Genomic DNA, 113953 nt, shown 5'->3' on the forward strand with positions numbered 1-113953 from the left:
CTTGTAAGCAGCCTTGAGTCTCTATGTGCGAATAGGCAATATAAATTTCATAATCAATCAATCGCCACAAAAGAGTCAGAATTCAATCTGATGTTGCAGCAATAAATCTGCAGCTGAGACTCCAGCCCAGCAACCATTAAAAATATGGCACACATTTTCTTGATGATCTAGCAGCCCTTCAAAGATCAAAACTCCTTTTGGCTCAATTGCTGCTCCAAAAATACCTTGTGAAAATAGTTTTGCAGTACATGAAGTAAGGTTATGGGGTCGGCGTGCATCAAAGATGGGTTCCTACCATTTCGGACCGGTAACTTGGCTGGCCGTGCCCCTGAATCGGTTCTATCACCTATGGCTCCACCATCTTGCTTTTTGTTTCTGTGCATGCTCAGAAGCAATTTTTTACTACTGCGCATGTGTGCGTAGTGCGCCCAAAGCGCGTCTCTGAGCAAACGGGCAGTAACAGAAGGCAGAAGCCACTCCTGGTGTGCATGCTAGAAAAAACCTTCTCCTGGTTGCTGGGAGTATTTCCTGCTCACTCCCCCACCCCTGCCCCAAAGCCAAAACTTCAGACTGCTTTGCCCTCTTCTTTTTGTTGTTGTTGAAGTAGCGCAGGGGCAGTTTTCCTACTCTACTTCCTAAGTCATCCGAGTCTTCCTTCCCCTGCTTACTTTCCCAAATGCGGAAAGCAGCGTGGAAGACAGTGTTGTTCATAAAATTGAACAAATTAGTCACTGGTGTTCAACTGGACGGATTCCAAAAGATCTCCTGTATGGAGAATTAGTGCAGGGAAAGCGCTCCAGAGGGAGACCACAGCTGGGATATAAGGATATCTGCAAGAGGGATCTAAAGGCCTTGAGAATGGACATTAACAGCTGGGAAACCTTGACCTCTGATCGTTCAGCTTGGAGGTTAAAGACACAGCATGGCCTTCTCCAATGCGAAGAGACACTTTGTTCGGCAGGCTGAGGCAAAGAGGCAGTCCTGGAACCAGTGAAATCTGGGGGCTGGGCAGAGGACAGAATGTATCTGCCCCCAGTGTGGAAGGGATTGCCACTCTCGAATTGGCCTTTTTAGCCGCACCAGAGCACAATACCATAGTCTTTTGAGACTGAAGGATGCCAGTGTAGTCACTGGTATTGCAATTGTCAGATTACACCTCACATTCTGGAATAAAGAAATCATAAATCAAGCCACACTGCGACGCTGGCTGGCAGATTAGCTTTGAGATCATTACAATTTTAAAACCACACGCCGATCGTGAAGAAATGATTTCCTACAATGAGCAATAAGCTCTCAAAATTGTGTGCATGGTGTCACAACAGTACTGGGTTCGATCGCTACAGAAATTGATGGTGAAAATATGCTGGAGATTTTTCTAATATAAGAGCCGTATAGTGTAGTTGTTAAAGTGTTGGCACAGAAGAGGTGGCATTTCACCTAGCGTGGTAGTCATTTCATTTCATTTCATTTCATTTCATTTTCAAGATTTATAGACCGTCCCCTCTCCCCGAAGGGTGTACAGACATCTCATTAAAAACCAGATACAAAAAATAAATACCCTTAAATACCCTTAAAATCGAATTAAACCTAACAGCTGTACAGGATAATAAAAGTTAAAAATCAACCTAAAACTAACCCCTAAAAATTTAAAAATGCAGACTTGAGGGACTAAACTGGGATTAGGCCAGGCCGGCTAAATTGAACAGGTGGGTTTTAAGCTTCTTACGGAAGGAGCGGAGATCTGTGGTGGTTCTGATATCAGGGGGGAGGTCATTCCAGAGGGTCGGGCCCATCACAGAGAAGGCCCTACTCCTGGGCGTCGCCCGCTGGCACTGCCTAGTGGACGGCACCCGGAGGAGTCCCTCTCTGTGAGAGCGGATCGGCCGAAGGGATGTATGGGGCAGGATACGATCCCGCAAATAACTAGGTCCTGTGCCATGTAGTGTACTGGATACCTTTGGATAGTCAGCCCAACCTACCTCACAGGTGTTTTGGGGGCGGGGGGACAGAAGGAGGGAGCACCAGGCATCCCATCTTGAATTCTTCTGTAAAATGTGGGATACAAATGAAATAAACAAATAGATCTTACTACTCCTTCGCTCAGGAGCTAAAAGGGACCTCCATATCCCGGTTATGGGTCATAGTGTGTGTGTCCCTCCAAACATTTAACTGCACTTCCATCCGTTTGGCTTGTACAGCCCCTGTTGAGGGACTTTTGAGTTTTATTGGTATCCCAACTTTAATATTTTTACATATATCTCGAGGCAGCGAACATATTCAATACACCTTTCTCCTCCTATTTTCCCCACAACAACCTTATGAGGTGGATTGGGCTAAGAAAGAGTGACTGGCTCAAAGTTACCCAGCTGGCTTCCATTGCTAAGGCAGGATTTGAACTCATGGTCTTCCCGCTTTCTAGCCTGGTGCCTTATCCACTATACCAGAGGTGTCCAAACTTGGGAACTTTAAGACTTGTGGACTTCAACTCCCAGAATTCCCCAGCCAGCCATGCTGGCTGGGGAATTCTGGGAGTTGAAGTCCACAAGTCTTAAACTTCCCAAGTCTGGACACCCCTGCACTATACCAAACTGTCTCTCAGTGACTGACCAATATCATCTAGAGGTGAGATTTTGCTTACTCCTTATATCAAGAAAACAATAATTGCAACCATCATGTTATTAATTGTTGGAAGCAAAACATTAGTCAATTAAATGTGTATATGGTTTTTCCTGGGCACCAAGATCACCGCAGATAGGGACTGCAGCCAAGAAATTAAAAGAGGCTTGCTCCTGGGGAGGAATCTAGACATCATACTAAAAAGGCAGAGACATCACCCTGCCAACAAAAGTGCGTATAGTCAAGGCTCTGGTTTTTCTAGTTGCCATGTATGGCTGTGAAAGTTGGACCATAAGGAAGACTGAGCGCCAAAGAATCAGAGTCTTTGAACTCTGGTGCTGGAGAAGACTCCTGCGAGTCCCTTGGGACTGCAAGGTGATCAAACCGGTGAGTCCTAGAGGAAATCAACCCTGACTGCTCTTTAGAAGGCCAGATCCTGAAGATGAAACTCAAATACTTTGGCCACCTAATGAGAAGGAAGGACTCACTGGAGAAGAGCCTAATGCTGGGAAACATTGAGGGCAAAAGAAGAAGGGGACGACAGAGAATGAGGTGGCTGGATGGAGTCACTGATACAGTAAGTGTGAGATTAAATGGACTCCGGGGGATGGCAGAGGACAGAAAGGTCTGGAGGAACATTGTCCATGGGGTCACGATGGGTTAGTCACAACTTCACAATTAACAACAAATGGTTTATCAGATTCATAAATGTATCTTGGTCCATTTCTTTTACATAGTATAGTTTTACTACCAAACTGCTCAGGTTCTATGAGTAATTAATAATTAAATGATCACATTTAATTTCTCAGTATTTCAAGGAATGGACATTCTACGTGAAGAGCAAGGTATTTTGGCTAACCAACCATTGAAGAAATATTTAATTTATAATTGCAAAAGAACAGTTCTACCATCAGCTGTCACATTTCAAAAAAAGTTTTACCATCAAGCTTCAGCAATCTAAATCTGCTTATTAAAATTAAAACTCATTGTCTAAATGGGGGAATTTAAATTTCAGGAAAGAATCCCCCGGCATCAGCCATAATTGTCTATAAAATATAGTTAAATTAAAATGAGCTTATTGAGTTTTTGGAAATGATTTCCCACACTGCTTTAGAAAGCTGTTAGTTGCTTAATCATATTTGAGAAATCTAGATTGTTCGTATTTTTCTGAAAAGTTAGATGCGGCTGAAATTAATAGCATTAGAATGAGTTGTGGCATGTTAAATTCCATATATATAGTTAATTGGACATACATTCTGCTGAACAAAGACAGACTTCCATCTGTCCAGACATGTTGAGTAATAAAATAGAATTTACAGCTAATCTGGGTAAATGAGTCCCATAACACAACTCTCTACAATCTGAGATTCTCCATATGTATCAAGCCTCAGTCTTCCTTGCCCAATGGAATCTGTAAAACCTAAATTTCTGGAGGCTTCCCGCCCCATCTTTCTCATTCCACATTTATCATAAATAAATAAAAGCAATATTTTTTATTTCAACAACGTATCTCATCTTCTGAAATGAGAATATAAGCTAGGATATGTAAGGAATTTGCTTTCTTACCCAATTTAATAACTACTGTAGTTTATATGTGCTTTTCAAATTCTGTTTTTGTTTTTTAATTGTTCACTGGGTGTACCAAATACTTTTACATACTGTATACTCACAATAACATGAGCGCTGCGGACATGGGTGCTGAGTTGTGGCATAGTTTTAAACTACTAACTTTGCTCCATTAAGATGAAAGTTGTCATTTGGCTGTATCGGTATCTAAAAGTTACCTCAGTTTTCTAGTATTATGAAAGTACCTATTAAATAGCCATCTGTCTGAAACGGTATAGGGTTTCCTGCCTAGGCAGGGGGTTGGACTAGAAGACCTCCAAGGTCCCTTCCAACTCTGCTATTGTATTGTAAATCTTCACAAATTTGCTTAGAATATCCTAAACTTAGTGTAGGGGCACTTCACACAACCATAATTCTACACCCACCCACCCCCACCAAAGTTTTAAAAACAGTTTGTACTCATCGTGAGCATTTTTATTTCTGTCAAACTAGAAACACTGAAAGAATTGCTATAGTGACTGAACAGTTTATGACAGAATGAAGGGACCCAGGAGTAAGGTGAGGTCAGAATTACCACCAGTGAAAGAACAGATTGTTGACAAGTTGACCAGGGAAAAGGATCTATTTTGGGGGTGTCGGAGACAATCCAAGTGAACCAGCAATAAACTGTCCTGAACAATCCAGAACCAGTTCAGAGGGATGCACAAACTTTATGTGGAACTGTTCCTGATCAGAGGTGGCATTCAGCCAGTTTGAATCGATTCGCCTGAACTGGTATTGGAAATCGTGGGTGGCACCGGCCCTGGCTCTATGCCATCCTATTTAGGCACATTTTCAAGCCGTGCGCATGTATGCAAGCCGCACTTGCGATCAAAGTGCATGCATGGAAGGCCGAACACATGTGGGCGCATGTGTGCTTACATTTGCGAACTGATAGGGAAAGTAGGGGAATACCATCCCTGTTCTTGATATGCAACATATAGGCCCATGGAGAAAATGTCTCCTTTGTATTGAGTTGAATTGAGAGATCAGTTTTTGTTAATATCATGAATAACAACCATGTCATTTTCTTGGGAACAATACAGAGTTGGTTAGCTATTGTCTTTCTTTTTTAACCGCAGAATTTCTTACTGGACTAACATTCAAGGCCTAATTAGGTTCAACACCGCACTGCCTTTTCAAGACCTACCAAGATCAGCCTGATCTCTAGGAGTTAAGGAGCTTACTCAGGAGACAAAATCATAATATACAGTTATAGTAATATTGTCCTTATTCTAAGATAGCTGCTCACAATGACAATATCTACAGACCTCTCACATCCTGGACATAATCTGTTTCAATTTCTCTCCTCAGGATGCCAACGTAGAGCATTGCATGCCAAAACAACTAAACATAAAGATAATTTTTCCTCATGCCATCACTCTGATGAACGCTTAATTCCCACAGCACTGTCTCATTTCTCATCTTCACATCTTTCCTACCTTCTCCTATTGGTATCTTATGATTTATCAGCTGTTGTTTGTAATTTATGATTAATTATTGTAACTATGATTTACACTATGACCTAGTTACTTGCGGGATCGCATCCTCCCACATACATCCCTGCGGCCAATACGCTCACACAGGGAGGGACTTCTCCTGGTGCCATCCACTGGACAATGCCGGCGGGCGACACCGAGGAGTAGGGCCTTCTCTGTGATGGGCCCAACCCTCTGGAATGACCTCCCCCCCGACATTAGAACCACTTCTGACCTCCGCTCCTTCCGGCAAAAACTGAAGACTCACCTGTTCCGATTAGCAGGCCTGGCATAATTCAACTGTCCCTCCTGGCAAACGCACTATATCTGGTTATTTTAGGGGTTTTTTAATTCACTGTATTTGTTTTTAGGGGTTTGAACTTATTTTAATCTGCTTTGTACAGTTCTTTTAATGTCATTCTAACCTCCTCCATGTCAACTGTCAACTGTACATACTTAATTTTATTGTATCTGATATATTTTGTATGAACTGTACACCGCCCCGAGTCCCTTTCGGGAGAGGGGGCGGTCTAGAAGCATTAAATTAAATTAAATTAAATTAAATTTATGATCTATGACCTATTACTTGCTGTTTATATATACACTGTGAGCTTATGCACCAGAGACAAATTCCGTGTATGTCCAATCACACTTGGCCAATAAAGAATTCTATTCTGTTCTGTTCTGTCCTGTCCTGTTGTTTTGTTCTGTTTGTGCTGTGCTGTGCTCTGATCTGCTCCGCTCCAGTCCAGTGCAGTCCAGTCTTCTGCTAAGCAAATTATAGCCTATGAGGGAATAAATAAATGCCAAACTTCCAGATGTGTGATATGATTCCCTCCGCAGTTGTTTCATTGCACGTACAAGTTGAAGGAGATGGTTTTCCATTGCTGCTCAGGCATGTCTCACGTGTATGCAGCACTCTGGATATGAAATTATGGTTCTTATGCCTCACATTAGTGTTTCCCAATTTTAGCAACTTTTAAGATATGTGGCTTCAATTCCATACAGTTGAAGTCCACACTTTTTAAAGTTTCTAAGATTGAGAACAGTCTTACACCGAAATTCCAACTGTGTAAAAGCTGGTTAATGGTTGAAGTCCAGGAGATGAAGACTGCAAGGGTTAGTTTTTCTTTGAACAAGAAGTTATAAAAGAACCTAGTTGACATCTGCATCAATTTGCATGCACATCTGGCACATTAACTCTAATTTCAGGGAAAACAAGGTATCATTTATTCCATGTAGTTTCAAATGTGACAAATAGAAATTTGGCTCAGGATAGTCATTTCTCTCCTTGTGCTGAATCAAGCAATAGTGCATGAGAAATGATATTCAGTTCAGTTCTATCACTTCTCTCTCTCCCAAACACTCCACAGCTAAAACGTCTTGTGCTAATGTTGGAAGAAAAATCCAGTCCAGTTCCAAACCAGGAGAAAGGCCCTGGAAATAAAATGGAGGCTGACTGGCTGCAAGGAAGGAAGGTTTATTTGCATTCCAGAAACTTCCGTGACAGCAGCAAACTATAAATATCTGATTAAAACCAATTCAAAATTGCAAAATAGTTAGCAAGCAATAGGCTAAGTTCCATATTAAGTGACCAACAGTATGTAAATTTCAGGGTTTTACTGCAAAGTCCATATGTGGACTATGGTGCAATTTCAGAAATGTAGAACATGTAATATTTAAATTAAAGAAGAAATTGTTTCATTACTATCATTAGCCATAGGGTTATAAGTGAGCAAATGGTTGAAATGGCAAGCTCGACTGGGTGCTTCAAAAATGAAATGGAGGCCATTTGTAAGCAGCATGTGTCCTTTCACACAATACCACTAACTGTTATCCATGAAACCAATCAACCAGAGGCATTAAAGTAGTATAAGAGAATTATGAATTCTCTTAACTTCCAGCCTTTCACTACCTCTTCTGCTTTTTCCAGGAAAAGTATAAAAAGATGGTCTAGACCAGGGATGGGTTGCTGCCGGCATTGCTGTAGGTACACTTCGTGCACACTTTGCGCCCGCATGTGCAGCTGTCTGTACATTTTTTTGCACATGCACAGAACATGACAAAATGACTGAAAAACAAGCCGGCAACAGCAGCGGCGACCGGGTAACTGGTTCGAGGGCGTGGCCAGCCTGCTGTCCCTACTGATTCGGCGACCCAGTCCCAATTTCCACTAACGGTTCGCCCGAACTGGTCGAAACCAGTAGCAACCCACCTCATCTCTGAGGGATGAAGAAGCCTCTAAGCCAAGGAGAATAAAACAAACAAAGAAAAATGTGCAAATTATTCACAAGTCAATGAACTTATTTTCCTCTAATGATCATGAATGATAACAATATTATTCACACAACTTCATGTGTGCATCAATTGTGTCGTTTTCCTGGATCATGAGGCCCTGCGCTGTCACTCACACTTTTTCCCTTCTTTCTTGAGCACGCTTTATATGGGACTACCCTTGAAGAGTATTTGGTTAGCTACAATTGGTCCAGAAGGCAACAGTGAGGAGAGTTCTGGAGATGCCTAGGTAATTATTAAGTGAGCTGCACTGGCTGTCAATCTGCTTCCAGGTGCAATTCAATGTTAGTTATTACCTTAAAAGTCATGGAACCTATATAGAATATGCTACACGTGTGATGCTGGCCAAGATTGTAGATGACTTCAAAAGGGACTAGATAAATTTGTAATGATCAGGTCTATCACTGGCTATTGACTTTGCTCATTGGGGGCAGTCTCCAGCTATGGCAACAGTTCACCTCTACATAATAGGTGCACAGGTGCAACAGTGGCCACCTTGATCTCTTATTTGTGGACTGAAGGATATTGCCTAAGACAGAATATTGGTTAGATGGGACTAGGCCTAATTCTCATGCAAAAATTTCATGTGATGGCTTTCTGCTGTTTCCTTCTCTTACTCCTTTCTTGTACCTTGGGACAAGGTTACATTTAAGTTCTGATGCAAACTACAGACCAGATCCTGGATGTTTTTCCTTTGATATTTACACAGCTAGATTTGCTTTACAAAATACATACTCTCTAGTACGTTACACCTAATACAGTATATGCAATTTATCAATTTACGCATATAATTTGTTCTCAAGGCAATTCTCACTCAGAATAGCAGATTAGGTTTACTATTTTCCAAATATCTTCTCTGCAGTTAAGTAGAATCCTGATTTTTGTGTATAATCACAGTTCAAAGTTACTGCAAATATGCATATGGAATGATAATGATACTAAGATCTATTTTCTTTCCTTCCTTCCTTCCTTCCTTCCTTCCTTCCTTCCTTCCTTCCTTCCTTCCTCAGAAAATAGACTGAACATTCTTAATTTCTATGATAAAACTAACTCAATGCCCTTTTATTTTTCTCTGACTCAAAACATGTACATTCTTTGTGGGTGATCACACTTCGCCTTCTCTTAATTTCAGATATTATTTGTGTTTTTCACTGCTTGAGTTCTGCAATTTTGCTGAATTAAAGTTCTCAATACTATGACTCATCTCATCCTGCAATAACTTTGAAAAAGAGCATTTGCTAATTAGAACATTTTTGAATGTCATTACGTTTTTCAAGAAGTATTGCATCAATGAGCTCAGTTATGCTCCAATGTTTAGCATCAGTTCCTATCTTTATATTTGGAGTTTTAAATTTTGGTATTGTTCACCAATTTTATGATAATCGGATTCTTCATCTTAATTCAGTTCACTAATAGTTCAGATCCAGATGGCAATACTTTGCTTTGTAAGGTAGAATACACAATAACAAGAGTTGGAAGTCTTGTAGTCCAATCCCCTGCTCAAGCAGACCCTATATCATCATGGACAAATGACTGTCCAATGCAGTGTTGGAGAGGCCACAACTTCTGGAGGCAAGCTGTTCCACTGATTAATTTTCTCATTAACAGTAAATTTCTCTTTAGTTCTAGGTTGAACCGCTCTTTGATAAGCTTCCATCTTTTACTGCCTCCCCTGCCCTCAAATGCTTTGGAGAATAGTTTGACCCCTTATTCTTAATGACACCCCTCAAATATTGGAAGACTGCTATTGTGTCACTATTACTCCTTCTCTTCATTACACCAGACCAGTGATGGAGAACTTTTGGCACCAAGTGCCAAAAAGGGAGCGTGGACATGTGCGCCTGTCAGCTGCGTAGCCCGGAAGAGGAGCTGCAAAGGGGGCATGCACACATGCATGTGCGCACCGGGAAATGATCTTCCGGTTTTCTGCATGAGCACCTAGTCTTCTGGTTACTGGTGCACATGCATGTGCAACGATCAGCTGGCCGGCATGCATGACTATGTCAGAAAATGTTCCAGTTTGCAACACTGCCGCACGCACGAAGGCCAGCTGATCGTCACACACGCATGTGTGCCAGAAATCTGGAAGAGGAACGGGCAATGCCGTGCGTGCCAGGCAACATGGCTCCATGTGCTGCTTTGGGCACGTGTGCCATAGGTTCGCCATCACGGGACTAGACCTATAGTTCTGATAACCATTCATCGTCTGCTTCAGCCTCCAGTCCCTTACTCATCTTTGCTGCTCTCCGCTGCACTTTCTAGAGTTTCAACATCTTTTTTGTACCATGGTGACCAGAACTGGACGGAGTTTGTTCCAAATGTGGTCTTAACCTGTGCAGTATGAAGCGGTAGTAACATTTCACATTATCTTGATACTATCCTTCAGTTGATGCAGCCTAGAATTGCATTGGTTTTTTTGGCAGATGCAAAATATGGCTGGCTCATTCTTAAGTGATTGAATGAATGGCAGGCTCATATTTAAGCAGACTCTGAGATCTCGATCTCTCTCTCTCATTACTGGTGTTAAGCCAGGTACCACACATGTTATACTTGCGCTTTATTTTTTCTTGAAGTGTAAAATGTTACTTTTCTCACTACTGAACTGCATTTTGCAGTTGCATAGGGCCCAGTGTGCAGGTTTCTCAAGGTCCTTCTGAACCTTGAGGTTTTTGTTTAAAGTGTTGGCTATTCTCCCCAGTTTGGAGTCATTTGATGAAATCCACTTCTATTCCCTTATCTAAATCATCTATGAAGGTGTTAAAAAGTACCAGGCCTAAAACAGAACCTTTAGATACCTCACTGCATGCTTCACTCCATATAGATATAATTCCATTGAGAATTAAACATTGAAAGTGATTGGTCAGCCAGTTATGGATTCATCTGAGGTGATGCTGTCTATCTTTCTACCTTACAAGAAGACTGTTTACTTTGTCAAATGCCTTACCAAAATCTAACTAAATGAAGTCCACTGTATTTTCCTGATCCACTAATTTAGTCATTTTGTCAAAGAACGCATTAAGGTTTGCCTGGCAGGATCTCTTTTTGACACACCCATGTTGGTGTAAAGTACCCTAACGATGCTTGCTTCATAATAAGCGACCCAATATTGTAATACAAAAAGCAGTGATTTATTAACAGCTTCATTAGGCATTCTTCATTAGGCATTTCTTATTCGCAGCCATCTTTTTTGCTTTCTTTATCTGCTTTTGAACTTTGCCAGTGTTTCTGTCTTTCCTTCAGTCTTTGTCATAAATCACGTTATCCAATAGCTTCATTCATCTCAACCCAGCTACTGTAATCTGAGATCTGGTTCCGCCGACGCTCTGCATGGAATGTCAACACAGAGAGTTGACATCCAGCTCCCCTCACTTTTCAAAGGCAATCTGTGCAAGCAAAAACAATTTGAGTAGCAGTATGGATTCAAGACTACGTCCTCCCCCCAGGCTTGTTTGGATTTTTTTCATAGAATCTCTCTATAAGGCGATCAGCCTGGATATTTCTATTCTTTACCCAAGATGCCTCTGACAAGGGATAGCTCTTCCACTTAAGTACTGGAGTTGCCTCCTGTGCCACCTCGAATCAAGGATGCATTACACCTCATAATGGGTTTGGCCTCCTATGACCAAAGGGCCTGGGGGCTCCCGGGGCAGTGGTCTCAGAGTGGATCCAACCACAGGTTTTAAGAGGCTACTATGGAATACTGGGTGTACCTTCCCTAGCAGTCGGGGCAGTTTCAGTTGCACTGAGACTGGGTTGATGATCTTTGCTATGGGGAATGGTCCCACAAACTTTAGTTCCAGTTTCTTGCTAGGGAGTCTTAACCACAAATATTTTGTGGAGAGGTACACCTTCTCTCACACCAGGAATGGTCATTGCGGAGCTCGGTGTTTATCTGCCTGTTTCTTATAGGTTTGTGCTGCTTTAGCTAGTGCTTTTTTGACATTCTCCCAGGCTGCTTTTAGCACTGACATCCAGTCAGTCAAGCTGACTGAGGAAGGGGGATCCCTTGGATACTCAGGCATTGGGACAAAGTCTATGCCGCTCACTACTTTGAACGGTGTTAGTCCTGTGCTGCTGTGACCAGCATTATTGTACGCAACCTCAGCGAAGGTCAGAAGATCTGCCCAATTGGACTGCTGATAGTTCATGTAGCACCTCAGGTACTGCTCTACCATAGCGTTCAGTCTCTCTGCCCTCCCCCATTGGTGCTCGGGTGAAAAGCCAAGCTAAAGCCCTGGGATGACCCAATGGACCGCAGGAACTCCCTCCAGAACTTAGCCACGAACTGGACCCCTCTGTCTGAGATAATTCTTCAAGGTACTCCATGCAGGTGGTAGCTGTGCTTCAGGAACAGTTTGGCCAGCTTCTGAGCTGAGGGTAGTCCGCTCCAGGGTATGAAGTGCGCCTGTTTGGAGAACAGGTCTATTACAGTCCAAATCACCGTGTTTCCCCCACTTTTCGGCAACTCTACTATAAAGTCCATTGTGATATCCTCCCACGGCCTCGTTGGCTCTGCTACTGGCTGCAGCAATCCCGAGGGGTTTTTCCTGGTCACCTCTTCATTGCGGCGCAGATGGTGCAACTTTTTATGTAACTGCCCACATCTTCCTTTATTTTAGGCCACCAGAACTGCTGAGTATTGCTACTCAGAACCACTCAAGTCAGTTTGGAATGTTGCGGTAGGCAGTTACTTGGGCAATCTGCTGGTCCAGACTTGTTCTGAAAAAATACACTAACAGACGCTCTGGTAAAGGGAGTAGCCTTCCAATGACTCTCCTAAATTCGCGGATGTGCTCTTTGATGGGGCGGCCCCTTTGCTTTAGGTCACTGAGCTCATCTTCCACATACAGATACTCCTCCACCTCCTCAAATCTGGCCTCTAGCAGTCGTAGGAAGTCATCTACGCCTTGCAGTTGGGGGGCTCTCCTCTTGTCTAGGGCTGCTAGCCATTCCCTTGCTTCTCCTCTAGTCCCTCTGCGAATAGTATTCACTATGGCTCTGGGGTATGAGTAGAGGTGTCCATAGCATTCCAGGTGGACCTCAGCTGAGTCAAGGAATAGGGCTAACTGGTCTGAGTTCCCATCAAACTTTCCTCTGAACCAGGGCGGTTCAATCAGCAGTGCCCTTCCCTCCTCCTGTCGGCCTCTGTATGCTTGCGTTTGATGTCTGAAGATACTCCTCAGTTCTAGTTCGGAGGGAGGGTGGAGATTGTCTGCCCTGGGCAGCCTGCGTGCTACAGGGGAGCGGCACTGGCTTAATCTTCCTTCTAATGGGTGGAGAAGTGGGGCTGCGTTCCCATGTGCTTCTCGTCACCTCAAGAGGATCCACTGCTCCTCCCCTCTCTTTTGGCATGCATAATGGCCTTTCTTCACGGAGGGTGACCCAGTCAAATTCCTCCCTCCATTGCTCTATGGAACTTCTCAGGGGCTCCATTTGGGGCTTTAGGGGCCTAGCTTGATTCCAGTCCAGCATCCCCTCCACTCTTCCCAGCTGGGCCTTTCCCTTTTTATAGGCATAGGGGTGGGGTGGGGGCTCAGCTTTAGCTGTTTTTACTTATCTCCTCTTGCTTCACTCATCTCGGCTTTGATATCTGCTCTGCAGCTCTGTTTGGATAGCTGGCCTTTTTCCATGGTCTTCTGAGTTCTCCCTCGGCATCCCCGATATTTAAAAGAAAAAGATGGCTGTCTGTAAAGTACCCTAACGATGCCTGCTTCATAATAAGCGACCCGATATTGTAATACAAAAAGCAGTGATTTATTAACAGCTTCATTAGGCATTTCTTATTTGCAGCCATCTTTTTTGCTTTCTTTATCTGCTTTGGAACTTTGCCAGTGTTTCTGTCTTCCCTTCAGTCTTTGTCATAAATCACGTTATCCAATAGCTTCATTCATCTCAACCCAGCTACTGTAATCTGTGATCCGGCTCCGCATGGAATGTCAACACAGAGAGTTGACAGTTGGCTTCTAATATTAGCTTTGCTTGTTTCTAGATATTTGCAGATCCATTGCTTGTCTTTTCCAGGATCTTCTTAAGACATTGAAATGGAACTGATTCATCTGTAGTTTCCAGGATCAATTTCCCCCCTTTTTGAAGATTAGAATCGGATCAGCTCTTTTCCAGGCCTCTAGTAGTTGATCAGTTGTGCTATTTTTTTTTCCTTTTGAAATTGAGGCAAAATTTTACGACCTTGCCACATTTGTTAAGTGCAATTGATAAGTTAGTTAACTAATAAATTAAAGCCTCGGTGGCACAGTGGTTAGAGTGCAGTACTGCAGGCTACTTCTGCTGACTGCTGGCTGACTGCAATCTGGCAAATTGTATCTCACCAGTCTCAAGGTTGACTCAGCCTTCCATCCTTCCCAGGTGGGTAAAAGGAGGACCCAGATTGTTGGGGGGGGGGCAACACGCTGACTCTGTAAACCACTTAAGAGAGGGTTGTACAGCACTGGGAAATAATATTAGCAGTGCTAAGTGCTGTTGCTAACTGGTTGTTAAGTGAATCTGGCTTCCCCATTGTTTTCTTTTGTCAGAAGGTCGCAAAAGAGGATCACATGACCCTGGGACACAGCAAAGGTCACAAATATGAACCAGTTGCCAAGCATCTGGATTTTGATCTCATGGTCATGGGGATGCTGCAACAGTCGTTAAGTGTGAAAAACAGTTATAAGTCACATTGTTTCAGTGCCATTATAACTTTGAATGGTCACTAAATGATCTCTTGTAAGTCAAGGACTATTTGTATGTAAAAGTATCTCTTTTGGGAGGAGGGGAGTAGAATAAACAAAAACCAATGACAAATAGGGTGCATTCCGTTATGTGGTGTTTTTTAATTTAAGCAACGGACTACCTCAAGCTATACATTTATAAGCTCATCTCCTCCATCATTATACCCAATAAAACAGTAAAACATTTTACTTGAAAATTATTCTAAACTTTTAAAAATAGCTGAATTTACAAATTAAATCCCGAACATTTGGATAAATTATACATATCTTCCAATCTGCACTCACTACAGCATTTTTAAAATTCACTCAGGAACCCAGTGTCTCTTTTTATAACTCACATATTTACAGTCTTTCTTGATACCGTTGTTACAATTCTCTTACGTAGCTTTCAAGGATCACAGACATATTTAAAATGTATTTAGCAGCATTATCAAATTAGATTAAAAAGAAAGGAAACCTTTAGAACATGAGATTAAAAGCACTCCATGTGGAAAAAACAAAAACAAGGTCTTTCTCTATGAATACTGCGGTAGGCCGAAGCCCTAATAAAATGTTAATTCGACAGCATTTTAGGTTTTAGTCCTGAGCACGGAGTAGACATAAGCTGCGCTACTTTGGTCAATAAAAGTACAGGGTTATGTAACATTCATTGTTAGCAGATTACAGGATGCTTCCAGGTTTTTATTATGCAACTTTCTCCTGCCTCAACAATTTACCAAGATGAAATCCAGACACTCCTAGATTTTGAATTTCCAGTCATCCCACATTTTCCCACCGTGACCTGCCATCTTTTTCTTTGAATGGAAAATAAAGTTAAGGAAGTTTTATTAGTTGCACGATTTCTTTTGATTTATAATGTCAGTTTGGAAACAGTGACCGTCAAGAACAAGTAATCTCTTCCAGTTTATTGACACTCCAGTCTTAATATTTCATACAGCAGCAAAATTCAAGTAAACGTATTAGGAAACACCCCCCCCCCCCTCCATTCTCTTCTGTTAAAGGCTTTGGAAATGAGATAAAATATAGCGGTATATTTTTGGATAATTGTGAAGTTTCATTTCACAGAAGGGTCAATGTGAGGTACAATGTAGGACAGCTTCACATTCTAGGTTACAGTTTTTCAGACCACCATTCGAGGTCACAGATATCCAGTTTGATTTTGCCAAGTCTCATTGATACAGACACACATTAAGCCATTATAGGTTAGAACAAGCAGTCACACAACCCCAGACAAAGATATATAAAACCAACATTTGGAACGCAGTATACATAAGGCAGCTCTTAAGGGCAGCAGTTTCTAGCAGAATACGAATGCCTAAGAGTAGAACAATTAACAATTCTTTCAGGTACTACCATTTGCCTATAAATGCAGAGCAACTTCAGTGAGGGCAAAAGCTTATCGTCAGACGTTGAGATGTTCTAGTGATGCAACTCTTCTTCAGTTACTGGCAATATCTTCACTTGTATCTCCTGGATCAGAGAGCTGCCCATCTAGACTGCTGGGAACTTTCCAGATTTTCACTGTTCGATCACTGTAAAACATGATTAACATTTAAAAGGGGTGAAAAGGAAACATTAATGAACTGTTCGATTAAATGAAGCTGACCTCTGATTAGGAGAGATTATTGTTCTTTATAAAGTAATTACTCATACAGTACAGCAACAAGTCTTCTCCACTGGAATAACTTTTTCCTTAATGAGATATTTTTTATAGAAAAGGAACCATCTCAACAAGTGCCAATTTATAAATGGGCACAAATGGGAGTTAATACTGTTTTGGCCTCCATGGTTTGTTTTCCAAAAGTGGGGGATTATTAAGCCATATTAGTGTTGTGTCCCGCAAGCAGAGCTGGCAGCAGATTCAGACAGTGAGGAGGTTGGGGAGGAACATGGGCCAGTCCTGGAGTCTGGGGAAGGCTCTGATGAGGGCTCTGTGTCGGAGGCAGAGAGGGGGCCAGGGCCGTATGCCAGTTACCAGCTGCCTTTAGAGTCAGACATCAGTGAGGCAGACGAACAGCAGGAGCCTGTTCCCAGTGTGCGCATGCACAGAATTGCCAGACGAAGGCAACAGCTAAAGAACAGGGGTCGACTTGGGAGTAAGGCCACAGGTGGACGATGAATCCCAGAGGAAATAAAATAAAAGAGGAGCAAAAGGGGAGCGGAGTTTGCAGGAGACAATTAGTTTGCTTAATTGGTTCATGACTCTCTGAGACTCCTTGCCAAGTTTTCCAGATATCAGCCTGGCAGCTCTCCAAGCCAGATAAGGTCTGTGACTGTAAATCCTCCCTTGAAAGACTTTGCTGGATGTGAATGAGCAGGATTCACAGTACATTAATAAAAGGGTTTTTTTATTGGGACAAGGAGTTTGCTTCATGCTCTTGGGAACCCAAGGTCAGAACAATTAGGGGAACATCAAATATGCAGACAAATTTCTAAATTTTGGATTTATTGAAAAAGCTGTAAGACCCATACTGAGTATGTTTATACTTTGTATAATTATCTGTATCGTCACTTCATACAGGAGTGTATATAATCAGAATACTAGGCAATTTATTATGCTCATTATTTTATTTCTTTGTTAAAATGTATTGTAAAAAAAGGGCTCATGTTTCACCTGAATGATAATACTTTGAATTAATTCCAGAAATAAAGCATAGGTAGCCTTCAACTTACAACTATAATTGGGACTACGATTTCCACTGCTAATTGATGTGACTGTCGAGGCCATCACAATCCCTTTGGTCTGAGTTTCCATCAATGAACCCCATGGTCATTAGTGAAGCAAACCTCTTGCTAGCTTCCCACAATCTAAGTCAGCTGGCAGGAAGTTGCAGGTCCCAGGGCCAGTAGGTATGTAAAAGACTGTTACTGAGTGATGAAGGAAGTGAGGGGAATCAGGAGGGTGCATGGAGGTGGAAGGGTGTATAAAGGTGCACAACAGGCAGGGATCGGAAAGGGTGCAAACGGAGTAGCTGGGGAGAGTGCACAGATGCGGGAGACTTACCTCAGCAATTTGCAACCTCCCCTGCTGTCTTCCCCACTGACCTTCTGGGGAAGACGAAAGGGAAGGTTACAAATGGCGATTGTGGGTATTTGGCGTGCTTGGCAACCAGTCATTAGGTGCAAATGGGTTGCCAAGCGCCCACATCACAATCCTGTAACTATGGGGATGCTAGAATGGCTGTAACTCCAAGGACTAGTTGTAACCACATTTATTCAACGCCATCGTAATTTAAACAGTTGCTGAATGAATGACCATAAGTTGAGGTCTACCCATATAACTACAGAACATAAAACATACATCCCTTCGGCCGATTCGCTCACACAGAGAGGGACTCCTCCGGGTGCCGTCCACTAGGCTGTGCCAGTGGGCGACGCCCAGGGGAAGGGCCTTCTCTGTGATGGGCCCGACCCTCTGGAATGACCTTCCCCCTGACATTAGAATGACTACGGACCTCCGCTCCTTCCGCCGGAAACTCAAAACCCACCTGTTTCATCTAGCCGGCCTGGCCTAATTCCAGCTTTCCCTCCTCAGTTTGTATTTTTAAATTTTATGGTTTGGTTTTAAGGTTTAAGTTTTTAATTCTTATAAATTTGTACAGGGGATATTTAATTCAATTTTAGTTATGTATATTATCGAGTGTATGGTTTTTAAATTTGTACCTGTACACCGCCCCGAGTCCCTTCGGGGAGAGGGGGCGGTCTAGAAGTTTAATAAATTAAATTAAATTAAATTAAAACAAATAACTCACTCAGATGCAGTAAAAATCTGGCTGGAGTTGGAGCAGATGGCATTGATAGGACTATCGTGTCCTTTTAGTTCACTGATTGGGGCGAACGTGTCTCCATTCCAGAGCTTCAGAATGCCTCCTCGGCAGCCGCTCAATAGCACGGAGGAATCAGGAACGACACCAAGAGCGCAAACCCAATCCTTATGAGCATTAGGAACTTGCTGAAAAGAAAACCACAAGTTGAGGCAGAAAAACGTCAATACCTGTAACTAGGGACAAAACCGTTCCAGAAAATATGAACTGGACAATAAAAGATGTGTAAACCAAAATAATGTGCGTTCTATTACAGATATTCCTCAATGTATGAGCACAACTGAGACCAGAACATCTGTTGTTAAACAAGGCAGTTGTTAAGTAAGTTGTGCACAATTTTATGACCCTTTTTGCCATGGTTGTTATGCTAATCGCCGCAGTCAATTGAATCATGTGGTCATTGAGTGAACCTGGTTTCCCCCATTGACTTCCCCAGTGTTCAAGTCTATCAAGATCCTTCTGAATCTTGAGCCTATCTTTTAAACTGTTGACTATTCCCCCCAAGTTGGTGTTGTCTGCAAATTTGATGAATTTCTCTTCTATCCCTTTATCTTATCAGTGGGTCTCAACCTTCCTAATGCCGCAACCCTTTAATACAGTTCCTCATGATGTGGTGACCCCCAACCATAAAATTATTTTATGTTTTCCGTATTTTTTTGAAAATATGTGTTTTCTGATGGTCTTAGGCGACCCGTGAAAGGGTCGCTCGACCCCCAAAGGGGTCCTGACCCACAGGTTGAGAACCACTGATCTACATCATTTATGAACCTTGGGTTACCCAACTGCATGCATGCTTCCTCCATGCAGAGGTGGTTCCATTGAGGGCTACATGTTGAATGTAGCTGGTCAGCCAATAATGGTCTGGTGGCAGTGATGGCTTCCGGATCCCATTGCAACCGGTACGGTGCAACGGGGCCGGGCATCCATCACATGCACGCCTGCAACACGTGCATGCGTGCTTACCACCCATGACGCTCCAGCTGCTCGGCAGAGCGTTGCACAGGCACTGTATGCTCCATGCGCGGAAGCCCCGATCGGCTCAAATACAAGTAAGGAGGGCGGGTGGGCCCTCCGGAGCACGGTACTGGAACTGTACCTGGTGCTCCCAGCAGACACCAGTACACCCGTACTACCGCTGTCTGGTGGATAGTACTGTCTATCCCACATTGTTTTATCTTACCAAGAAATAGGTTGTGGTCTACTTTGTCAAATGCCTTACTAAAGCATGCATAAACCATACTCATACCTAAACTACTAATGAGGTTACTTTGTCAAAGAATGCAATAAGGTGTGTCTGGCATGATCTTTTTTTGACAAACCCATGTTGGCTTTTAGTTATAATTTTTCTAATAACAATTGTGGCAATAGTTCTTATATCATAATGCCTTCTGTGTTTTAATATTACCTGAATTAGATCTTTTTGAGCCAAGTCCCATTTTTTAATTCCATTGTCTCTGGATCCACTAAAAAGGTTGTCACCCATAATAGTCAGGGCTTCAATGCCATCATAATGAGGAGGTTCAAAGTTGTGTGTAGGGCTTACAGTTCCAAGAGCTCCTTCAGTTATATCGAACATCTGGAATAGAAGAATACACTTTTATATCTGCAGAATTATTTTGGCTAGCAATTAAGCAAACATGTATGAGGAAATGCATCCTGCCACGCATTGCGTTTTCGCCCTCCCCGCCCCCCCAAAACACTCTGCAGGACAAAAACGGGCACATTTTTGGCAAAAACGTGACATGCGGTGACACACGGAGGCCAAAATCTATTTTTGTTCTTGTTTTCCTCCTGTAAATTTAGGTGCATCTTACAGTCCGAAAAATATGGTGTGTGTGTGGATAGATGGATGGGTGGACACAGACACACACATGAAATGGGTTGCTATATAAATTTGAAGAATGAATGCATGAGAGAATCTATCTGAAGATTTTTCAATGCAAATAGGGAATTCCTACTTTTCATTCATAAATGTGCTCAGAAAATGTCAGTTTGACCAGCCTTTCAACTGTAAAAGACAGATTAATAATACATTCCACTCCACTGAATTCCATAAACTGATGTTTAAATAGTTTCATACGGGACTGAAGTGTCTCTCCAAAACTCATAAGGAGAGAAACAGAGGAAGTTCATTCCTGAAGTTTACTTTCATATTATGATTGTTTTTTAAAAATGCATGAGAGATTACCTTTATATAATGGTCCTTGGAGCCAGTAATGATGAGGTCTTGTCCATTAGAAATGCGATCTACTGTGAGACACATAACTGGGCCCAAGTGACCAGTTAGTTTTCCTGTAGACTGAAATCTAGAAGAATAGCAAAAGATAATACTTCAGAGACGTAAAATAGCTTAATTATTTCAAAATCAAACAAATTACCTGAACTAATCCTTTTTCAAAACTATACTAATATTAGGCCGGTGTAAATCATCGAACAAGGGTAACATCCGTCTGGATCGAAAGTATTTGTTGAAGATGAGTACACTTCTCACAACCTGCTTTGAGAAATTCTTGGCCTTCCCCTGAGTATCTGCAGGCACCAAATATATTTCCACAAGAATAGCTGCTAAATCATTTAATATGTTTACTTGGAGGTAAAGGTACAGTTGGTAAACTTGGCCTGCACCTCAGCAGATACTTTTTGGGTATATGAAGGAATGGTGCTTTTAAGAGAAAAATCAAGCATTTTAACTCATATATATAGTGACTACACAAACTCTATTTTAAAGGATTGTCTTTTACTTCAGAAAATTGTCCCTTAGATTTATTTTTTGAAAATTCACTTCTGTACTTTATTCGTGTGGAAAAAATGGAAACAGAATTTATCTTTCTAAAATAAATTCCCTTAGATTTATTTTTCGAAAACTCACTTCTGTACTTTATTCATATGAAAAATATGGAAACAGAATTGTCTTTCTAAAATAAATTCCTAGATTTATTTTTCGAAAACTCACTTCTGTCCGATATTCATGTGAAAAATATGAAAACAGAATTGTATTTCTAAAATAAATTCCCTTAGATTTATTTTTCAAAAATTCACTTTATTCACTTCTGTACCTTATTCATGTGAAAAAAATGGAAAAGGAATTTGTCTTTCTAAAATAAATTTAAATATTCTGTTTTTTACATAATTTTATCAGACTATGCATCTTTCTTGGCTTTGAATTTTCCCCTTTGTAAAAGGACACACTTTTCTCTTTGTAAAGAAAAATAAAGGACAAACCATACCCTTACATATAGTCACCATACTCGTATATTGTCACTATAGTCACTAAAGTCATACATTGCAATTGCATTTGCAATTCAAGGCTTGTGCTGTGAGAAGAAATGATGATATATCAGGGTACCCACTACAAATATTTAATGAACCCTGATAGTGACTAGTCCTAGTTTTTTTGGCCCGCCCGTGGCCAGCGAAGTTAGCAGAGGAGTTGGACAGTGTGGAGGTTGGGGAGGAACATAGGCCAGTCCTGGGGGCTGAGGAAAGCTCAAATGAGGGCTCTGCATCAGAAGTGAGGCAGAAGAACAGCTGGAGCCTGTTCCCAGTGTGTGCATGCGCAGAGTTGCCAGAAGACAAGAACTACTAAGAAGGCAGGGTCGCCTTAAGAGTAGAGCCACAACTTGGGAGGTGATTGGCCCCTCCTCAGAGGAAACAAAAGAGGAACGAATGGGGAGTGGGATTTTGCAGGAAACAATTCATTCAGTCGGTCTGGAAAGTTCTCTTTGGGATTATAAGAGAGCAAAAGTTTTGCTTTGCCCTGTGTTTGGAAACTAGTTATCTGGCAGCGCTCTAAATGAGATAAGGTTCGTGTTGATAAACATTCCTCTGAAAGACTGCTTGCTAAAGCCTTGCTGACTGTGAATGAAAGAAATTCACAGCCATGTAAATAAAAGAGTTTTGTCGGGACTGAGACTTTGCTTCTTGCTTTCTAAGGAAACCTGGGTCAGAACACTGGCTTCCAAACTGAAAAAAATTGAGTGCAGATTACGCCAATTCATTTGGGCACCAAGAACTGCTATGCTCAAGCATGGTCAGTAAATAATTTGGAAACATTACCTCTTCAGGTCCCACATTCTGACCACGTTTCCTGCAGCTGCATATAGAAAAGTGCCTGTTGGATTTAAGGCAATCTGATTGATCTGGTTCTCACCAGCTGGAATCGTAACAGTTCTATTGGTGTTTCCAGCGCAAGCATCCCCTGGCATTGTCTGGCCTGAAGATCTTCATTTTAGAAGGGAAAAGAACAAAACAAGACAAGATTAGATTAGATTTTTTTTTTTTAAAAAAAAGAAAAGAATGTGTTCTAATGTTATCTGTCCATTGCTGAACACAATAAGATGATGGGTGGATCCACATTGTTTCAAAATGGAAAGCTTACAATTTATTTATTTAATTAACACATTTATGTAGCTGCCTATGTCACTAAAAGTGACTTTGGAAAGTATACAAGCAATAATGAAAGCAATATCACAACTAGCCCAGAAGTGTTCTTGTGTGAGATTTGGATGCATTCTCCTATGATCTTATTTTATATTTCATATTGTTTTAAGGATTATTTAAGATTTGTTTTATTGCACGCCACCTAGTGCACCAATGAGAGAGCAGCTATATACATTTGATTAAAAAATATGAAAAATAAAATATATTTAATCACACATCTTGCTAACGTTGAGTGTTCTAATCAGGCAGGCACTGAGGCCCAATTTAATGTGAATTGATTCTCTTTTCCCTTTGAGATAAGGTAAAGGTAAAGGTTCCCCTTGCACATATGTGCTAGTTGTTCCTGATTCTAGGGGGCGGTGCTCATCTCCGTTTCAAAGCCGAAGAGCCAGCGCTGTCCAAAGAGATCCCCGTGGTCATGTGGCCGGAATGACTAAATGCCAAAGGCGCATGGAGCGCTGTTACCTTCCCACCAAAGGTGGTTCCTGTTTTTCTACTTGCATTTTTACATGCTTTCGAACTGCTAGGTTGGCAGAAGCTGGGACAAGTAATGGGAACTCACTCCATTACGCAGCACTAGGGATTCAAACCGTTGAACTGCCAATCTTTCTGATCAATAAGCTCAGTGTCTTAGCCACTGAGCCACCGCATTCCTTTGAGATAGAAGTGGACTAATTTAGTGGCTTCCTCCATGATCTGGGATGCCCTGAACTCTCTAGTTTAAAAGACGAACAATGTTTCAGGCAGAATCAAGACCAGCTCCCTTGGCTTTGAGAAGACTTTCAAAATGTACTCGGATTCAGAGGCTGATGCAGTATAAGGAAAATCGGAAGAAAAATTACATGCTTCTCTTTTTACAACTTAAATCAATTTGTCACCTTTGTTTACAGTGTTTGATTTAGAGCTCCTTGCCAACAAAAATTTGGTTTTCTTTTCTCATACTGCATCAAGGCTTTAGTTTTCCTTAGACTGCATATACCTTACAAGTAATTTTTCAATTTGCCAGCTTAGAGAGATTTACCCAAAAGTTAAAAGAAAACAAAATAGTTCTTTTTGAGCCTGTATATTCTGCATAATTATAATTGTCTTGGCACTTACTGCAAAATCTATTAATGTTGCAAGTGTCAGGTTTCCGAAAAATGCCCTAATTAACTTATGAGATCCAACCCTGGCCAAAGGTATGTGCAGAATCTGCTCCCCCCTTCCGCCCATGGCAACTCGATAAGAGGCATGGAAGTGCATTGCAAGTTGATAGTAAGTTTATGGTTTTGCTATTTAGAGTCTCAACTTACGTTAGTGTTCGGATACATTTAGCAGAATCGCGGATGTCCCACACCTTAATATAAGATGTTGAGACTGTGAACACCAAACTAGTATAATTACAGTATTTTACAGAAACAACATTGTTAGGATGACCACTCAGAGACATGATTTCCTGTCCGGTAACCAAATTCCATACTTTACAAGTGCGATCTAAAAAGAAAACAACAACAACAACAACAAATAAAACATGCTAGATTATTTTGCACAATACAGGCCTTCAGTTTATTTGTTGCTTCATAATGAATTGCTAGTTTCACAAATTACGTAAATATAAGTAAAAGATGCAAATCAATGTCTAACAATTATTATACTAACAAGTTGCTCCAAGAGTCAACTAACACTAGCAAAGGAACAAATAGGCAGCAAAAATTCTATGTAAAGAAACATTGAGAGCAGGCAATAATATTTTCAATTTAAAAAAAACAGAAAGCAGGATACTTTCTTTGGCTACAGTAGTGATGTAGTGATATTCTTAGAAAGCAAATCTGTATTCCATATCTTATAACTTATTGTTAGGTTATTGTAGTGTAGTGCACGTGAAATTCCTTTTGAAATAAAGTGAAACTTCAGTTGCTATAAAATATAATTATAGGATGTTGCAATTAAAATATCCTTTTGACATGGCTTTAGGCGTGCCACTTTGAGCACGCTTGCCATAGGTTCGCCATCACGGGTATAGAGTTTATAGAGTCCTCTAAAAGTTTCATTATCCCCGCTATTGTTATCTTGTCCTGCCAAAACCTTAGGCTGATATTTTGATGATGCTTCCCCATTATACCTCGCAGCTATTTTTTTCCCCAGCCAAATTTCACATTGCTCCAAGTTGAATCACTTTGCCCTTGAATCTTGAATTGCCAACCTACGTGCCTCCTTGATTTGACTTTCAAATCTTCCATTAAAATGTAATAAATGGATTCACACAGGCTTAAAATGTAACCTGTTATTCTTAGAACATTTCATGATCCATTGGTAATCCCTCCAATATTGAAAGCAAACTTCAGAAAGCTACATAAGACCCATGGAAAGCCAGCAAACCTTTTGATCCAGTGAAGAGAAGATCATCGGTAGAATCAACACAAAGCACAGCCTTCATATGACCTTCAGCAATATAGATACATTGAACTGGGGAGGGTCGGACACATTTTGAAGAAACTGGGTTGATTATGCCTCTAAATGGTAAAAAGAAGCATATATTAGTCATGGTGTCAAGTAATTTTTAATCTGATTTTACTATTCCAGCCACCTAGCCCTGCATTAGTGGAAATCTTTCAGGAAGATTTAGATTAAGAATACGAGCCATGGTGGTGCAGTGGTTAGAATGCAGTACTGCAGGCTATTTCTGCTGACTGCTGGCTGCCGGCAATTTGGCAGTTCGAATCGCACCACCAGGCTCAAGGTTGACTCAGCCTTCCATCCTTCTGATGTTGGTAAAATGAGGACCCAGATTGTTAGGGGCAATAGGCTGACTCTGTAAACCGCTTAAAGAGGGCTGTAAAGCACTGGGAAGCCGTATATAAGTCTAAGTGCTATTGCTATCTATGAATTTATACTCCGCTGTGGCTATGTAACAGGTCATGCTCTTTGATCAAGTGAATTTTTCCCAGCCCGTGCTTCTTCGCCAAGAGAACAGCAATGGAAAAGATTAGCTTGATCATGGACCAAAGAGTTCTGAGCAGCACACATATTTACAGATACTGTCTTCCAGCACCATGGACAGGTCCAATTACTGTCCTTAGTTAATTGCTGTTGCTTCATTAAAGAGACAGATTAAAATCTGTCAAATCAGAGTTTGAATTGCACCAAACAGGGCAGTTTCCTATATCCAGTCTATTTACTTATCCAAATCCATATTCTACGCTAAGGAAATTTAAATTATTCTCAAAAAAATATTTACTAGCATTTTTAATTATTTAAAATAATGAAGAGGAGAGGGCAAATACATTATTTCCTCATGGTGCCCTTTATCTAATCATAGCTTTTATTATGTGTGAGTACACATATGGTCATACATACATTTACACATACTTTGCCAGTTTCATTCATGATTGTACACACATATTTGGTAATGATGCTAACAAAATAATCTGCAAAGTCCCTGAATGATCTTTGGATGATTTCCCAAACAATTGATGAAAGATTTTAATTTCCCCCATTGAGCCTACAGGCAGAAGGTTCTTGGAACAAAACTTTCTCGGAAAGAGGCATGATTTAAAAGATTCTTCAACTTCCTATAGCCTTACAAACACTCAGCTCTGATCCAGAAATCCAGAAAACGGCAGTGGAAGCGCAGCAGGGGAGTTTTGAAGAAAATTACTCTATGAGCTCCTGGATCAAAGAAGCTTTTTTAGCAGAGCGGACACCACATCTACACTTGCATGAACCTCATAACAAATGAAGCAGCATTAGGTTCGGTTAGTACTTGGATTAAAGAGTGTGAAGAAATCCCAGGGCTCTAGTTTAGTGTAGAAAGCTGAAGGCAATGGCAAACCACTTCTCCACTGACACGAAGGAAATTTAATGAACTTTTTCCATGTCAAATTTGGCTCAAGGAGATCAGAGGTTTATAAACCTCTGTAAACAAGGAGATAACATTTAAAGGTTGGATTCAGGGAAAATGAGTAAGTTCAATGACGTATCAGATACATACTTCTAATCTCATATCGATCAGCAAATCACTATCCCTGAGATTATATTAAAGCAGAGCCAATAGTAGATTTTCAAGATGTGAAACCTGAAATCTAAATTATAAAGTGAAGAAGTGCAGAAGTCAATGTTCCTACACTCTGTAGACTTGCTTTGAATATATCTATAGGAGATCTGAAAGAACGTATATATTAAGATGCTAATGTATAATATATGTATATATAATAAAAGAAAAGAGTTATGTAGATTAAATTAAGTCTTAGGAAATACGAAAAATCTTTCTACTGTATAAGTTATAGATTAGAAGACTGGAATATAATTGAAGCATGTATAGTTTTATACCTGCTTAAGGAATGTAACTATAATTGTTGTACCAAGAAAAAAGCAATAAAGGCCATAGGAAAAGCATTCAAGCTATTCTATTTCTAAAAAAAAAAGGATGTTTAAATAGTAAATGGTTTAGACTTTTTGTATCTTTCAAATATAGGCCTTTTAAGTGTAAATAAAATTTTTCAGGCACATTATATATATATATGATGTGTGTGTGTGTGTGTGTGTGTGTGTGTGTATTTGTGTTACAACCCCTGGTATGCCCAAATTTATCAGCACAAATACAACACACACACACACACACACACACACACACACACACATGTATTTGTGTTACAACCCCTGGTATGCCCAAATATGGGAGGAAGCTCACTACTCCCTCTTTCTGTCCTTCGGCTACAGAAAACCATCCAGGCAGAAAACCATATTTTTTTTTTTAATGTTGCCTTTGCTATGTTTGTGTTGTATTTGTGCTGATAAATAAATACAGGGAGACTAGTATAGATCTATTTCAAGCTATTTAGCTCTCATCAGCTAGCCATACCCTTACTGGGATTTGAACCTGGGCTGTATTACATATTAGGCAGAAGTGTTCACCACTAAGCCACAGGCTCTCCTCCTTATCAGCTGAGCCAGGGAAATAGGTATGTATTTGTGTTACAACCCCTGGTATGCCCAAATATGGGAGGGAGCTCACTACTCCCCCTTTCTGTCCTTCGGCTCGTATGTGTGTGTGTGTGTGTGTGTGTGTGTGTGTGTGTTTTTGTGTATGTATGTGTGTGTGTGTGTGTGTGTGTATATATATATATATATACACATACATACATACATACATACATACATACATATATATATATGAATGATAACTAGAAAGTGAAGAGTGAAAATAGGCAATAAAGGCAGAATGAAGTCAGTCGGTAAAAGTTGGATTGCAAGCAAGGAAGATAGAAACTATTTAAGAAAAAAACGTGTATGTTGTATCAGAAATTTCCAATAAAATAAAAACAAGCTTCACTGATATTCATTCCATTTTTTTAAAAAAGAAATTAAATGTGCCAGCAATTTGTCCAAATGGGCTATAGAGATATAGAAATAGAGGTCTATGTGCCAAGAGATGCAGACACACAGTAACAATGAAGGAAGAAACAATTAGAATAAGTTCTAAGTACTCAACAGCGTTCTATTACCTGAAAAATATTACTTGTTACTTCATTCTATAAATGAAAGCACAATTTAAATACTGTGCACTAAAAGAAAATCCTTATACATAATTTCTAATTTGTAACATGTTGATTCAGAAATTCCTCGACTTTTAGTTATATCCTAGTCTCCTGTATTGAGAATTGGTTGCAGGGGTTATTTTTGTCCTAAGCTTAAGGTTTAAGATTGACAAATGCTCATGTGATTATTGATAATTTCTATTTCCCTTTACTCCGATGGGCACAGATTTCCCTTACAGATGGACTGCTTTTATAGCACCTTTAAGATTTAAGAACTGTTGTGAATGTATGTGAATGTAAAATGAAAATGTGTCTTTCCTACCTAGTTCACTGCAGCCTGTCACTTTCAACAAAGCAAATTGAGAGTGTTTGCCATGAGTTTATTAAAAGATTAAGAGAGAGAAAGACATAAGGAAAAACAGGCACACCACCCGGACACGATTTCCAAAGAGAAATTAGTGCACATGCTAGAGATATGTTTTTTAAAATCAAACAGAGTAAGAATGCTTCAGGAAAAAAAAATGATCCAAGAGACATATGAACGTTTTGAGGAGCATGGGATTTTTTTTTTTAAATCATGCAAAAATGTTTAAGTTAGTTAATTTAGGAACTGCAAGTAAAAAATATTAAGCGTAACACTAAGAGTCCAGAAGATGGAAAGGAGGAATACAAAGTACCTGTGTACCTCCGACAGAGAAGAATCACTTTCATCAGACCTACAATAAATAGTAGTAAGATTATGAAGAAAGATTATAGAAATCATCAGAATAAAGAAAAGGAGGTTGGGGGAAACAGCATTGTTACGAAAAGGTAGAAAAAACAATGTGTAAACTAACACCTAAACAGGCTTAACCAGGCTTGATAACGATGGAAGAATATGCAGAAAACTCTTTTTCACCGGGGAAAATGGAGCTTCTATCAAACAGACTTTCTACAAGCCATCTCCAGCTTCCTTTATTCATTCTTTTAAAAAGCTGTGGGACAGAACTTTGATAAAATGACTGAATTTAACATGCAGCTTTCTGCCTTTTTGTTCATTTATACATGCATCGGGCGGGGATTGACAGGGATCAGTTTTGCAATTGCAGTCAAAATCGTAATTGCTGTTAAGAAATTAACCCTTTGTGTTTTCTTCTTTTGAATCGAGGCAGTCATATGTAATCCTTTAAAAATAGCCCGATGTTAAAGAATATATCAATGTATTTTTAACAGTTGAAGATACTGCATTCTTCAACCCAATCGATCAGTTGATGTCGGAGTAACAATTATGAAAGCTCAAAACAGATCAATAGTTCTTGTATACCCTTCTGTCCAATTTCAATAATTAACACTATATAGAGAATTGCTATTTCTTTTTGCTAGTATAAAATCGTTCCAAGCATAGGCTAAAAGATCTCAGTGGATTATAACAACTGTTAGAAACATGTATAGCGAATCACAGATTTGGGAGGGGGAGACATTAATTAAAGATAAAGTATAGAAAGACCAGACAAGAAATAAAGGAAAAAATGCCCTCAATACTACTGCCAAAAACATAAAAGTTAAACACTATATATTAGCTGCGAAAGTGCAGCACGCTTGCAATAAAGAATCTGGATGAATTCAAACGACTACCACTGGGGAAAAAAATACTGCACAAAGCAAGTACTGAAATTTCCTCTAGTTTGATATTTCCAGTTCTTCCTTTACCCTCAAAGTGTGGTTTCTGGCAAATGAGAGTGCAGATTGCATTATATTGCAATGCAATAATTATATGAATGTTGGCCATTGCGTCATTCAACAGCACAGAAACTCACAGAGTATTCCCATGCCTGAAAAACATTTAAATGAAAAACTGGCCGTTCGGAGATCGCAAGAAAAAATATTTTTACACAGGCATAAGTATATGTAATTAGAAATGTCATATTTTAAAGAGTGTGGAAGCAACAAATGAGCTTTTTTTTTTAAAAGCTCTTAGCATGAGATGGCCATAGCCAAAGCATTCTGAAGCTCTGTTGAAGGCTCACGTGCGCTTTGGGTACCAGCGCTGCTGTGGGGGAGGTGGGTCTTTGTGACTTACTTATCCTTCTGAACTGATGGGCTTCCCTGAGAAACAGTAAGACGGTTAAAAACATTCAATTCATTACGGGGCCGGCTTGGTGGGGAAGGAGGTGGTGACAGACTAGCCTCTGAAGTTCCAGAATCTGAGCTATAAGAAAAAAATTAAACATTAAAAACCAATTGTAAATAATAATTTTTAAAAAAGCAAATGAAATAAAAGAGCTTAAAATTAAGGAAGTATGCTAGGGACTAGGTCACTGATGCCTTTAATTTAGTACTGTTTACTGCAAGCTCCTCTGGTAGAACGTAAAGATTATAAAACAAACCACCACAAGATGGCAGTGTAACAACTTAAAACAAAGCCTATGCATAGGGAAAAAATGTAAATAAGAGAGATCTACAATGGAAAACATCAGTTCAAGATTGAAAACCCTCAATAAGAAGTAGTCAACATTAATGAAGTTGACACACCACTTTTTGGTGGGCCATTAAGTGAGGTGCAGAAGTAGTTACCAAGTCAGCTTTCTTCAACAAAGCAAAATCACTCTCAATTTCTCAACACAGTCAGTAAAATCAACCTTCAAAGTAAAGCTTCTTACTGCTTTTGTTCTTTTGACTTTGTCTTATCTGCAGATTTATCATAGCTTTTTCTCTTTGATCCAGGTGAAGGTTCTGGTATTTTTTTATCCGTTGGAGATGGTAATTGTTTGGACCTGTCATAAAAAGGAAAAGAAAACTTGGGTAGACAATCATCATTCAGTGGCTGCGATCATCAGTAAGAGTTTTGCTGAAGTTAGTTGACAAAGCATCACTGGATTTGTAAAAAAAATATTTTCAGAAATTGCAAGATACGTATTTTTTTTAATATACTACCGTATTTCCCTGAAAAGAAGACCCAGTCTTATTTTCTTTTGACTCCCAAAAAATAGCTAGGGCTTCTTTTCGGGGGAGGGGGACTAATTACTGACTCACCTCACGGCAGCGGTACCAACAGCCCTGCCCACTTCTTCTGTGGCCACTTGCTTGCCACTCACACGCACCACCCCCAACCTGTTTTGCCGTCAGAGCCTTCCAGAAAGTCCTCTGCAGCTGAAAAATGGGCTCTGGATTGATGCATGCTTCCGTTTTGCCTTCAGAGGCCTTCCAGAAAGCCACTGCAGTTGATAACAGAGCTCCGGCTTCTTTTTGGGGTGGCTTATATTTTTGGGGAAACACGGTATTATAAGCCACTCAGAATGGGATCGGCAGCATAACTCAAGCAGGTAGATAAGTATAAACAGTTTCCAAGGGTGAATGTACTTGAATGGAAACATCTAGGTTATTGTTAAAGGTATCATATCAAGGCAGTGGGTAAATTTATTTATTTTTGCCACCGGTTTGTGGGCGTGGCTTGGTGGTGGTGGTCATATGACTGGGTGGGTGTGGCCAACTGTTTTCACTTTTTAAAGCATTTTTTTCCTGCTGGTTTGGGCGAATAGGCAGGAAAAAATGCTTTAAAAAGCGGAAAAGAGCTTCCGACGATTGTGCGCTCCCAGCTTAGCCGCGCGATCGTTGGAAGCTTTTTTTTTACTACTGGTTCGCAGAACCGACGACAATTGTCCCTACTGGTTTGGCCGAACCGGGCCCAATTCACCCGTGTACCAAGGATTTTTGGATCAGGATTTCCAAAACGGTGAGATGTACTTTCTTTGGAGAGGCACAGACAGAGTCCAAGGGCAGGTACGAAGAGCCTTTTAGTTGTACGTTGCTATAATAAATCCGACTTTCCCCAAGTTTCATTGTGTTGCTTTCATTGTTCACTTGTGTTCATTTTGGCATTTGGATTTTTTAGGAGAGGTGTGAAAATTACGATTACGCTCGAGAGAAGAGGTAAGATAGCAAAAAGGTTTAGGGACCCGTGCTGGAGATGGATTTGGATTTCTTAATCAACATGGGCCGTTACTACACTGGCTGTGACTTATAGGAGTTGTAGTTCCAATATATTAATCAGGGCTGCAAGTGAAGAGTAGCTCCTTCAAAGAAATTTCGAGAGGAACCCTTTTATAGAGAGGATTCTCTCTATGCAAAAAAAAAAACAAAAAAACCCAGGTATCCTTTACCAATATTGTTAACCATCGCTGAACTTTATATACTGTGTTTCCCCAAAAATAAGACCCTGACTTATTTATCTTTGCCACCAAAAAGGCACCAGGTCTTATTTTTGGAGAATATCATCCAGTGACTAACCTCACTTGCGCGCATCACCCACAGCCTCCTTTTCATTGTCAGAGACCTTCAGGGATTTCTTCTTCTGCAGCTGGCAAGGCTTTCCTGAAGGCCTCTGCAGCCGATCACAGAGCTCTGGATCGATCCGGAGTTTTATTATCTGCTACAGTGGCCTTCAGGAAAGCCTTGCCAGGTGCAGAAGAAATGGGCCAGGAAGGCAAGTGTTGGGGTGTGAGAAGCCTGGCTGCAACTGTCCAAAGGTAATTAGTAGGGCAGCTCCATTCCCCCCCTCCCATCCCCATCCTATCTTAATTTTTACCCAAGCACCCTGGATCTTAATTAGGACTTATTTTGGGGTCTAGGGCTTATATTGGGTGCACATGTAAACATCAAGCTAGGACTTACTTTCAGGGTAGGTTGTATTTTGGGGGAAGCAGGATAGGTAGTCCTCAACCTACGACACAATTGAGCCCAAACTTTATGTTGCTAAATGAGACATTTGTTAAGTGAACCACTGCAGCTGTTTGGTTTTTTTACAACCTTTTTTGCCACAGTTGTTAAATGAATCACTGCGGCTGTTAAAATTAGAAAAATGGTTGTTAAGTGAATCTCGTTTCCCCCTTGAAGTTGCTTGTCAGAAGGTCGCAAAAGGGGATGACAAGACCCCGGGACACCACAACCGTCATAAATATGAACCAGTTGCCAAACTTCTGAATTTTGGTCACGTGACTGCAGGGATGGCTGCAATATTGTAAGTGTGAAAAGCTGTCGTAAGTACTTTTCTTTCAGCAACGTTGTAACTTTGGATGGTCACTAAATGAACTGTTGCAAGTCGAGGACTACCTGTACATCTAAATACGATACATGAAACTATTCCTCTCTATTCTTGTACAATGTTTAGACTCAGTTTAAGGTTACAGCACAAGAACCTGCTTTGCAGAAATATTTAAGACTAGAATTTTGCAATAATTGCACTGGAGACCGTTGGAATTCCTTTGAACAGGAAGCTGATCTCTGGGTATCCTGAAGACAAATGAAAGGTGGTCAAACACCAGGGTTGGGCTGCTGGAGTTCGGGAGAAGCTCTAGCTAAGATTCTGTGCAGTTCGGAGAACTCCCAAATCCCATTCCTGGCTGGCCTCACCCACACTGTCCCTCCCCTCCCAGGAGTCCCGTTTTGGATGCGGGTAAGTGCAGGGCGTGTGCGGAGGCTCGGGGAGGGCAAAAAATGGGCCTCCTGGAAGTTCGGAAAGAGGGCCTCTAGAGTCCAGGGAAGGCAAAAACACAAACACACCCGCCGTGGTGTAGGCCAACTAGGGCACGCACCATTATGGCCACGCCCACCCGGCAACTAGGCAGAAATTAAAATTTTTGAAGCCTACGCCTGCCAAACCTGTATTAACGAGCCAACAGGGAATTGGTGCATTGTACATGTCTTACATGCTTGCAGCCTTAGAAGACAAGGGTGACTGCAACAGAAGGGCCTCTCTGTCTCTGGCAGAAGGTTCTTTCGTGTCCGAATCCACGCCACTTTCTTGAGCTTCTGCAACCGATGTAAGGGGACTCGACACAGCCGACTCTCCAGCACTGACATCTGAGGTTAAATCACCACTATCAGCATAAAGCAGCTCCATCTGGGTTGTTGTCCTACGGCGTGCCTGAAACAGATTGGAAAAGATTGGTACATGTGCCATAGATTCGCCATCATGGCGGTAACACAATCTAAACTTTTTCGGGACTTACAGAATGGTCTGAAATGAAGATAGAACAATATCATTTACTTGATCCTAAAATAAAATTATTCCTAGTTATCTATGCTGACAAAAGAAGCTACTGTCTGTAACTAGTACAACTACGTAACTAGTTCCATTCATGGTTTGTTGATCGCTAGTAGGGCTCATGGGCTATACTTCTGTGAAGGCAAGATTATTCTTACATTCTTCTGATCCCAATGTCAACCTAGAAAGCACAAAGACAAAAACACTCTGAACGAGAAAATTCTCTCGTTTTCTTCCAAGTTTTAGTCAATCAAGCAAAAAAGGTGAAAAAACTAAAAAAAAAAACTGGAAGAAAACTTGTAAGAAAAAAGTAAAAAAAAATTGCCGTCCAAAAGAGATCATCACTCCCCTTCTAGCATTCTGAATCTGAGCAGTTTCAAAGGCTGGAAATGAGCTGAAGACACCCTGTTTGTACAGAGTGATGGCACAGCTATCTCAAATTCTGCCATACTATTGACTGCACCAGGAGCCAGAAACTAATTGATCTTAATGGACTTTTAAAAACTTAAGCAAAATTGATTCTGGATGTGAGAAGATCGGGAAATCCCTAAGCATAGCCTAGATCGGAAACACACACACACCCATTCCAAGTGGTCGGATTCACTTACCTTCCCACCTGGTTCACAAATGTGAGTGCACATGCTGCGTCTGCGCATGTGCACCGCCTTCTGTGCATGCGCGATGCTCACGCATTATGTTGGGGTAGGTGGGCGGAGCCTCCTGCAGCCGCCGCTACCGGTTCGCCTGAACCGGAGAGAACCGGCTGAATACCGCCTACTACCACGCCCCTCCCCCCCGTCAAATATAGTATCAAGCCATTTTTCTATCGTTGCCAAAAACCAAGTTATGACATTACAAGCTTAATTTAATATGAGTTCTTTAACCTTTATCATGCTATTGGTCATAGCTTACCTTATTTTTAGGCTTGACTTCACTACAAAGTTTCATAAGATCTGAAGATAAAGAACTGCAAATAAAAATATACATTTAGTGGTAAGTTCTCATGATACCCCACCTCCTATTATAAATTTGAAACTTATGTGGCCATTCGTCTTTTGTGCCATAACTTTGGACGGTCCACAATAATAGCAATAATAATATAGAAACAATAAAAAATACCATCCAAAAAGCAATTCACATTGTCCTAAAGCAGCGATTCTCAAATAGTGGGGCGCGCCCCCCTGGGGGGGCGCGAGGCTCCGTAAAGGGGGGCGCGAAGGCTCCCTTTCCATCTGGGTGCAACGGCGGCGGCGTGGGCGAGGCATAATATATCCCGCCTGGAAGTGGCAGCACTTCGGACTGTGGATTTTCATTGGAGCCGCAGGCTGGAGCTGTGCAAGAAGCCTGCTCGGGCGGGGGTGGGAGGGAGGGAAGCATGGCTGTCCCAGGCTTCCCTCCCTTCCCCCCCCCATCCCAAGCAGACTTTTTGCACAGCTCCAGCCCGCGGCTCTGATGAGTCTCTGAGCAGTCCCCAGCGCTGCCACTTCAAGCCGGGATATATTCTGCCATGCCCTCGGCGGCGTCTTTATGCAGGTAGCTCGCCTCCCCGCCAGCAGCTCCACCGCCAGGATTCCGTCTGGAAGCGGAAGCGCAACAGCCGCTGTTGGGGAAGGGACAAAGGGGCGGCGGTCGCCCGATCTTGCCACCGCCACCCCTTCGCCCCTGGTAACGGCGACTGTTGTGCTGCTGCTTCCAGCTGGGATGCTGGAGGAGCTGCTGGCAGGGAGGGAGGGAAGAAAGGGAGGAGGGAGTAAGGATAGACAAGCAAGAGGGAAAGAGGAAAGAAGGCAAGCAGGCAGGAAGGAGGCAGAAGGAAGGAGGGAAGAATGGAACTGGAAGGGAGGCAGGGAAGGAGGGAGGGAGAAAGGAAGGATAGGAGGATAGGGAAAGAGGAAAGAAGGCAGGCAGGCAGGGGGAAAGAGGAAGGAGGGAACTGGAAGGGAGGCAGGAAGGAAGGGAAGGAGGAAGGGAGGGTGGAAGGAAGGAAGGATAGACAAGCAAGAGGGAAAGAGGAAAGAAGGCAAGCAGGCAGGAAGGAGGCAGAAGGAAGGAGGGAAGAATGGAACTGGAAGGGAGGCAGGGAAGGAGGGAGGGAGAAAGGAAGGATAGGAGGATAGGGAAAGAGGAAAGAAGGCAGGCAGGCAGGGGGAAAGAGGAAGGAGGGAACTGGAAGGGAGGCAGGAAGGAAGGGAAGGAGGAAGGGAGGGTGGAAGGAAGGATAGACAAGTAAGAGGGAAAGAGGAAAGAAAGCATGTGACTACGGTGGGAGACGAGGAAAGACCGGTGTGCTATGTTATGCAGAGGTGTACTTATAACAATTTTATAGACAAATTATACTATTTACAGTCGCGCGGGGGGGAGGGGGCGCGAAATGTTTTCTTCTTCCTAGGGGGGGCATGACAGAAAATAATTGAGAAGCACTGTCCTAAAGCAACCCTCTCCAATACATAAACAATAATAATCCTTGGGCTCCAGCCTCATTCGATCCCAATGCACTGTGGGAAAAGCCCACTTTTAAAATCTTCTGGAAGGCTGGATGTCAGATCTGACATATACGCTCATCCTTTGACTATTATCCCATAAACATGTTCTTACTCTAATATAGTTTTCTTCCCATCATTACTTGTGTGGCAGGATATACAGATATTCAACCCATGAAAGACTCCCCCCACAAAGTAAGGACTGAATGTGTGTTATGATTCAAAACATTGTATTTATCTACATACATTTTTGCAACAGCAATAGCACTTAAGCTCATATACCGCTTCAAAGTGCTTTACAGCCCTCTCTAAGCAGTTTATAGAGTCAGCATATTGTCCCCAACAATCTGAGTCCCCACAAGGACTAACAAGGAGAAAATTAGCCCTAAGTGCCAATTCTGGATTTATAATTTGTTTTCATCCAGATATCTGAGTGACTGAGATGTATCCAGACCTCATATGTATTGATATACATACAGGGGTGGGATTCAGCCGGTTCGGACTGGTTTGGGAGAACCAGATGCTAATTTTACATCTGGTTCGCTGAACCGCTAATTGCAAGGACTGGCTGGCTCTCCCATCCCACCCCACCTCTCCCAGGAGTCTCCCTGTTTTGGATGCCAGGTGAGTGCAGGGCCCGCGGAGAGGCTCTGGGAGGGCGAAAAATGGGCCTCCCGGAAGTTCGGAAACGGCCCTTTTTCTGGTCTCGGGGAGGGGGCCTCCAGAACCCAGGAGAGGCTGTTTTCGCCCTCCCAAGGCTCAAGGAAGCCTCCAGAGCCTGTGGAGGGTGAAAATTTCCCCTCCCCCACCGCCATGGTGCAGCAGGCTGAGTAGGCCACGCCCACCATGGCCACGCCTACCATGGCCACGCCCACCCAGCAACTAGGCAGAGAACCAGTTGCTAAAATGTTTGAATCCCACCCCTGTTTACATACATACATATATGCCTATGTGTATGTGTGACAATGTGTATATAAAAGTAGATCCTCAAGAACTCAATGTAAATGAAGACTCAATCACCCAGACCAAAAATATCTATTTTTTCATTTTGGGGAGAAACCCCCTGCAGTCTGTATAGCAAGAGTTGGTTCATTCCAAAGACTCTCTGATTCCCCGTCTACCCAATTGTTCATTTTGACTGAAGAAGTTACTTGGATGAATAAGGAAACACCTCCATTTCAATAACATTTGATCCAGTTGCCATGATTTTTAGATACAAACTAAGCCATGCTCTTACATTTAAAGAAAAAGTTCATGGAAATATATGGGCTAACAATCTATAACAACAGCTTTGTTGTTCCCCTTTGCTTACTATTTACTTTCTATGGAATCTGTTCAAGAACATACTGAGAAAGGTTATATTAAAAATACAATGAGTATAGTTTGTGCTGATCTCACCTTCCTTCAGTCCCAGGGCTATTCAAAGGAGCCTCTTCATCAGTACTGTCTTCCACATTTTCTAGAAAATTTTCAAAATAATTTGTTTGTTAGTCAATTTCAAATCAACAAAATATATATCTGTTGTAAGGACTTTTCATACTACCTAAAGATCAGAGGGAGGATAATTAGTATTGTATAATATTCTAATAGCGCTTTTTACTTAAAATAACATTTAATTGAACTGACCCAGTTTCCCATAATACCCATAAACAGAAGCTCTCACTTTTTAAAGTTTTCTGAATCAGTAGGAAATAGCTTACATTTTCTGTCTATCATCCATATGCAGAAGAAAATTGTAAAGGCACCATCAAGAAAGTGGAGATCACATTAACAGTGGCATAGCATCCCAGAACTTACTCCACCATATACTTACTGCTTAGAATAATTATTCTGATTTGCATTAATAAAACATAAACTCATAAAATTGTTGCTATAACAATTTGCTAAAGAGAAACACTTGCTTGAGAGCTCCATGTAACGAATGCCAAATAGGGCTCCCGTTTTATTGCAGGACATAAATTCAACATTAATATTCACAAGAACATTAGTCGCTGGAAGGAAACCATTTCAAGATATTGAAACAGTAATTTCTGTCATCCAATATTTATTTTCATCTAGTGCCAGTTGAAGCTGGCACTGGGTAAAAACCTTTCTGAAGATCACTATATGAATCAAGGACCAAAAGAAAACTTTAAAAACATGAACAGTACTAGTTGTTCAAAACTCTTAAGTAGATATCAAATAGAGATTAAAAAACAATTTGAGATCAAAATACCAAAATGGAGGACAAATACCCCATCTGACACCTCTGTTTCACAGTTGGGATAGCCTGTTTTGAAGGAGGCTTCCTGTAGTTTAGAAATAACCTATTCCAAAATCAAAAATAAACTTCCAAAATTATGCCAATGAATCATGTGAAATCGTGCCATCTTCAATTCTGCTTGAGAATTAGCAAACAGATTATTTAATTTAACCAAAAGGACAAAGACATAATTTGGGGCGTGATATGCCAGAATGCCTCACTCTCAACCACACAGACTTATCTAAAGATATTGCAGCTTGTTGTGTAAGAACAATATGTAATGAAGGAAAGAAAATCAGCAAAAGAGCTATATATTTATCTATAAGTTGATCTTGGATATTGGCTTCCATAGTATATATCTGAAGGGAATGCTATTTGTATATATGCTTTAGCTCCATGAGGGAAGTAAATGAAGAGGACTATGGAGAGGACTTTGAAATCCAATTTGATCATGTGAATAATTTTAGGGATCAACAAAACATACAAACTAATGATTTAACAGACTAATGAGGAGAAGGGCTGTTCATTAAAGCAGAATGTTAGATCTGTATAAAGTTTTACGTATGTACACTGTACACATGTATAAACTGGGAATGGAATCTAACTATATATTTTTCATATTGTATGCATGTATAAAATGGCAACTGGAATTTTATGGAACACATGGAAGCAAGCAGTATAAATAGATCTGGTCTATCCATATGAAGTCTGCTAAACAACACTTTTTTAACTGAAAAAGATGGGCCTGGAAGGAAAAGCCACTGTTATGTCCATTTATTCATGTGAAACAGTGCTAAATATTAGTGATTATGAATGTGTCATATCTTCCATGAAAATAGCTTGAAAGTCCATAAAATGGCATTTATATGAAAGATTTCACATTTGAAACTTTAAGTCAAGGTAGGAAAATTGATGGAGGGGGGGAGAGAGAGAGAGAGAGAGAGAGAGGGAGAGGGAGAGGGAGAGGGAGAGGGAGAGAGAGAGAGAGAGAGGGAGAGGGAGAGATGGGACCCAAATATAAGCTGATTCCACAGGGAGCAGCAAACAGGAGAAGAGATCAAACAGAGGAAATTTCACGAAAGGACAAAACCTTGCATGGGATGTACCATCAAGAGATACATTGAGGTGGCAGGCTGGGAAATCCTAAATGGTTGGAAAGGGCTGTACTAAAGAACAGCATTGCGCCATTCAACCCCAGATCCATAGAAGCAGGAGTCTAGATAGAACCCAAGGTACAGACTAGGCAGAGAGATGATGATAATAATAATAATAATAATAATAATAATAATAATAATAATAATAATAATAATAATAATAATAATGATAATGATAATGATAATGATAATAAAATAATGATGATAATAATAAAAATATTATTATTATTATTATTATTATTATTATTATTATTATTATTATTATTATTATTATTATTATTATTATTATTATTATTATTATTATTATTATTATTATTATTATTATTGCTTAATGCAGAATGAAAAAAGTAGATACTTATATGTACTGACACCACACATCAGAAGTGGTATTCAGCAGGTTCTGACCAGTTCTGAAGAACCGGTAGCTGAAATTTTGAGTAGTTCGGAGAATTGGTAAATAACACCTCTGACTGGCCATCTATTCTCTGCCTCCCAAGTCCCAGCTGATCAGGAAGGAATGGAGATTTTGCAGTAACCTTCCCCTGCCACGCCCACCAAGCCATGCCACGTCCACCAAGGCACGCCCACAGAACTGGTAGTAAAAAAAATTTGAACCCCACCACTGCCACACATATAATAAAGTCTCTCATTTCAATTCAAATTCATTCTTGGCGCATTAACAAAATGGATGTCCTACCACTGACTCTGCTTATCTACGCAATGTGCATTGAAATATCCATCCTATTTGTAACAAAACTTTTCAAGTTAAACATTCAGTTCGCCATAAAGAAGAAAAAGGAGCTACAAAAAAGTGTTAAAATTATGTTTTTAACTTTAAAAAATTGTTACACGTGTTACAGTAAGAACACAGCTGTATCAGGAACAGCCTAGTAGCTACAGCATCCAAATGAACAAAAACATAAGCTTTTAAGTACATTCACAATGGTTGCATTCATGCCCTCTTTCGGTTATCATCCAACTAGTAATTTTTGGTAACAAAAGGAAACTTCTAAATAAAAACAACTCCGTAAGCGTATAACAATAAGCATTATATCTGCGTGGGTGTCTGCAAGAGGGAAGCAAGGGGGAAACAAATAAATTATAATTTGCTGTGTAATGACATCATGACACCAATGTACACTTCCCAGGTAGTACATGCAAACTTTATGGACATTCACGCTCGATGATGTGCCAGTTAGTGTACACATATAATTATTAGTATCTCATGCAGCTATGCAGGACACAAAGAGCTACACATACTTACCCAATGGTATGCTATCTAGGTCTGTGTAAAACAACAGTAAGGAGGAAACAAAAATCAACACGCCAATCAAAACCCATAAATTAGCAGAATGGCAAGTCAAAGAGCCCCTACATTGCATTATAAATGGATTAAGACTATCGGAACTATCAGAATAGATGCCATAGATGACACAAAACTAGCTGTTCTAGAACTAAATTTAAATGCTGAGAATTTTATTTTAAGTTCAATTTAACTGTAGATAAAATTACTTGGTAATTGAATTCATGCTCTAAGACCAATTAACTAGATCCCCCCCCCCCCTTGTATTTCCTTGGTGAAGAACAGATTATTTGCAATAAGAACCAAACCCCTTTAACATGCACTAACTTTGGGTTATATTTTATCGTATAATTTAAGTACAGCATCTATTCGTAAAACACTAAGGAAAAGACATTCCATACACCATGCTTTATAATCCAGCAGGCAATATAATTACATTTTGTAGAACATTCAAGTTACCTTGTAATGCGTGGCCCAGTAAAGCGTCTAGTTCGGGATTTAATTCTGCTTTCTCTTTCAACATGTGAAATAAGAGTTGGTTTTGGGTAGTAGTGGTGATTTCCGTTTGCTTTAGGCGTCCTTCAAGAACTTTGATCTGCGCCTCCTTTTGAGCTGCTTGGAGACCCTAGTGGAGATTTTTAAAAACTGCCTTATTCTACTTCTTTTTGAAAAGCCTCAATATGGGCAGCTACTTTACATAACAAATAGCAATAGCACTTAAGACTTATACAGTATATTGCCTCTTAGTGCTTTTACAGCCCTCTCTGAGCGGTTTACAGAGTCAGCCTATTGCCCCCAACAATCTGGGTTCTCATTTTACTGATCTCGGAAGGATGCCATTTAGAATCGAACTGCTGGCAGTCAGCAGAATTAGCCTATAGTACTGCATTTTTAACCACTGTGCCACCATGGCAAATGAATGCATTTTGTTAGGTATGGGAGCCCACCTAAAAGCCAATAGAATAATCACTGAATACTGAATGTGAAATAAATATATCCACTAACTCGTAGTCAAACAATAGTTTCACTATCATTAATTCCAGAAAAAAATCACTCTTCACTCTATCAGTTACCTTATTAATGCCCATAGTAAGGAAATGATCAAGTAAATAACGAGCTTCAGTCAGAGTACAGGCGTTAATAACAGCTGTAACATCTAATGTGTCTCCTTCCTCCTGTACCAAAAACAGAAAATAGTCAAAAATTAATCCACAGGCAATACAACATATGTGTTAGTCGTTCCCGACTCTAGAGGCCGGTGCTCATCTCCATTTCAAAGCCAAAGAGCCAGCACTGTCCAAAGATGTCTCCGTGGTCATGTGACTGGCATAACTAAATGCTAAAGGTGCACGGAACACTGTTACCTTCCCACCAAAGGTGGTCCCTATTTTTCTACTTGCATTTTTACATGCTTTCGAATTGCTGGGTTGGCAGAAGCTAGGACAAGTAACGGAAGCTCACTCCATTATATGGTGTTAGGGATTCGAACCGCTGAACTGCCAGCCTTCTGATAGACAAGCTCAGTGTCTTAGCCACTGAGCCACCACGTCCCTACATGCAATATAGAAGTTACTATATTAGACCTAAATGAAACACTTTTGAAATTGGAATTTTATTTTATTAATAAAAATTGTCAGAGACAATAAAGTTGAAGTTATATTAATCAAAGGAGTAGTTGTAATTCCAACACAAGCAATTATATATATATTTGCACAAGATATGAGAATATTCACAATATATTATAAATATGTATATTGAAGTTTAATATCTAATGAAGCAAAATTGCTCTTGCAAGTAAGAAATGTTTTCAAGGAAAGATACAAAAATGTTACCAATGCAACTAAAATCATAGTTCTATCTATATGTGAAATATAAATCAAATCATTTTTTTTATTTCAGTCATAAACCAGCATAAATTACAATTAGGAAAAACTATACCTGTTTTAATAAAATCCAGGTAGTCCTCAATTTACAATCCAAAATTGAGATCAGAATTTCTATTAAACTTTGATATTGTAAAGATCAATACCAACACCTTAAATGATCTCTACCAATCCAGATTGTTCTGTTTAGTCATCACAATGAGGTAGCAGTTTAAAATATTTTAAAAATCAGCCCTACATGAAGTTAATTTCACAGGAACTAAAAGGATCAAAAAGATATTACAGTATCTATTGAAACTTAATACTTTTTAAAAATAGGTGGGTCTGGCCTACCTTGGCTTCTTCCATTTGCATGATATTTGCTTGGCAGTCAGAAATACTATCGTTGATGTAATCTATATTGGCCATTAGTGACTCCATCTCTTCATTGATATTATGGATGGTTTTATCAGTATCTGGGATACCCTCTTTGATTATTCTCTCCCTTCTTCTGGAAAGCTTTTCCTTCCTTTTGGTAAGTTCTTCACGTTGCTAAAATTCAAAAGTGTGCAGAACGTATCAGCTGGGAAATGCAGCCAATCCAATATTTTATGGTGAAAAAGAAAGTACATTAAATCTATTATGTTCACTGTATTTTTGTGAGAAAGAAACAAAACGTGCAGCATCTAGAATGCAAAAAGGAGTTCATCTTTAAAATCTTCAGCGTTTGCATCACATTTATATTTATATTACTAGGGGGACAATGAAAAAAAAAAGGAAATTTGTCTGCAAAATGCTGTACCTTCAATAATCTATTCATGTCGCTTTCCATATTAGATATGGTCATCTTCTGCATAATAATCTCTGTTAATCTCCGTTCAAGTAACTGCCATTTCATTCTTGCATTCTTGGAAGTGTAAACTCTTGAAGTCATTGCTTTCCTTTGATATTTGCTCCTGTAAACAATTCAGATGTGTATACGTTTAAAGGATATAGCGCAGCGATGGCGAACCTTTTTTGGCTCACGTGCCATAAGTGGGGGGAGCGCAGGGGGGGTCATGTGCAGGCATGCTGCACCCATAATACAATGTGCAACCCCCCCCCCCCAGTGTGCATGCACACACTACAGGAGCAACCCCCCCATTTTTGCATGCTTTTTTTGACCTCCCCAGGCTCCAGAGGCTTTATAAAAAAGGGTGAACGCATGCGCGCTGGCCGGCTGACAGGGCAGCACCTCGCGTGCCCTGACAAATGGCTCCGTGTGCCACCTGTGGCACGCGTGCCATAGGTTCACCATCACTGATATAGCATTAACAGTTGGGTTACATTTTGAGCCAGTAGCAGTAAGAGAAATCACCAGTTTTAACGTTTAAACCTTTGGCAAGGAGGAAAGTAGTATTATTTTGTTAAAAATATAAACATTGATTTGAGATATGTGCTCACTACCATTACAACAGCTATTTTGTTTTACAAAAGTTTAAATCAAATAGTTCCCAACATTCCAGAATTATATCTCTAGCAGAAATGTATTATCATCAGATATGAAACCTGGAGATAATTTAAAAAATAGATTTTATTTGCATTTATATATGAAATCTGGAGATGTTCAATAATTAAAAAGATATTGTTTTTCCTATTCGCATTTATATACAAGCAATAAATAAGCCAAGTTTAATGTGTGTAAAAGATAGTCAGAACTGATATGTGATACATTTGTGAAAAATAATGCTACCCTGTTTCCCTGAAAATAAGACCTCCCCAGACTATAAACCCAATCAGGCTTTTGCGCACATGCACTAAAATAAGCCCTCCCCTGAAAATATTGCAACACAGCAGCACCCATGAGGTGACCACACTCACCACCTCCTGCACCTCAAAAATAATAAGACCTCCCTGAAAATAAGGCCAAGCGCTTATTTCGGGGGTCAAAAGAAAATAAGACCCTATCTTACTTTCAGGGAAACACGGTATATATATTTGTCTATATTTACATGCACAGTAAATTATACAGATATGTAAAAATAAATTATGAAACCTCAATAAATGTTGGGGCTTCTAATGGCTAAGCTTGGAATAAAAAGTCTCCTCAAACAATCACTGCTAGTTTTCACTTGCTCTTCTATTATTAATTCATCCGCTATTTACAAGCATCAACTAGCTAGGGCAGAAAATAAAAAGTTTGCAGAGGATGTTTTCTAGCAGATGGAAAGCTCTTACAATATAAAGGACACCTGCTTTCCATGCAGAAGATCAAAGGTCCAACCTTATGCTTCTCCCAATAGAAACAGAACTCTTGTCTGTTATCTGGAAGAACTGATGGCCACAATGAAGACAATATGAAGCTGGAGAAACAACCATTTCTGTTTGCAGCTTCCTGCCTCCTCCACTATAAAACCCTTGAGAACTGCCTACGCTAGGGAAAAAAATGGAATAATGTAACAGATCTACCCTGTTCTAATTTATCCCCATGGTTTGAGTATCTGAGAAAGGTGAGGAATGAGAGTCCTTTGGATCCTCAGGTCGTTCCAGATTGTCCTTCAAAAAATCCACTTCACGTTTTCTCAATATCAATTTCTGTTGTTGGGATCAATAAGCTTCTGAGGCCTAGCATTGGAGAGAGAAAAATCCGGAGGATTTATCTTGAGAAAGAGGTCTGAGTAATCTTATAGTCCAGGGCTGTCAAACTCCCAGGCTGCGGGCCAGGTGTGTCACGTGCTGGCCATGCCCACGCCCGGTTTAGCGAAGGGGGAAAAAGTCCTGATACGTCACAAGACAATGCCGTGACGTGAGTTTGACACCCCTGTTCTAGTCTCTAAAGCATTGTCCAATCCATCATAGAGTAAGAATGTTCTTATTAAATTGTGCTGTTCAGGCAAAAGTACCAGAGTATTTACTCATTTTAATATACACAAAATAGCATTTGCATAGCATTACTTGGTTCCATTGGTTGTTGGCAATGCCTGGACTCTTGCTACTGGTATTCTCATCTTCTGTGGGGGGACCACTTTTGATCCATCACTGTCTACTGAGGACGAAGCTTCTTGATTTGAGTGCTCAGGTAGACTCAGCTTCCGACTCACTCTCCCAGACACTTTATCAGATAAAGGTTTGGCTTGTCTACGAAGAGCTGTAACCTAAAATAGACAGCCATTTTAATGACTTAAAAGCTAGATAATATATCATAATTTACATATATAAATGGCAGAACTGAAAGAATCTGGTACCTCTTCAGTTCTGCGGCGTAGAATAACTTCCTGATTCCTCTTTTGGGTTTCCAGAAGTTTTAGCTGATGCTGTAAAGAAGAACAATCATAATAAACCAAAAATGCAATTCTTTCACTGTTATAATCACAATAGAAAATATTTCAATATGGGATATGATGGGCAATTTCTGAGGAACCAAAGTTCACAACTCACCTTTCCTGTCTTTTGAGGTCAGAGAAGCACTATGGCATCATTAGGAGGAAATGATCCAAAAACTTTGTTACCTCTCAGCTGTTTTCATTTCCCCCTTTTTTCTCTTTTCTTTTTCACTTCGTTTTAGTTGGTATTAGTCTTAAAATTCTTGTGTTTACAATTTTCAAGAAAATTATATTTAAAGAAAATAAAAATAGGTGGGACCATCTGTCTACCTTACATTTATATTCAGTGCCACCTGTACTAAACGTGGTTTGATCCCCCTCACTTTCAATTCCAGATCACTTACAATTTTTAAAAATAAGAATCCCAAGAAAAAATCTTGGTAAACCAAACCATGGCTCATTCTTTGCCCAATTCTACAAAACTCCTACTTAGAGAATCAAACCAGTTTCTTCCTTATTCTCAAGATGTAAACCAAATTCCCCACAGCTGTGACACTAAATCCTAATAATACGGCTTGCTCCATTTCAATTGAAACTTTAAATATATTTACTTTTATCTCACGAGAATGCAATAGATATATTTTGCCAATTGATTAGTCACCTCTCGTTTCCTCTGTTCTTTTTTAAGCTGTGCAATCTCTTTGTTTCTTCTAGATTCATTCATCCTCGCTTTCTCTTGTTCTTCTTTCATTTGTTTCATCAAACGAACCTGTAAACCACGTTATTTAAGCATCTTTAAAATATATAATTTTTCTCGTCACAAAACACAGTGAAAATCCTTTGCATTAAGTCTTTTTGCTGTAAATAACAACTACCTCTTATTCATGGTGCTAGACAACTTATAATAATAACCTCCTGGCAGTTTCTGATGATTACAATAGGCAGGACAAAAAATTACTGAGCAGAAATCAGTTCGGTCACTGCTTATCATATTGTAACTTACTGAAGTAGGTGAATCACTGTGTGATTTACACAGGGAATGGAGCAAAGATCTCTATAGCATCAGCACCGTAAAATTTGCATTCAAGAAGAAATATACAAGAAGGGGACTCCAAAAGGTGCTTTTTCAGGAGGCAACTGGACTTTCTTGTTTTTTTCTTTTGAAGATATTTCGCTTCTCATCCAAGAAGTTTCTTCAGTAATAGCTGAAGCATAGCTGTACAATTTGGGATGAACACCCTTTGAATGGTGTGGGAGTGGAAATGGGATTTCCAGAGAAAAAAATTGCAGACTACAGGAACCAGAAGCACCAGTCAGGTGACCCTGAGGACACAGATAAACTTCAAAGTGCTTGAACGACCCTCTAAAACAGCATTCGCTGGCTGGGGAATTCTGGGAGTTGAAGTCCGGACATCTTCAAGTTGCCAAGGTTGAGAAACACTGCTCTAAAAGGATGCAAATGACCAAGTTGTCTGCAAGGAATATAAATCCTTCCATTCCCCACTATCCTGTCAGAGCCGAAGAAGCTTCTTGGACGAGAAGTGAAACATCTTCAAAAGAAAAAAAAGAAAGTCCAGTTGCCTCCCGAAAAAAGCACCTTTGGGACAACCATGACCGGGATGACTGAGAATCTCTTACCGACTTCAAGAAGGGGACAGTTGTGAAAACCCCCATAACGTATGAAAGGAAAAGCAGGTTACAAACATTATTAAGTGACCCTTTTGTTAGGCATATAATCTAACGGTTGGGTTGGCAATAGATAAATCATATAACAATGCTGTACTTGTTTCTTTAAATCATGCTGTAAATGTGATTGGCTGCTGTTTCCTCAATCGGCCATAAGATGGAGCCAGAATCACTGTTAGATGCTGATCTGATCTGAGTGTTTGAAGCTGGCTATGAGCTATTGTAAGTTTTGCAACTCCTAGCAAACTTTGTGTGCCGGACTGTTTGTATGATTATGAACTATGTTATTTGGATTATCCCTTAACTGAAAGACGTTGATGACTGACTGTCTTATCCGTGGATTGTTTGATGGACTCTGATACCTCTATTTCCACGAAAGTAAAAGCCTATTTAAACTGCAGCGTCTCTGTATGCTGGTTTGTGTGTTCTCCAACACAACTCTCACAACGCTTCTCTGAACGGGGAGCTTACCTAACACCTTTTCATTTATGAGCAATGGGTACAATTGCAGCCTTGATCAAATCATTCAAATAGTTTCAAGCAGCAAAATGAAAAAGAGTAACCCAGCTGATCATTCATGCACACACTATTAGAGTTTGTGAGGTGAGGTGGAATACCTTTGTTTTCTTCATTTCTGTCACATCCTGTTGCAATTTTTTCAGTTGCTTTTCATACTGTGACTGATTTTTAAGTAATCGTGCATGCTCCTTCTGGGCTGCCTGGAGCCTCTGCAGTTCTTTATTCATGGACTGAAGCTTCTTTTCATATTCACTTTTAATCTTTTTTGCTTTTTCTTCTGAGCAGGTCTCCACTGAACCTAACAATGTTAATAGATTTCTCAGCACATGAATTATGATCACACACATTCTAGGCTTAAATTAAGCCACAATGCTAAGTTGGGCCACTTTTCAATTTTTGCTAGAAAATTATGCTCCTACTTACCATATTTTTCGGACTATAAGACACACTGGTGTATAAGACGCACTAAGATTTCGAAGAGGTAAGTAAGAAAAAAAGTTTTTGTCCTCCCCAGCCCCCAGCAGGGCTGGGGGAAGGCAAAACCGCCCCTGTTTTTTCAAAAAACAAGCAGAAAACAAAACTTTTTGCAAAACCGAGGACATTTTTGCCTTCCCCCAGCCCTTCCCCCAGCCCTTCCCCCAGCCCTTCCCCCAGCCTGAAGAGTGCTGCTGGAGGGTGGGGGAAGGCAAAAACGTCTCCATTTTTGCAAAAAAGGGTCTGTTTTTCACCCATTTTTTGCAAAAATGGGAGGTGTGGGTGGGGCTTCAAGAGGCCACAAATGGCTGTATTCGGTGTATAAGACGCACCAACATTTCCAAGCACTTTTAGGGGGGAAAAGGTGCGTTTTATACCCCCCCAAAATATGGTACTTTACTCGATTTCTTTTTAACAAGTGGGGGGGAGGAAAAGCAAGAGACCTTTATACCTCTTGTATCACAGGCCTCCATTTTGATACACCAGTTGGCTGCTATAGACATAGTAGGAGAACAGCATGATAATTTTTTTCTCAACTGTCCCCAGTATTACATTGATCATTGCAACAAGGCTTTCAGCTGGAGCTCATGAGAAGAATCTTTACATTATTAATAATTATTTAGCTGGCCAAGTAATTTGAGCCCAATGCAACGTAAGGGAAAGCACATTATTACTCACCAACTCTAAAAAGCAAGTCTTGATCCAGGACAGAATAATAAATAATGCACATTTAACAAATTTAAAGGAATATCACATGCCACCTGTGCCACAAACATGGAGCAGTTTTGTCACAAAGGTAAATTTAAGAGTTGGTGTTGCCGCTAAAAAAAGAATGACTTTCTGCAAAATCTTGGTAAAATATTTGAGATGCATAGCAACAATGATTGTGCAAAACAACTGGTTAGGAAAAATCATGCAAGTTAGGAGGAAGGAGTTGGCTTTCAGTACTGGCTGCCTTTTAAAAATATTCCAAATTTCTATCTGCCCATGAAAACTTGGGGAGGCAATGATAGCAATAGCAATAGCACTTAGAGTATATAACGCTTTACAGTGCTTTGCAGCCGTCACTAAGTGGTTTACAAAATCAGCCTGTTGCCCCCAACAACTTGAGTCCCACCTTTACCCACCTTGGAAGGATGGAAGGCTGAGTCAACCTTGAGCCTGGTGGGATCTGAACTACCAAACTGCAGGCAGCCAACAGACAGTAGAAATAGCCTGCAGTACTACACTCTAACCACTGCACCACCATCAATGATGGATCAGTAGGGGATGAAAACCCAAATGTTGCTTGTTATTTGTCTGTTACAGACAAAATGGTTACTGGATCTCTGGCGTATTATATATTGATTATGACTGTAATTATTCCTAATTATTTAGGTTGTGGGTTTTTTTTAAATTTTATTTAATGTTACCCACCTACAATAGCAAGATGAGTGGCCATATCAATTGTTGAAGGAATAAGCAAACTTCCAGCTTTTGCTACAGGTTTTCCTCCCTAATGTAGAATGTCTCTTGTTGCTCAGATGTGCAAAAGGAGGTGGTAATCCCCCCCCCCCAATGATTGCAGCTCATCATGAATACTTATCCCACTCCTGTAGAGAAGTGCAGAAATGGCCCTGAATGATCTACTGCATAAGCACCAAGCATGGGAAAGCAGGAAAGAGTGAGAAAGAAGCCCAAGATTTCACCACCTCAATTCTATTTGGTACCAGCTGATAACCTGGCATTGCCCGGGTATGTATTTATCCCAATCCTGTATTAGAGGGAGCTCCCTTGTGGTGTACTGTGAAGGCGTTACCATGGCAACTCCACTGTACTGTACAGTAGAAGCCATTTTAAGGCACAACAGGCTGTATCTGAACCGAACTTGAATCCAAAATGCACACTGTCACTGTCAAAGGTACTGTGACTTGACACTATAAATATAATTCAGTTCTTTCATTCCGGAGTTATGCTGGAACATACACACACGGGGACACACACACACACACACACAGAGCCATTTAGATAGATAGATAGATAGATAGATAGATAGATAGATAGATAGATAGATAGATAGATAGATAGATAGATAGATGGATAGATAGATACATACGTTATGGAGGGAGGGAAGGAGATAGAGAGATGAGAGATAGATAATGGAATGGCTGGATGGCTGGATAGATAGATAGATGATAGATAGATAGATAGATAGATAGATGATAGATAGATAGATAGATAGATAGATAGATAGATAGATAGATAAGAGTGGGGGAGAGAGATCATTTACATAAGGCTTTCAAGACTCTGTTATTAACAACAAAATCAGTTCCAGTAGTTTTCAGAATGTCTGTTTCATGAGTTGGTCTCCACAAATATGACAACCACATTGAATATTTTTATGTAGACCTCTTATGTTGCTGCTTTCACCAACAATAAACTTTTAAAAATTAATACTCTCCTAATCCAGTTATTTGGTGAGTGGAAATTGTCTTACCCAGATTCTGAAGCACCTGATCTCTTTCAAGCTGTGTATCTCGAATTTTATGCTGCAACATCATAAGCTTTTCTTCATACTGCCTTTTCAAAGTTTGAAGCCTTCGTTGGCTATTCTCTAGTTCGTCAATGAGCTTCTGTTTTATGGCAATTTCACATGTAATATTTGCTAAATCTGCCTGATAATTCTCTATAATGAAGGAAATTAAAAGCAATAAAAAGATGTAAGGCATTGTGGTACTCAAAAGCTAGCTATTTAATAGAACCTTGGTCTGAAATTCAGATTTGTTTGGTGCCCCAAACTGTTGGTGTATCTACATTAAATATTTCCAATATATTTACATTACCTTCTTTTTCCTTGATAAGACTATCCATATTATAGTCATTTAATAGAAGAACTGATGGCTCTTGCATTAAAGCTTGATTTCTCGTAATAGTCCTTGTTACTTATTCATTAGCAAAATTTATTTTTAGTATACATTTTTAATAATAAAGTTGCAATTAAAGTTCATGCTCACAACTAAGAAATCTTCATCTGGGGGGCACAACCTATGAATGACCTACTGCCTAAAAATAAGCCTATGGTTTTAAAGTTGAATGTTCGTTCTTTTCAAAATACATTAATTTTTTTTATATTCATATTATAAATCTGAAATCCAAGAGTAAACTGATGGTTAACTTAAAAGCAGAAAACCTACCGTGTTTCCCCGAAAATAACACAGGGTTTTATTTTCTTTTGACCCCCCGAAATAAGCGCTTTGACTTATTTTCAGGGAAGTCTTATTATTTTTGAGGTGCAGGAGGCAGCGAGTGTGATCACGTTATGGCTGCTGCTGTGTTGCAATATTTTTGGGGAGGGCTTATTTTAACGCATGCGCTAAAAACCCGATTGGGCTTATTATCCAGGGAGGTCTTATTTTCAGGGAAACATGATATTTAAAAAGCTTCTAATGTCTCATTGAAATCTTTATAACCATAGGGATTTACTGGTCACAATGTATCATCTAATCATGAATTCATGAAATACATATTAAGTGTAATCTCTTAATGTTGCTCGTCTTAATTTTAAAATACCTACTTAGGTCAAAGGAGATAACAAGACATTAAGTATCTCTCTGTCTGGCTTACCTTTTTCATCAGAATCAGAATCTGATTCATCTGAACTTTCAACCACCTCCAAATCTTCATCTTCGTCATCTTCTTCTTCGTCATCCTCATTATCGCTATGCTCGTGCCCATCTTCCTGTAAGAATCAAAAAGAATCAGAAACAGGAACTCCTTCCCTGTGTTAAGTGGTATCTCCGTTGGGAGGCAGAGAGTAGTGCAGCGGAATGTGCAGCCGGAGAGAAAAACGTTGCTAGTAGAAACACACGAATAGAGTCACAGACACTGCTAGTAAAAACAAGTAGCTTTACTACTAAATTTGCTTCACAAGCAGTGATAGTTGATATTAGTCCAAATACAATTCAAAGAACAAACAATTGCTTACAGTTGCAGTTCACGTTCCAGTCATCAAGTCATCAATCATAGGACAAGCAGAGAGAGAATCAGAGAGAGAATGAGCTCTCCTGACTTCCTCTTATAGCAAAGCTAATTACATCTGTTAGGTACATCCACTCATTTAAAGTAACAGTGACCATTTGTCATGGTAGATAGATAGATATTGCCTGCCCAACACTAGGAGTATACTCCCAACACACTGTTTCCTCATTTTAAGTATAATTTTAATTTGATCCCAGAACAAATTATATGCACAGCCTCTCAATATTAAGCTAAATAATATGTCTCACGGTCCTTTATTTACATGTATGTCCTTTCTCTTACTCGCTTCTGTTAAAATCATGATTACAAGACGGAAATTGTATTTTCTTTCTCTGCTTTAATACAGGCTCCTAGAGAAAACAAGCCTCATTATTAATACACGACAAGATGTATTACCACAATACTTACCGCTTCTAGGTCATTGTTTTCTCTTTCAGAAATGCCCTTTTCATCTTTTTTCTCCTGCTCATTATCTGTGTTTTCTTCTTTAATAGAACTGTGAGGGGGGAAAAAAATCAAAGGGGAGGGGGAATATAACAATTGGAGGCATATGTTTCCTCCCCACCCTTTAAGTCAAACAACTTTGCTAAAGAATAACAATTTAAACATTGCACCATTTTGCAAGATCAAAAATCATAAACATTCAACACCAGACTCAACCCTGCATTACATGCACAACACAGCATTCTGGGTGGGAGGGTTCAGAAAGAAAGTTAGCACAGTAACCCAGAAACGAGAGATGGGACTGCATAGCCAAACCTTTATAGAAATATAGATAAAGGTCCATTACAAAAGTCTGCAGAGTGAGTCTGCATGCCAGAGCAGTATAAGGTAAGCTGGATGTAAAGCTAGAACCACAAGGGGAAAAAACCCAGAAGAAACCCATATATTTATGTACATATAATAATCATGTACAATCATAAAGTTAATAGTTTAAAAAGCAGAAGAAAAAATGCACAAAAATCTGAAACTGCCTCCAAGACCACACCTACATTTGAAAGAAAGTAATTGCAAAGTGAAAATAAAAAAAGTAAAAGAATGCAGGGATTGCAGTTACTGTAATGCATGAAATAACCTTAATAAATCCCTCTATGTTAAATGGAGTTCAACTTCTAGAAATGGAATTTAGAACTGCACCCTTAATATCCCTCAATAATGGATCTGGATTTTAAAAAAACCCACAACTATATTTTAGATAAGCTGCCTGAAATACATTACCTGTTACGATTTCCCATCTTTGAAAGTGATGTAGTGCTCCTTGAAATTTGAATGACTATAATAAAAGATTGCCCGTGTATTTAAATTTATTATATAGTTGATATGGCTGTGAATAAGTTTGCTTTATCAATTTGTTTCAAAATACATTTTGTTGAATCTACATTCAAATAAGACTTTTCATATGAAATCATTTGCCTCCGACTAGATTTGATAATTCAGTAAAAATTTTGTGCTGTGCGAAATCTTTTCTAAAAATCAGTCTCAAAACTGGACAGATAGATCAAATCAATTGTGCACATTTTCAGCTGCCTAATATAGTATGCAGCTGGATATGAAATGCTTATCCTTTGTTCCTTGCAAAATAGCTTATTAATGCAAAAGTATGACTGTTTCTTTTATTCCAACCTTTGTCCTATTTCAACTAATACCTCCAGCAGTTATTCTGATATGTTTTGTTTTTTATCAACCACTTCAAATGAACATAATTCATCTGGATTAAAAATTTTGGGATGGATAATTTTTATCCTTCCCTACTCTCTCTATTTTTCTGGCCATCAACTTTGTTAAATTCTCTCAGAAAAATGGATACATTGAAAAAGTAACTAAAATTAAATCAACAGAATAAGGAAAATTATAACAAATGTGTACTATTGCTTGACAACAGCCAATTCAATTTTAAAGTTAAATTACTACTGAACACCAAGTTTTCTCAGCTAATCTTTCCTGAAGAGCAGAATGTCCCAAATACGTCTTGTCATCAAATCAAGTTGGATTTCAGATGGAAAGTCTGATTTGCGATTCAATCAATCTGACGTTGAAACACATTATTAAAATGAAGTTAGCATGCACAACGGTAAGTTGGCTCGCAAAATATTCTCTATATTGGAAATTCCAATTGTGAATTGGGATAAATCTAGTCTTTAGCAGGACTTGTGATATTGGACAAGATATAACAAAACTAAGTAGCATGGTCCATCAAGATACATGATCAATGACATTAAAAACTGCTAAGGCATTAAGGAAGATCAGGATAGAGGCACTACCCCCAAACTCCGTTAAATATGATCAAGAACCACAAGCTGTTTAAGTACTACCAGTAAGGCTCAGCTGAAAAAGGCCGGATAATCCATTTCTCAAGCTATAGGCCAGGAGTGTCAAACTCACAGTGTCACGTTGTCATCATGTGACGTATTGCGACTTTCTCCCCCTTCGCTAAACCAGGGGTTGGTGTGGCCAGCACATGACGCCTCTGGTCCGCGAGTCTGACAACCCTGTTGTAGGCCAATCACCTTTCCAACAAACAAAAAGTTGTTTCCCAAAGAAAATCTTAGGGACCAGATGAAAATTATCCAATTATCCATTATCCATTGTGTTCAGTGATGGCTTCTTCAAGAACACATTGATGAACATACTATTCGAAGTAGGTGTTCTGACTTAGGCTTCACAAAATCATGAAGCAGACTCCTTGTCCCGACAAAACCCCTTTTTGTTAAGCTAATGTGAATTCCTCTCATTCACATCCAGCAAAGTTCCGGCAAACAGTTTTTCAAGGGTGAATATACAACCACAGACCTTATCAGGCTTGGAGAGCTGCCAGGCCAATATCTTCCAAACGCAATGCTGTACAAGAAAATACTTGGCAAGGAGTCTCTGAGAGTCACGAACAAATCTTCACATTAATTAAATGAACAAATTGTCTCCTGCAAACTCCACTCCCTTTCGCTCCTCTTTATTCCCTATGGGAGGGGCCATTCACAGTCCACCTGTGCCTTTACTCCCAAGTCGGCCCTTGTTCCTTAACGGTTCCCTTCTCCTGGCAGCTCTGTGCATGCGCACATTGGGAACAGACTCCAACTGTTCTTCTGCCTCATTGATCTCCAACTCCGAAGCCAGCTGATAAATGTCGGACGGCCTTGGCCCCATCTCTGCCTCTGATGCAGAGCACTCGTCAGAGCCTTCCTCAGACTCCAAGACTGGTCCATGCTCCTCCCCAACCTCCTCACTGTCTGAGTCTGCCACCAGCGCTGCTGAAGGGCCACAACAGAAGGGCCACAACACATACCACCATCTGCCACAAGATGCTTTAACTACTGCATGGACCAAACATGTGTCCCCTCCTAGGAGGCTTTAACAAATCATAAAGGACAAGAATCTAAAACATAGGAGCTGCATACTCAGATTCCAAGACCTTTGATCATCTGGATCAATAAGTTCAATTTCTTTCCAGATAACCAAGCAAACCAATCCTCCAGGCAACTCCACAGGATCTATACAAGCAGAATTCCAAGCAACTTTATTCAGCAGATGTTTAGAATAATTTCCACAGCAACCCTTTAAATGTTGCCATGGACTCTCCTTACCTGTAAGAAGGGGATACAAAAACATACATTGCAGACTCCTCACTAGCTGTGGAAGAGGAATCCGATCTGCGCTCTCTAGCTGCAGAAGATTGGGGTTGGTCTGGAAGACTTGTGGGGTCCCCCGAGAAGATTTTCGTCTAGAGGCTTGAACTTGATGCTGCAGGTCCGATGAGATGCCCTTAGCAATGGCACGGGCAATCACATTCTGAAAACCCTCAGAAAGCTCTGGATAAACAGGTGAGAGGTTGGATGGCTCAGCAGATTGAGGAGCCAAATGTGGCCTGGAAGAAACTGTTGCCCTGCGGCCAAAGGGGTCTCCCCGGTGTCCTGAAGACTGGGCTGGAGACAGAGGCAGGGATAGTGGGATAACCTCCCTCTCCAAGCTACATGGGGAATCTAGAGAACCCAGTTGGACTTCTGGCAGGGGTAAAGGCCAAAGAGGAGAACGTGACCTGGATGAGGAAGGGCTGACCTCCTCCCTAAGCCTCCTGCCAGCCGCTCTGGTAATGTGGGGCTCCTTACTAGGAGCTCTCTTCCTAGCAGATTTAGAGGTGGCCTTCTTAGATGTAGGCTTTCCCCTTGATATAGGGGTTGCCCCACGGGAGGTCTCCTCGCCTGGTGATCCCCGGGCAGCTGCCTCCCCATTCCTCGCAGCCTCCGCCATCACTTCTACTTACACCCGCTGCCTTCCCACCTCCTCTCTATTTCAACCAGCCCGGCTCCTGCGTGCGATCCAGAGCTCCTTCGGACCAGCGCAATCTGCTGCCACGCCGCTGATCCACGGCCCGAATAAGCCGGCCCACCACCGATCAAAGGCCCCTCCCCGCATTACCGGTGGAGCACAGGCCCGAAGAGAACCTTGTCCTTCCTGGCGGTGCTTCTGGACACTTGCGGCGCTGGAAACAAGCGCACCGATCTCCGCGCCCCTCCACGTGCATCCCAAGATGGCCGCCATCCAAAATGGCGGCTGCCGACCACGCGGCCCGATGCCGAGCCAGCTCCAACCAAGCCGCTTCTTCAGTACCTCCGCACCCCCTGCCGATGGGTTTAGGGGTTGCGCGGTACAGCACCCTCAGGCACGTGACCTGGAGCCTCCCCTTTAACCACCCAGTGGCTCGGGGGCTCCCCTGTGCACAACAAGTCCGGCTTGTGTGAAGTAAACAAAATTTAAACAGCACAGAGATGGAAGAAGAGAGGTGGGAAGAATCACAAATGGAAAAGACCAAAGACAAAGATATAAGGAACAAAAAACCTCTAAAACCAATTGGAGAGTCAAAAAGTTACTCCTTCTGGGCCGAAGACTGAGGTTAATCTGGGGAATCACGAGGAGGAAGCAGAGGGAGTGGCCTCAAATTTACCTCAGTCTCCGGGCAAATGGGCCATGTTAATACCCACATGTGACTCCTCTCACAACTTGCTTCGGAGACAGAACATAGAACAATAGAGTTGGAAGAGACCTTGGAGGTCTTCTGGTTGAACCCCCTGCTCAAGCAGGACCCCTCCCCCCAGACCATTTCAGACAAATGGTTGTCACTCTCTTTTTGAAAGCCTCCAGTAATGGAGTACCCACAATGTCTGAATGCAAGCTAGTCCATTGGTTGATTGCTCTCACCGTTAGGAAATTTCTCCTTAGTTCTAGGTTGTTTCCAACTATTGTTTCTTGTTTTTTGATGCTTTGAAAAATAGGCTGACCCACTTGACTTTGTAGGAGCTTCTCAAATATTGGAACAGTACAATCATGTCTTACTAGTTCTTCATTAGACTAGACCAGGCCTGTCAAACCGGCGGCCCATGGGCCAGATGCAGTATGTGCAGGCCACGCCAAACCCAGCTCCACAAAGGCAAAAAAGTCACAATATAGCCTGAGATACAAGTGGGTTTGACACTCTTGGACTAACCCAGGGGTGTCCAAACTTGGGAACTTTAAGACTTGTGGACTTCAACTCCCAGAATTCCCCAACCAGCATGGCTGGCTAGGGAATTCTGGGAGTTGAAGTCCACAAGTCTTAAAGTTCCCAAGTTTGGACACCCCTGGACTAAACAAACCGAATTCCAGCAACTGTTTTTTATTATGTTTTAGCTTCCAGCCCCCTAATCCTTTTTGTTGCTCTTCTCTGCACTCTTTCCAGAGCCTCAACATCTTTTATATTGTGGTGACCAGAACTGGATGCAGTATTTCAAGTGTGGTCTTACTACTGCCTTCTAACCACTGTGCCACCACAGCTCCTGAAAGAAAGTGCATGACTTAAAATAAGAGAGTTAAGAATGGTGAAATCCAAATGAAATACAATAGAAGGGGAAATAATATAAGGTGAGCGGTATGGATTGATAATTGCTATTAGAAAGAACAGGAAGCGCCTGTTTGTATTGCATTGTGTAAATGTGTTGTACGTCTAAGTTTTGTGTGTGTGCATTTTACATGTTTGTTAATAAAATTGAAAAATTGAAAAAAAAGTGCATGACTTGATTTAATTGCTTATGATGAAAGATTAAGAGAACTGGCAATAGCTACAAAAGACTAAATATGGGCGAACCATTATTTGATAGTGTCAACAGTAATCTTGTGAAAAATGGATATGAGAGAAAAGAATATATGTAAAAGAAAACTTAGAATGATTGCAGGAAGTTTAGAGTATGAGTCCTCTATTATTAAATCAGTGTTGGTTGGGGATATGATGCTATCTTGTTGGTGGAAAACCTGAATTACTGCAGACAAGAGAAGAAAGATAATATGACAAATGAGTTTGGTCTGAGCATTCATATACCCAAACCAGGATGGTTTTGCTTTACAAATTAAAAAAAATGAATTATGATGCTTTACATAAATGAAAAACTAGACCAAATGGATGAGTTGTAAAGCTTTGTAGAATGTTTACTAATCTGGGGAAAGGGATAAACAAATTTGAAGATATGCAGATATTTCTAGAACAACAGCGAGCAGTATGTGGTCTGTTGCAAGGAACGTTTGTCAAAAGAAGATTTACAACAGGAATGTGCTTGAGCCATATGAAAGAGCTATGGTGAAGTGGTTTAATCAGACAGAGAATTTTCTTCTACTGGATACAGAGAATAAATGAGGACACAATTGCAAAATAGGTGAAAAAACATTGAACGGGTCAAGAGAAAGGAGAAGACTGAGAAGGTGTATAGAGGTCAAACCAAATTTTGAAAAATAATTCCACAGTCCAAGACAGCAGTTGATGAGGTCTAAAAAATACGACAAGTGAAAAATTTAAAGAATAGGCAATATATGAAGTAGTATATAGATATAGTTTGGAGGAAAGATGGTTTACAAGTATAAAAAGGTAAGAGAGCTATAGTGAATGGTGCTGGTGTAAATATATATCTAGCCATATTTCCTTTTTCTCACCACCTATCTTAATTTTCTGAGATAATCCTTGCCTGCTTTATATAATGAAAGCTAAAATTAGCAAGTTTTTTCTGAAAAAGTATCGTTTTTGATAGCATCAACGTTTCGAGAACAACATCGTTAGGAACATCAAAGAAAATGCTAAGCAAAGTATTTCTCAGTTTGTAAACTTTTTGAAGATATTTTTAAAATCTGTAATTATGAATTATATGTTCCAAGTAATCGTTTATACTCAAAAGTACATTATTAAAAAAAATGCTTTGTACCACTACATATAGGCTCCAAATCAAAATGACTACAAAACAGTTTTTAGCTTTTAAAATTTATATCAAGAATTGAAGAACTCAATTTAAAGGATTTCAAATTAGAATTTGAATTTTTGAAGATTTTAGATGCAATATTTCATACTTCCGCATATATTCCATTTATCATTTTACATCCAGTAAAATATGGATGTATAAAATCCAGTCATCATTTTACATCCAGTGATTAAATATCCTTGGACAGATAACTTTCCTCCCTATTTCTCTATATTAATCTGGATTTTATTGTACAAAGCAGTAATGAATAACACAGTAATTTTTGTAACCTAATTAATACAGTATTTGTTACGTATCGTATACCACCATTTAGGATGTAACACAGGTCGTATCCTAAATACTATCCAGACCTCTATGCAAATATGAAATTTAGAAGATAAAATCTTCTCAACCAAGAAAATAGGCAATCCATGTTTCTTGCTTTCTCCCCTTCCCTTGGTCTTTCAAGTTTTTACGCTTTTATACCTAGGTAACACACATAAATTCATTACCACTAGCTACTAGTTTCTTGCTTCAAAAAGTAGGAACTTTTAGAATGGTAGAATAGAAGAAAGTTGATACAGCACTGCTCTTTGTAAGATTTCTTCCTGGGTTCTCAGTTTATTACTGAAATAACAGAAAATAAGCAAAACCAATGGATGGGGGCAAAATTATTGTGATTTGTGATCTCAAGGTGATTCCACCCTACAGTCCAAATCCCATGATGTTCTTAGGAGTCTCTTGCCCTCAAGAGTAGATTGATAAGAAAACAGGGGACTGCAATGAGTAAGAAGTCACATCCTGTTGTGTGAATACAGTTCAACTACAATTCTACTTGTAGTCTAGAAAGTTAAATGTCTACGGAGATTCTCAGTCATCCAGGTCATGGTTGTCCCAAAGGTGCTTTTTCAAGAGGCAACTGGACTTTCTGATTTTTCTTTGAAGACATTTCGCTTCTCATCCATGAAGCTTCTTCAGCTCTGACTGGATGGAAGGGAATGGAAGGATTTATACTCTTTGCAAACAGCTGGTCATTTGCATTCTTTTAACATGTCATTAAGGCCCGCCATAATGATTTGCTAAAAGAATGCAAATGACCAGCTGTCTGCAAGGAGTATAAATTCTTCCATTCAGGTAGTCTTAATGACTTGCAAAAGGAATGCAAATGACCAGCTGTCTGCAAGGAGTATAAATCCTTCCATTTCCCTCCATTCAGTCAAGAGCTGAAGAAGCTTCTTGGATGAGAAGTGAAATGTCTTCAAAGAAAAAACGAAGTTCAGTTGCCTCTTGAAAAAGCAACTTTGGGACTATAGAAAGTTAAGTTCTCATGGAAATGAAAACATATGATTCCAACTTAATCTAGGTCATACTGAAAATGGTTATTTGCTAGGGAACTTAAATATTTATGAAAGAGTACTTCATTTTTTCAATTTTAACTTCAGGATTCATTTGTGGTAAGCCCTCAAGCAAAAAAAAAATCTGTTAACGACAGCCACATTGCTGTTATAGCATTATGTTTGCAATCTGCTTTACCTATTGAAATGGGTTTTAGTTTACACCCAGCCTCCTAACTGCTCTGGTTAACTTTAATCCCAGATGTAAACTTATTTTGGGGGTAGGGTGGGGTTGGAAGTAGTAATTTAATAACAAGGAAAAGGATTAGTCCAGCAAAAAATTTTCATATGATGAAACTTCTTTGCTAGATCTATGTAGAACTATATACCTTTTTTTCATCTCCATAAGATACACCTGATCATAAGACGCAAACAGGTTTAGAGGAGGAAAACAAGAAAAAAAAATTTCTGAATGGAGCCTATGAGGACCCCAAATAGGTGTCCTCTCATGTGCCAGCTCTGCCTATTGACTCCTGCACTGCGGAAAAGAGACAGAAGAGGCAGGCAATCACAAAGACAGAAGAAGCGGGGTTTAACACTGTAAAAGGACCCCATCGCCACCGCGGCCCAGCTATTCATCAATGGACCGGCCCCCCAAAAAGAAGTGCGTCTTATTGGGGTGGGGGGAGTGTGTCTTATGGAGCGAAAAATGTGGTATGGTTATATGTGATCCAAACATTAGTTTTCAAATGACAATCAAAAACCTGGGAAACACTCCAACCTTCGTTCTTCTTGACTGCTTTCCTCAAGTTTCTGCAGCCTTCAAAAGCACCAGGTACAGTATTGGAAGACCAAGCCAATGAAGGACAAACCAGTGAAAGCGAGAGCAACAAGAAGGCAAACAAAAAAAAAATGACATATGAGGTCATGGAGTTCAATGTATATATTTTTTAAGATGATAAAAAACCATAACTAGTTTGAAAAAGAAAAGAAAAGGCAATTCATTCATTACAAAATAATAATAGCCATGCTGGGAGTAATGAGAATTGCACTTCAACACATCTGCGTTCTGACGTCCATCCTGGGAAGATTTCCCACACTTTTATCACTGCAGTTGTATGGGAGCAGATAAGCTTTCTGATGTGTCAAATTCAGTTCAATCATTTTTAATTTATTCAAGCTTAAATTAACTCCCACTTATTTTCCATATAAGTTTGTAGTTAGTTTGTTTTTTTTTCAAAATAAAAAACCGAAAGCAACTCATCTTCTAAGATCCTATTTTTTGCAAATAGTTTTATCCAGATTATGCTTTTGAATGTTACTTCAATATTCTGGTGTGTACTTTACATTTTTGCAAGCATCTAAAAAAAAAAAGTACATTATAATTCCTGAATTGGATTGGAGATGCAAAGATGAATTCGTTTCTTTCCCCTTCCTACTCTTTCTAACCATTTGTTTTCCACAGATCAGCAAATAATTTTAACATGAATCAAGGACTTTTTAAAAACATCATCAGGCTGCAGAGACATACTACTAAAATGATGGTTTACCATTTTAGCAGTACAAGAACCACCCTATTAGAAGACAGGTGTTAAGAGAAAAGTTGTAAAATTTGTTTTTAACGTGCTCTGAATACAATGTTCCCTTTTGCTCCTTGCAGAAATGCTTACTTAATTATAATTCCATTATGTCAATATAGAAGAAACAAAAGTATCTCTAGGAGAAAAACTTCAGAAAAGCTTGAGCCTCTAAACCAGGAGTGTCAAACTGAAGGCCCGGGGGGGGGGGCGGCTCTGGCCCGCAGAGGCTTAGATATGACCCGTGGGGCTGCCTTGGAAATAGCGAAGGACCAGCCCGCAGTGCCTCTGCCAGCAAAAATGGAGCTCTGTTTTCACTGGCAGAGGATTGCAGGAAGCCTTCGTAGCCGAAAATGGAGCTAAGGAGCCTGTTTCCGCTGGTAGAGGCACCCCCCCCGACACAAATGACATCATGCTGACCACACCCACCTGGCCATGTCCCCCTCCCAGGTCAAACAGTACCCTAATGTAGCCATCAATGAAATAGAATTTGACACCTCTGCTCTAAATGAAACACAACATATTTTTAAAATATATTCCATGAGAAAGTCAACTGTTTATATTTTGCCATAGTACAATAATGTTTTATAATTCAGTATGTCAATTATTCCTTGAAAGAAAAATTTCAGAAGCAAAAAGAGAGAGAGAGAGAGAGAGAAAGGAAGAAAGGAATGAGGAATGCTTAGAAATGATTGCAGAATATGGTTTATGCTGAAATATGGCACTGAGATGAAGACGTTACTGAAATACACAGCAAATAAAGGCAACTCCCAAATTATGTTAAGTTAGTAGAAGAATTTGGTTAATAAGAATTTGGTAACTAATTTGCCAAATCCATAAATCATCCATTTTAATATAGAAGATAATTATTTCACTGAAGAAACATAAAAGCCTTATTTTATTTGTGGGTAAATATTGCTTAAAAGCCTTTTGCAGATAATATCACCTACTCCAGTTTGGCTGATCTTAAAAATCTATGACACGCGTATCAAACTGACCGCGTCACGCTGCCGTCATACGATGTTTCGTGATGTGAGTTCTAGTCCCACCTTAGGCATAAAGCCAGCTGGGTGACCTTTGACTAATCACTTTTTCACAGCCTTAGGAAGGAGGCTATGGCAAACCATATCTGAAAAACCTTGCTGAGAAAACAGCATGATCTTGAGAATCAAACACAACCAGACACAACTAAATGGAAGAGAATCAGAGTCAATTACATTGACTGTAAATGGAAAGATGACCATCTACACATAAGACCAGAGAAAAAGTAACTGGCATCTTAAAGTACTATATGCCCTTGAATTTTCCCAAAAATTGCTATCAAAATTGGAAGTACTAAATATATAATTGGACAGAAGGGATGCAAAAAAACTAATTACAGGAAGTTTCAGAGGAATAGAATATTCCCATTTTGGGAACAATTGGTTTCAGACAACAGTGCTAGATGGTAATCCTATTAATTTATTATCATGACAGTTGCATTTAGCTATGGTTTCCTCCTAGCTACTTGCATATCTATGCAAAATCCCCCCCAAAATGTGTTGGCCTAATTTTTATAAGAACAATCTGGAAGTAAAGCATAGTTTAGTTTCTCACTGGAAGTGTTCCCCATGAGGTGGAAAGAAAAGATAGCTGCAGATGCTGAGATGGCAGCAGAAGTATAGTCTTAAATTATCAGAAGAACTATGGGGAATGAGTAATGGGAAGAGATAGGACAGAGGTGTAATGGTTGAGACAAATATTATTCTAGACCAGTAATGGCTAACCTTTTCTGGACCAAGTGCCCAAAGTGTTTGTGTGTGTGTCCAAATCCCCCAAATGCAATGCGCATGCAGTCCCCCACATACGCCCCACCCCGTGCATGCATGCATGGGCCCCTCACATGCGCCCTGCCCACCACGCATTCGCAGCAGAGAACTGAAAACTAACTAGCTAGCGGGAGGCATGTGCACATGCGTTCTGGAGCTGAGCTGGGGCGACAGCTGGGGTACCCCCAGAGAGGGTGCTGCGTGCCATCTCTGGCACTCGTGCCATAGGTTCGCCATCACGGCTCTAGGGAAGAGCTACTGAAGATTTATGGTTTTGATAACTAAAGATGTGAGCTCATAAACCTGAATTGTATTGGGACTGTTTATCCTTCTGAATATGCATCAGTTTGAAGGCAAACATGGAGGAGACTGCCAAAGAGTTTTGGGGCACGGTCCAGAGAAGTGTTCTGAAAATTCAAAGAGCATCATAAGACGTAGTCTACACTGGGCAGATGATCCCTCAAAGAATGAAAGAGGATTAAAGGTTTTATCCACTTAGAAATAAGCAAGCGGCAGCCTGACTGGCAGAGAGCAAATTGCCATCAATATATGCAAGGACCTTTTTAAGTTCTAAATTAGGAAGTTGATAGAATCAAGATAAAGAGCAACGGACAGATACATTATGCTAACATTATACAGCACATAAATATCTGGGTAAAAAAACAGGGTATAAAATATTAATCAGAAAAAAATTGCATCCATTATTAACTCAGAATGGGGAGAATACATAATATATTCTGTAACACTCATGTTACAGAATATAGCTGGGATATCAAAACTAAAGGCTAAAGAAATATTTGTTTTTAACATCTCATTGTTTGAACAAAAGGGGGAAAAAATCTGCAACAGTGTTCTGTGTTGAGTTTCTACCAAATCCTGAGAGCCCAGAGAAAGTCCTAGTCACATTTAATTCACTATGAGTGTAAATAAAATGAAATCAAGTTTAGTGTTTGTTCTAGGGCCACTTTTGGAAAAGAAGCCCCTTCAAGCATAATTCAAAAGCTAAGAGTGGCTCTCAGTTGATAAGAAAAAATTATATACTCTTGATAAATCGGTATTTATGCATACCGTATTTTTCGGAGTATAAGACACGTCAAAATTTTGAAGAAGCAAATTTTTAAAAAAATTTGCACTCTGCAGACCTCCCCAAAACGGCCTGTTTTTCACAAAAACGGGGTAGTTTTTTGTCAAAAAAAGGGCATGAATAACATTTAAGAGGCTTATAGAGTGCTCCGGAGGGCTAGGCGGGCAAAAACAAGCAGAAAATGGTCCGTTTATCACAAAAATGGGCCCGTTTTTTGTCCAAAAAAAGGGCTTGCATAGCCTTTAGGAGGCTTATAGGGTGTCCCTGGGGACTGGGGGGCCCAAAACAAGCAAAAAACGGACCATTTTTCACTCATTTCTGCCCTCCCCTGCTCACAGGAGCACTCTGGAAGTCTCCTAAAGGCTATGCATCGCCATTTTGGTGAAGGGGAAGCCAAAAATGCTGTATTCAGTGTATAAGATGCACCCCTGATTACATAATAATTCAGTATAAGATCATTTGTTTTTAAGATGTTATGGAATGGCAAAATAATAAAAACATAAAGTAGTATGAAATGAATGACACAGCAAGACAGGTATAAGCGGAATATGAAAAAAATAAAATAACCCACTCTCAACATTAAAGGAAACTCTTAATAGCTACCCAAATCAGTGTGTAAATCTAGCATACAAGTTATGTTGTGATTCCCTGATAAATTACAGTACTCCATGATAAAGGTAAAGGTTCCCTTCGCACATATGTGCTAGTCGTTCCCGACACTAGGGTGCGGTACTCATCTCCGTATGAAAGTCGAAGAGCCAGCACTGTCTGAAGACGTCTCCATGATCATGTAATCAACATGACACAAAACCGAAGGCGCATGGAGCGCTGTTATCTTCCCACCAAAGGTGGTTCTTATTTTTCTACTTTCATTTTTATGTGTTTTCGAACTGCTAGGTTGGCAGAAGCTGGATCAAGTAACGGGAGCTCACTCCATTACGCGGTGCTAGGGATTCGAACCGCCAAGCTGCCGACCTTTCTGATTGACAAGCTTAGCGTCTTCCCAACTAAGTCCCTTGACTCCATGATGTACTTAACAACTATTAACCGAATTAGACCAACTGCCTGGGTTCACAAGACTCAACCATAAACTAACTATACTGGATGGGTTCCCATGATACACTTCACCACAAACTAGGTAAGCATCCTATGCAAATTTATCCTGTGCAGTGTTATGTATTTTATTTTCAAATTTAAATTGAAAGAAGTTGTCCTGATTTAAATGCAACTTCAAGAACGTTATTCGCCATTGTCTTATAAATAAGAATTGTGCACCAGACTCATTGTATTACTCATCATAAAGTAAAGCCCTCGCTTGATTGCAAGATGTATGGCAGGATCCATATATTCAATAATCCAATTAAAGATGACAGCTAGTTAAGAAGCACTCAATGGTCAGCCTTGACTTCTACCTCTTTTTCTTCTTCTTTTCCTTCTTCTTCAGTTTTTCTAAATCTTTTTTAGCCATATCCAGGATTTCAATCGTCTCCTTATCAGAGGGAAGCATCGAAGCAGAAAATGCTGAGGGTCCACCGAAGTATGTTGACCTTGTTGAAGCTCTTGACAAGTTGCGCCGAAGGTTTTCATTCACTGCTTCGCTTTCGAGTAGCTTAGCTCTTGAAGAAGAAAAATATATTGAGAAGAAGGCAGAAGAAAAACTCAAATATAAAACTAACTAATTAAGAATGCAATGGCTTATTCAAAATTCTAAGCCATTTGTTCACATAAATGCAAAAAGAGGCACATGGAATTGCAAACAATAGTCACAATAATATTTTCATCATTGTATAACATTTTAACAAAGCACACTTTTCTTTTTCATACCATATTCTTACAAGAATATGGACAAGCTAATTGTATAGTGTTTGTAAGCTTTTTGTTCATCAGGATGAGAAAATTAGGTTAGTGGATAAAGTTTTTTAGATGAGTAAACCATAATGCAAAACTATTGTTTTCCCTGGATTACTGACTGCAATCTTGGCATGATGCATTTCCCTGTTTATTCCTGATTTGATTTTGCACTCCCAGAAAGAGAAGCAAATCAGAAATAATGACTAATGTATTGAACTTATAAAAGCTGGTTCAAACAAGCAATGGCTTGGTGAGATATGAGAACTCCAGTAATTTATTTTATTTTAATTTAATTTAATTATATGGAAGAGATTGAAAAATTGAATCAACTATTGTTTAATGTTACAATATATACTATATCTTACTAACCACAGATTATTAAATAAATCAGCCTACTTCATAAACAAGAGTTGAGACTGCCACAATTTGTCTGGGTTCAAATATTATGCCCTCCCAATGAAAAAGAAGCCATACTGGCTGTGAACTCTGGAACTTGTCATCCAGGAGCTGGAGTCATTGAAGACACTGTCTCAAAAATAAAAAAATAGCTACAATCCTTTATATTCTAATCATACACAACCAGGGCAAAATTATAATAATAGCAGAATACTACCTGAGATCCTCAATTTCTTTGATGTAGTTATGAATCATATTACTGATTTCTTCATTGCCCTCTCCTGTAAGAACAAGATTGAGTTAAATTTAATACTAGATGGACACAAACTACATGGCTTTTAAATGTACTGTACTTGCACAAGGATATCAAAACATTTAAATAAACCAGTCTGAAGTTTCACAGAATCACTGGGTTTGAAGGGACCTTGGAGGTCTTGCAGTTCAGCCCCAGCTCAAGGCAGCATCCTTACGCCATCCAATGGTTGTCCAATCTATTTTTGAAAACCTCCAGTGACTGAGCACCCACAATTCTGGGAAGCAAATTATTCCTTTGATTAATTATTCTCATTGTCAGAAAAATACTTCTAGGTTGGATCTCTCTTTAGCAAGCTTCCACCCATTGCTTCTTGTCCTGCCCTCTGGTGCTTTGGAAAATAAGTCAATCTCCCCTTCACTGTGACAGCCCCTCAAGTACTAGAAGACAATTATCACATACCCCTTAATCCTTCTGTTTGATAGGCTAGACATAAATAATTCCCTCAACTGTCCATCATACAATTTAGCCACCAGGGTCCTTATCATCTCCGTTGCTCTTCTCTGTACCCTTTCTAGGGTCTCAACATACCACAATAACCAGAATTGGATGCGGCATTCCAAGTGTGGCCTCACCAGTGCAGTATAAAGTAGTTGTCAGGGTTCCAAATAGCATCCAAAAATAAATCAGAGTCCAGGAGAGGGGACGGTTTATAAATTTAATAAACTATAACTATAAGGCAAAGTATTGGTTAAAGTTCCAATTTATTAAGAGAGCCATGTTGGCACATCTGGGAAAACCCCGGATCTGAAAGCTTCCCTGTTTTTCCCACCTAGTTGAAAGTTCAAGATCTTGCCCCCACACCCACAAGTCCATCCCATGGTCCAATCTCCCACTGCCATGCTGGCAGTTCCAGCCATCCCGTTCCAGCCACGTGCAGAAGTGCAAAGACAAAGGATGACCTTGGCTTTCTAGAAAGAATGTTGTTATGGCTATATAGCATCTCACTCCTTACAATCCCCCTTCCCATTTTCCCACGATAGGAAATGCATAGCAGAATAATAGAAAGTGTGGCAGGCCAAAGACCCAAAAGAAAAGATGGCTGCAGGCCTGACAGTAGTGTTATCACTTCACATGATCTTGATACTATCCCTCTGTTGGGGCAGCCCAGGTCAGCGTTGGCTCTTTTGGTAGCTGCTACATACTGCTGGCTCATACTTAGGTGAGGGTCCATTAGGACATCTACATCCCTATCAGGGTTACTAGGTCTTGAGCCAGGTACCGCCTATTCTGTATCTGTGCATTTGGATCTCCCCCCCTTTTTCTAGCAAACCCGCCAGAACTTCTTACAGACCTTAATTCGTACAGCAATTTAAGAGATAAAAGTACACATTACCTGCTCTTGCAAGGACCTGGTTGGCTTGATCACTGGCAAGCTGTGTGATTCGAGCGCTCAAAGCTTCTATAGTCTCTTGCATTGCCTTTATCCTAACTCGCAGATTGTTGTTCTCTGTTTGCAGCATGGCGTTTTCATGAAACATGTCGTTAATACTTTCCACACCTTCCTCATCAATAATCTTTTTACCCTTTAAAAAGAAAAAAGAAAGCAATGTCTTTGCCCTAATCTTAACAAGATCTCTTCTGAAAAACAGGAACACTGTCAAGGTAGCATCTTAGCTAGTTCTGAACACCGAATTATAGTTTGTCTGGAATAAAATCATATTGAAGTGTTTCATATATGCTTCAAATGTGCTCAAATATCCTTACATGATATGGAAATATCTCACTTAACAATAGCAATTGGTATCAGAATTTCCATTCACTAAGCTATGCAAGTATAAACCACAACATCGTATGACTGCATTGCTTAGCAATGGCAATTTGGGCCGTCCTATTTCCATCCTTGAGTAAGAATTTGGGGTTGTTAAGTGAGGATCTCACATGACTATAATATGCAATTTCCTGCCAAGCAAGTTGCAATACGTCACATGACAATGTGTTGTTGCGAGTTTGACACCCGTTTTGGATGATACTGTTCTAAAGAGAAAAGAACATGCATATTTCAGGATTGACATGTGGAATCTTTGGTGCTCTTTGGATTTGACTGCTCATTTGCAAAGTCTACAACTAACCAACCAAGCTCAAAGTACACCAAGGATTCCACAGATTATATTGACTTTGACTGGATATATTCAAAAATAGCTAGCTACAAAAAGACCTAGCTACATGCGGGATCGCATCCTGCCCCATACATCCCTACGACCAATCCGCTCTCACAGAGAGGGACTTCTCCGGGTGCCGTCCACTAAGCAGTGCCAGAGGGCGGCGCCCAGGAGTAGGGCCTTCTCTGTGATGGGCCCAGCCCTCTGGAATGACCTCCCCCCGGATATTAGGATTACCACCGACCTCCGCTCCTTCCGTTCAAAACTCAAGACCCACCTTTTTCAACTAGCAGGCCTGGCTAAACCATAGCTCCATTTTATTCCTCCTGGCAATTTTTAAACTTGTAATTTCTATTGGGGTTTTAATTTAACTTATTTTAATATTTCTGTTATTATAATATTGTATTGTGTTTTATACCTCCTCCGTACAATGTGTAATTTTATAATATGTGTTTTTATTTATTGTACGCCGCCCCGAGTCCCTTTGTGGCAAGGGAGCGGCTAACAAATTTAATAAAATAATAAATAAAAATAAATAATAATAATAAAAATTAAATCTCAAGTGTCTTAATCTTGAAAGTGCCATCTAGCTTTCAAGATTCATCACTACAGCCAGGGGTGAGCTGCTGGGGGTTCACAGAGGTTTGGGAAAACCTCTAGCTAAGTTTCTGTGCAAATCCCACTCCTGGCTTGCCCCGCCCACCCCGCTCCTCCCCTCCCCGGAGACCCCATGTGGCCAGTTTTGATTGCAGCTAACTGCAGGAAACGTGTGAAGGCTCAGGGAGGGCGAAAAACGGGCCTACTGGAAGTTCAGGAAGCCTGGGGAGGCTGTTTTCACCCTCCCGGAGGCTTGAAGAAAAATATCTCCCCCCCCCCCCCCCGGTGCAGGAGGCCGACTAGGCCACGCCCAGCATGGTCACGCCCACCCAGCAACCGAGCAGAGAACCCCTTGCTAAAAATTTTGAAGCCCACCCCTGGCTACAGCCTAGTGTTTTTCAGCCCTGGCAACTTTAAAATAAGTCATTTAAAAATTTTTTTAAAATATCAAGCAAAATGTCAAGCAAATAGTCTCTAAACAAAGAAGCTGCTAAACATGGGACTATCTCTGCTTTTATTTCAACTAGCTGTGAATTGTAAACGTTCTTTCCTTCCTTGCATCTTGGGCCTTTTAACAGATAGGAAGATGAACGAATTAGAATTATAAAGAAGATGACCGTGGATTCAAAGGTGAAAGGTGCAATAGAATGTGCTGGGTAAACCTGTCTGCCCGTCTTAAGGCAACTCACTCTGGCACTTGAGGCAGAGGGAGGTGGACAAGTGAGGCGTTTCAAAGTGCAATTATTCACATTGCATTACAGCAAAGGTAATTATAATAAATTTGCTTTTTTTTTTTTAAAAAAAAAAGGGAACAGATCCCAATAAATGTTACCGTTTTATATTCCATGAGTTCCAACTGCAACCGAGTTATCTCACTCCGCAGAGCATTAATCTGCTGACTGGCCCTGTCCTGATTAACCATCACTTTATTCTTGATATTTCTTGCTCGGTTGGCATACTTTAAGGTGTTCAACGTTTCCATGAAGTCTCTGTCGGAAGGGCTTATACAAGCTATCATGACTGTTTGGCTGGAGGTGAAAAAGAGCGGCCGTTCATCATTTGGAAACAACTGTTAAAGTAATTAAAAACACATTGCTTGCCAAGCACTAATAAACAAAAGCTGAATTACAAGACCTTGATAGGAGAGACCAAATCTTGACCGAAATCTCTGCCATTTTGTAACTAGGCTACGGTACAAAGTGATCATAATTACATATTTCAGAACTGATGGCAAGTCAGGAATAACACATTCACAATGTCTCTGCAATTGTTCCAGTAAGTTTAGATTTCATATATAAACAAAATCATGGATGCATTTTCTCAACAAAATGTAAAAAGTATTTGAGTGCCAAAAGCCATTTTGGCTGAAAAGTGTAGAATTTCTGGAGAATTCCCCTCTCCAGAATTTTGTTATTTGTTGGCATTTTAAATAGCATGTTAAAAGGGCAGAATAACCGATTAAAGTGCACATGCAGAGATGTAGTGCTCATAAAAACACAATTATCAGCTAGATAGCCTCACAGCTAGTAGGCCAATATTACATTCACTCAAATATTTCAAAGGTAATTTTTGTGCAAGAAACTTAGAACACAGAACATAGAATAATAGACCTTGGAAGTCTTTTAGTCCAACCCCCTGCCCTAATAAAATAGGAGTCTCTATACTATTCCAGACAAATAGCAGTGTAGTCTCTTCTTGAAAACTTCCCATGATGGTGCACCACAATTCCAGGAGATAAACCCTTCCCCTAAGTCACGGGTGTCAAACTCGATTTCGTTGAGGGCCACATCTGAGTTGTGTTTGGCCTTGGGGCCCAGGGTGGGCGTGGCCAGCATTATGTCACTTGTGTCAGGGGTGAGCCCGAGCACTCTGCCAGTGAAAATGGGCTCCCAAGCTCCGTTTCGGCTGCGATGGCCTCCTGCAAACATCTGCCAGTGAAACCCCTCCCCTTTCGCTAAACCAGGGGTGGTAGCGGCTAGCGTGCGACTCATGTGGCTCGTGGGCCGCCAGTTTGACACCTGAGCTCCGGTTTCACTGGCAGAGGCACCATGGCTAGTCCTTCGCTATTTCCAGGGTGGCTGCACAGACCAGACCTAAGCACCCAGTGGGCTGGATCCAACCCTTGGGCCTTGAGTTTGAAACCCCTGCCCTAAGTGTTCTCACTGTCAGAAAATTTCTCCTTAGTTCTAGGTTGGATCTCTCTTCAATGTTTTTCCCTCCATTTCTTCTTGTCCTTACCTCTGAGGCTTTATAGCAACAGTCTCCACCCTTTCTGGTTTCATGGACCGGCAAGGAGGGATGGTTTCATATGTGCTACCTAATCCTGCACATACACAAATAAAGCTTTGTGTGCTTGCCTGCTGCTTGTACAGGCTGGTTCCCAACTGGCCGTGGACTGGTACCGGTGCACGGACTGGGGGTTGGAGACCCTTCTTTAGAAAATAGGTCAACCCTCTCTTTTCTATGATAACCCAAGATTTGGAAGACAGTTATCATGTCCTCCTAGTCTTTCTCTTTGTTAGACTAGACATGCTTAGTTCCTTCAATGGTTCATCGCACAGTTTAACCTTCAGAGCCCTTATCATGCTTGTTGCTCTTCTCTAAAAACTCTTTCGAGGGTCTTAATATGTTTTTGGTATCATGGTGACCAGAACTGTGGTATTCCAAGTGTGGCCTCACCAGTGCAGCCTAATCATATGATGTTGAAACTATTGACGCAATATCGAACTGCATTTGCTTTTTTCACAACAGCAGCACACTGCTGGCTTATACATAAGTGGTGATTCACTAAGACGCCTAGATATATCTGACTTTTGCTATTGTTGAGCAGGTACCACATATTTCATACCTGTAAATTTGGTATTCCCTGCCTATGTGTAAACCCTTACATTTCTCACCACCGAATTGCATTTTGTTGGATGAGGCCCAGTGTTCAAGTCTGTCAAGATCCTTCTGAATCTTGAGCGTATCTTCTAAAGTGTTGGCTATTCCCTGCAGTTTGGTGTCAGCTGCAAATTTCATGAGTTCTCCTTCTATCCCCTCATCTAGCTCATTTATGAAGATGTCGAAGAGTACTCGGCCCCAGACAGAATCTTCAGGTACCCCACTGCATGTTTCCCTCCAGGTAGATGTAATTCCATTGAAGACTACATGTTGATTGCTGTTGAGCAGCCGAGACAACATTATTATATTAAAATCAAATAACCAATGGTGAGATGATTTTGCATGTGATAACCTGCAATTATTAAATGTTAACTTAAATGCAGATTGCTAATTACTGAAAATTCACATTGATAATTATATGTGGAAATTAATACACCGTGTCTTTAGTCACCACAATATGACTCAAGCTCTTTATTTTTCTAGCTTACATGTCCTCCTGCTATTATAACACTAAAAAAATACAATTAGGAGAATGGTCAGAAGGGATTTTTCCATGGGCTGAAATAAAAAGTGGGACAGTTGAACCCTGGGAACAGTAATAGAAAACAAGGAGTTGTAAGAGATTGAGAAAGACAAATCTTAATATCTTTCTGGCCCTACTTTAATTGCAAATGTAATGGAATTAAACATTAGGCATCTGCCCATCTATCTACCTTTGCCCATCTTAAATAAAAATGCTAAGGTATTGGAAGCTTTCAAAAAGAAACTGGACAATCATTTGTCTGAAATGGCAAAGAGTCTCTTGCTTGAGCAGAGGGTTCGGCTAGAAGACCTCCAAGGTCCCTTCCAACTCTATTATTCTATGTTCATCGGAAGATGTAATTTTTTTAAAAAAGAAAATAATTTATTTGTATTCTATAAAACCAGTTTTATTTCTGCTTATTCTTAAAAATAAATGCCTATATAATGTATGATTTACAAGGTCATAAAAGGGATTCTGCCATTTAACATTTCTTTAAAGTACAAAAAAATATTTAAATGCAGATATACAACAGCAAGTCAATCAAACTTTTTCATCCTTGCTTTCAAACAAGATATGTTTAATTAAATACTTGCTCATACCTATTCCCTCCAAGGGAATCTTGCAATAGTCGTGTTAATTTGGAATCTCTGTATGGTACATGAGTCACCTTCTTGCTCTTATCTCCCAGTGCGCTTATTACATTGCCCAATGCAAGCTGAAAATATAAAAATCACATTGGTCAGGGAAAAATAAACAACCCTTCACAAACATATGTAAGCACAAATGAAATCAAAGCATCACTGCCAAAAAATAAAGTAGCTCAAGAACTTATTTGGTGAGGGGGAAGGGGGGGATCTCTTCCCATACACAACAGCTCTGCAAATTTCAGAGCAGTCTATTTTGTTTCATGGGCAGGAAGCTTTCCGTGAATTGAATACCTTAGTTTCAGCTGATCCTGCATTATGTTTACTGTTTAAAGGAGAAAGGCAGCATGACAAATCGACAAGGTCCTTCAATGAAATGCTTCAGGGGTTTTTTGGGGAGTAGGAAATAGCAATAGCACTTAGATCTATATACCTCTTCACGGTGCTTTTAAAGCCCTCTCTAAGCGGTTTACGGAGGCAGCCTATTGCCCCCAACAATCTGGGTCCTCATTTTACCCACCTCGGAAGGATGGAAGGCTGAGTCAACCTTGAGCCGGTGAGAATCAAACTCCGGCGGTGAGCAGTGAGTTAGCCTGCAATACCACATTCTAACCACGGCACCATCATGGCTCTAAGTTCTAGATCTGCTGTTCTGACCCAGCTCTCCAAACACGACAAGCCCTCTGTATTTAAATCAATGATTTATTGATTCAATAGGCGGGCCAGAAACCTCGTCAAAAAGTCTCTCTCTCAACACAGGCTAACATGTCTGTCCAGCAGGGAGATGACTAGTTGTCTGCCATACCTATTCATCTCCGCTCCCTGCCTTTTACGCACAGAGTTAGGGTGGGGCTTCGCTAGCAGAGGTGGCTCTTCCAGACCAAGGATTAGCCCATAGATTTCCACTGCTCTCCTCTCCTCTGCCTTCTATGCATCCGTGCATCAGGCACTGGGCCCAACTGTTCCTCCTCTTCCTCATCAGCCACCTAGAGACCTGAGGGCTCTTGACTCTCCATCTGAGGTCTGATGGACAGCCCAGGCTCCGCCTCTGTCTCTCTCTCTGACAGCTCCATTTCCTCTACCCCTTCGGAGCTCTCAGATTGCCTTGACGCTGGCCCTGATTTGCACGCCTTCTCCTCCTCTGATTGGGCTGCTGGAGGGGCCAGCGGCCAATAGGCCACAACACCTGCCTTAGGCATGAAAGCCAACAGGGTGACTTTAGCAAAAAAAAAGTCTCCTCCTCTATATTAAAGATTTCTGCATCATCTTATGTGAATGTGATTACCAGCAGGGCAGAACAGGAATTTAAACTTACAAGTCCACAATTGATAGATATGCCTTCTTTGGCTCGCTCTCCAGTTGCCCCTGTACGTTTTAATCGTTCTGATCCCGCCAGATCCACAAAATGAAACTTAGCGGTAAGAGTTTCAAACTCATTCAGCTGAGAGGACTCCATTATCATTCTGTTGTCTGTCATATTGTCCTACAATAAGAAACAGAAACATTTACACTGTGGAAAAAAAGAATTATATCAATTTATACTAAAACCATGCTGCACAAAATACCAACAGAGAGATCACATAAGTAAACGTCATTTTTTAAAAAAATCAACAGATCATTGTATTTCTGCATGTGGAGTGATAATCTTTTAAGACAACGAAAGACGAAAAGCACCTGAAAAGCTGCTTTTGGAATACTTCAAATCACTGGTGGGTTCCTACCAGTTCGGACCAGTTCGGCTGAACCGGTAGTAGCTTGGCGGCCTGGGTCGCTGGAACTGGAAGTGACCCAGGCCTGCTATACCCCCGAACCGGCCTATGGTGCCGCCATCTTGTTTTTTGCTTCTGCGCATGCACAGAACAATTTTAGTTGTACTGCGAATGCGCACACAGCACACATCAAGCGTATGCTCATGCGCAGCGCATCCCTAAGCAAACCGGCACTAGTCTCTGCCGGAACCCAACCCTGCTTTAAATAACCCATACATGGGCTTTGTCAGAGACAAAATCATAGTATGATAGGACTGAAATAGACCCTTATTCAAGGCAGGAAACTTTATACCAGTGGTTCTCAACCTGTGGGTCGGGACCCCTTTGGGGGTCGAACGACCCTTTCACAGGGGTCGCCTAAGACCATCGGAAAACACATATTTTCGATGGTCTTAGGAACCGAGACACCAATTTTATGGTTGGGAGTCACAACATGTGGAACTGTATTAAGGGGTCGCGGCATTGGGAAGGTTGAGAACCACTGCTTTATACCATTCTGGACAATGGTTGTTCAGTCTATTCTTGAAAACCTCCAGCGATGGATCAGCCACAACTCCAGGAGGCAATTTGTCCCATTGATTAATTGTTCTTACTGTCGGGAAATGTCTCCTTAATTTTAGGTTGGATCTCTCTTTAACAGGCTTCACCCATTACTTCTCGTCCTGCCTGCAGGTGCTTCGAAGAACAGTTCAATCCACTCTTCTTTATCACTACTCCTCAAGTACTGGAAGACAGCTATCATGAACTAGGCTACACATACCTAGTTCCCTTAACCATTCATCACACAGTTTAATCTCTAGACCAGCGGTTCTCAACCTGTGGGTCAGGACCCCTTTGGGGGTCGAACGACCCTTTCACAGGGATCGCCTAAGACCATTGGAAAACACATATTTTTGAAAAAATACAGAAAACATAAAATAATTTTAGGGTTGGGGGTCACCACAACATGAGGAACTGTATTAAAGGGTCACGGCATTAGGAAGGTTGAGACCCACTGTTCTAGGCCCTATTATCTTTGTTTTACTTTATTTATATTCCATCTCCCTCAGAAAGCTCCTTTTTTTTGCTCCTCTCTCTTTCTATAATCTCAGCATTCTTTTCGTAATGTGGTGACCAGAACCGGACACAGTGATTGGCTGCATGTGAACTGCCCTTGATTGGAAGAAAAGAAATTAAAATTGTTTGATCTTGATTTTTTTTATTATTGTAAGCTAGAGTCACCTCTGTACGAGATGGGAAGTTTTAATAAATAAAACAATTCCAAGCAAGTTCTTATTAAATATATGCTATATAATGAACAACTCCTTATTCATTAAATTTGGATGCAAAGGATATTCCTAGAGTTAAGACTCCACCACTTCCTTAGATACCCACCGCATCCAGTGGCGGACAAACTCTAGTCTGGCATAAGTGGATAGTGAAGATGGCATGGGAACGTGAGCTCTGGACATTCATCTGTGTGCTGGCAGTAGTTCGAGATAAAGCTCCCAGCTTCAAGCACTGCATCATCTGTAACAAACAGGCAGGAAAAGAGTCACTGATTAACATTTTTAAAGGTATAAGCACCCATCAAAACCAATTAGGTTTAGCAATGTGAAATTGTTAAAACCTTATTATTTTTATGTTGATTTTTCCAGATTCTTAGGAACAATGTTTTTAATTGTGCATCCTTCCAAACCATTGCTATTTCCCATAATCTGCTAAAGTAGGGCTATCAAACTTACGGCCCGCAGGTCAATGCGTCACAAGCTGGCATGCCTGGTTTAGCAAAGGGGGGTGGGGGGAGTCCTGATATGTCATGTGATGCTGCCATGATAACATGAGTTTGACACCCCTGTGCTAAAGCAAACCTTAGATAACTCCTTGAAATGATGTAATGGACATTGTTGTAACCTATTTGTCAGGCCTGCAGCCATCTTTTCTTTTGGATCTTTGGCCTGCCACACTTTCTATTAGACTACTATGCATTTTCTATTGTGGGAAAATGGGAGGGGGGATTGTAAAGAGTGAGATGCTATATAGCCATAACAGAATTCTTTCTAGAAAGCCAAGGTCATCCTTTGTCTTTGCACCTCGGCATCTGACCGGAACTGGATGGGTGGAACTGCCAGCATGGCAGTGGGAGATTGGACCATGTGATGGACTTGTGGGTGTGGGAGCAAGATCTTGAACTTTCAACTGGGTGGGGAAAACTGGGAAGCTTTCAGATTCGGGTTTTCCCAGATGTGCCAACATGGCTCTCTTAATAAATTGGAACTTTAACCAATACTTTGCCTTGGACTCTGATTTACTTTTGGATGCTATTTGGAACCCTGACATTATTCACTTGCTTCCATTCTATTCCCAAACTTTCAGAAGGTCTGTGCCAGCAAAGTGAAAAGTAATGCGAACTTTCCTATATTCTCAGCAGATATCGAAAGAACCGTATAATTAGTTATCAGGGATCTATAAAGAAGGCTACCCCCCCATGCATCACAGAACATACTGGAATCTCAGGAGTGCAAAAATAGATCAGTTTCCAGTGAATAGAAGGCTACCTTATGTTGTTATAGTAACTCCAAGTATGCTAACAATGTCCCCTTGTAGTGCCTCTCTCTCACTCTCTGTTCCCTGTAACTGTGCTTTGAATATTTAATGTAACTTCAGCAACAGCCTGGGAACCAGAAAAGAGCTAAAGCAAATAAGGGTACAATCCACCTCAGTCCCCACATGCTCAGAAAAGATTGTCACAGCAAGCTATCATCGTATCTTACTTTGTTCTGCATTTCTCCATAGCAGCAGAAATAACAGAACTTGAGTTTGGTATTTCTGGAGCAAAGTTGGAAAAAGTTAATTAAAGTATCCAAAACAGAAGAGAATATATATTTGAAAAACACATATATTACTAAGACTGCTTTGACCAATACAACTAAGTGCTGGACTTTGGGCTAAAAGTTATGAAACTCCCTTGGTGACTTTAAGCCAATTATAACTCCTCACTCTAAAGTTAGTACATAAGGATAAAAATGAAAGCAATTTTGTGTGCTTGACTTAATTTCCTGAAAGGACAAAAAATGAAATATAAATAATTATAAATATTTTCGTTGTTTTCAAGAAATAGTGTTATTTTGCACAAGGGCACCTCTGATTCTGCGTTCACGGTCCTTGTTGTGACTCCCACTGTATAAATTCCTCCTGCTGAATCTTCATGGATTTTGATATTTGACTTTTTGTTCTTTGAATCAATATCACGTGTTGAATCAAACAGGTCAAGTACTTCTTCATTGTAAAGCTAAATCAATAGGGGAAAATGATGTCAGTAAGAGTAGAAAGCTGTTTAACAGAATTCAAGAGTTAACTAACTAAATGCATCATTCATAACATGCCTCCTAAGAAGATTACTCTGTGAAGTATAAGTTAGCCTAAGAAAGGTATTGCTTTTTATATTTAATTATACAATTATATTTAATTTGAATTAATTGAAATGACAGAAAAGCCTTATTGTTATGCAAAAAAAAACCTTTAAGTTAAAGAAGACTAAAGGGTTTAGAGAAAAGCTTTGAAATTCAAAGACAGGGGTCTTGGTATCAAACTATGTAATCTAATCATCAAACTCAGTTTGTGTTGCATGTATACATGTTCAGATACACACACATACAGACTCCAATTGCTACTTTGACAAAAAAAGTGAGAATCCTATGTCTGAAGCTGTATAAGTTTAGACAACTGCAATTTGAACTTTCTGCATGTCAATTCTGAACTCTATATTTAGAGGCATTTAAAAAGGAAACACCCTTCAAAACTGCACGTGTTTAAGACAAGACAAATCTTGTTTTATTTCTTCGGCATATAAAGAGAGGAGACACCTTACTGATCAATATTGCAAAGGTTTTTCTTGACTTTAAATTATACTTTACTAATCTTATGTGATTTATTGGAATGGGAAGTTTGGACACTGTGTAGTTTGTGTTTACGGCAGTATAATTTTAGACTGTTCCAGGATGCAGAGATTCCCAATATGAACCAAATTTCAATGCCCTTCCTATTTTCCCAACTAAAATAAATAAAAGTATTAATCTAATTTATTTCCTTACACACACGGCAACAGGGAGCTCTGTGATAATGATTACAAACAAATACTTAAGTATCTATTCTATTATAAAGACTTACTTCTAAGAATTGAGCATTAACTTTAAATTCTGGAGGCGGAAGCCCTTGCTGAATAGCTGAACGCTTTTTCTCTTCAATGCACTTGTACAGATGTTTTACAGCTCGCGATATAATACCCTGTTCCTCTTCCATTATATTGACATCAAATCCTGTGCCCATTGTATAAGTCTTACCAGCTCCTGTCTAAAGTTAAAAAGACCAAACATTATAATTATGGAAGAAAAACCAAGGCCAGAATTTCAATATTAAAAACATAAATGCTATTAAAAAGTATGGGTTAAAAAAAGGTTTACTGTAACATAACTGAAATATTTTATACGTGTAAACTTTGAGAAACTTTTTTTTCAAGACGCAGAAATACAATAGAAATAGCTATGGATTTTCAAGAAGCAAAAAATGACAGATACATATACACACCCAAATTTATATATCCATATCTATCTATCATCTATCTATCTATCTATCTATCTATCTATCTATCTATCTATCATCTATCTATCTATCTATCTATCTATCTATCTATCTATCCATACATACACACACACACACACACGTACATATGTGTGTTGTGCGTATGTATATATGTGTGTGTATGTACACACACACATATTTTCTGTATATTGTTAATTTCTTATAAATTAAAATCTGTAATTCTCACCTCTGGAAAAATCTGAATATGTCTGAATGTACCCAAATTTTCCCTTTCTTAATGCAGAGAACATTTTATCAGAAAATTACTCAATTCTTACCTGGCCATAAGCAAATACAGTAGCATTATATCCTTCAAAGCAGCCTTCAATCAATTTTTCTATGCATTGTAAGTAGATGTCCTCTTGCTGGGATTCAATATCAAACACATAATCGAAAGTGAAGGCCTTATCTTTTCCTAGAAACACCTGAGGTTCACCAGGTGTGACCAATGTGCAGATGTGACACCCTTCTATCTTCTCTTTGGCTAACTGAGGCCTGATTCTGTTTGTTGAGAGGAAAGATAAAAACAAAAAATACATCTGCATTAAACTACATATTTAAAAAATCTTTTATAATCGATTATTAAAATGTCAAACTTGGTAGGAAACACATAAATATTCATCGCTTCTTTGCAGCAAGTAAAAGGAAGCCTGGGACATTCTGAATTGGTAATTAGTTTTCGCAGGGGAGTTAGAAACAAAACAATGCTGCATTATGCAATGTAAAACACATTATATATAGAAGGGCAATATTATGACCTTTATACAAATATCGTTTTTTTTAAAAAACCCAAAAGTATTAAGGAGTCTTTTAATAACTTGTCAAGGAACACTGCAATTCCATTCATTCTCGTTAAAATTCCACATGCAATCTTCTGGTACCATACATGCAGATGGTACAGCTCTAACAGAGTCAATTATTTACTACTAGCTGCTAATCCAGTCTTGCCCGGGGAATTTATTTATAGGGGGAAAATGTCCGTACCAAATGTAATTTCTAATGTTGGATTTTCCCTCTTACCAGAGCGAGCCCCCTTGTGGAGTACTGTGAAACTGTTGCCATGGTAATTCTACTGCGCTGTACAGTAGAAGCCATTTTATGGCAGTACAGTAGAAGCCATTTAAGACACAACAGGTTGTATCTTAACATAACACATACCCCAAAGGGTGTTAGGGGTGTCTTACCCTGCACAGTATTTTTTTCCAGAGAGTAAGTCATCTGTGTACCAAGTTTGGTTGAAATTGCTCAAGGCATTCCAGAGTTATGCTGGAAAACACACACACACAAAATCCAGCCCTACAAGCAAACTGGAAGTTCAGGAACGTACTTCCGGTTTGTTCGTAAGGCCGTTTTTAGTCCTCAGGAGCCTTTAGGGAAGCCGCCTGAAGGTCCTGAAGGCTCCGGAGGGCTTAAACCGGCACTACGAGCAAACCGGAAGTCTGTTCCTGTTCCAGTTTGCCCACAGGGCCAGGTTTTTGCACTCCGGAGGCTTCAGGGAAGCTCCTGAAGCCTCCGGAGGGCCTGTGGGGGGAGGCTGTTTTTACCCTCCCCAGGCTCCTATAAAGCCTCTGGAGTCTGGGGAGGGTGAAAAATGGCTTTAAAAAAAGGCTGAAGTCAGCTGGCCAGCACACACATGCATGACCTGACAAATGGCTCCGTGTGCCACCTGTGGCACGCTTGCCATAGGTTCGCCATTCCGGGTCTAGTCTAATGAAAAGAAGGACCAGGGGTGACATCATGATAGCAGTGTTCAATATTTGATGAGTTGCCAAAAGAAGATGGGGTGAGCCTCTTTTCCAAAGCAACAGAAGGCAAAAAAAGAACCAATGGATGGAAAATAATCAAGGACAGAACCAAAGTAAAACTAAGGAGAAATTTTCTGACAGTGATAACAATTAGCCAGTAGAACAGCTTGCCTTGGGCGGTTTGAGGTGCTCTGTCACCGAAGGTTTTTAAGAAGAGACTGGGCAGCCATTTGCCCAGAATGGTCTAGGGCCATGTTGGCGAACCTGTGGCACAAGGAGCCATATTTTCTGGCAGCCAAGTCATCAGCTCAGGTGCATACGCATACCAGCCAGCCCGTTTTCAGCCTTCCGGAGGGCCAGGGGAGGCTATTTTCGCCCTTCCCAAGCTTCAGGAAAGCCGCTGCAGATTGGGGAGGGTGAAAAACAGGCCCAACGGGCCAAGAGGAAGTTCCCAAACTTCCTGTTGGCCCGTTGTGGCAGTTTTTGCCCTCCCCAGGCTTCAGGAAAGTCTCAAGAGCATGGTGGGAGACATGCGCGCACGCACGCACGGGGAGGGGCAGTCACATACACATGTGTAGCTGGGTGTGGAAGATTGAACTGGTGTGGGCAAACTTCAAGCAAGTATTTTTCTGTTTGATGGTAAAAAAATATATGTAAATACGCTATGTTAACTTGAACAAAGACAACTGATTAAAAACTACAAACTCAATTGGAAACAAAAGCCACCTTACACTCCCTACATGACAAAAAAAAACAATAGTTGTAAGTAATGTATAATTCTTATTGCCAATTAATCCCTTTTAGGTGACTCAAGCAAAGCAAAAATCTGCATTTGTCCCAAACATACACGAGGAAACTGGAAAAATCATTTATGTCAAATTCTTGAACAATTATTTCAAATCACAAAACATACTGACAACCTGCCCATTAAAAAAACAAATTTAAATTATGGAAGCCAAATATAAACATGAGGATAATCTTAAACTGCAAGTGACATCTCTATTCTGCAAATCTCTTCCACAAAACATAGTCATGGTTTGTACTACCAGCAAGCTGGGAGTGTTTTCTTTAAAAACTGTTCTAAGAAAAATCCCATATCCTGTTACGCAGCTACATATTTGGTGTGGTAGACACTTGTCATATAGACAACAAAGTTTGGCTTCTGGAAGCAGAAGCTGTCTGTATTACACTCCTACCATGCCCAAGGTAAATATAAGCTGACTTCTGACATCTCTCCTTTACTTAGAATAACAGTCTGACTATGAATAGCTACCACCGCATTTAAGAAAGTTAACCCAGTCATCACTTAGGCGCTATATGAAATGTGACAGATTACTTTATTTGCTGTATGAACATACACTACAAATTTAAAGCTTTACATTCTACTATATCCAAATGTGTCACTCATGAAAACAATGTTTAAATGATCCAAGGGAGAGGAGGATATATAAAAACGCAATGCTAAGTTTCAAACAGTGATATCTACTGATGTTATTTTATTTAGTTTGTCAAACATGTAAAAGATAACAGGTATAAGTATAAACGTAAGTATGAACACAGTAAATGGACATGAATAAATGGAGGCAGTAGGACAGGGGCGGTAAGGCACGCTGGTGCGCTTATGCACGCCCCTTACAGACCTCTTAGGAATGGGGTGAGGTCAACAGTAGACAGTCTTAGGTTAAAATTATGGGGGTTTGGGGATGTAGCAACAGTCAGGTAGTACATTCCAGGCATTGATAGACTCTGTTGCTGAAGTCGTATTTTCTGCAAATGAGTTTGGAGCGGTTTACCTTGAATTTGTATCTATTGTTTGCTCGTGTATTATTGTGGTTGAAGCTGAAGTAGTCATTTGTCTTGTTGAAATGTTAAAGAATATAATAAGTGATTGCCAATAGAAGCAAAATAATTTTGTGGTGTAGAGCAGGGATCCCCAACCCCTGGGCTGCGGCCCACTTGCACAAGCTCATGCACGAAGCTCCCTTTGCACAAACGGTGGGCAAACACACCCATCACTTGTGCAAATGGACCTGCACATACTCATGAATTTGCCTGACACTTGCACAGAACTGTCCCCTTTCCCCCCTCACCAGGCCACCAAGCTGGAAAGGTTGGAGACCACTGGAATAGAGGAGATCTCAAACTGTACTATTAAATTTTAATTTTTGAGGGAAGTGAAAAGCATTTTTCTAGAAACATTCAACCAAGTTTTGGCCAATAAGCAGATATGTTATTTATTTATTCACATTTATTTATTAATTTTTATGTCACCCATGTCATTACCCAGGTGGCTCTGGAATACAGAATATAGAACGTTAAAAATAACAGGGATTTTTAACCTCAACAACACAGTGATTTGCTAAGAAGTGCAACAAAAAAGGTGATAAAATCCATCACCATTTCACTACATCACTTAGCAATGGAAGATCTGGTCCTCCGTTGTGGTTGTTGGTCAAAGACTACCTGTACCTGGTCGCAAACTGCATTGGACCATGGTGGTGGATTATAATCTTTACTTTTAATGAACAAACTTCACCCTTCGGTAGATTTATTTGGGCTTCTATAGAAAATGATAAAATGGTCTAACGCACACCCAAAACAATGATTTCAATAATTTAACCAATGGCTAGGCCATCTATTATGCAACTATAATTTAAACAAAGGCAAGGAGAAGTCTAAGCTAAGAAAATAAGAATTTATAAACTTCTAAAGGGCAAATAAGAGAGAGATAAATAATGATGGCAGTGTAATTTAATTAAGAAAAAATATGGCTGTGAAATAATTGGATTTGTCTGGCAACAATTCACTTATTTTACTCTGATGGCTTGGCTTAACAAGATTTATTCTCTCTCTCTTTTTTTATCTCTAACTGGGATGGTTTTTTCTACCCATTAATTGTGTTCATAAGATTCATATTTATTCTACTGCACCAGTTCTCTGGATGAATGTATTATTCTCTTTCACAGTTTGGAGTTCATTTTTTTTGGATCCCGGATCTTCATTACTAAACGCTTGCTAACATTACTTGAAAAATAATGAAACTGTGATTTTTCTATTATCGTTTTCCCACATAATTCCTTGGTTCCCAGTCCACCAGCTCAATACAGATAGCATCCACTTAAGTCTGACGAGGTCTTTTGTTTGCTTGCCAAAGGAAAAAAAAAAAAGAAGAAATGGGAAATTATGTGGCTCGGCTTTCAACTAAATAGATCTCTTTTTTCAAAGGCACCCAACATTTTCTTCGAAACCCAAAAATACATTAAATGCAAAAGCTTGTTTAATATTTCTAGGCGAACATCTCTCTATTATCTACCATGTTTCCCCGAAAATAAAGACAGGGTCTTATTTTCTTTTGCCTGCCGTAATAAGTGCTTGGCCTTATTTTCAGGGAGGTCTTATTATTTTTGAGGTGCAGGAGGCGACGAGCATAGTCAATATTTTTGGGGAGGGCTTATTTTCAGGGGAGGGCTTATTTTAGCGCATGCGCTCAAAAGCCTGATTGGGCTTATTATCCGGGAAGGTCTTAATTTCAGGGAAACAGGGTAATTCTTTTATTTTTGCTGATATGAACGTATTTTATAATAATATTAATATAACGCACAGACAGTTGTGTGTGTTTTTCCCATAGAGCATGCTTTATGTTGTTTCCCTTTCCTGTAAGAGCTAGAGTGAAAACCACATACAAGTTTGGCCAACATCAACTCATGTCTCTCAATATTGCCTCTAGATTTCAGTAGACATTAAATGAGGTTTTATTTATTTAGCATATGGCATTAAATGTCATATTTCACTTCTACAAAACCTAAAGGGACGCAGTGGCTCAATGGCTAAGACACTGAGCTTGTCGATCAGAAAGGTCAGCAGTTCGAATCCCTAGCGCTGCATAACAGAGTAAGCTCCTGTTACTTGTCCCAGCTTCTGCCAACCTAGCAGTTTGAAAGCACGTAAAAAGTGCAAGTAGAAAAATAGGGACCACCTTTGGTGGGAAGGTAACAACGTTCCGTGCACCTTTGGCATTTAATCATGCGGGCCACATGACCAGGGAGACATCTTTGGACAGCGCTGGCTCTTTGGCTTGGAAACGGAGAGGAGCACTGCCCCCTAGAGTTGGGAACAACTAGCACATGTGTGCTAGGGGAACCTTTTACCTTTACATAACCTCATTATTTCAGTTGACACCACTGCTTTTCAAAACTTAAAAAGTGGTATTTAACACACAGTAGATCAGGAATGGGAAACTCCAGTCACTCAGTTCTTCAGCATTCTTCACCATATATCTCCTACGCAGGTGGAAGTTATAGTGCCAAATAGGATGCTCTTCTGACCTTTTGCCCAATTTATCCTACCAAAAGAAATTCTCCACCTTTGCTTTGCTTCAGGGCTTCCGTTTCATAACTAGATGAGTCTGAGTCACTTGAAAAACCTGTATTAATACTTCAGTGTTAACAGGAACATTAGAACACATCAGTTAGACCGCATCAGCTAATATTCAAGTTTGTGCATCAATCTATGAAGCTTATTTCATAATTTAGAAATCTCTGTCTCTCATGTTTTGTCTTTTTTTTAAAAAAAAAATCACTGATCTACCAGCCCCCTTTACTGCCTCTATCAATCTAGGAAACTGGGTGCAAAGATTCCTTTTTTTTAACTCCTAGGAGCTTGGCCTTGGGAGGTGCCCCAAGTTCTTTCAAGTTAGAACAGAAGCCAACAATCTCTGTTCCATTCTCCTTCTTGCTTTTACAATTGCTTACAAAAACTGATAGGCCAGAAATTGGTTTCGCATAAATCCTGCAAAAGAAGATAAACCCATGCTATTGTTGTTTTAAAGGAAATCTTACCGTAAACATTCTGAAACATTTTATTTGCATTTTGAACTTTCTGTTTACCCACGCCTTAAGTTAAGAGTGGTAGAGAGGTAGATTCTGAGGGCTTGATTGTCTTTTATCAGCTGTTCTTTTTTGGGTGTTTGAGGCAGTGGTGCAATTCAGCCAGTTCTATTCGGTTCGGGCGAACCAGTAGAGATGGTGGTGGGAGGCCCCGCCCGCCCACCCCTATGTCATCACGTTCTGTTTTTGAAGCTCTGTGCATGTGTTGAAGGTCTTGCACATGCACGGAGGTGGCACATGCGGGCGAAGTGAGTACGTGCGTGCACTCTCACATTTGTGAACTGGTAGTGAAGGTAAGTTGATTTCACCCCTGGTTTGAGCGCTTTAAAAAAAAATATTGTTGTTATACTAGCTGCGTAGATTCAGCCTTAAAAATTTCATTAAAACAAAAACCTTAACATGCATCAGCATAAATCTAGTCTCTTTAACACTGTTTCCAAAACAAACAAACAAGTCGAAAACATATTTTAAATGTTTGCATTCAGTCTTTTAAAGCCAAGCAACCTTTATACAGTATGAGGGGGAGGGGGGAATACAATTACAATACAATAGTAGAGTTGGAAGGGATCTTGGAGGTCTTCTAGTCCAACCCCCTGCCTCAATTGGTGACAAATAAATGTTCTTTTAACAGAGCTGATTACCTTGTCCTTGATCACTTACTCCTCTTATTTTTAGTTTGTTTCTTTATCCTATCACTCGGTCCGAGGGACACAGCTAGAGTTGCATCAGCCTGCATCCTTCCCAAAGGTTCTCGGAGAAAGCCAAAACCAAAGAGGTCACATTCTCCCTTTGCTTACGGTGTTTTGTATCTTACACTAACCTTCTGTGATTGATCAATGATCCAAACTTACTCTGGCAATAACTCTAGGAAATCATTCCTCAGCTGACTCAGAGTTTTTTCACTATAATCGTATTTCTTATCAGCAATTGTTGTGTTACAAAAAAACTCTCCTGTTGGGCACTTTCATTTGCTCTAGATTGCAAAACTTGTGAATTTCTAATGTATGACAATTGAATTATTGAAGAGATTAGTTCTGAAGAGCATGGGTTAGCGAAAAACAACTCAATACTACTACATTTACTCAAAAAGTTGCAGCAAATGTACCTTCCACCCTGAACAATTTAAAAAGCATCCAACCTACAGTCTTTCAGACAGGAAGCAATGGGTAAAAACTAATCAAAGAGAGAAGCAACCTAGAACTAAGGAGAAATTTCCTGACAGTTAGAACAATTAATCAGTGGAACAGCTTGCCTCCAGAAGTTGTAAATGCTCCAACACTGGAAGTCTTTAAAGAAGAGATTGGATAACCATTTGTCTGAAGTGGTGTAGGGTTTCCTGCCTTGGCAGGTGGTTGGACCCTTCAATGTCCCTTCCAGCTCTGTTATTCTGTATTTTCAACTTTGTGCCTTCAGGTTAATTGGGACAACATTATTACTTATTGACTGCCTTGTTCAGTGATAATCTGATGCTACGGTGCTGAAAAGTAATTTATGGCTGATCCTCAAACTTGTCGTTGTCACAGTGTCCACACGGTTGTGTGATTGCGATTCAGGTGTTTGGCAACCAGTACAGGTTTATGACTGTTGCACAGTCCCATAATCACCATTCGTGACTTTCCCAGCCAGCTTCTAATAAGTAAATGGGGGAGGCTAACAGGAAGCCACAGGTTGTGGTCATGCGATATTAAAATATTCAAAACCCACATGGTTTGCTTAATGACTGCGGCAGAACTGACACTGTAAGTCAGGCACAGTCACGTATTTTACTTTACGACAGTGTCACTTAGTGACAGAGTTGCTGATTACAATTATGGTCTGTAAATGAGGATTACCCGTATAATTTTGAAGTCCTTAGAAGCACGCTAGTTGGTTAGTGCTTCATTTTATATTTCAGTCTCAATTTACCTAACAAGTAATAGATCCAAAAATCCTACTCTGAATGCATAGATTAGCATTCTGGGATGTTGGTTTGTTTCTGTGATTAAAAAAAATATCAGAAATGAGCCTTTGAGCTATTCTGAACTACAAAAGTTTACGCCAGGCTGTCCTATCCAACAAATAAAGACACTGTGTAAATGTTATCAATTATTATATCTCATGCTACTGAGGAATACTTTTGCATAATTTCTGGGAACAATTATTTGCTTACACATACACACAAACACTGCTCTGAGAGTCTCACCCTATTCCAGTTCATCATTCAAAGTGATGACACTGATCTCATCTATCTAATGTTTTACTGTTGCTCCTTGGGGGCAGTGAAAAGTCCACTCCAGGCTGATACTAATAAAAACAAAAATAATTTTATTGGGTCAAAAGCAAGTCAGTTTATAACTTTTAGAAAAGAGAGAGGAGGGTTCAAAATGAAAACCTTTCACATTTTCTGCCAGCAGAAAATTACTAAATGCAAATTACTTTTGGTCACTGCATATTAATCTCCACAGAAATAAAGAAATGGGAAAGAAAGAACGCTCCTTAACATAAACACAGAAATTTGACTAATACAATCATAATACAATAGCAGAGTTGAAAGGGACCTTGGAGGTCTTCTAGTTCAACCGCCTGCATAGGAAACCCTATACCAATCATGGCTAACCTTTTTGCCATCGATTGCCAAAAGCGCGGGGAGGCAGGGGGTTGTGCATGCATGCGCCCACATCCATGATTCTATGCGCCCAAATCCTGCGCATGTGCACGCATCCCTCACGCTCCCCCCACTTTTGGCATGCGATGGCACGGTGGACCTGTTTTTTGCTTTCCCCAGGCTCTAGAGCATTTCTAGGAGCCTGGGGAGGGCAAAAATGGCCTCCACCCACCCCCCGAGGCCGGAAACAGCTTGTTTGTTGACTTCCAGTGGGCTCAGAAGGCTAGAAAATCAGCTGGTACACACCGGAGCTCAGCTCGCATGTCCACCGAGATGGCTCCGTGTGCCACCTGTGGCACGCGTGCCATAGGTTCGCCATCACAGCCCTATACCATTTCAGACAAATGGCTATCCAACATCTTTTATTTTATCAATTAAATCAATTGACTTTAATTCTAACCTGTTCTCATATTTCTCTGTCATTTCAGTACTAGTATCAACAACACATATTTTTTTAGTCTTGTTCCACCCACAAATTGGTTAATACTTTCAACTCAGTGATCTTTAGCTTACTCACATACTTGAATGATGCATGTATGAATAAGCTTACAAGAAAACAGGGAAGGAGAAAAAGAACAACATGGGAAGAAAAAGCCGCAAGACATGTTCACTTAGTGCGTTTTTAACAATGAGCCATTGAAGTCATTTGAATGTGTATTTTATTAATGTTATTTCTATCCCCCCTTTACTACTTTTACAAATTATTCAAGGTGGCAAACATGTTCAATACACCTTCTCCTATTGTCCCTATTACAACAACCCTGTGAGGTAGGCTTTCATGGCTAAGACAGGACTAGAATTCCTGGTCTCTCACTTTCTAATCTGGTGCCTTAACCACTATACGAAACTAACTAAGATGTTTTGGAAAAGTTAAAAAAAAGTGATGGTAAGAAACAATGAGGCTATGGTTTTCCCAGTTGCACTGTATGGCTGTGAAAGTTGGACCATAAGAAAGGCTGAGCGCCAAAGAATTGAGGCCTTTGAACTATGGTGCTGGAGAAGACTCCTGCGAGTCCCTTGGACTGCAAGGCAATCAAACTGGTCAGTCCTAGAGATCAACCCTGACTGCTCTTTAGAAGGCCAGATCCTGAAGAGGAAACTCAAATACTTCGGCCACTTAATGAGAAGGAAGGACTCACTGGAGAAGAGCCTCATGCTGCGAAAGATTGAGGGCAAAAGAAGGGGACGACAGAGAAGGAGGTGGCTGGATGGAGTCATCGAAGCAGTAGGCGTGAGCTTAAATGGACTCCAGAGGATGGTGGAGGACAGGAAGGCCTGGAGGAATGTTGTCCATGGGGTCCACATGGGTCTGACACAACTTTGCAACTAACAACAAAAAAGAATTACGGGTGTCTCACTTTCTACCCTGGTGCCTTAACCACTAGATGAATGGCTAAAATGTTTTGCAAAAGTTTTAAAAACAATAATGGTAAGTATCTCCAATATATTTTCGCATTTTGAATACAAGAAACTTTTTCAGCACTGGACCTGACTCTTACAAAGCTACTTTATACCACTGATTTAAACTATGGTGATCTTTTCTGATTAGCACCAACTATATCTATAAAATATTTAGACTGTTTTTCAACAAAACTCAATCCAAATTGGCTTACCAACAAAAAGAGCCATATATAATGATAAATGACGAAACAATTCACTCGTTGCAGGGGAAAAATCAACTAAAACATTTTCAGTCGAAAAGATAAGACTCAATGTCAAATGTAACCGATCTTTAGAAGCTATCCATTACTCCTCTTAGCCATTGTGAAAATTGCATTTTAGCATCAACAAGTCACCCCAGGCATAGGGCAACTATATTTTAATTGCCAATTAGAGGAACAAGGTCTGAGACACTGTATGTATGCTATCCTGTGCTATTGTAATAATACTAAAGAGATGGTGGCTGTAACCTCAGGGCAGCTTATCAAAAATTCATAGAATATAATATGCAGTGACTATAATGAATGTACAGTGGACATAAAATGACTACACCACCGCGTTAAAATGCCAGGTTTTTTAGTTGTAAAAAAAATCAGACCAAGATAAATCACTTCAGAATTTTTTCCACCTTTTGTATAACATATAAGCTATACAATTCAATTGAGAAAACAAAATGAAATCTTTTGGGGGGGGGGGAAATAACAATAAAAATGTGCAATAACGTAGTTGTATAAGCGTGCACACTCTTAAAATAACACGCCGTTGTAGCAACTTTTGATTTAACGACTGCATTCAGTCTTCTGCAGTACAAAACTGGCAGCATGGAACATCTTGCCTTGGGAGTTGCTCATTTTTGATAGAAAAAGGGCTCCAAATTAATCAGACTGAGAGGGCATCTCCTATGCACAGTCCTCTTCAACTCACCCCACAGATTTTCAATTGGATTCAGGTCTTGCTGGGTAATTCCAAAACTTTGATCTTCTTCTGCTGAAGGCATTTTTTTGTTGATTTGGAGGTATGTTTTGGGTTGCTGTCATGTTGAAAGGTGACATTCACCTTCATCTTTGGCATATTAGCGGCTTTGTGCCAAAACTGTCTTATACTTGAAACTGTTCATAATTACTGTTCATTTTGACTAAGCCCCAGTTCCCGCTGAAAAACACACGGGATATGTACATCAAAGGTCTGCACTGTGTGGTGGCACAGTGGTTAGAATGCCCTATTGGAGGCTATCTCTGCCCACTGCCAGGAGTTCAATTCTGACCAGCTCAAGGTTGACTCAACCTTCCATCTTTTCGAGGTTAGTAAATTGAGGGCCCATTTTGTTGGGGGAAATATGCTGACTCTGTAAACCACTCAGAGAGTGCTGTAAAGCACTATTTAGCAGTATATAAATCTAAGTGCTATTGCTATCCTGTGTCTGAGTTTCACAAGGCTTTCACAAGTTCAAGTTTGATCATCTTTCAAAATTTGGCAAGTTCATTTGAACAAACATGCAAGTTCTTTTTTTTTTTATAAAGAATTTTTTTTATTTTCAAAACAAACACAACACATAAAATCTTCTTTTTTTGCATACTGTAGAAAGTGTATCAGTTGGTTACAAAAGGCTTTCGAGCATCTCTTCCACAGTCATCAAGCATAATTCATATTAACTCAAGTATTTTAACTCAAATATTTATACATGTTTCCATCATCATACCTCCATTTTCATTTGACTACAATTGTTTAAACGTCCTTCATCATAAAATATACCAAGATTTAAAACATAGCCTCATACTGGCATTTCATTTACTATTTCTAAAATCCTCCAATGACACTAAATCCTTAAGTCCTATTCTAGTTAAACATTCATAATATTTAATAACAAAATTTTCTAATCCTTCTTTCCAAATCATTATTTGCAATTTACATCCAATTTCCTTATGTTGTACCCATGCCTATATATACCTTATTATCATTATCCCTCCTTTATTTAACTATATCCTGTATCATAACATTTCCCCCCTAATATTAATCTTTATATAAAATCCAAGAGGGTTTCTAATCTTCCTTTCATGGGTACCATTCAATATTCATATCCCATTATTGCTTATCATGACACTACACATTGTATACATTATTATCATTATCAATTATTTGTTTAGTGATAATAGATAGTTAAAGATGCAAGTTCTTATAAGCCTTTACACTAGGTTGGGTTGTGTCCGTGTGTGGAGGGGAAGATCTTTTCCTTCACCCTTCTTCATCTATTTTTCTATGATAATAATGATATTGTCATGAAATTTCATAGACAAGGCAAAAAAAAAAAAACCTGCATGAATGACCACATTACAAAAAATTGCAAATTGTTGGTTACCTAAAATGATATGCAGAATGAAAAAGAAAAGCAAAGTGCTGCATTTTCTCATCTATATGATTAGGAACAGCTGGTTTTCACTTCATGCAGGATGTAATTTAAATTAAGAAACTAAAGATTCTTACTAAATATGAAATTTACATTTACAGAATGGCATTTCAGACATGAAGATAATGGGCATTATATGCATCTTATGCAAAACACCTCTACAGATCTAACCAAGATTCTATATGTAGATGCACTGATTCTTTTGACAATTTAATATAATGTTATAGCATTTATGCATTGAAATTAGTTCTCCAGAGCTGTGAATATAAAATATTACACTAGTATTAATTCTACATATTGCAGACTTCCAAAAATATCAGATAAAAAACTTTTTCAATTATCTACAAAAACTGATAAATAGTAGAAAAACCACTGACAACATATAATCTAAAAGAAAAATGTATATATGTGTTAACTCAAAAGGAACGTTTAACCCGTAGATTTTTAAAGAATAGCCAAATGCTCAGAAATCATTTACTCTTCAGAACCGAGAACGCACAAAAACACCCTATCAAATTTCCAGCTAAACATTACTCTTAATGCCTAAATGCTAGCTTAATAACAAAAGCTTACTAGATACTTTTATTTAAATTTTAAATGTAAATTCCAAGCATTCAGTTCACTTGAGCTAGATATACGCATAAGAAAACAAGAAACAAAATTGTAAATGATTCGCAAGTTCCCTAGTTGAAGTTGACATACTTGCAAATGGTATCCCACCCAGCATGAAGGTTAACCGGTGGCTTATCATGTTTCTCCACATAATAATCCAATTTTTAAAAACCTATTTTGCTCAATTTGCTCTGCATCCAAAAGTATCACAGAGGTCATAAAGCAATTGGAGTTTCTACCTTTAGTTCCCCCAAAACCCATTTTTTTAAAAAAATATGCCTCTTATGTGGCATAATTACATGCAGCACTCAGTTTTATAATGTTGGGAGAAATGTCCTTCTGGGTTCGGCTCCAAGTGGGGAAAAAGACACTGGAGACATGGAGGCTGCTTGGAAAGATGGTTTAATGGTGGACAGGACCACATGGCTTGAGCCCTGAACAGAAAAGGTGATCACATGCTTCAATGTTGGTGGAGAAGAAGAGAAGGGGAGAGAAGGGCTGAAGAAGGGCTTGCAGGGATTTTTATAATCTGTTCTGCCCCACCTATCTGTTTCCTGTTCCTGTGTAAGAAATGTATTCTGATTGGTTGCCAGACTCACATGGGCCCATGCAAGGGCAACCCTCTAGGCTGCTGAGTTTTGAATCCAGGTTTGATTGAGTTTAGATGCCATGTGGTCAGTTGAGTAAAAGGCAATATTATCCTGCCTTCATTGCCATCCCCCCTGGAGCTGAAGGGGAGAACTCTTTATTATGTAAAGTTGACTAGCTTGGCCTTCTTAATGGCCCATTGACCAAGTGGGGATGGGCAGGAAGCTGCAGGAATTTACTCTGTGTTTAAAATGTGTTTCTCCCTTTTTCACATCCAGGAAAATATAATATCCTGCCTTATCAATATTTCCTAGGATATTTCATTTTTCTGGGAGAGGGCTGGGTGATAACTTCCTACAATAATATATATTTCCCGACTTTCCATGAAAATCTCAAATATGGCTAAGAAATAATCTTTAGGAAAAGCTGCTCCATACTCAATGAATTCTAAAGTGTGTCCTGATAAAGATTATCTTCTCCATTGCTCTTAACGTATTAAATATGTTTTTCAAGGATATATATTAGGAATATTAGCATTTAACAAATATAAAACCATATACCTTAAATATTAAAATAGGATAAACATAGGATATCATTTGTCTTTCTACAGGCCAGATACTTTTTAACAGAAACTGTAATATATGTGAAATAAAGAATCTGCAGTCTTAGATAAATAGATAACGATAAGCAGAGTCATTCCCGGGCAAGCAGCAGAAATTACAAAAGCTGTAATGCGTTATATTTTAATGTGTGCCAGTGCACCCACAGAAAAAAATGACAATAAAGGTCATCTATCTATATATCAATCACATATCTATATATCTATATATCTATATAAAGGGACGCGGTGGCTCAGTGGCTAAGATGCTGAGCTTGTTGATCAGAAAGGTCAGCAATTCGAATCTCTAGTGCTGCGTAACGGAGTGAGCTCCTGTTACTTGTCCCAGCTTCTGCCAACCTAGCAGTTCGAAAGCATGTAAAAAATGCAAGTAGAAAAATAGGAACCACCTTTGGTGGGAAGGTAACAGCGTTCTGTGCGCCTTTGGCGTTTAGTCATGCTAGCCACATGACCACAGAGACGTCTTTGGATAGCGCTGGCTCTTCAGCTTTGAAAAGGAGATGAGCACTGCCACTTAGAGTCGGGAATGACTAGCACATATGTGTGAGGGAAACCTTTACCTTTGCCTTATATATCTATATGTATAACAAGAGATACAGCTAAGCTTTCACTCTTTTGATAATACAATCTCAAGGGCATGACAGTGGAGTTAAACTGAACTCAATGGAGACTTATTTAATCTTCATTGCTTTCATGCAAAACAAAAACTTTGAAATATTCAAAATCAAACAATGTGTTCTCTGTTCAGAGAATAATAGTTAGAACATAGCAACTATATCGACCAAGAAGTTGACATATGGCATAAAGGTTGAAGATGATTAAAAGGTTCATGAAATGAGTTTCTTTTATAGTTATTATTTATTTAATGTACAAACAAGAAACTTTCACTATTCCAAACTCTAGCACAATTTCTTACATTGCAGAATTAGACTATCTGTGTATTATACATGTGAAATTTTTATGCTGAATCATATAACATGTAAGTTGATATTTTTAAGATCTATGTGCTATAAAGCTATTAATAACCACCATATTAAGACCTCAGAAACTGGTTTATGAGCTTACAACAATACTGTCTATCATTTAGACACTATTGTAATGATATTGTTTACACAGTGAATTGCTGCATTTATCAATAAGATATTATAATTCGTTATCTTGGAATCATTTACAGTACAATGAAACTTGGCCAAGAATGTTAAGACACATGTAGTTCCATTAAATCAATACCAATATGTCATCGAGATGAAGTGCCACAGGCATTTGAGAATATTGAAAAGATGAAATCAGGGCAAGGCATAAGTGAATTAGGAAATAGCTTTTTTTCCAATTCCTTCCACACTAAAAATATGTTACCATATTTTTCGGAATATAAGACGCACCTTTTTCCCTCAAAAAAGAGGGTGAAAATCTGGCTGCATCTTATACATTGTATACAGCAGTTTTGCCTCCTGAAACCCTGCCTCCTTTGCAAAAATGGCCATGCATAGCCTTTAGGAGGCTTCCAGAGTGCCCCTGGGGGCTGGCGAGGGAAAAATCAGCAAAAAACAGGCTGTTTTTTGCTCGTTTTTGCCTCCCCAGCCCCCAGGAGCACTCTATAAGCCTCCTAAAGGCTATGCATGGCCATTTTTGCAAAGGAGGCAGGGTTTCAGGAGGCCTGTTTTTGCAAAAAAAAATGAATCGTGTTTGCTCATCTTTGCCCCCCCCCCATCCCCCAGGAGCACTCTACAAACGGGGCGTTTTGGGGAGGTCTGCAGAGTGCAAAAACTTTTTTTTTAATCTGCCTCTTCAAAATCTTGGTGCGTCTTATACTCCGGTGCATCTTATACTCCGAAAAATATGATATGTCCCTCAACTTTTAGACTCCATAAGCTAGTTCTCCTTCAAAGAATCAGCCCTTTGAGCAACATTCTCTCAGACAGGTATTGAATGCCCAGCTTTTTCCTCAGTTTCTAGTCTAGAGTGGAGTGTGAGCTCTCTGTGAGAGGTTTGATAAGTTTTTAGTGGATGCTTGTTCCACCAGAATGATCTTTATTTTTCCTTTTCTCTTTGTGCTTGTTATTTGTTACTTGTATTTATAATGTTGCACACCAACCAGAATTGTTAACAAGGTGGGTGGCTTCCCCCCCCTTCCTTTCAATTGTACCCAATTCTCAAAGATTGCCTAAACAAGTCCCTGAAGTTCTCTTGGCAAAGTTTTTCAGGAATTGTTTGCTATTGCCTCCCCCGTAGGGCTGAAAGTGACTAGTCCAAGGTCACTCAGCTGGCTTTGTATCTAAGGCAGGAGTAGAACAGTTTCTAGACCTTGTGTCAAGAAAGGAAATTATATCCCCATAGTATTGAAGGGTTTTTGCAACCAAGCTCATTTAAAAAAAGTTTTATTGATCAATTTTTGTTTCTCTTAGCATCTATCTGGACCAAGCAAAGGTCTTATTCTCACACTCATATCGGAAAGGTTAAGCTCCACCCAAATAAGAATTTTAGACTTCATTCAATTTCCTACTGCCATTTTTTTAGTCCCATAAGGTAAAGGTAAAGATTCGCAAATATGTACTAGTCATTCCCGACTCTAGGAGGTGGTGCTCATCTCCGTTTGAAAGCCGAAGAGCCAGTGCTGTCCAAAGACGTCTCTGTGGTCATGTGGCCGGCATGACAAAACGCTGAAGATGCACGAATGCTGTTACCTTCCCATCAAAGGTGGCTCCTATTTTTCTACTTGCATTTTTACATGCTTTCGAACTGCTAGGTTGGGAGAAGTTGGGACAAATAACGGGAGCTCACTCCATTACATGGCACTAGGGATTCAAACCGCCGAACTGCCAACATTTCTGATTGACAAGCTCAGCGTCTTAGCCACTGAGCCACCATGTCTTAGTCCCATGCCTCCTATCAAATGTCTCTATGAGTTTGGAGTAGACCAGTTCTAGTTGTCCAACTACCGTATCAGCTTAAACTAACTTTTGCCTCTGGATATTTACCGTATGTAACGTTGCGAGGCAATTCCTCTCTCAACAAAACCTCAATTACACGTAAGCTGCATCACTGCAAGTTTACTAACCATATTTTCTGGATATCAGAGAAGACTAATTTGTCTTTCTGAGAACCTGATTATTATGAGTTCTAAAAAGATCACAATGCAATTTCTGTTCATACTAGGGAGTGATCTCGCCTTTCCCCTTACACGCAATTATAAAATTGCAGAGGAACCTTTATTCTGGCTCATTAATTGCCATACCATCAGCATTACTTGAGGGGGAATACTGGGGCACTACCAGGTGTGCCAACGCCCAAGGGCATGAAGCAGGTGAGACTAAAACAATTGGTTATATGTGCCTATAGTCTCCATTCTGTTATAATGTGTATAATGTGCTTATCAGATTAAGGGTGGAGAAGGGCAAAGGAGGCTTGTGTGATTGGCCTATTGGCAGGGAGCCAGGCTCTACAATGCCAGTTTGTGAATGGTAATCCAGTAAGTGCTAGCTGCATTCCCACTTATGTATTAAGTTTTATTTTAACCATATGTTGTATTTTGTTTTCTTGTGGTTCATCACAGTAACACAACTGCAATTTTATCGCTGCAATCATTACCCTACCTGGAATGTTCTGTAAGGTTGTTGTTTTTAAAATGTTGATCTTAAAGAGAAAAATATTTTTTAAATTAAAAATATAATCTAAGAAAAGAAAATGATATCTTATATTTTAAACTTATCGATAGTCACTGGTTCACTGATGAATTCCCTGGTATAATATGAATACAAATTTTGTTGTAAGATGTTTAATAGTTAAAGATGTTCCTATAAAAGTGTGTGTGTGTCTGTCTGTCTGTCTGCGTGTGTGTTTGTGTGTCTGTGGGTGTTTACTATTTCCCAGGGGGCAAAGAGGCAACAAAGTTTGGAAAGTCTAGTAGCAGGAAGAAGGCTAAGACAGGCCCACCCTAGCAATTCACAGAGTATATCTATATCAGTGCTGGCGAACCTTTTCCGCATCGAGTGCCGAAACGGAAGCGTGCTGGAAACCAGAAGAGCAGCCGCCCGGTGCACAACTTCCTGTTTCCAGCGTGTGCATGCGCACCGGCCACCTGGCATTCTTGTTTCTGGTGAGCATCTGCGTGCAATGACCAGTTGGCTGGGGTGCATGTGTGCGTTGGGAAGATGGTGTTCCAGTTTCCAGTGCGTGCGCACCGGCCAGCTGGTCTTTATATGCACATGAGTGCCAGAAACCAGATGACCAGGTGGCCGGTGCGCATGCATACACCAGAAACTGGAAGAGCAGTAACCCAGCATGCGCATGGCTGCTCCTCTTCCAGTTTCCAGTGCTCCCATGCGTGTGAAGACCAGCTTGCCGTCGTGCGGGAACTCGGAAGAGAAACGGGTGACGAGTAGCATGCCCAGAGAAATGGCTCTGCATGCCACTATATAGTTATGCAGCAGATAGTTGTGTTAGCTTAGGAAGATTATGTCTATGAATGAACAACAATAAAGAAACTACTAAGAAGTAACTCTGTATCACATTCTTGTGCCGTGAAAGCATATCACATGGGTCAGCAAGTCATTCCAGTATAGAAAATCTGATGTCCCTTCTTTCAAACACATTAATTGGTGAATCCAATATACCTTAAATACAATTTTTTGATGAATCAACCTTTAATTGCGTTTCTGCCAAAATCATTTAAACATTTTTAAGGATAGGAATCCATCGATGGAACTTTATTGGAGATTCCACGTTTGAAATATTCTATAAATGTCAGCTTTAAAAATATTCTTGACCTTTTGGCAAAGACATATGTTTTTATTCTATTATGGTTAACTCATGTATTTACTGTATTAACATTGCATGATCAAATCTCAAATATCAATTATTTATAAATGATTTTAAAAATGAGCACTTTGGCCTTATATTCTTCTTCTATCTTCCCCTCTTACAGAACTGGCAGTAGAAGTTCGTAAATTATGAGATTATCCGTGTTTAAATTCTCATGACACATTCTTCTTTGAAAGACAGCAGTAAACAGAAAATAGGAAAAGGACTTCATTTTCATGTCTATCATTTTGTGTTAGGTGAAGTACAAATGACAACAATATAGGACCAGGAAAATATATGTCTCTTAATTCTATCTCCTATTAGGAAATTAGACTGTGTATTATCTTTAATCTGTATAGCTTTAAACTTGTTCTATAACAAAGTAGAATTACAAGTTTACCTGCAGTCATGTTGCAAAGCGTGGGAACAGTATGCAAAACAATAAAACGAACCCTTTTTACCTAACAATCTAGTACTACCCAGGCTTAATTTCACCATCAGCTGTTAATATGACAGAGATAAAAGTCACAAGATGTTTAAAAATGTTTTGTAGAGTCTAGAAAGTCAAGGGCACTAACCATGAAAAAACAGCAGTCTTTAGATTTTGATCTTTTCTGTCCAAGTTTTGTTTTGGTTAGAATAATATGCTATCAAGCAAGGGTTTAAAATAAGCATTCCAGAATTAAGAAATTAATTCAGCTCTAATTTGGCTTTAGCACACTGGGCAAAGAGAAAAGTACCCAACATATTACTTTCAATTCAATAACAGCCACAGAGTCCATTCCTTCTTGGAATGGAACAACTCGTCACAGCCAATTTGCCACGCGACAACTCATTGCGGGACAATTCAATTCAATTATTTAAAATAACTTTTAAAATACTTTAATTTTTGTCATTCACATTTCATTTTGTCTCTCCTTTGGCATCCTTTCTTTAATTATTCTATTCCACAATTCCTTTGATATTAGTGTAACTCTTGTCCCATGGCGATGCTTCATCACTGGAGGTTTTAAAGAAGAGACTAGTCAGTCACTTGTCTGTGTGAAAGTGAATTATAGGTGTCCTACTTGAGCAGGGGACTGGAGTAGAAGACCTCCAAGATCCCTTACAGCTCTATTCTGATTGATTAATTGATTGATTGACTTGGCCATGGCGAGTTGTCCCTTGGAGAACTGGCTGCAGCAAGTCAGCCACAACAAATTGGCTGTGTCAACTTGGCTGTGGCCAGTCGTCGTAGATCTTTCCTTTTGGGTGTGTAACATTTGCAATGAACAAAAAAGGGACTATATTCTTTCATCACGATTATGCTTTCTGCATGTTTGATTCTCCTTGTGCCTCCCTGGCAAATATCACAGCTCTGTTTTAATGCCCTCCAGATGTCTAAATTGGAGTTTATGAAAATTATACCCCAATATAGTGTTGGGACTCTAGACTGGGGAAGACTGAAATTATGTTTTTGTCTGAACTGTTCTAGACCAAGAATCCTTACATGATTACATATTTGCTGTGAAACGGTACAAAGAAATTGCTTAGTCTGTTCAAATACTGTTTAATGTCATTGCCATAGTGTCATTCTTGAAATCTAATTCCGCAGTTATTCATAAAATAGTAACTCGGTTTCATTCAATAGATCGGTATCAATGTCTGGAAGAAGACTAAAGTTCAAGGATCAATCATGGCTGTTTTAAGTATCTGATTTTAAAAGGGCATGTTTTAATAGATATATTAATTAATCAACTAATCATCTTTTCATTCAACAATATCACTTGTATACGAAAGTATACACAGATATATATCATCAACCAACACACTTTTAATCAGGGTGGATAAAAATAGGGTTTTTTTAAAAAAAAAAACACCCAGATTTTTAAAATTTAAATCCTTTTTTTTTTATCACATTTATTTTAATAAAATGCTTTGGAGTAAAAATCTATCTAAAGATAGCTTTCTATTTAAGATGTATTAATAATTTAGTTTATTCAGCATGAAATGGAGCTTAGTTATGTAGCATGAGAGGATGTATATTCTGCACTATTGGGACTGTCGGTGAGTCAACAGCAAGTCAGAGGAGGAGCCGCTACGGGACAGAGATGACAGTTGCTCTTCAAAAAGTATAATTTAAATTGAGTTGGTTTAAATCAAATCAATTAATGTCACTATATATTTCTCCATAAATACATTGTACATACATTTCCTTGTTTCACTTCCTTTGGGATGTTGAGTCAGTTGCTGAACTTTCCATTTCTTTACATGCATGATTTGTAGGCAGGTTTGTCTACAATTCTGGACTTTTCTGGGAAAAGGGACAGTCGCTTTAAAGAATCTGGGACAGTTCATGCCCATGTCCTCCAAGCACGCTTTGCAATCAAGTGTTTGCATCAAGGCCTATGACGGATCTACCTACAGCACAGCCCTTGTAAGATATAAAGTTTCCTTTAACTCAGGGAAGCATTCCTAAAATGTTCTTTTTCTAATTATTCTGTTCAGCCAACTCCAATTTAACACAGGTAGTCCTCAACATACAACCACAATTCAGCCCAGTATTTATATTGCTAAGTGAGAAATTTGTTAAGTGAGTTTTGCCCCATTTTACGACTTTTCTTGCCAAGCTTGTTAAGTAAACCACTGCAGTTGTTAAATTAGTAATACACTTGCCAAGTGAATCCGGTTTCCCCATTGGTTTTGCCTTTCAGAAGGTTGCAAAAGGTGAACCCTGGGACACCACAACCATCATAAATGTGAGTCAATTGTCAAGCATCTGAATGTAAATCACATGACCACGGGGATGCTGCAGACAATAAGTGTGAAAAATGGTCATAACTCACTTTTTTCAATGCCATTGTAACTTCAAACCAGTGGTGGGTTCTGGACCCGTTCCAAGGGTACAGTTGGAACGGGCCTGGCTTCGTCCACATGGACACGTGCAAGCTCGCGCATGTGTCTTACCACCTCTGCGACGCTCCAACTGCTCAGCGGAGCATCGCACATACGCTGTACGTGCCGTGCGCATGCGCCAAAGACTTAAAAGACTGGAAAGGAGCTCAGGTAGGTGGACGGGCAGGCCCTCCAGAGCACTGTACCGGAACGGTGTCCGGTGCTCCGGCCAAGCTCCGGTACGCCTGTACCAGGGTGTACCACCTGCAACCCACCACTGCTTCAAATGGTCATTAAGCAAACAGTTGTAAGTCGAGGACAACCTGTAGTTAGAATGCTTCTATCCATGAATGGTAGGCCAGCCCTTTGCCCTCTAGGGCAATAGCTCCCAACCTTTTGGGCACCAAGGACCGGTTCGTGGAGAGGTTTTTCCGCAGATCGGAGGGATCGTGTGTTTCACATGCTGCCTGCATCCTGCAAATGGAGCTTTGTTTGTTTGCGCAGACCAATTTCTGGCATGCCACAGACCGGTGCGGTCCATGCACCAGGGATTGGAGACCCCTGTTCTAGGGTACCAGAGTTCTTCCTATATCTGCAGTTACACGTATTCCTTGCTTACTGATTGACTTGTGCAGTGATCATTTGATATTACAACAAGAAAGGCCCTTGTTGCTCTCTGAGTTTGGTTGTTTTCTTGCAGACATTTCAAAGATGGGTTACTACTGGTTCGCACTGGTTCGGGCGAACCGGTAGTGGAAATTGCGACTGGGTCGCCAAACCGGTAGGGATGGCCAGTTGGCCATGCCCCCGAACCAGTTCCCCGGTCGCCCATGCCGTTGCCATATTATTTACTTCTTTTTTAATGTTTTGTACATGCGCAGAACAATTTTTTGGCAACTGCGTATGTGCGCGCAGCGAACCAACAGTAACGCCAGGAGCAACCACTCCAGAGACATTTCATTACCCAAACTAGATAACATCATCAGTGTTAGTCTGCATTACATAGTTTGCGTAATGAAACATCTGCAAGAAAACCACCAAGCTCAGAGAGCAGCAAGGACCCCTCACTTTAACCTTGAGCTACAAATATTCTCCTTTATCGATGTTACAACAGTTTTTTTTTATTGTAATCAATCCTCGCATTTACAGTTGTCACAGCATGCTAGTCACATTTGTGCACTTCTCAACCAGCTTGTAACAAGCAATGTTAGTGGAGAAGAAAGAAGTAAAATCTTAAATTGCAATCATGTGATTTTTTTTTTTTTTTTTGCTTAGTAATTGCGCTATTTCCTTAATGATCCAAGGGCAAGATACATAGATGGTAAACCCATTACAGACATGTGCTTTTCCTTTTAGCAACAGTGCCATTTAACAACCAAGTTGTTGGTCCCAATTGTGGTCATTTATCAAGGATTATTTGTATACCTTTTTCCCTTTATTCCCATTTGTTAATCTAGTCAAAACAAGGAAAGGAAAAGACAATTAAACTTCAAAAATCCTTGAAACAAATGTAAAGAGGGGGAAATGAACAGAAATTGCAGCAGAGAGTTCCACCCAAGATCATAATTACAGCGCTCTTTTAATATTAAATTACTCTGTCAATTTCTACTGAAAAAAATTACAGTGTTTTTAAATAAATTACGTTGACATTTTCATTCTCTAATATAACTTGGTTTGTTGTGACAAGAGTCTAAATAAGGCTGGGAGAAACCTGGTTTTCTACTTTTATGAATCAATGAAACAGTAACAATAACCTATTATTCTACAATATATATACTTCAATAAACTAATCAGCTGAAAAATGCCCAGCGTGTGTCACATGAGTAGACCCTTCGAAGTGTTTATACTGTAGGCACAAGATAACAAGGGTAAAGGCTGAAGTGGTAGAAAAATTGATTTTAATCAAACACTCATATTTGCTTGCATAACATTAAAAACTAGAGTGGGAGAATCCAAATTACGATTTGTGTCCTAAAGTCAAAAAACTATTAGTAAATGCAATAAAATGCCTTTCTTTGTAAGTTAAAATTCAAGTAGTATTACAAATATGAACTAATTATAGAATAATATGTATTTCTTTTTCTTAAACATTTGTTGCAAGAATTAAACTAGCAACTTTTCACTCATGTGAGTGAAATCCTCATTATTACTGAATGTCTAAATCTTTATTGTGGAATTTACAATATATTGTTGGGTGACTGAAGCCGAAATCCTACACAAAGTTACCAAGATGCAGACAGATATATAATCTTTTATATCTGCTAGAAACTTGTCATAATAAAAAGTAAGTGGAACTTAGGAACTTGTCTGGATGCCAACATCTGCATCTTTACAAAAGGTGATTGAAAAATTACTGAATTATCTGCAGCCCGCTTATAATTGCAATATATAAAAAGCAAAATTAATTTTTAAAACTATGAAGTAGAGGCAGATAAATATCAATTAGGAAAAGAGTGGGAAGCAGGTAAATAATAAATGGAAATTGTATGAATGTTGAGAAATCATGTCATACACAAATGGATGAAAACGTGATTAATGTGATAAGTGGTCAGAAAAATGGGCAGTATAAATATCCCAAAACAAATGAAATATTTGAGCTGAAAAAAACTGAAAACAATTACAATGTTAACAAAAGGCTCTCTTGTTTCATAATGGACACATGATATCAGTTGTAGCTTTTTGGTAATCAAAACTCACAAAAGAGACCTTGTCTTATCATTTTTTTAGTTAGAAAAATGAAATGTTTTGATATGTAGGAGTGTGGCACTAAATATAAAGCTAAGTATTTCATCTTAGAGTTTATTCAACATGCAGATGCACTTCTACTTATTGCCCCTTCCCCGAGATCTCTCTTCATTGGACAAAAGAGAAAGCCATTAATAAAGCATTTCATGGATTCATTGATAAGACTGGCCAGTCATAAAATTCTTCAAATTTTGTTCTGTATTAATAAAGAGTATTATAGTACATAATAAAGAATAAAGTAATAAAAGAATAAAAGAATAAAGAATAATAAACTGTGTTAATAAAGAGCTATCTGGAAGAAATACCAGCAGTACCTCTGTGTCAGTGGTGGGATTCAAATTTTTTTACTACTGGTTCTGTGGGCATGACTTGGTGGGCGTGGCAGGGAAAGGATACTGTAAAATCTCCATTCCCTCCCGATCAGCTGGGACTCGGGAGGCAGAGAATAGATGGGGGCGGGGCCAGTCATAGGTGGTATTTACCAGTTCTCTGAACTACTCAAAATTTCAGCTACTGGTTCTCCAAAACTGGTCAGAACCTACTGAATACCACCTCTGCTTTGAGTATGATTGTAGTTCTATTTGTTTCTCCATATTTGCAAGTATTTAAATGTCAGTAAATATTTTCCCAAAACACTGGCTGTCACACTTGCTACGCTATCTTGGCAGATTGTACATAATGATGAGATAATGTACCAGATATTCCTGTTGAAGAAATTGTGAAAACTCCAGTAAGCCTTTGGCAAATACTCTGCTCACCCAATGTCCAAATAACAGAAATTGACTTGTCTTTGCATAATTAAGAAATTTTAAATTATCACTTGTTTCAGCTAAAGTATTTACCATTTCCTCCCTGCTTAATTAAATATTAATTTCAGGTGCTCTTCTTAGTTACCTTTAGTAAAGAAGTTATTTTGGTATAATAACTGTTAGTTTGAAGTGAAAATAAAAATAATTATAAAGAAGGTTGCAGAGTCCATTTTAAAAAAATATGAATGTTATGCCCCCTTCCCCTTTATGTACATGCAAACCAAGTTTTCATACTAACACAGTCATACATGTGTGATGTGTAAATTCAACGTTGAAACATTTTAGGCAACCCATTGTACTTCCTCATTTGTTCATTATCACCCTTAACACCCTTAAAAATGAAGTTGCAAAGTTTCAAAACTTATTGCAATATAGACCAGAAGCTGTTTTTAAATTTTTATTTATTTACTTCCACATGCAAAGTGTCAGACGCATCTAATGAATTTATTTGGATCATGGTCTAGATATTGCTCCAATTCTAGCAGCAAGAAACAAAAGGTCATTAAAAGTAACTTATGTCATGGACCTAGCAGTTACCCTGTTACAGCCCCATTTTATATTAAGAATGCTGGATTCTGCTGATTAATAATTGCAATATAGGTTTTCATATTTTAAGAACGCTGGATTATTATTTTGGTCCTATTTCTTACAATAGTTATGTGCATCAGAATTAGCCACTGGGGAAAAAAATCTAAGCAAATCATAGATACAACCCCTTTTAAACCAAAAGGCATTGGTTGTTACATCAGCCTTAAAAAAATTATCTGTCTTCTACATGAGATTCCCATTGACATCCCAGTGTTTTGGAAGGCCGTGATGTGGCTGCAATGATTAAAGATCCTTTGTAGTGAGAGGAATGGGGGAGACAAGTAAAAATAAATAAATAAAAGCATAGCAATTGAAGTATCGAAGCGGGCAAGAGACGATGGGTAGAGGATTTCTTTTTCTTTCTGGCTGCTTTGACTTGCCTTTCGCTCGACTCTTTTTTTTTTTTAAAGCATAGCAATTAAAGAATAAAGCAGGCAAGAGAGGATGGAAGGATGATTCCTGCTCACGGTTGATGTCCCTCTCTGCCCCTATCTCTCCCTCTTTATTCTCTTTCTTTTTTGTCTGCTTTTGCTGCTTTATTATATTGCTTTGTCATTTTTTTCCCCCTGGATTTTTATTTTGTGAACCATTAAAGCTGCTGGAAGTCAATGGTACACCAATTTTATTATTATTTATAACATGCATGCTTGATTAGACAAAAAAGCCAAAAAGTCTTCTGGAATGAACAAACTGGCTACACGCTTCAATGAATGCTAGTCATATCAAATGTAAAAGAAATACCCTGCAATATTTCCTATACATGAACACTGATGTACTGTTTCTCACAGCTTCCACACTGGTATAAAAATCTTGAGCTTTGTCAGTGACGATATAATCCTCTTTGGAACATTCCAAATGCAATCACTCTAAGGATAAAAATCTATCATCCCGTATCAAGATCATGTATTTCCTTTAGCATCCTACCTAGTTACAGAGTGAGTAACATCTTTGTGGGCCCTCAGATAAATGCACGTGAGTTCAGTGCCAAGATAAACGTGACACTGTCACATCACTTTGGGAAAAAATAAAGGCTTACAGCATTCTTCGAGTTTCATTTCACAGTTCACTGGGCGTTGCCCTTTCATGCAGAAGAAATGTTGCCAAACTCCTTTGCAATAAAAGCATTATCAAAAGTCAGTAGCGTTATCATGATAATTCGTCAACATTCATCACATCCCACTTTTAGGCAATCCTATGGATGTTTGGAGAGGATACCACAATGAAAATTAAATCTGTGACTTGCAGCAGGATGAGTCTATTGTGGTAACAAAGCCACCCCAACAACTCATTTTAACTCATGTTTTGATTATTATTTCACATGATAAAAATATAGATAGAAGGGTTGTGTCTTGTAAACAAGTTATTACTTCTACTCAGATTACACTAAAACTACAAGTGCTTAAGATGTATGTACTGTAATGCAAAAAAAGAATGAATCAGGCCAGGCAATGCTATCCAAGCATTTGAGAACAACACCGTGGCTATAAAAATGACATGGCACTACAAAAGTCTTGATTAAAAAAAAACATTTGCTGCAATGCCCTGAAAACTTTTAGAAATCAATACATTTATTCTGCTCTCAGTTCATTCACTTGTCCTCCTCAACTAAGATTTTCATATGTAGAATGAAGCAGAATGATATGTTTGGGCTAGATATCCATCCAACCTCAAATCTTGCAAATCTGAAATAAAAAATGGTGTAATACTCAAGGGTGCTTAGATCTAGCGCATGGGGCTGCCCTGGAAACAGCGAAGGATCGGCTCGTGGTGCCTTTCCCAGCAAAAATGTAGCTCGGGAGGGCCACATGCAGCCCTTGCGAGCTCTGTTTTTGCTGGCAGAGGATTGCAGGAGGCCGTCGCACCCGAAAACAGAGCTCGAGAGCCCATTTTCACTGGCAGAGCGCTCAGGCCACCACAGTGGTGATGTCAAGCTGGCCACATCTACCCTGGCCACGCCCACTCCAGCCCCGCTGAGGTCAAACACAACCCTGATGCCTCCCTCAATGAAATTGAGTTTGATTGCGAGCTCCGTTTTTGCTGGCAGAGGATTGCAGGAGGCCGTCGCACCCGAAAACAGAGTTCGGGAGCCCATTTTCACTGGCAGAGCGCTCAGGCCACCACATGAGTGATGTCAAGCTGGCCACATCCACCCTGGCCACGCCCACTCCAGCCACGCTGAGGTCAAACACAACCCTGATGCCTCCCTCAATGAAATTGAGTTTGACACCCCTGGTGTAATACCTCCCTTCAGAAATAAACCACTCAACTTGAATGCATCTGACAACCACCAAGGAAAGGAATAAATCTGAACCTTGTGTCCTATTCCAAACAGGTACCAGTCAATATTATATGCAGATGTAACTGAAGAATCTACAATTAAATATTCCACTGTTTCATTTGTTAAAAATCAAACAATGAATTATTAGCAAAAAAGAGAGATCTGTTTAGTTTTCGGAGCGTAGGTAATTGTTGGCACAAGTCTACTTGATGGGCAAGCTTTACTATAAACACGCCATTAATTTTTAGTGCAGATGAATGATGTTGCAATTTTCCATCATGAATAAAAAATACTCACATGCTCCTCCCTGGTATTTTTGCAACTTCAACTACCAATCCAGTTAAAGCCAATTTACTAGCACAGGCCTGTAAGAACAGTCACATCACTAGAGCTTCAAAGTCCCTTGAATGCAATTCAGTGCAGTGTACAATGTACACTGCACATGATGAGAGCAACATGGAGCAGAACAGTGTTAGAATACCCCTTTGCTTGCATTTCTGCAGACAAGGCCCCAAATTTAAGTTCCTCCCTTTTCCCTAGCAGCACACACCTCCCTGTTGAGCAAACCTAAAGTACCCCTCCCCAAATTCCTTCAGGGACAGCAAATACACTTTCTAACCCCAAATGCACAATAGATAAAGGAAACTAAACACCTTCATAGTAAGGTTACAGACCTGGCTTATAAATATCCAGACAATCACTAACTAGAAGGCAGGAAACACAGATTCCAATTTTCTACAGTCCTCTCCAAAATGTCTGGATTTTTTTTTTAACAGCCTTGATAACCAGCTTCATCTGAATAATAATCTTAATAATTATTTATTGTCAGTGCACCTACAAGGAAAGCCACAATTTGGAGAAATGGGGGCAGCTTTCCTTGAGATACAAGCCCTTCCCTGCAGCATCCTAGTTCTTGGTTGTTGTTGTTGTTTTAATCAAGGGCGCGACTTCAACAACTTTGGATTGAAATGTTTTCAACTCTCCTCAGGTCGTCTTGCAAGATGGTCTCTTCTTCTTCTTACCAATCTTCCCTTGGCAGGCCATTAGGTAAGCCAAGGAGCGTCGCACCAGACAAAGGTAAAACTTCATGGAAACCAGCATGGAAAATTCAACACCTTAAACCAGAGTTCTCCACCTCCCTTGCAAGGCCTGCCTCCCAAAAGCCCACCTTCCACTTCGCCCACCCGGGACCCCAGTTCAGCTTTTACATACATAACATACATGCAAACATACAAATACATACATACAAATGCATACATACAGTAGATCACAGGAGTACACTCCCTCACATTTTGCAAATGTTTAAGTCTATCTTTTCATGTGACAACACTGAAGACATGACACTTGGCTACAATGTAAAGTCGCGAGTATACAGCTTGTATAACAGTGTAAATGGGCTGTCCCCTCAAAATAATGCAACACACAGCCATGAATGTCTAAACTGCTGGCAAGATATACTTGGGATATTTACAAACGGTGAGGGGGTGTATCCACTTCTGTGACATACTCTACATACATACATACATCATACATACATACATCATACATACTACATACACACACACCCCTCTTATTTTTTGCAAACTCCCGCTGCTAAGACCCTTTGCAAGGTAAAAAAAAGCCCGAGAGGACCCGAGCCCTTCCAGCCCCCGCGCGGCTCTCACCTGACGGCGACACGGACGGAGCTCTCGTCTGGGCCGGCCGACATGGTTCAAAAAGGCTGAAGCAAGCAAACGCTCGGAGGGGCATTCAGTCCAAGCAGGCTTTGTGGGGGTGGGTGGGGGGAAAAAAGACCCGTAAATCCAAAGTCTCGTAACGTGCACACAACACACCCGCCCCCCCCCAAAAAAAGACCGCCCCGCGCGCCTCTAAAAACGAGAAGCGCTTTTAAAGGGGGCTGGTTTTTGCTGCTGCAGCGACGGTGGCGCTTCACCTCCTCCTCCTCCTCCTCCCCTGCTGCCACCACCACCACCTTCGGCTCTCTCCAGCCATTTTAGGTGAATGAATAGGTGCAGCGGCGGGGGGGGGGCGCGAGAGCTTCTCGTACTCCGCCCGCTTCGGCGCTTTGCAGCGCTTGGACTAGGAGGCGAGGAGCCGGGATTTCTGCAAAGCCGCCGCCGAGGAGGAGGAGGAGGAGGATGCGCACCGGGGGCGGGAGCAGCCGCAGCGCCAAGGAACTGCGAGCGGCCGGCGGCTCTCGCTCTGCTTCTCTCCAGCAGCCGCAGTGCGAAACGAGGCCCCTCCTCTTGCCGCCTCTGTCTCTTCGCTTTGCGGAGCCCCGGCGAGCTTTGCCATCACCGTCGACGCCGCTTGCTCCTCCTGGCAGGGCGGAGACCCGCGCTGGCCTTTCCGCGCCGGCGCCGCGGGCGGAGTCGCGGCCGAGCTGGCAGGTTCGGCTGGAGCGGCTCTCTTGATTTCGGGGGAGGGGGAGAGGACGGGCGCGCGGTGCGGCCTCCTTCTCTGTGTAGGGAGGTTGCTGTTGATTTCTAACCCTCTGTGTTTTTTTTTCCCCATTGGAGACCACGACCTTATCCTACAGGGTCTTTATTTACTACTGTAGTAGTGGTTGTTGCAACAGGTGGCAGCACCTACCTGAGGTCGGCTTGTCTAGGA

The 113953-nt window shown here is 40.0% G+C and overlaps 1 protein-coding gene across 6 annotated transcripts; it reads right to left on the bottom strand.

Moving 5' to 3' along the window:
* Positions 1-14797: 14797 nt before the first annotated feature.
* On the bottom strand, positions 14798-113283 carry KIF21A (kinesin family member 21A). Of its 6 annotated transcripts, XM_081957716.1 has the most exons (36): positions 113005-113283; positions 82587-82809; positions 81838-82020; positions 80810-80959; positions 79063-79197; positions 77235-77402; positions 75875-75990; positions 72702-72897; positions 70507-70696; positions 69075-69138; positions 68023-68226; positions 53969-54056; positions 53147-53261; positions 52020-52208; positions 49168-49367; positions 47526-47633; positions 46787-46855; positions 46497-46696; positions 44365-44518; positions 43917-44114; positions 42774-42875; positions 42160-42325; positions 41662-41682; positions 38400-38460; positions 35434-35488; positions 34184-34401; positions 31139-31252; positions 30559-30687; positions 29177-29215; positions 25342-25475; positions 24276-24456; positions 22600-22764; positions 20732-20849; positions 19949-20119; positions 18472-18671; positions 14798-16251 (listed from the first exon to the last, which is right to left on the bottom strand). In XM_081957716.1, the coding sequence occupies exons 1-36, from the start codon at positions 113046-113048 to the stop codon at positions 16158-16160; spliced, it is 4962 nt and encodes a 1653-aa protein (XP_081813842.1). In that variant the 5' UTR covers positions 113049-113283; the 3' UTR covers positions 14798-16157. The 6 variants fall into 6 exon arrangements, with proteins under 6 accessions (XP_081813842.1, XP_081813843.1, XP_081813846.1 ...); XM_081957717.1 differs by lacking the exon at positions 41662-41682 and having other exon boundaries at positions 113005-113282; XM_081957720.1 differs by lacking the exon at positions 30559-30687 and having other exon boundaries at positions 113005-113282.
* Between the last annotated feature and the right edge of the window lie 670 nt (positions 113284-113953).

Source organism: Natrix helvetica (genome assembly GCF_964273705.1).
Source record: "Natrix helvetica genome assembly, chromosome: 6".
Taxonomy (NCBI): Eukaryota; Metazoa; Chordata; class Lepidosauria; order Squamata; family Natricidae; genus Natrix; species Natrix helvetica.

Excerpts from the sequence above, each read along its gene's own strand:
- KIF21A (XM_081957716.1), bottom strand. The coding sequence starts at position 113,048 with ATGTCGGCCGGCCCAGACGAGAGCTCCGTCCGTGTCGCCGTCAG. Across the intron at positions 68,227-69,074 it reads AAAGAAATTGAGGATCTCAG|AGCTAAGCTACTCGAAAGCG; the intron begins GTAGTATTCTGC and ends TTCTTCTTCAAG. Across the intron at positions 35,489-38,399 it reads AGCCCTGGGACTGAAGGAAG|TTCTTTATCTTCAGATCTTA; the intron begins GTGAGATCAGCA and ends TTTTATTTGCAG.